At 43.1% G+C, this 144,179-nt stretch overlaps 1 protein-coding gene across 1 annotated transcript; it reads left to right on the forward strand.

The window, feature by feature from the left end:
* Window positions 1-6,739: 6,739 nt before the first annotated feature.
* FOXO1 (forkhead box O1) lies at window positions 6,740-71,990 on the forward strand. The gene is made up of 3 exons (XM_030475826.1): window positions 6,740-7,588; window positions 66,006-67,362; window positions 67,739-71,990. The coding sequence occupies exons 1-2, from the start codon at window positions 6,989-6,991 to the stop codon at window positions 67,347-67,349; spliced, it is 1,944 nt and encodes a 647-aa protein (XP_030331686.1). The 5' UTR covers window positions 6,740-6,988; the 3' UTR covers window positions 67,350-67,362; window positions 67,739-71,990.
* Window positions 71,991-144,179: the final 72,189 nt, after the last annotated feature.

The following is a 144,179-nucleotide window of genomic DNA, read 5'->3' on the forward strand; positions in this document are numbered from 1 at the left end:
TTCAAGCATGAATTCAACAATGAAAAAAAATATTAGTTTTAAAAAGTAAGCCTTTATTATGCCTCAGCCTCCGTGCTGGTTCTGGCTATAAATTATTTTTCTCGTTGATGACAGGTAGCTATCAGTTTTCCAGTGAAACAAAGGAAAGGAAGATGAAATAGTTGTCAAGCATTGCATTGTACCATGCCTTGAATTTTCCTTCCTACAGGCTGAAGAGAAAAGACTGAATTATACTGTAACTGTCAAGCGTCCTGTTTTTAGTTTGTTGCTCAAACACAATACAATTATTTTATATACAAAAGCTATCATGCGAAGCCAGTCAGTTTTTCCTCCAGCGATATATCAAGGAAAACAAGAAATGAGAAACGCACCTGAAAATGTTGAAACATTGACAGTAGGATGTGGGAGAATATTGTAATAGATCGTATTTACGACAAAACAGAAACTCAACACCCTGGAAAACATACACACCACTTGAACTGTGTTTACTTCCAGGCACATTGGCCTTTGCATAGGGGTGGGCCGGGTGATTCAGCTGAATCTGAAACCTGATAAACTCTTGCCTTCTGTTTTTACATCACAGCTAGTCATTGCACATGACACATTAAAAACAGATATCACTACACAGACACTACCTTTGGTATTTATTGTATCGATCTTGGTAAGGATTGTTTCTTGGCTATGTTGTACTTCAGTCTTTCACTTATGAATGCGTACGCATGGATGCAAGACGATATATATTTAAATGGGAGGTGTTGAGCCTAGATTGGGAGAGTTGAGAGGTGAGTTTGTGTCAAATATTTTCTTCAGTTTACCTTCTTCTTCTGTTTATGATATGTGACAGCATGCTGTGGTTCCTGGTAACTTATGCCTCATTTGAGCTCATCCAGTGAATATGGTTTTGTCCAAAGGCTACTTAAGAGCCACACTTAGTAGGAATTTGAGTCACATTAATCACACCGACCCATAAAGTCCTCTTATCATTTCTCTGGAAAAGCATAGGAGTGCTTCTGACATGAGCTCTTGAACAAGGAAACTTAAAATTAAATTCTGGTTCCTTCAAACAGTGCGACTTAGAAATGGTTTCCATGAAACCCTGCCCTCAAATCTTAATTGTTTACATTTTTTCAGATGCTGAGAACAAATGAGGTATGAACAACATCAAAGGAAATTGTCCAAAAATACATAGTAAATATTTTTAATAGCTATTTTTAATGAAAAAACATTTTATTAATACTAAATTCTTTTTTAATTGATGTAACTAAATATTTATTGCAGCATTTCTTTTAAGCCATGGTGGCCCAACCTCAGCAGCCAGTAGGTCTGTATTGAGATTTTGCTCCTTTTCCCCGTCTGGGGAGCATTTCCCACTTTCACTCCTCTTGATGGCTCCCTTTCGCCCCTCCTCCTGGCAGCAGTGCCCACAGATAGTTCTGGCCACTGTCTGCCACCGAAGATACAACAGAGAAATTGCGGAAGGAGGAGGGGTTTAGCTGCAGGTTGTTGCTGTCCAGTTTGAGGACTCACTGTCAATTGCTGGTGGTAAAGAAGAGGAGGAAGAGAAGGAGGAGCAGGAAGAGGAGGAGGAGGATACAGCAGCTGCTGCAAGAGCCCTGGTCACAGCAGCCCAGCTCCCTGCTGTGGGTGGTAAGGAGATGAAGGAGATGGTGTTTGGCAGCTCTCCCATCATCAGCCACAGTTCCCCCTTCCCTCTGAGAAGGGGTAAGCTGCCTGGAGGCTTTCTGGATGCTGGAACTGCACCACACTGTGTGAGGATCTGGCAGTTCTCGACTCCAAAATATGTCCAGTGAGGCAGGCAGCCAGCACAGCCAGCGTGTGGCCCTCATTTCAGCCACACAGATGTAAATCCAGAAGGGCCCTGCTGCCTCTATGGGGAGCATTTGGGATTTTCCCCTGTGTGTAGCAGGAGACAGACCTGAGACAAGGCAGCTTCAACCCCCTCACCAGCAGGCACCCTGATAGCTCTTTGGTGACATTAAGTTCTTGAAATCTAAGGACTGGGTCTTGGCAGACCTGGCTTCAAAGTCCGTCTCTGCCCGTGTGTCCTCCGTGATGTCCTCTGCACATTATGTGAGTTCATGGTGGCCCAATTTGCCCCCTGAAAAGTAGAACTAATCGTTTTGCCTTTCTTTTGCTGTCTCTTCACAGTGCCCAGTTAGCCTCTTATCCTGATGCTGTGTGGCGAAGTGTTTTTCTTGCTGTTGAGCTCAGGAGGTGGGGTGCAGCCCTTCTGGGGCAGACAGGTGCTAGTGTACAGTGGTTAACAAGAAATAATGTAAAAGTTTGTGCCAGGCAGGCTGAGTGCTGCTTGTTTTGCTTGAGCAAGTGGTCCCTTGGGATCAGCATCATTCTGCCCCTCACTTTTGGCTTGCACTAAGCCACCAGGCACTTTTGGAGCCCCAAAATCTTGGGGATATGATGACAAGGGAGTCAGATATTACACATTTCCATGCACTTTAAAATGGGATAGGTGGAATTTGCAGGCCTGAAGGTAGCTGGCTGAACGTGAGTGTGAACTACTCAGGGCAAGAGCCTGGCATCCCCATGGCTGGTCAGCTCCGCCATCTGTGGAGGTGAATCACCCATGGGGGGCATGTGTTTCTCTCCATCAACCACAGAGTGACCCTAAATATGACACCCACCTCTCCCTGGGCCAGCTGGAGCCCAACTTGCCTGTGGGTGCTGCTGTGCAAGGCGAGAGGTGAAGGGCAGGATGAAAAGGGAGCAGGGACATTATCACTACCAAATTGTGGTTGGGGATTAGCAGGTCCTTAGATTCCGTCTGTGGTTTGTGGGTTTGGTGGGGAGCGATGACCCCTCCCAGGAGGTAACTCACAGCAGTGAAATTAAGCTCCTACTCCAAAATGCACTGCAGAGACTGACTTTCTCCAGTGGGTGTGTAGGAAGCCTCAGACACCTTGAACTCCCTTAGATGGGCAGTGTGAATGCCCTGTCCACCCAGGACCTGTCCAAACCCTGCTGTGTGGGGAGGCCCTCAGTCACCCTGGGCAGGGAGGTGATGACTGAGGTGCCACACCACCCTTCTGGCACCCAGGCTCCTCAGAAATGTGGACTGCAAACCAAAATCAGTCCCTTCTGAGAGATGTGGGAGGAAACTGGAGGTGCTGAACTCCCCCATCCTTCCTCAGAAGATAAGCTCTTACTCTCCCAGCTCTTATGATACCAGGTGCAACTGGTATTTTATAGCTGCTTTTTGTTCTGTTAAATGTTTGTACTCCCTCAACATGCACATACATGTAAAAAAAAGAGCTGTACATAGAGTATGAGTGCTTTCAACTTCATGTAATCTCTAGCTGAATTTGATCAAAACCTCAGAAAATGCATTATACAGACAGTAGTAAAAAGACAGTACAGATCCTTTATTTTGGCTGTCTCAAACCCAGAATATGAATAGAAGGCTCTGCTTTATTCCAGTGATGATAAAAGGCAATCTTCAAGTCTTTAATTTAAAAAAAAAAAGATACAAGTCGATGCTAAGGATGATAGGAGATATTGTATTGTAGAGGAGTAGAAAACGGGAGCAGGAGTAGGAGTAGCGAAATGAAAAGGTGGAGTGTAGGAGGAGGGCCGTGGGAGTAGAAAATGAATTGTGGTGCATCCATCAGCATTTCGGCATTGTGGGAGATGAGATAAACTTAACGCTGTCATTTGTAGATGCAGTAAAATTTCTTGTACTGAGCCACTGCTGTGCTGAGATGTTTTAGGAGGAGGAAGCCACCCTTCAGCAGCTAAATGGGTGGATTTGTTCATAGCAGCGTGTCCTAAGGGTGGTCAACGGTGCTGGGGTGCACTGGGAGAGAGGGGCTAGAGCATGCAGCTTGTGTGACCCTCCTGGCATGTGTGTCACTTGATTGCTTTTATTCTAAAATGGGTTGACATGAAAGGATTCAATCCCCAAATACTTAATGGAGAGAAGAAATCCTATGAGGAAAGCAGAGGATCATGTATGGATGGACCGGGGCCTTACAGAAGGACTCACCCAGGTGGTGACTCCAAAGTCAGAGCAGACTGCCTGGATTACTCATCCCAGGAAAGTGCACAGCATCATCTCATCAACCTTCATCCTTCCTCCAACCCTCAGCAGACCTGGGCCCAGCTGATATCATGCAATAGTCCAAATCCCTGCTGCAGTGCCTGCCTGTTGCACTGAGTCACGGGGCCCCACTTGCCAAGCAAGTGCAGCATATTGAAGGCTCTGGTTTTATTGCTTTCTACCTCCATGCCCCTCATCCCTCACTGCAAACTGCTTTCTGTATTCACTGCAATGTTTTGAGCTGCAAGAACCCAGTGACATGGGGCACAAATGTGGCAGAGCCCCACTGAGGAGGCACGGTGAGCAAGCGCAATGCCATGCAGGGTGAAGAAAGGGCAATACAGCCCTTATCCTGCAGAATGAGCCAGGCTGAACTATGAACACACCAGGGCTTTCTGAAATCCCCCAGCAATAGCTTTCTTTCCAGTTTCCACAGTTGGCATGTGACAAAGGAAAGCTATTTTTTTTTCAACATCTGCATATACCAGCAGAGGTCAGGGAATAACATCTCTACTTGTCACAAAATAAAAAGCAAGGAGGGCAAGACTTAAAAAACCCTTAGGAGAAAGCCCAGGTAATAAATCCATTTCCTTTCGCAGGATGGGTTCCAGCCCGGCTCTTAGTTTGGGTTTGGTATTTTTCAGACACCAAGGAAAGAAAAAGAAACGTTTCAGTGTTCTCGGGCAGTTCTTTTGTTTTGGCTCCCATTTAAACACGTCCATTCGCTGCGCGTCCCTGGCTGCTCCTCACCATTATATAATCTCTGCTTCTCCAAGGCAGGGTGCTCTCCCTCAGTGCAGGGCAACTACTGTAGCCGAGTTGTGTAACGCTGCCAGATAAAGCTGTTCCAAGCTGAAACGTGGCATGAAAGTTATTAGGTTGAACTGGGGCTGCTTTTCTTTCTCTTTACTTTTTTTTTTTTTTCTTTTTTTCAACTGGAAAAGGGGGTTTCTAAAATCTGTGGACTAAACAATACACATTTGTGGGTTGAATCCTTTAAAGGGTTTGGAAAATATAGAAACGACTTAAAGGCAAAACAACTCTGAAATTTGACAAGCAGCCAATCTATAATAAGGTATAATCACCTTTGGCATTTGGGAAAATAAACATGACAGAAACAGTGCTTTACAATTTGATCAGTTACACCATGCTTATGCATATGTTGCACTAACTATGCAGTTAGGTGTCATCACGTCTTAAAAGTGTTTTCATAATAGATGGCGTGTGCATGTAGATGTATGATCTGTCACTAAATTACATGCTGTGGGCCTAAATCCAGTCTCATGCTCTCTCTCCTTCATTATTGTTACTCATTTTCAGAAAATATTTTTATGGGAATAATGAACCACATTTAAATAACAGTAACACTCCCTGCCTTAGTGCAGAGAGGAGGGGAGAGTAACAGGTTTGCTGGCTCACTGGTGACAGTTACCTAGCTCCAGTGGTTCTTTGACAGGCACCATCAAATGCCATGGCTGGTTGTGAATTCTGCAATTTACTAAGCCATGTCTGAAGTATGTTTTCTCAAAATCACTCCTTCTATGGAAACAAAACAGATTTTCTAAAAACGAGGGTTTGCCAGTTTGAACATGGTGTTGAGTCGTGCTTCATCCCTGGGACCGTTTCCCTAGCGTAAGCAAATGTCTTCCTTTTAATTTTAAACAGAGTAACACTTCTGTGTTGCCTCGAACATGTCTCTCTTTGCATAACTATGGGGTCGGGAAGCAGAGGTGGCGTGTCCTGTAACTGCTGCCCCTTTGGAAGGGGGGAATACAAGCCTTACATGTATTCCCCATGTATACAAGTATATACAAGTCCACAAGTATACAATATTTTCCCCAAGGCCAAATTGCGTGGCCTTGGGCTTTGCCGGGAAAAATATAAAGCATGTTTAATAGTTGACTTAAAACGAAATTATCCCGAGGTCCCGTGCCTGCCCACGGAACAAACCACCAGCTCACGGTATGAAAACACGCTCAGCCGAAGCGGAGGTTTATCACTCCGGGAGGCGCACACACTCTCTGGCGAGGAGCCGGCCAGGCAGGGAGGGAAGGGGGGAGGCAGGCAGGGAGGGCAGCTACCGCAGCCCACGGTCCTCGGGGCGGGCCGCCGGGCTGCTGGGAGGGAGCGGGGAGCCACCGGGACCCCCCACGGCCGCCGTGCACCCCCTCGGCCGCCCCGCTGCAGGCGGGGGATGCCCCCAGGACCCTCCGATCCCCGGGGACGGAGGGCAGCGGGGCCGTCGGTGCGGGCGGTAGGACTCCACCGGCAGCAACCAAGGCAGAAACTCTCGGGGGCATTTTCCGTGCCCCCACCGCGGCGGTCCGTGAAAGCAGTTACTCCCCTGGCTCCCGGCGGCCGCAGGGCGCTCACTCCCCGGCGGGGCAGAGGAGCCCCGCTCCGCCCGCGCAGCCCCTCCGCGGCGCCGAGACGGGGGATGCGTGCGTGTGCGGGGACTCCGCGGGCCGCCCGCCGCTTCTCACCCCCCTCTGCCGCCGGAAAACAAAAACCACCCAGAAACAGCACGGGGGCACCGGCACCCTCCTGCCAAACCGGCCCCGCGGCGGGAGGCGGGCGGGCGGCGCGGCGCTGCCATTGGCGCGGCGCTGGCCGTCCCACCCCGCCGGGAGGAGGAGGAGGAGGAGGAAGGCTGGAGGCGGGCCTGCACAGGGCGGTCGCTCCAGTCGGTGCGCGCCGGGCGGCCGAGTCGTTGCTGCTGTTGCTGCTACCGCCGCGGAGGGCAGGGAACTGGGAGCCGGACAGGGGCAGAGCGGCGGGGCCGGAGCCGCGAGGAGAGTTGGCGGCCGCGCCGTCGGGGCCGCGCCGGTCCGCGCCCGGAGCCTGCATGGGGCGGCGGCGCTGAGCACTGCCGCCCCGCTGCTGCCGCCGCCGCGCTCCCGCCCCGGCCCCGCCATGGCCGAGGCACCGCAGCTGGTGGACATCGACCCCGACTTCGAGCCGCTGCCGCGGCCCCGCTCCTGCACCTGGCCCCTGCCGCGGCCGGAGTTCAACCCGCCCAGCTCGGCCACCTCCAGCCCGGCGCCGTCGTGCGGCGGGCAGCCCGAGGGGGCGGCCGGGACCGCGGCTGGTGCCGCCGCCTCGGGAGCGCTCGGCGCCGACTTCATCAGCAACCTCAGCTTGCTAGAGGAGAGCGAGGACTTCGCGCCGCTGCCCCCCGCCGCCGCCCCCCCAGAGGCGGCCGCCTGCCGCTGCGGGGACTTTCCAGCGCCCGAGGCCGGCTGCCGCCTCCACCCGCCGGGACCGCCGCCGGTGCCGCCGGTGCCGCCGCCCGTGGCCGGTCTGTCGCCGGGCCCTGTGGCCGGGCAGCCCCGCAAGAGCAGCTCGTCGCGCCGCAACGCGTGGGGCAACCTGTCCTACGCGGACCTCATCACCAAGGCCATTGAAAGCTCCCCCGAGAAGCGGCTCACCCTCTCCCAGATCTACGAGTGGATGGTCAAGAGCGTCCCCTACTTCAAGGATAAGGGCGACAGCAACAGCTCGGCCGGCTGGAAGGTGAGGGCCGGGTGACCAGGGACACCGCACCGGAGAGGGTTCGCGGGAGGCTCCGCCGCGGGGGTGCGGGTGCCGTGCTCGGCGCTGCACACGGTGCCGCCGGGGCAGAGGGAGCCGCGGCGCTGCGAACGGCCGGGCGCGCTGCCCGCCGCGCACTTTGCAGCGCTCCAGCTCCATGCTGCTGTTTTTTTTTCCTTAAAATACTACTTTTTTCACCCGTCTTAAGCAACAAATCCTAAGGTGAAAAAAAAGCGGTTTTGCCCTCCCCCCGGTGGGGCGCAGGAGGGGCCGGAGCCGCCCCCCACTCCGCTCGCCGCTCTCCGCCTATCCCCCTTCCCCCCCGCCCTTCCCCGCCGAAAGCAAAAGTTCACGCCGTGTCACGGCGCCATCCCCGGGCAAACCCGTCGGGAGCGCCGCCGCCTCCCGCTCCCCCAGGGCGGCCGCCGGGGCCGGGGTTCAACACCCGTGTCGGAGGGTGGCCGTGGGCTCCGCGGGAGCACCTCCGCGTCCCCTGGGGCTGGCCGGCCCCGATGGGGGCTGAGGGGCGGCCCTGCCGGCAGTGAGGTTTGCCGTCGGGTGGCGGAGAGGGGGCAGAAGCAAACAGGGATGGGGAAAGACCGGAGGCAGGACAAGGGTTGGAAAAATACCGCGTGTTTAATGAGTAAGCCGCTGTATTTGTCTTGATGGCTTTGTTAAACTTGGGTTGCGGGAGCGTCTTTCTCCTGTTAAATAGTGGGACAGAGTTTCCTCCTGCAGCGCAATCTCTGTAGCCGTAGCAGGCTTGCAGCAGTAGTAACCTGTTGGCTGTAGGGATTTGTGCTCAGCCCTGCACAGGCTGTGACCGAGAGGCCGGGGCTGCTCAGAGCCAGGCTGTAAGGTTGGCTGATGAATGTTGGCCGCTGGCCAGGTGCTGGGGACCCCCATGGGCACTGGCTCCTGTCCTGGGCACGTGGCCCTGAGCCTGGCGTTGCTTTGCGTGGTTCTGTGTGGCCACGCTGGCCCTTGCCCACCATGGTGGTGGCAGCGCAAGGCCCGTGGTACCCTCCAGCTCCGTGAAGGCTTGATGCTACTGTGAACGAACCGTGCTCCTCGGAGGCCTGTGCCGAGAACTCATCGCCCACCCGTGCCCCTGCTCACAGCAGAGGCAGACACGTAGTTCCACGGCACTGTTGCGTGAGAGCATTGTCAGAATGAGCTTCAGCTCTGTGCGTAAAGGCAGAGCCTCCTCCACCCCACGAGGGATTAAATGATGGCAATAAATGTGTGAGGTGCACGCACAGTGTTGGAGCGTTCTGGTGCATTCGTGACTTAGTTTCAGTCAGGGCCAGCCAAACTCTTTGCTTTGCTTCAAGGATCTGTATTACATGCCTTTTTCGAAACAGAAAGTGTCAGTTCAAACCCTGTATTTGTGTATTTTTAATTGCAGAGCTAGGAATGTTTGTCACATCAGTTGTTTGTAAATTTAATTTTTTAGAGGCAAGCAACATCCTGCTAAGGAAATAGAGATTAATCCTAAACTCATTTTTAGCTGGAGGCTTTTAAGCCTTTTAAAGCAATTTGTTAGTTTCTGTCAATGTGTTTGACTAAAAAATTGAAAGGCTAATTGTCTAAAGACATCTTTCATGAAAACCCTTAATAGAAGTGAAATGATTGATAGCTGGCAACCTTTAAATAAGGTTGTCACTTCAAAAGGCTGGTTTTTGGTTTTTTTTTTCCCCCGTGGTTATTTCAGTCTCCTTGAAAAAAGCCAGATGCATCAAGTGCCTTTTCAGAATGAGTAGAAGAGAGCTAAAAACCAAACCAACCAAAATAAAATCAAAGCAAAGAAATCCCAAATTCAAGTGAGCAAACTCCACTAGCTGTGTAACTTACGAGGCGCTTTCTATTTTATTGCTGCTTTTCCTGTGGTGCTTTAGCAATCAAGTTTTCCATAACTCCCTCTGACAGATTGAGCTCTTCCTATGCCCACATACGTCCGCTGTGATAGGGAGAGCCGTTACTGGCATGTTTTTTGGCTGGGGTACCCTCTGGTAGGGTGCAGGACGTACCCTGTCACTGCTGGTGGGTAAATACACAGGTACTCTCCTACCCAAATTAAATAGTCACTGTGTTCTGCCTTGGACACGTGTTGCCCTTAGCCCTTTCTTTGGCTGTGTCACTGCCAGGCTGCTCAAAGTTGCACGCTTGCCGGTTCTCCCACTTCAGCGAGGTAAGTGCAAGGTTTCTGAAACATGTTTTTTCAAGTTCAGTTGCTGGTGGCCACTGGGTGTCAATGGTCTGGTTGAGGCACACAGCCCATTTGCCTCGTTCAGCACCATTTATCTATCCAGCTTGGCTTGAATAAGGATTATCTGTATTTTTCAGTGTGGGAGCTGTTGGTTTGCTCGTACTCTGGTGGCTGGGAACGGGGCTGGGAGCGAAGCCTGAGTCAGGCGAGAGCCGCGGCAGAGGAGGAGCGTGGCTCCGGCAGTGCACACAGATCAGCGTTCGACTTTTCTGCTGACAGAGGGAGTGCAGGTTCGCGTTAGAGCCTGGCACTGACTTGGCGCCGGGAGCGCATTGTGCACAGGTGTTTTGCAGTCTGAGAAAGAGGGTGGTTTTAGTCTTCTTTTCCCCTTAAATCAAGGTCTGAGACACTTCATCTTGTTGGAGTTTGCATATTTGTAAGTGCAACAAGGCACCTTTCAAATTATACACAAAATCTACGAAATACACAAGAAATGAAAAAGAATGTGCACTTTCTGCATAGTGGCAAGGCTGTGTTTCTCACCCAGATGTTGAGGGCTAACTGCTCTAATGCTAGTGAGTTATGTAGTGCCCTGATTTAATATCTGCTGCTGAGCTCCTTTTTAATTTTCCACTGAATAATATTCAACAATGTCAACATTATCTGTTAGAAGTTCAAAATAGCATCCAGGTTCTTCCAAATAAAAACATTTGAATAAAAATAGCTTTTAAAATAAGGGCAGAAGCCAAAGATAGTAACATGAATTTATCAGTAATAGCTTATTAAAGTAGATAAAAATTGTTCTCAGTTACACATACAAAGTAGTTTATTCCAGACTTTCTTAGCACAAGCTCTGCTGTATGAACAAAACCCCCGTTGAGCTCTAGGGGAGCAAAGTCTGCATGACGCCCGAGCAGTGGCTGCCTTGAATGAAACACTGAGATGTGCTCTGCCAGACCTGTGCTATTGTTGGTTGCGAACAAGTGCCGGTAGTGGCTGGCATTGCTCAGACAAAGCTGAAGCAAGAACAAGATCTGTTTCTGAGATAACAAATTGTTGTGAAAGTTGTATGGAAGAATGAAACTTTTCTTCTAGTAGTCATCAAGTGAAGGCAACTTTTTCCCGTACGTGTGCTAGTGGGAGACATAGGGCTTTAGACAGCATAGTCCTCCAAGAACTTCACCACAGTTGTAGATCAATCTGATAGCTTTTTGGCTAATCATCATATATATAAAATCTGAAACATCTGTGATGTGCATATTTCATGATGTCTTTGCTTTATGGCAAGATTGTTGAGATGGATCGTAATGGAGCTATCACAGTTAACCTTTCTTGAATGGTTTCATCCTTTTAGCCTGCTTTTCAACATGGGTTTGAATCAAAATGTGTAATTTTTCTTGAATAGAAAACGCAGAGTTTTCGTGTCACTCATCTGGAGGTGGATGTGTTGTTTATTTTTCACAGTGGCAGGTGTTAAGGTCACATGTGTATCTACACCTCCTTGACTTCTAGTCCCAAGGAAACTCAATCACCTAGATTTATTTGTTGCCATTGCTGAAGGAATGAGAATAGGTGATATCTAGCTGCAGAAGGATGAATAGATGTAATCCTGAAATCCTGAGGACAAAAGAGGTGTGGAACAGGTGCTTTTGAGTGGCCTTACTGTAGGAACACTCTGTGGTCATGACTCTGTTTAGTAGTTTGTTGCTCTCCATGCAAAATAAATTCTGGGTTGTGGTATATTTGATTTGAAAGCCACACGTAGTGTTAAGTGTTTGAAGGACTTTGAGAGTAATCTTCGCAGAAGTTGTTTAATGCTTTTGATTCTGTATCGGTGAACAATTTAAATCATGGAAATTCATACAATTTATTTAAAGTGAAATGAAGTCATGAGTCTTTGTGAGGTTTTTATTACATATTTCTTTTTTTACATGGAAATATTACAACTGAAGATTGTCTTGAAGAGTTGCTGTGTGTTCCCTCAGTGGTGGATGCCTACATACCTGTAGGCATTTACCTCAGTCCATTTAGATGCTTCACTAGGTGATCTGTGGACCCCCTAACATCATGCATTATATTATACATACACACACACACACACACACACAAGCATATATAAATATGTATGTTGGGTTTTCTATTTATGGATTCTGCCAAGTTAAATGCTATTTTAGTCATATCTTCTTATGTGTGGCACTAGTAATAGCCTCAACAGCTGGAAGTTGTAGTTACATCTGCTCTAATCTCAGCTGGGGCCAAATCAGTTCCAGCCTCTGCGACCCTGTTGTGAGTTTTACTATTTAGTAGCTTGCATACCTGCTCACTGCCACTAAAAGTCCTTTGTAGCAGCTTTTGTTGTCTGTCTGTGAGTCACCAGCTTGCATTTTGCTTAGTTTCAGTTGTGAAAGTTTAGCTTAATCTCTGCAGGTGTAAGGTGCTTTCCTCGCCTGCGCCCAAATAACTCATGGCAAAGCTGTATCACAATCATGGCCCTTAACTGTTTGTTCCTTTAAACTTACTTTGTTTCTCCTTTTATATTTGCCTTTTTATCCTCGCCCTTGCTTGAAGGAAAAAGCCCGTTCTGAGCTAAAACCTTTATGGTGCTGCCCTGTTTTTGGGGCGGTGTGGGGGATTCCCTGGTCCCATCTCACAGGCAGGTTGTGGCTGGGAGGGACCAAGCCACCTCTCAGCAGCTGGAATGCTCATGATGTGTCCACTGCCGGTGGCTTCTCTTGTCTGGTGTGATGTGTCCCAGTGTTCACCTGTGGTTTCGAGCTTCCCATCAGGACCTGGAGTTATGTGTTGGAAATACTATTCATTTTCTTTGCCCATTTTCTATTTGTTCTATCTGTTCAGTTACTTGTATAATTATAGGTAAGATTAAACACCAAAACACAAGGCCTGAATAGCTTTGTATACTAACATAATGAACTAAATTTTCCTGAAGTGCTTGACTTTAAAGAACTTCATACAAAACTGAGGTAACTGCTCTCTTTGCCACCTTATTCCTTATGACATGCTCATCTGCTTCCTTAGTATCATAATTTTTGTACTACTTGAAGTTTCACAAGTTGCGAACAGTGAAGTTGGTGGTTTAGGGAACTGGGGTTTTTGACGCCTGGGATAGAAAGGGGAAGCAGTGCGGTACAAGGGAATAAAGATGTTTTGGTGAGGTACGTGAGGGTTTTTTTTTCAATACAATGATCAACAGTAAAATAGGCAGTATTTTTTGTGTTTTAGGTTTTTTTATAAGACTTCAGAAATGATGTACTCTTGAGATGTCTGTTCAGGCATTTTTTTTTTTCAGTTTCCAAAGCATAATACTACCTAAATATATGCTCCTCTGTTTATACAACTGGTGAATATTTTGTAAAATGAGCGCTTGGCTTTTGGAACAAAAACGCTGATACATTTTGCAGCCACAGATTTGTGAAGTATGTAGGGCTGCGCTACAGAGATTCAACCTTCAGCACCTTCTGTTTTGGGAGAAAGTTCGTATGTAAACCAAGGATTTTTAGTGGAAGTTATTTATAACCTTGAGTAATGAATATTGACATATGGTATAGGGGAGATACCTGGTATATAGTTCATTGCTTTCCTCTTTCAGAAATATTTAAAACATGGATATATTTACTTTAATGTCAACTCCTATGAAGAAGGAACTTCAAATTTCCTGATGCTAGCTGCAGCTAGTCATAGTTAAGGATATGATAATACATACTAATATTTTAATGAATTTTTTAGCATTTTGTTTGTAAATCTGGTTGCTGAAATGGTTCTAAATATTGGGGAAACACCACTCATCATAATAGGCTGTACTTTAGAAATGAAGTGCACTGAGAAGAGTCACATTTTGAAGAACAGCATCTTCTGCTCCATAGAGAGCTTCATCATGAATTAAATTTGCCTCTGCAGACCAGTGCTATTCACATTTAAGTATTATTTCTAAAGATACTTATTAATGTTATTCATGTGTGTTCATCAAGAAAAGGTGCTTCATTCCTGTACTGTCGTTTGTGATATGCAGACATCTTAAGTTAACGGTGCAGCAGCTGTATCGTGAACTTTCTTGGTAGGTCTCCATTCCTAATGGAGGAGGTGGAGGAATAAAAAGAATTAATTCATCTGCTTTTACTGGATTGATGATGTATCTGCTCAGAACTTCATTAGGCCTCATGCTTGTGCTAGATTTCAGTAGTGGATACTGATCTTTATCAGATCACTTAAAGAGGCAAATGTATTTAGTTTTGAAGCACTTCTGCAGTAAATGGGAAAGGTTTAGCAATGCTCTGCTTTGTGGTATATGGGACCAGAAGTGGCTGGCTGGGTTTAAAAATGTAGTCACTGAAAACCCCCTGGGACTCTGACAGCTGCTGCATCAGACAGAGATTGGAAATTTGCTGGAGGAGGGGAGGGCAGCCCTCGTTTTGCTCAGAGAGCTTACTGTTGTTAAAGGCATCTTGCATCACTGCACAGTATCAATGATGTTATAGTTCTGTTTGAAAATATGTCTTATTCTAGAGTTAATTAAACTTAAAGGTACAAGTCTTCCCTTGTTCTAGTCTCAGAAACTTAATTTTTGGGAATGCTAGGAATCCGTGCAGCTGGAAGTGCATTCAGTCCCGTCGCCACTTCAAGCCAGCATGCCAGGGATGGCTGTGATTGCATTTCTAAGTAGCCCATGTTTCCCCAAGTGTTTTCCTGGTGTGTGCAACCCAGGCTCATGTTGGTGTGAGCATGTAGAGCTCTTTTTTCATTTCATCCAGGCTGTTTTTGTTGCATAAGTCTAAGGGGTGCAAGTTCTGGGGCCTGGCACATGTACTTGAGAGAACATAGCGGGTATGTGTGGGACATAGTCTCTAAATCAGTACATATTCAGGTTTAAATTTGAGCTGATTGCCAAAAAAGGGCTTGCAAGCAGTAGTTGGCATAGTATTTTCCAACTAAATTGTCTCCTGGCTGTGCTTTGTAATGTGTAAAAGCATTTCTTTAATGAACATTTTAATTTAATTTAATTTTTTAAATATCATTCTGAGGCCACTTTGTGCTGGGCCTCCATGCTTCTCTTGCGCCAGGATGTGAAATGATGGAGTGGGCTGCTCTCTGCTTCTTGCATTTTGGTGTCTCCCTCTAAAAACAGTTAGAGACACCTTCCCTTTAATGTAGTTGATACTAGAATGAAATTTTCATCATGCACAGAAATCAGGAAATTAAAAACTTTTTTTAACAAAATGAGTGGTGTGCGTACGTGATGGAGTTATACATGTAAGCAGCCTCTGTGCTCTCCATGGAAACTGTAGTTTGGGGGAATGTTGAAGGTTCATAAAGACAGGAGAGGCAGGGGCAGCCGCTTCCTGGTGATGCTGATTTGCAGCTTGGTAGCTGAGTAGCCATAGGGCACTGTTCTCTTGTTCTGCTGTTGATGTTGCAAAGGAGGAGGGTGGCAAGTAAGCAACACTTATCCCACGCCACTGCTGTTCACCTGGAGCTGGTCTTCAGTCTCTATGTGTGGATGGGCAGCAGCTGCTATGTGCAGGCTGTGTCCCTGGCTGCCCCGCTGCCCATTCTGCTGGCAGGCCCACCTCTGGGGAATCCCTGTTCTTGCTGATGGTCTCCGCTTGAAAGCTGGAGTGATATGTGCCTCCTGGCACAGGCACACCTTGTGGCTGTTTTGTTTATATGCTGACCTATTTAAATTTGTACAATATAATTAGTTTTACTCATTTTCCTACTTTTTTTCTATTCCCTCTCCCCCCCCCTACCGGCCCCCCCTCTTTTTGGCAGGTACCACGAGCGGGCAGCAGAGGGTCTTTGGTTTGTTTTTGGAAGGGGAGCTCTGGGTCATTGGAATATGAACTTTCATTTCATAGGAGAAAATCGAAGTATTTTTTTCCCTTCCTGAATAGGGGCTATACACATAGTACAGAATATGGACTCTAACTGTCAAAATACTGTTGGCAGCCCCTCCTGCAATGAGAAGGCTGCAACTTCTTCAGTTTTCTTGTGCTTAACTCCAGAAACTGTGACGTGGGTGGAGTTTCACTTAACCCGTCACTGGCTTTTCAAACTATGCAGTTAGATAAGACTGAAGCAACTTGCTTAAATGTGGTGACTTGTTAGACCGCATTTATTGTGCAAATGAGCTTACATCCTGCAAGATCAGCAGAAACGCTTAATGTTTGCCTGGATGGAAATTAATTAAAATTGGGCGACTGAAATTAAAGGAATGGATTTGTTGCCCGTTGTGTTTTATGAAGCTGCCTTTCAGTTCCCACAGTGAGAATTAGCGCAACTGCAGATGTTTTTTTGGCATATGGGAATTTCAAGTCCAAGTCGTTGCTAAGTTCTGGCATCTGTAGCCTTCTTAGATTTAGACTAAACTTCCTTCACTTTGTCTGCTGCCCTTTAATAGATGTTAAGTGTATTTGAAGCTACTAATAGGAGTAAGGATACTAACAATCCAAAAATATACTGTTGTGGTGGTGGTGAAGGCTGATTTGCTTCCAGCTTGCGTTTGCTTAAAACTGATTCGAGTTAATCTGTTAATTTGAATGTAATCGTTACAATTAAAAGAAAAAAAGTACCTGTGCCGTACATATCTGGGATATATATCCAGATTTAAATTTTGATTGCCAAAAGCATACTTACAGACTGAGAGATCTTTCGTGTTTGCCAACTAAATTATATCTTATAGTGATGCTTTGCAATATATAGAAACTCCTAATTAGATATTCAGAAAATGAAGATGCTGTTATTCAGAGATGCTTCATAGCAGGCCTCCGCAGTTCTCCCCTGTCAGGATGTGAAAGGATTATGTGCTCTGTGCTCCTGCTCACTGTTAACGTGTTGATTTCTCTTTCCAAAAATACTCTCTTCAAATGTGAACCTTCAAATTAAATGTCATTATTTGCAACCCCCACAGCCCCTTCTCCCAGAAAACCTGGCTCTGAAGGCATCCCGGTGGCGCGCTGAGGGAAGAGGGATTATTCCTGCTGTTGTCTCCCTTCTGGAGATGTGTAATTAGCAGGTGTAGTTTGTAACTGTTTGGTTAGTGCCCCTCTTCTTTCCTTGCTCTCGTGCCTTCCTCCCCTGCAGGTCAGCCGTGTGAGGCTCCAGCATCAGAGTCTGTGGGGATGCTACCAGAGACCCTTAACAGCAGAACTCTCAGATGCAAATGATGGAAGGTGTGAAGAGGTGGTGAGGTGTGAACAGAAGGCTTCTTAGGGAAGCCTGGAGCCTTCTTCCCTGGCACTGGTGAGGTGCTGCTGTGCCCATTCCTTGGGGTGTTGGAGCCCGCTGGTGGGGTCCTGATGAAACGCTGCTGTCTGTTGGGCCCGTTTTTGGGTACTTCCCCGTTTGCTGCTCAGGTGGGAAGAGGAGGTCAGGGAAAGCAATCCCGTTTCCTCTTAGCAGTTACAGGGAAAAGTTTGCAGTGATTCACCACAGAGGTTCCTTAAAGCAGTTAAGGCACGTCCCTTGGCCTCTCTGGAGGATACCGTGCTGCTGCCTTTATTCCTCTGTAAGGTCTTTCAGTGTCTCCAGAGGTTCAGGTGAGGAAAGCAATGCTTGTGCTAAAATGAAAGATTCATGATGGAAGTGTTGTTCCAAGATCAATGTTTATTGATTAGATTCATTAATATTACTACTATTTTATTTTTTTTTAAGGAGCTTTGTGGTGTTGTTAAGGAAGTTTAAGTTGCCAGAGCCAGATCTGGCTCAGGTATTTGCAGTTGCTGTTTGCCTGTCACCACTGCTATGCTTGTCCTACTTCAGCACTGCTCTTGGAACTGAGCTCTGCAGCTCAAACCAGCAGCGGTTTGAAATTCAGGGTGAGAATACAGCCTCACCTGTGATCTGATCAAATTGTGTTATATAATTCAAACGTAAATAAAAACACACTACATGGTTTTATCTGGCTGAGTGTATTTAGATCTTGATTAATATCTAGAAATCTATAGTGAAGGAAGCAATACCAAAAAAAGGTGTATTTTTGGTTTTTTTTTTAGATGTGAAAATGCAGAGTATGACTGCAGGATTAATTTACAGCAGTTTCACTTTTTTGTAGTTGTTACGGTGTCTTGGTCCTGCCATCCTTGGGATGGCATTAAGGCAGAGCTGGAAGGCACCTCTGCGTTTTAAGTGCTTGGAAACCTTGGAGAGGGATGGAGAGGGCTGAACCAGGAACTTTCTATTTCAGCTCAAGCTGGGGGATTAATTTTTTTTTCTTTCTTATTTCTCTTTTCCTTGATGAACATCCAGCCTCCTAGTAAAACTATGGTGTCAGATCTTTATGGCTGAGGGTTTGCCTTTGCTGCAAGAGCTGAGCATCTCTCCTAACATTGTGAGTGTATATTCTAGTCTCTGGAGCATTAATGCTGGTCTGGGGTCTGGTCCCTGGTGCTGTTGCTGTGTTGTGTCTTTATCAACAAATGTAGTAAATCTAGTAAATGCCTTCTTGAAATAAAAATGAGGATGTGAGTTTAAAACAGGATTTTAAAACACAGCCTGTTGCAATTGATTTTGGGAAAATAAAGAGATGCTATCTTAATGCAGACTTTTCCATGCTTGTTAGGAAACTTGAGTCACTCTTGAATAATCCAGTTTGTTCAGTCTATGAAAACCTGATACTGCACTCTTGCCTATTTCTTCTTTACAGTTCTGTGGCAATAACATAGTAATAAGTATTAAAAGGAGAAACCATAATCTTCTCGCTTGCTGTCCAAGCCAGTGCTAGTCATTCCCTGATGCTATGAAGTCATTCTTTGCTTTGAGGTTTCTAAGACTTTGCTCCCAGCGTCTGCTCTGGGTGAGTGGTGTGGTGGCAGTAGTGAGAGTCCTGGTGCCCTCCCACCGCCTCCAACCCCTCTTCAGACCACCCTCCTCTGGCTGAAGAGACCAGGGTGTCAAAGTCCACCCTGTCCTTTGACAGTGATCCCTCCTTCCCCCTTCTGGAGCTCTGGAACAAAAATGAAGATGTAAATGAATTTGCAATGATTGCACAACCTGGTTATGCAACGAGGCTGACGTGGTAGCGTATACATATGTAGAAAACGCCTTTTTGAAGAGATGACATTAAGCACAATTTCACCACCTTCTCCCCAAAGATGAGGGCAACTACATTACTGGCTTCAACCCCCTGGTTGGTTAACTTGCATATCAAAGAACACCAAATATTCAGCTTGTGCTGACTGAGGATTATTATTGATGGAGCAAAAAAAAAGTTGGTTCTTGTGGACTGTTTATTTGGGAAGGAGTTTTTTAGCTTGGGGCCCAGAGTCAAGGCAATTAATGTAGTAGTAGTCAGTCCTGGGGCAGTGTCCTGCGCTGTAGTGAGTTTTTGTACTGTCAGCATAAGCTGAACCATCTAAGTGTGTGTGGTGTTTCTTTTTTTCAAATGAGTGATGGAGTTTCAGTTGGAGGCATTGTCTGCTAGCCCAACAGGTCCGTGAGCAAGCACTCAGTGTTCCTTGAAGCTGGGAACCCAATTTCTTGCTTCTACGCTTTTTAATTTCTCTGGAAGATGATGTGCAGCATTGCTGACTCCTGTCTTCCATGTGAAGGACCGGGGCTGACAGCACAGTGCTCTAACTGCATTTTTGGGGCAGGTAAGGTTGCCTTGACACTGAATATGATGCTGGCATTTGTTTTGTCCCTTCCCTGGTGAGTTACCCTACATGTCACACAGGCTGGTGGGCTGGGAGCCCAGAGTGGGACTGCAGCTGAGCAGGGGTGAGATGCCCCTTGCTGTGCTCACTCACTCTCTTGGGGGTGTCTGCTGGCTATCCATGTCCTCCATGGACCTGTGAGTGAGCTGGGGGGCTCGGGGTGGCTCCCTTGGTGGGTGTTCTTACCAAGCAGCTTCTTGCAAATGTCTTGGGCATAACTGCTCATGCCCTGGGGCAGGGGATAGACTTCCTCAGGTCCCTTCCATGTCTTCAACTGAGCACATTTACATTTAGCTTCTGGGCCTATGGGAAGTTGTTCTACCAGTTAAGATGTCTCTAAAAACTGAATCTATTCCACCATGCCAGAAATGGCTGGTGCTGTTATTTATGTGCTGTGGCTCTTGGCCTGACTTTGGCTGGTGCTTTTTTAGTTACTTGTAGTAAAATAAACCTTTTTGTCCCTCAGTTGCTTCCCTTCCTTCTTCTGTATTAATTCCTGGCAGGTAGAACAAAGAAATTATATCATCTTCATACGTAATGCTTTTTGCTGATTGAAAGAAAAATTCTGCAAACTAAGCAAGTAGACTGACCTGATGACTCCTCATGACAACTGCCTAGTTTAAGTTAGCATTCAGAATATTTTTGTCCTAGTTTACTCCTTAGAGGCTAATAGAGTGCTGCTGGAGTAATTTTCAGATGAATCATGCCATCTGCCATGCCTGCTTTGCTGTTTCAGCAGTAGGGGAGGAGAGGGAATATATACATAGAGTGGTCTGAAACATTCATTGTAAATCTTATTTAAGTTTCAGAGTTGTTTTTTTTTTTTCCTAGCAGGCACTTTATGTTTCTTGCTTTGGTTATCAGTTTAACATGCAGCTTCAGCACTGATATTGCTCTGTTGGGTGGTCAGTGCTAAAGTTTTGCAGAGACTCGCAAGGCACAGGGCACACTTGATCTGATCTGCTAGTGAATTGAAATGGACCATTGCAAAATTCTTGTTTGAAAACATAGTTCAAATGCTGACCCTTGGGATTGCCAAACTGGCCAGCTGTAATTTGCACCCCCCTAAAAAAAATAATAATGAAAAAGTTGTAGAAAAAAGAGACTGGACTGGGTAGCCTGGCAATGCAGAGGGAAGGGTCACTTGTGGGGAGTGAGTTACGTAGAGCTCATGTTCAAGACCTGTTCTTCCAGGAGCTCCCCTGAGCCAGGGGAGGAGCGTCCCCAGCACACAGCCCTCTTACCTGTGGGAAAGAGCAAACTGGCATTTGAAACTAAAAATTCATAACCACAGTGGAGCATTGGACATGTTGTATCCCATCTCATGTTTTGTCCAGAAGCAATTATTTGGGAGACCAGCCAATCCATTAGTAAGATTCATGGGTTTGGATTTGGGTTTGGAGAGGGCTGGAATTATAATCTTGGAGTTTGTACTTCAGTCCTACCCCATCCTTGAGAACAGGGTATGATATTAGATAATGCTTCAATTATTACCACGCAGAGTAAGTTCTTCTGACATACTAAAAATCTTCCCTTGCTGCCTGTCCTAAAGATCTAATTTTCTCATAAACTGATTTGGCTGGTGAACTGTTGCAGGGAAAAGTACTAATAAATTTTGTGTTTTGTTCGTGTCTTTAAGCTTTTTACAAGAATTTTCTCTCGTGTGCTTGGTTTTAGTGCCCTGACAAACCGTATTTGAAGAAATTGAGAATAGAATATTGAAGCGTGGAGCAATTCAACTGTTTTCCTCTCTTTTCATGCAGTTCATCCGCTCTCCTCAAGGGAATGATATATCTGGTAAACTCCAGAATTAGTTATGTGAGGTCAGTTGAAGGCCTGAACAATAGCCTGCTCTCTTTTTCAGGCACGAAAGACAATTTTTAAATGCCAGGAATTAAAAGCAAAGATTGCTTGCCTATGGAGAGGAGTTGTTGCGCCAGATATTGAGCTGACATGCAGGCAGATCTCTGCTACCCTTAGATGAGCATTAGTTTATGCCCTGAAGCGAATGGGTTATTAACTCTTGTAATTTTATTTTAGCATGTTTAACAACAGATACTGTTGTTTATAAAACCCATTTAATCCCTTTTTAATCACTACAAGTTATTTTCCTGCAGCCATGGGTTCCAATGGTTAATTATTTATCGAGCAAAACATAGGATTTGTCTGGTTTTCTGTGTAATTTTTTAAGTTATTCTTTAATACCTTGCATTAGAGTTAAAAAAAAAAGAGAGAGAAAAGGAAAATAAAAGGTTGGGCCTCTACTTCTGTTGCGTTCTCCTCCCTCTTCATTCCCCAGCTCTTCAAATACTTACAGCAGCCCCTTCCTTTTGCTCTACTTCTTCTACTCTTTTGCTGTACTCTTCAGACTCTCTCGGTTGCATCATCATTTCCCTTCCCTTTTCCCTGGCTGCTGCTGTTGTTGATGTGAAACACCAGCAGATAATCCTATCAGATTTTTGTTAGCTCAGGCTTTGCTCTGCACCTCAAGGCATTTATTGATAAATAAGGGCCTTATATTATGGGATGTATAAACAGGAGCATGTGACTGCCCTTTGCATTGGATTTGAGAAAGTAGGAAAAAGTGGTGACGTCGGCGGTGTCATGGTGCTCTTAAAGGAGGCAGTGCGTTTTCTAAGAGCCAAGGGTACCATGGGGGAAAGGCAACCAAGCTTTCAGGTGTGCAGGAGGTTCTTCACATGTGAAATAAAAGCTGTCAGACTCAAAATTATTTTAACTTTCAAAGGTGATCAGAGCAAAAGCATTGTTGGCAGGTATAGAGAAGGGGCTCATGGGGAGATGTAGGTCTGAGTGGCTCTTCCAATGAAGAGGGAGAGATGGAAGCTATTGGAGCTTAGAGAGGTCGGTGGGAGGGGTGGAAGAGAATAACCCACTGTAGTTATTGGTTTCATTACTGATTTTTCCTCATGTTTCCCATCTACTCCTGGGGCAAGTTGCTGCACCATGTAGCACAGATACCCAGCAGACAAACTGATGCTGCAGCCTGTCCTTTGGAAACCAGGCTAAAGCGAAAGCGCACCAAGCATCTTAATTTTCAAGTTATAAGCCAGGTTGAGACAGAGGTAAGAAATAATTTCACCAGAAGTCACTTACGAGGTAAGGTGTCTTTATCTAGGCATGTTGTGTGAAAGTAGCAGCAGATGATGCATGCATAAAACACAGCTCACACCCTGGTCTTCAGGCCTTTTACCTTAGCCCATCTGTGAGCCAGGGCAGTGTGCAGAGATTTCTTCCAAGGTAGCAGTTTCCAGACTGCTCCAGTTGTTCTGCTGAGCAGCAGGGTTTAGTAACACACCAGCTGAATGTGCAGCTGTGGCCCAGGGCGGTGTTTCGTCTTCATGAGCCAGCTCTTGGGGCGTTATCCCTGAGGTGGCCCAGCGGTGAGTGTCCCCGCCCAATGCCAGCGCACAAGGCTGGGGACATGGGCATGGTGTCCCCATGACTCTGCTGTGCTGCCCTCTGTAAACTTTTGGCGTGACTGACTTGAGACCTGCCTCCCTTCCACACTGGAGGACAAGAAAAGTGGAAAGGAGAATTTTGCTCTTCTGGACAGTGTATGTTTGGATACACGTGGATGGCCCATCTGCTCAGGAAGAGAGGTGGAGAGCACCTAGCCTTTCCAGGTTTGTTGCTCAGTCCTGGCCGCTGTGCTGGGATCTTTGAGCATCTTGCAAAAATCTGTCCTCTATGTGCTAGCCACTGGAATGCAATGTAGCAATGCTTCCTTGCACAGGGTAGGTAATTCTGTGCTCTGTCAAGTGTGTCTGAAATGGGTGCATATATATGTATAGAAGCCACTTCCCAATGTAGCGTGATAAGACAGCGATAACATTTATATCTTTCTGACTGTTAGAGCTTTGCCTCTTGGCTCTGATTAAGCCAGTATTTAGCCCATGAACATTTTTTTCTTTTAATGTTGGGAGATCTGCTGTTACAAGAGATTTTGCCATTGGGGCTGGATGGCATAAAGCAAATACCTGACTGACTGAAATAATGTGATTAGTCTGTCTTTTGCTGGGAGAATCCCTTGCTAAGGCCTATCCTGGGGACAAATATGAATCATGCAGAGGAGAAATTGAAATTGCCAACCAAGGCTTTAAGTTTGTTGCTGTTAAATGACCGTTAAATGAGCTTTGGTGTAGGAAACATGCTTTTTCCTAGAAATGTCTTTAATATGGTCTGAATTATACTGAAATGTGAAACTTCCTTCTAAATTTAAGGGAAAAAAAAGTATCAGAGGGCAGAATGCACTTTTATTGTCAAAAATTTCTGACCAGGTTTATTGCTTGTGCTGCTGATTTTCTAAACTGCCACTTACACTGAATTTTATTACCCGAGGAACAGAAATAGAGTAGCAAACCATATGTGTACTAACCTGAATATTCCCTCTCCCCATTAACACCTGTTTGCTCTGCCATGTAAATTTTGCCTTAATTTTCACATAGGTAGCACCAGTAAGAAAAACGAATCTCGCTTACCATATAAGATTTAACTTTTCATCTTGTACTGTCAACCTAAAGATCATGTGTGTAACTGCTGATGGGAACTGGTTGTGCGAGAGTCTGATGAGGTTCTCAGGTTCCTCTGCATCGAAGCTTCAAAGTAGGAAATAGAGGTTTCTTCTTTGTCCCTGACTGATTAGCTGGTGTGTAGACCACAGTCGTCTTCTGAACTCCGTGTGAGGTTGCCTGAAGTTAGACAGCCTAATAGTTGCCTTTAGTTAAGCTTGGTGGTTCCTTTCTGTGTGTTGACTTTTGTGATTCAAAGTACCTCTTGGTGTTGCAAGAGAAGGCCTTGGGTAACAGGAGAAGGGAAAGAAGACAGCTGCATATCAAGAGTTTGGTAGTCTGCTTTTAGCTTAGAGGTTGGTCTGTTTGGAATTGGTAGTCAGTGAAGGAGAATAGGTTCCTACTCTCAACTGTTCACAAGGAGAAACTTCATCAGGCATGGTGAATAACTCCCTAGAAAGGAGGCAGCCCTTGTGATCATCCCCAGAGGTCCTTTTAGGCTCAAATTATGAGATACTGTCAGTTTAGGGAAAAGGCCAAGGGACTGTTTCTAGTGTTGACAAAATAACCTCATCAAATGCAAGCCTGTCATCCTGAGTGCATGGCACTAACATGGTATCTCAGACCATGTTGTTTCTAGTTCATGTGAGGACTTTGTATTTTGGACCAGTTTTCCTGTTATGCAGATGTTGAGAGTTTAGGAATCTCTGGGTTTCTCTGTACAGGTTATATTTTGGCAACTTGATTTGGAAGCAAAGCTCTGGTCATCTTCTTGTTCCTATCACAGCAGCCACTAAAGGACTGGGAAGAAGGTTCTCTAAGAATGATTAAAAACCCAAGCATCTCCTAATCTGTAGAGAAGTCGTGGGTGTCAAATGCAGGAGCAACTATCTACTCCTCCAAGGTAGTGGAAAGGTGACAATCTTACATGGGGATTAACCAGTGCCTGACTCCCTGCTTACCAGCACTGGGAGGTCTTAACTCTGGTTTCTTAAAGACTGAGCACAACCACACAATTCACACATAGCATAGGTGTGTTTTTTCAGATAAATAGCATAACTTCCATGTATTTGCAGTCCGAGAGGCTTCCTCCCCCTTTTCCATTTGAGAGCAAAGCCAGGGATACTGAGCAGTGTGCTGTGCATCCCAGTTGCCTATGATCAAATATGCTCTTTGAGTCAGAGATGGCCATGATGTCTGTCAGTTTCAGAGTTGCCTGCTCCCTGGACAGACGTAAGAAATATCTGAACTGGAAGTTGTTTTGTGCTTCCTAGAAAGCCTGCAAAAGCTGAGTGGTTTCAATATGGGGACAAAGGCTATGATGTGCCGGGAACCTCAGTGGGTTGCAGAGAAATTTCCTCATATTTGGGAGTAGTAGAGTTTTGAAAATCAAAGCAAACAAATGTGTTTTGGTTGTGGTGTTTATAAGAAAAGGCAAGAGAGGAAATGAGAAGACTTTGAAATGTGAGTTAAATCATGAGTGCCTTGAGTTGTTGTGTTCTTGTTTTTTGCTTTGTAAAATCCTGCTTTCTCTTGCTTTACTGTCTAAAGAGAAGACAAGGTGCGTCACAAAGAAAAGGAATATCTTAAAGGTATGTAATCTGCTACGTAATGGGTAGGTTTGTTTGGGGTTTGTTATGGAAAAAGGGTTTGTTATGGAAAAAAACTGCAACAGTATGACCTGATAGAATTTCCTATTAGTTAAAAAACCCCAAACTTTACCTGGAAGCATGAACTCTTGTTCATGTTATTTACAATAACATTGTAAATGCAGATGAGAATAAAAGAAAAATATACAGAATTAAATGAGTGTTATAAACAAGCTGCAATTAATCAGGAAGATAACCAGCTGTGAATTGTATTTAAGAAAATGGCTATTCCCATGTAGAGAATTAAAATACTTCAAAGAGTTAAAGGAAGAGCTCGTGTAACCTGAAAGCTTGTGTGCTTTTTCTAACTTTGTTGTCCAGTTCAAGGTATGACATCTGTCTGCAAGTCTCGTCTTTAGACACATGTATTCTTTTCCATGATCTTTGGGTCAGAAGAAGGAGGTTTTTTTGCTCTTACTGGTGTAGGATAGAAAAGAGCAGACTTTTGCTTTCAGAAGCAGTGCTGTGTAGTGTCACTGAATGGATCCGTTCACATCACAAGCCAAAATGGAAATAAATAATAAAAAAATCCAGAAGCTTAAAATGAACCATTTTCCTTGCATTTTTAAAGGTTGAAATCCAAAGTGTGAAAGGGATTAAAAAATTTTAAATGTTTCTGTGGGACACTTAAAAATCCTTATTTCTTGCCATTCCAAATGTTGGGTGCTTGTGCTTCCCTGTAGTGTTGTCATCAAAATTGTTTTGATTTGTAACACTATTTGAAGTATAGCTCTGATGTGAAATGTGCCCCAAAATTATGGAAACTTTACTCAGTTTAGAAAAAACTCTAATGAGTCACAAGGCAGTAATGAATCCAGTTTTTGTGCTTATCACTGTAATATTCATGTTATGGCTAACTGTCATAAAACATCACAGAAAGAACCCCAAACAAATTAAACCAAGAAACCCCCCAAAAAGGTTCAGTTCAAGAGTTAAGTATCCTTGCTTGGGATCTTCTGTTCTGCTCCCAGTGACTAGCAACTTGCTAGCCAGTCTGTGCTCTGTCATGGACCTGGTGGACATTGTTTAGGAGGGGCTGAGGGGTGCTGTGGAGTTCAGGGGTCATGTGTTGGGAGCTTGAAGTATTTGGAGACTGCAAAAGATAAAGGAATGAAAGTAGTTAAGTTGGAAAGAGTGTGAATCGTGGGGTTCAGGTTATGCCTGTGGGAAGTTGTGTGGGACATGTCAGTGGAAGGTGAATCTGCAGAAAATCAGGCATGGCTTGTGCTTGCATAGCTTTAGTCTATCAATCTTTCACATGCCAATGTTTTCACTTATATTGATATGTATTTGTGTTAAAGACAGCTAAGAGGAGCAACTGCAAGCAAAGGAAACCCTGAATTTATCAGAACCCCCCAGAAATTAATCTAAAACCTTGGGACGCCCAAGAGGAGATGGGTTTTGGCATCCTCACTGGCAGTGGTGGGGCAGCTGAGGAGGAGCATGGGGCAAAGGAGAGGGCTGGATCTGTGTGGGGGCTGATGGTGGAACCTGGAGCTGAATATGGGACTGTGAGTCAAAGTCCCATGACTCCATTGCAAGACCATTAGTCCTTTTAAGTAGCTGCCAAGAATTAGGGCTGATGGATAGCACCAGAACAGAACTCGAATTATTCGGGGTTTTCAGCTAGAAAGCAGCATGGGGTAGAAACCAGCACTGCAGTGTGTCTCACTGGCAAGCTCTGGTACAGTAAAACGTGCATGGCAAGAAAAAGTCTGGCCTGCTGCAGCTGTCACTCTGAGTCCTGGCCACTGTTACCCAAAAGATCTTGAGGTTTTAAACGTCATGATGAACTTGAGTTACCGAAGCATGCATAAGAAGCTGCAGAAAGGATATGCAAGAAGTGGAAATTGTTCATCTGTACATGTAAACTGTACATTAAAAAAACTTGCTGTCAAGAAACACCACTTTAAAAGCAACTTTGTACTTTTTATCTGCATTTTTGGACCAGTATTAGACTTTTGGTCATAAATAACTTTGTAGTTATTAGCAGGAGTATTAGCAGGAGTACTACTGGAATTAACATTTGCTTTTTGTACTCCAGTCTAAAGCATTAGTTTACAATTTGTTTTTCTACCTGTAGTGGAGAAAATGTCACATTTTTTTCCTACAGTGGAATACTGGAGAAATTTTATATTCTCAGTACATATTATTTCAGTGCAAAGGTTTTTGTATTCTTTGTATGCCTAATGTAAATTACTGTATATTTCAAAGTCATAGAGCCTCCTATTCTTTGAGACAGATATTTCCCCTGGAAACAATCAGGGCTGTCTTTGTGATACTCACCCCAGATTTTTTCCTTTTACTGTTTGTGCAAATACTGGTCTATTTATGTTTTCTATTCTTTTAGGTATTTTTCTTAAAAAAGGATGCTGCTTAAGACTTTGGTATATAATTTCTTCATAGATTTTTCTATATTGTTCTATTTTTTGTATGTTATTCTGTTGTTTTAAGTTTTCTGTGCATGTAGGCCACTCTCTGTGTGTATACAAATACATGTGCTCTAAATTTGAGCTTCAAATGGCCATCTTAGTGTGTCTGTGCTTTTTGTCAAAGTCTGAAATAATGATGCTTATTTTCTTCTACTTACTACAGTTCCTTTAGTTTGCAAATGGTGCATGGACTGGCTGAACCTTGCTTGCGTTACTCCTGCTATTATGTATTTCTGTTGTAGGTAAAGGATGAGTATTTTTGGGATGCTGGTGTTTCATCTGTCTCTTAATACTTTTCAGTGGGACATTTTGCATGGTTTGTGTGTAATGTTTGGGCAGACCTGCCAGATGTAGGGCACTGTTTGCTTGCCAGCAATGCGTTGAGCAAAAGATTGTGCCTTTGCTCTGGAGTTTAAAGCCAGAGGTCTTGAGTGTGCAAACACACAACTGAGCGGTTGTAAGCATGTTATGAGCACTGGAACATGATTAAAGACAGCTTCTTGGGAGCAAAAGTGTGAGCGAGGTTAGAGCCTAGACCTTTTCCTCAGCTCAGGCAACCTGTTGTTTACAGGAGCAAAGTAGTAGAATCACTTTGGCAAAGAGGCTGTTTGTCACAAATTTCATATTCTTTGGCTGTTTGAGCAGTATTTTTTTCTTCTGTATTTTTTCCTAAGGTATTGTTTTTGCAGACCATATTGAAAACATGCTGCTTTTTCTTTTCTAATTTGATTGTAATAAGGGCTTTGTTAATCAAAAATAAGTGCAATAAGGCAGAATGACTTGGTTATTTTTATATTTTCCTGTTTAAAAAAAAAAAAAAAGCCTCAGTGAGTGAACCACAATGAGCTGTGATGTATTTCCTCCATCAGGATGGAGAATAAGCCATTTATTATTTCAGCTCTGACTCACAGTGAACTTGCTGACACTGAGACATTTTATAATCATAAAGAACAGGTTAGGGCAGTAACTTGGACGCCAGGCCGGGGATTACCTACTTATTACAGTGTTTTACAACCTGGGTGCTTTAGGTTTTCTGGCAGAATCTCCTAAACCTCACACTAAACACCACATTGTTATTGTACAATTACTGCTTGCAGGTCTTGCTGTAGGTGGTGCCAGCTAGACAGATGCCTTCGTTGTAATTATCCTTTTTACTATATATAAAGATTTCATCCCTTTAATCCATGTAAATTTTACTGCTCTTGAAAGTGACACTAATAGTTATACTTCTCGCCCTTCCTCCTTGTCCTGCGTTGTTCCCAAACCAACTGGGGCTGGGCTTGCTCAATCCAGAAATGGGAGATTTCCAAGGAGAACCCGGGTTCTGCGGGAAGTGGTGCTCATGACTCAGTAGGCAGCGCTGGTGGTCATTGCATAGTCCCCCATCACAGCCTGCAAGAGCAGCAGTGCTAACTCCAGTGTCCTGGCGAAACTTCAGCTGCATAATTACTTTCTGCCTGCCTCAAATTCCTCTGCAGCTTCAGCTAGAGAAGTTGAGCCTCGTTTCCCTTCTCATAAACAATCCCGTAGTGTTCAAGAGGAGCGGCTGCTTCGTCGCACCTTGGAGGTAACAGTATTTTGACAGTGGTTGAGTGACTTTACTCTCACACTTGTGTGCATAGCCTGAGAAATGCTCTGGTGCATTTTTGGGTGATAAATCCTGGCTTTCATTCTTTGCATTTGTGAAAGCATCTGTCCCATCATGTTTGGTGCTTGTATAAATAACTTCAAAATACATGGCCTGGGAATAAAAATAACTGGAATTTGAGTGTCTGACTGGCCAAAGCAACTCCTAAAATGCTCCTTTTACTATGAATTGTATGACATCATCTTGTACTCTACTTTTTCAGTAACAGCCTGTGAGTACTATTGCATTTACTGATAAAGGAGGGTGTCTATAAAATTCATGGCCTTTTGATAGCTAAATGTTGAAAGATGGCTGGGAAAGGAATATTGAGATCCTCATTACTAGATGAGCTAAGACTCTTCCCACATAGCTATTTAAGCATAGTAGGTGGGCTCTTGCTCTTTGATAAGCATCACAGTGGGCAACCTGTGGCTGGATGTCTCTAGTCTACTCAAACCCACAGGTCCATATATACAGCGAATCAGAGAAGTAGGAGGGTAGGTCAAAAAGTCATGTCTACGTCATGAGTGTCTTCAAAATCAGGAGCATAGCCAGTGCTCTGCTCTGGGCCTTGGTATTCAGACAACCTCATGCTGGGAGGAAGGCTGGCTTGCTCAGTGAGAGGGACCAGTGATGCATACAAGTGGGTACTGTACCCCTTTCCACATATGTGGGCTCTGCCATTATTTCATTACTCTTTCCTCTAACAGCAGAGAGTTGAGGTCTGGTGCTCCTGAGAGAGGAGGTGGCTGGTGATTCCATAGATTGGTTTTTGCTGGTCAGTTGGTTTAATCTGTGTCTCGCTAATGCGTTCCCTGAGCTGCATAACTGAAAGACTCTTGTGTCAATTTGATTTTTGTCAGTGAGTGACAAATGGAGTGTGATTCAGATGTGCTCTTACACATTTAACACATGCAAAAGTTACTTGCAAGAGACAAACTACAGACAGAGCTGGTTGACATGGCTGAAGATCTTGGCCCCTGGTTTCTTCTATGTGGGCTCATATGCACGAGAGCTTAAACTGCTTTCTTATGAGGAAGATGGAGAAGTTAACCTCGGACTTAAGTTTATGCTGAGATTTTCTGTTGAGTTCATCTGGCAGAGACTCTATAATCTTTTGTTTGCTAAATACGGAGTATATGTTTGAGTATAAATATTAAATTAAGATACAGTGAGACTTCCTATGCATACATTGTGCAATTTATTCTCCTGAAGAAGTTAGGCTTTGCATGATCCACTCTTAAGCTGCCCTTTAATTGCTTCATGCCATCTCTTCTTGATGAGGAGACTACTTATGTCTTCTTGAAGCTTGCTACTGAACAGCATTCCATAGTTAACCATCAAATCCTCTACTCACATATTTTACCATTTTGCCTCTTCCCTCCCTGGGTGCTCAGAAAGTACACTGGTGTTGCAGCATTTCTGTCTCACAATATTGGATATATGCAATATCAAATGTTTGATGGGAGTCAAAATAATTGGTTGATTAATCAATGCAGGTTGTCCACTTGGCTGCGCAGGGTAATCTGAGGAAGGCATCAGAAAGACTGCTTGATAGGTTTCCACAGCAAATTCTACTTGGTGGTTTGGTTTTAAATGCTTTAGAGAGCATGTGGTACTTACATGTTGTCAAAATCAGGATTCAAGAAAACATATGGATTAAAACTTAGCAGAGAGAGTCTGATAGCTTCAGGCTCCTTAGAAATCGCAAAATTGAAGGTCCAAGCAGTACCTCCAATCATAGCAGTACCTCCAATCATAGCAGTACTCCAATCATAGCAGTCTAGGAGCTTTCACAAACTGTGTTGAAGCTTAATAAGTAAATGTTAATGCCAGGCTTTGTAACTTGTTGTATAATACAAGAGGCAAACAAAGTTACCAGTCTCCTTGCTTTCCTTCTTTTCTTTTTTTTTTTCTTTCTTCTTGGAGGCAGAGCAGCTCTATGTATGAAGTCTGTCTTTTAAGCTGTGACTTCATAAATGCATAATCTCTGCATGTTTGCATGCAGAAGAAACTCAAGTTTACAACCAGTGTAGTTCTCCTTGAACTGTCCAAGGATCCAAAATCTTACTTGGTTTTCTGTAGGCTTGTAGCTCCCAGTGCCATGGGGGATCTTCCAAGATGAAGAGGAAATACTAGATTCTAGGCTAAAATACTGGCATATCTAATCTGACAAATCACAGTATGGGAAGAGGCTATACAAAATACATAAGCTGAAAGGTGGTGTGGGCCCAAGCGAGAATTTGTATTATGAACCCTTTATTTGTCATATGAACTGGATTGGTTAATCAGTAATTTACATTGATTGATTGATTGATTGATTGATTTGGCCTGAACTCATGTTGAAGGGAAAACTGGAAGGCACAGGTTTTGAACAGATTTATAGACTGTGGTGTTTGCAGAACCAGGCGGTCTCTCCCAGAAGAGGATTAACATGTGAAGGGCACTGCAGCTCCTTGTGAGAGACAGCTACCAGGTCTGGAGATGGAGTTCTAGTTGGGTCGGGAGGTGCTTTCTTTGGGGTCATGTGAATGTGTAAGTAGGACGAGCTGTCTGATTACATTTAGAATAAGAAATTACCCTGTATGTGTATCAACAAAGAATGTGTAAGTAGGTGTTCCTTGGAAGTTACAAGGTGTTTTTTTAGTAGATTGTTGTGTTGCCAAAATACTTTGTATTTTCTCTGCTATTGTTACTTACTTTGGCTGTAGCACTGCGTTGCATGTTGGTTACCACACGTCCTTTTGTGGGCAAGGCATGTATCCAGCTAAGAGAATTTTCTGCTTGATACTTTCAACTTCAAAAGACTGATGCAAATAATTATTTATAAAATTGCAAAGATGTTAGTACCCATGTTTTGGGAGAAAAATTGTTGAGATAAAAATGAGAGCTTGCAGGACTCAATTCTAGGTACTTAAATCCAGGTTAGTAATGAGACATATAGGGGTTTACATCTTCCGTTAGATACACAGTGCTGGATAATGAGCAGCTTTATAGTCATAAGGCAGGAATGTACTGATGATTAACTCTACTTTACATGTGTCAAGCCTCTTTCTACTACAGTTATTTGATATTATTAGTTCCACACTTACTGTGAAAGGCTGGTTTAATGCTAAGAATGAATTAAATCCTGCCAATCCCATATTCCCATCAATTTATCAAGATAGATTTGTATGAAGCCCAAGTATGTGGGCCTCTTTCAAACTATTTGCTTTACAATAAGAATTTTTGTTGACAAAGTGTAGCTGAATATATAGGTATAGTTTACTGTATATTACTTGGGAAAACTTGGGAACATTTGCTAATAAAAATTTGAATTTTTCCTCTAAGAACAAGTATTTATAATTGGACCACTTCTGGATTTGTCTTAAATAGAGACTGAAAAGATTCTGTAAGCAGTATTTTGCTATAGCCTAATTGTGGTAGTTATCCCAAACACTTAACGGGAAGGATTTTTCTAGGAAGCATATTATTTCATTAAAAAGACTACAGGGAGAGCACTGAGCTCACAGTGCAGAGAAAACCCAAACCATAACGTATCAGAATCGAAGGTGTGATCCTTACTGCCCCTGGGTCTCCAGTCACCTCACTTCTTTGAGCACTTGCTTGCTCACCACTAAACATCCAGCTAAGAAGCCCCTGCCCTCCAAGATGATATCCATGGAAAGTCAGAGAAGGCAGCAAAGAAGTCTTAAGCAGTTGCAGTGTAGGAAGTGTTTAGGTGTGGGTTTGAGTCTTCTTTCTTTCTGGGACATGGAAACAATCCTCTATGAAGTGTATTGCCTGCACACAGTGCTTTTCTTGGGATGGAGAACTACATTACTTTGTGCAACTGTACCTCATTCCTCCCCCTTGGACAGATGTCGTTAGTTGAGTCTGGGTTTGAGAAGATAGAGGATGGGCATGCTGCAGTGGGACTGTGTGTGAAGTAGACAGATGGAGGATGTCATGCTGCAGGGAATGGAAAACACCTTTTGGGGGCTGTTCTCAGCTTCCCACTTAGCAACCTGGTAATGCCACCAGATTCAATTTTGCCTACGCTGTTGAGAAACCTTGAGCTGGTCCTAGGCAAGTATCAGTCACACATACTTTGTCTGGGTGAGGGTTTGGTGCCAGAATTGCTAATCGGATCAGGAAGTCTGGGTATGCTTTTTTCTACAGAAATGTGTGGGCAGAATGCAGTGCCTCCTGCTCCTGAGGGTGACTGAACTTGCCGGGGTTTATAGCTTTGAGACTTTGGCCTCTATCACATGCATCAGCATGAAAGGAGTGCGAGGCTAGAGCTTCTCAAAGAGGCGTTTATGTGCGGAGACTGAGTTCAAAACCACCCTTGGAGTCACTGGCTGCAGTAACACGCTAGAGGGGTTGTAAAATAGAAGGGAAGCTGTTACCAGAAGTATGAGAATATGCACAGCCAAAGTCCAGTGTCTCTGCTGTGAATGGCCTGGGCAAACAGAAATGGGGTAGAGAAACACAACTCAAAGTTGTATTTTTATTCCAGTATATATAGGCAAAGAAATCAGAAACATTGCTATAGCCAGGACAGGCAACTTTTAGAGGATTTTAAACTTATGTTTATATTGGAATTTGAAAACATATAAATAAATGGCATGAAGTTAGAAATGTGGAAAACAGGATAGACACATGACTGAGTGTTTACGAACATCTGTCCTGTCCCAGACCTGCAGCGCAGCATGTGATGTTGTTGTTTCTCCTCCAGCAGAAGGTGAGAGGAGAGAGAGCACAGTCATCAGAAAGAGGCAAGCATAACTTGGTTTAGCACAATCAGAAATCCTTCCACAAGGATTTTCTTTGAATTTAGAGCGCATAGTACTCTGAATCATCTAAACCAAATGTATTTCTTTTTCAAGGATACTTTTTAGTTCATTCTTATTGCACAATTTCTGTTGTAGTCAATGTTTAATGGTGTTGGAGACTGCAGCAGCTCTCAAATGCACCGTAGTCCCTTGGAAGCCGCAAGTCTCTGTTTTGGTTTGGCAGATGCTTTTGTTTAAAGGACTAACTTGTTTCCACTGTTGGAAGTCATCTTGGGAGCCAGAGAAGCCCTTCGTCTAAGGGGGGTGGTGCTGAAATATTTCCCAGCTTGGGCGAGAGAGATGCTTGGATTCCTTGCATGGTGCCAAAAGGCTGCAGAGCAGAGCCTGCTGTGAGCTTTGCAGCAGCGCAAAGCCACACAAAGTGGACTTTCCTAAGCGTGAATGGGGATCTTTTGTAAATGCAAACATCCTGCAGCCTGTGCTGTGCAGCGGCTCTACGCCACCCTATCCTTTGATTCCTTTAAAATGGTAAAGAGCAAAATACATTTCCTCCACCCCTCCAAAACTTATAGCCTTGAGAGGCCCCTTGCCAGCCGGGGCAGGGTCCTGGTCTCAGCATCGTTTCCTGCGTGAACCTCTGCCCTCCCATCTCAGGACACCATAACTCTGCAGTCAGGCTGTCACAAGCTGTTTTCCTGTGATTGTTATCCCAGCATCTCCCCTCCAGTTTGTTTTACAGCACAACGATAGCAAATGCAGGGAGGAAGGAGTGGGGAGGAGCTCCAATCATAAAAGGATTTCTCCCCCCTAGTATTGCTGTCTGTCCTGGGAAGGCTGTGCCTGGCTTTCTCACCCACTGGGGGAAGGACTGATGTACAGGGAGGAGGCAGGCACACCCCATGGCAGGGGATCCATGAGATAGAGCTGGGGAGAACAGGAGATGTTTGACCCATCAGGCCTGATGTCACAATTAAAAACAATTAATCTGAGTGCACTTATCACTGCCTGCCTGCAGGCTCATACCTGACCGCAGCCAAATGATGTTTTAAAACTGAATTTCAGAATATAAAAATGGCCTTTAGTGAATTAGGCCTAAGTTCCTTCTACTCCAGTCTGTTCTCTGCCTGGGGCCTATTGTATTTAGAGTTTAAGATCAAGGCATGCATCAGTCCAGTGAAACACCTTCACATTCAAGCAAGGGTTTTGAATTTATTTTGTGGAAAACGTGTAATTGTAACTTAAAGTAGATGGGTAGCTGGAACACACTGAATTTTCAAGTTACACACGTATCTTCATAAATACTATATTTTCATTTTCTTAATTTGTCATGTTAGATTAAATGAATAGCAAATAATGCTAATGGTGTCACATTGGGCTCCTAAAATACAGTGCAGTATTACTATCACTAGTGTGCATAAAATGCTTGTTAAATTTTACAAGCAGAGAGTCTTCATCAAGAAGGTACTTGCTGCTGTTGAAGCTTTCAGTCATATTTCTTGTTAAGAGGAAGAAATCACAACAATATTAAATAAAAAAAATGGACCCTGCTGGCTGTCTTAAAAAAACATGCAGTGAGGGTCTCTGGTCTTTTAGAATAACTTTCACTAAAACCATTATAACTTAGAAATGATGTCTTGTGTATACTACCTCAGGTCCTAGAAGCAGGAAGGCAAAATAAGGCTGACTTGCATGTGCAGACATGCCTGCAAATAGCAGTAAGGACAGAGTTCACTCGTCAGCTGCGAACGGGGCTTGTAAAGGCAAATTAAAACACTGTGGGTTACTTAAGTTAAACCTTTGGTTAAATATGAAGTCAGAGCAGATGTGATACACAAAAAGCAATTGAAAACACATGCCAGGCAAAAATAAATATTCTAGAATTTGTGTGTTGGTATGAGCCTTAGATAAAGTTATCTGAGCCTGCCCCAGCTTATTCCTTTGGGAGTGGTGAAGGGGAAAGGGAGGTTTTACCAGCTGTTGTGCAATGCAAGTCTGCAGGATGCCTCATCGAAGCCTCTAAGGATATATATACACATACATACATATAAGGAAATATCTTATGTAAATATTATATAGATCTGCATGTAATATTTATATGTCAGATATTGGTGGTTTGCTAATTTGCATATGATATGTTTATATGTAAAAAAACAAAACCAAAGCAAAACCACATAGAACTGCCAATGCACGAATAATGGTGCTGCAAAGGCACGTGCTTTAATTCTATTCATTCTTTAGGAGACATGTAACATCTATGTGCTAAAATTCTGTTTCTGCAACAGTTACTTTCATGTCATAGATGTGAAAGTGAAGCAAATGCGTTATGTCATTGCCTAAAGATTAAGGTGGATCAGACTTGAGACATTTTTACTGTTGATTGGGACTTTCATTTCTGTAGTCTTACTGCTAAGTTTCCACACATACAGTTTCTTTTTGAATAGAAACTTTTGTTGCTCCCATCTTTTCTCTGTGCCATGGGTCATATTTTCAATCTCCTTTAATAAAGCCCATTTTCATAGGAAGTCGCTGAGTACGAAATACTGTTTGAAAAGTAAGAGTTGGCTGTGCTATACAGGGGGTTGTTTTCTGTTCTTAGGAGGTTGCCACTGTATTTAATGCACACCCTGGGAGAACTACTTTCAGTAATGTCTACATAACTAACTTGGCTTTAGCAGAGTGAATGGAACAGAGGTATCCCAAGACCCAATTTTGTGCTTAATCCATTTCCCCTATTCATTTTTTCACTTGGTTCTTGGGGCTAGAAGATACTCTGGAAACAAACACAAAAAAATCATATTTATGGAATTGGAGAGAAGAAGAGGGATTTTTGCTGGATCATGGGCTGTAAATAAAAGTATGCTATAAATTTTGCAAGTGGAATTACATGCAATGCCAGAGCAATGTTCACTTTCAGCATTTTAAAGGAAACATTGTCGGAAACAAAGCTTCAGTGTGTGGTGCTGTTAATGAAGCTGCTAGCTGTTATGTCCAGAAAATGAATGCCCAATTTGATTTTGCCTTTGAAGTGTGGTTTTCTGATGCATAAAAAGAAAACATTTTGAAGATAAACCGGTCCTCTCTGCCATGAAAGTCACTACAATTTCTCAGCACGGTGGGAGGCTTTTGCAGTGCAGATCCTTCCATTTATGACTTGCAGAAGCCTTAATGGGTAAGTGTAGTGTATTTGGAAGAAAGACTTGTTTCCAGTCTACACTATATATACTACATACAGTCTACACTATATATACTATACTAGTACGTGTAGTATATACCCTCCTCAGTCTCTTTTCGTAGCCTGGTTGTCCTGGGCTGTCAGCTCTTTGGGTCACTGACTCGAAAGCCTCTGTGCCTGGCACAGTGGGGGCCTTTCTGCTCAAGGTCTCTGGGTGCTACTGCAGTACAAATATTAAATGATAAAACATGCTTATCTCCCGCCAAAAATCTGGCAACATCCCTATTGAGATATTATTAAATTGTCAGTTCAACCATATGCCAAGCACTTTAGGCGAACAAATGTTCACGCTGGCTCTCACACAGTACGTGAAGACTTGGAGAGAGACAGGTGGCCATGTTTACACCATTGAGTACTGCCCGGTTCCTTACAAACAAAAACTTGCATTAAGTGACTCTTGCTTTATAGCAGCTTAAAAATTTATGGACTTGATACGCTTGAGACCGTGTTAATTTGATTACACTTAAAACGTTAAATGTAGGTTGGTGGAACCTACCTATTGTGTGTATTAAGGATGTCTCTGCATTGCCCATGCAAAAGAAGTGGGAGAAGTAAATTTATCAGACTGTCCCCACAAAAGAAAAACCGCACCCTTGCCAGTGATGGTATGGTTTAAAAGTTAATAGTATTTTTTCTGAGTAATTAATAAAGAAAAAATGCCTTAATCCATAAATTTCACTACTTCTAGTATTTGCCTTTGATAAGTGCTCAGGAAAATCCTGGTGCTTTTTTAGACATTGTGTTCCGTCTTTTCATCCGCTTTCTCCAGATGACATTGCTTATTATCGCACCTTGGTTCTTGCAGTACATGAGCTTTAAGATTCACCAAGTAATTGTCAACTTCTTCATTCTATCTTCTGTTTGTCTCTTTTTTGTGAGTGAGAAGTGGGGATGTTGTACTGTCACTGTACTAGCATTTTTTCCCCACACTTTTATTCTTGGAAGGTAGCCTTTCTGGCAAAAAATCAAAAGAGGCTGATTTTTGTGAACATGCTTGGAATTTTCTTTCAGAAATCTGTAGTAATACTGCACAGTCTTAACTGTTGTTAATCAAAATGATATTTTGATTCATTTCAGTGTCAAAGATTTTTTTTCTCCACTATGATCTTGCTTTAAATATGTATTAATATATTAGTCCATTGTGCAAGCTATCTACTATGACAGCTATTTGCATTCCTTTCATTAAGAATTGTATTCTGTTCTGGATGCCTGCTGGAGCTGTGGGATTTGATTGCCCTTCCTTTTTTTTTTTGGTTTTTTTTTTTTTTTAAGGATAGACCTTGTACCAAACTCCTGTAATGATAAATGAGAGAAGAGGGAGATACTTCTTCTTTCTTGTCTTTATTTGTCGATGGCATTTGAATGCATCAGGAGGTAATGAGCTGAAAATGAATTAGAATTTCTACTGAACATTTTCTTCAGAAGAATAAATGCTTTTAGAACACTTAATATGAATTTGAAGGAAGTTGCTGATCTGTCTTTGTTGATGGGTATTACTTTATAATAATTCTGGTTTTTCTGCCTGTATAATTTTTTCAGGAGAGAAAATTTCACACACCAAAAGAAATTTCTAAGTACAAACATCAAGAACATTAACATTTGCAATCTTTGACATTGCTTTAGATGAACTTCCCATACTTGAAACACCAGTTGCTTTGCCAGTGTCTTCATTATCTTCTTGACTTGTGTATTACTCTTTTGCTGGAATGAGAGCCTGTGGCCATAAAGCTGTCCTGCAGCTCCACCAGAGTATCAGGAACAATGTCACCCAGCCCCCAGCTGCCTCCTAACATCTTCCTTGCATGTTAAAGCTAGAAGAGCTGGACACCCCCATTGACAACACACCCTGGGTCCTCTCAGAGGAGCCCTGTGGCTGATAGACGTCCCTGGGGGCACAGAGGGAGCGAGAAGACACTTGCTGCTGTTTCGAGCTGAGCTCCTCAGATGCATACCCATAGCTGTTATGGGCCTGTTATGGGTGAATTAAACTTTATCCGTACAGTAGCTGAAATACAGCTTGCAGTGACTGCAATGCTGTCTGAACGCTATCGTCCTAAGTACTGAGGCGATAACATCTCAACCCCTCTGCTCTTCAATCCACCATGTGCTCTATGGAGAAGTCATTGTTTGACGACTGTATTTTGCATGGAAAGTCCATTGTCTCACTGAAGCCAGATCCAGAGCAGTGTAAACTAAAGCTGTGCTGAGCCAGGTCTGTTTCAAGGGGTGGATAGAGTACGTTGGAGCCGCAATGACATGGTTTTGGAAGGCTCAGACAGTGATGAGTCAGTGTCCAAGATGGTTTGGGAACATGAGGCCCCTTGTCATTTTCCATTTAAGTATTTGAAAGTCTTCTATGCTTTTCATAAAATACAGCGAGTGCAATTCCTTTGGAATCGCTATGGTCCAGGCTGTCAAAAGAGCACAGAGGCAGTGTGGATCAAAGTGCTGTTTAAGACAGGGTACATAGCCATCCCTCCTGTGGCAGTGCTAGAGCCTCCAGGGTATGCAAGAAGACCATCAGTGGAGATAGTGTAAGGGAGAGATCACAGAATCACAGGGTAGCTGAGGCAGGAAGGGGTCCAGCCCCTTGCTCACAGCTGGATCTGCTAGGGCCGTGCTCAGGACCAGGTCCAGTTGGGTTTTGAATATCTCCAAGGATAGAGACTCCGCAGCCTCGCTGGGCAACTTTTGCTCCTGTTTGGCCACCTTCATAGTAAAGGTATTTTTCTTGAAACAGGGAAATGGTGGTCCCCTAGGGAAAAGAGGAGATAGTGCCAGGGACCCGATGGGTGATGTTGTGAAAGCAAATGACCACTTTCAATTTTACTAAAGGATCTGAAACACATTTCACACAAATTGGAGATCACTCTTGAGAAGCTACAAGCTGCTCTGAGTTTGCACTGTGTTTTTAACCATGAGAAAGGCACCATGCTTGTGTCCATTCATAGTGTGGTTGCAAAGGTGGCACGCCATATCCCTTACTGGGCCATGCCACATCCTGCCTACCTACCTCCTCCCCCACTTCTGTCTGTCATGTCAGATCTGAGTGTCTCATCTTCACTTCAGGGCCTCATTTACCTACGGTTATTTTCCCTTCCACTTTTATTCACTCCTGTGATGTTCATGCCAGCCTCTAGTTTGCGTGCAGTATCTTTCGCTGCTTGATGCATCTGTGTAGAACTTATTTTGGTGGTCTCTTGTTAGAGAGAAACCTTCCACAAAACTGCTTCATTATCCTCATTCAAAAGGCTATTTCAAGTGTTTGTAGTGTTTTAAAGATCTTGGTAACAGGTTGGGTTGATTGTTTACTTCTACTACTCCCTTGCAGATGCATGTTCCCTCCTCAATTCAACGTTATACTGCTCCCATATCACTGATTGTTTGTTGCTGTATTCCCCTGTCTCAGGCTGTAACCCCCTGTCTGAGAGGCCACTGTTTTGCTCCCTCTGCAGAAGGCCTAGTAGAATGGGGCACAATCCTTATGTTGACAGGATCATAGAATCATAGAATGGCTTGAGTTGGAAGAGACCCTAAAGATCATGAAGTTCCAACCCCCCTGCTACAGGGACATCTTCCACTAGACTGGGTTGCTCAATCTATATATAATATATAACACAAGAAAATGATGGTAGATCTATGGTGTAGCAACCTGATTTGTTATCTAGGTGAACTTGGATGAACAGCTCTCTTGAGCAGAGTGCCTTGTGGTCCAAAGGGTCCAATCAGCTGGTTTTAAGAATTAAAATTAAAACATAGAAAAGGGGACAACAGAAAAATCTTACGTAGTCTTGTGAGGTGACCTCTGTTAGATTAAAAGGTCTGAACTCTTAAAAGTGCCACAGCCTGGCCTTGATTTGGGTGGGAGTGGAATGTTTGTGGGGTGATTTAATCTCTGCAAAGCCGCTCTGCATCAGTTTGGGCAGGATTGTCAAGGAAGATCAACCAGATGAAGCCCACAGAAAAAACAGAGCAAAGCTGGTTGCTGAGAATTTTGGCATAACTCCATGTCTGTGTACTCTGTCCCTGGCTTCTGGGTAATACATTGCCTAAACCATTCTTGTGCTTGTGGTGGCAAGAAGCTGCCTGTGGTTGGGCTGGAGGCAGAGAAAAATAACGAAGCTGCTGATGGGTTGTTGCGGTCCTGTTGGCCTTGGTGTCATGACCAGCTGAATTTGGGGGCCATTGGTGTTGCCCTGTCTTGTGTGTGGTTGTGTTTGTAATGGAAAACACCCTCCAGCTGGCAAGATTAACTGCTGTAACAAAGTTTCTAGATGATGTTTTTTCCCCTTTCAAGAGGTGTAATATAGGTAACATCACTATATAGAGAAAGTAAGTGGTCTTGTTACATTAATATAAAAAATGATTTTTTTTATTCTTCATAATATATCATCTACCTGTGCCTAAAGCAGAAATGCGTTCTTGCGGTGCTTGAGATACTACAGAAGTAAATGACACTGAAGTTAAATGAATCAATTTAAAGTCACCTTTACAGCTGGATGCAGAAAGATGTCTCATCACAGCTATGCTTAAGAGTTTTCCTAGCAGTAAATCAAACTTCAGGATATTTTAGTAGTCATACAGGCACAGCAACTGTTAAATGTTGCCTCTGAATATCTGAGCTCCTTTTTAAGGGTTTCTCTCCATTATGAAATGATTTCTGACTGAACCGAGGGTTAGTAGTGCTGTATCACTAAGGTTACTGTTACACTGATGTCTCCAAAATGCTAGTTTTAATATACTTAGTATTTTAAAAGGTTGACATTTCTAAGACATATATTGTTATTTTCTGTTCTCACTTCAATGCTCAGATGCAAAATTAAGAATTGGGATAGGTGATTTGCTGTTAGAAGTTAAGCATGTAGGAGCTCACTTGCTTGTCTTCAGCCAGTTCTATGGACAGGAGGTTTCGGGATGAGTGTGAGGCTGCCGGTGTCTTCCTACACCTGGTAATCACATGCACATGCATTTTTAAGGGTCTGTTTTCTGCCTCTCTTTGTACCAAAGGATGTCATCTTCAGTTTACCAGTTTTTAGCCTCATCTAGTTTTGCTGAACTTCAGCCCCAGGTGAGATAGGAAAGGAGCAGTGTACAATAAGGTCTTTCTTGTTAATGTTGCCAACAATCTTCTTTAGCAGAGAACCTCCTTCCCATTTCCCTTGAAATCCAGAGCTTCTGAAGCAGAGTTTGTGTTTCCATGGAGCTTGGGAGGACTGTAGGCTTGTCACTTGATTTTGGTTTGTCACTGAATGGCATTTCCCATGCTTCTCTTACAAAGAAAAAAATATCAGGTGGAGTTGGACTGTTTGTTTATCACTGGCTTTTGCGTCCCTGCAACTTCTCTTGTGCTCATATAGGTTGTTCCCTTATTCCTTATTTGAACTGTTCAAAGCTGCGTGTTTTCTTCTCAAAACTTTGAATTGGCATGTATACTGCTTGTCCTGCGTAAGCAGGTTGTTTAATAGATCCAATGAACACTTATTTAGATGCAGTAAGTATTTGTGGCAGAGCTGTGCCTGTGAATTTAGGCATATCTCTTGTCAGCAGTAATCTGTACGGTCATCTGCAGATTCTGTCCAGTGATTTCAGCTGCTCAAAACAAAGTTTTGGGTGAGCATTAACTCAAGCCTTCTTGTGTGTGTGTGTCTTTTTTAAAAGAAATTTGCAGTGCAGCTTGAATACGCCTTAAATATGTTGAGGCAATAAAAATTGCACATGACTATCCTATGTGAATAATAGTAAAAGTAAGATGAATATGATGGAGAGCCATTAACATGCTGGAAAGTGGTTGAGTTTCTAAAGTTATCAGCTTGATGCATTAATATTGATTTTTTGGGGGGCAGAAACTGAGTTTTGGTCTAATTGCCATTTATATATGTTGAGAATAGTATATGTTCTTGATGGGTGCTGTGGTAACACCAACAGCTTTGTGTTTTCTTGAAAACTCAGAATTGTAAGTTGGAAGTTTACACTATCAGAGAATGCGTAAACTTCAGTGTTTGGCTTTGTAATTATTATCACCAAAATATAGGTGTGTACTGTGTCTGCTGCTCTTATGAGGTGTTGAGTTTGTTTTCTTTTCCTAGTATCACATTCCTTTGGGCTCTATTGAGTATGACCAAGCTTCTAGTTTAACCCCTGGTTTTTATGTCGTTTCTTAAGCTTATAAAAACCCCGTTTCATTAACTTCATACATAGAGCGAAATGTAGAGTGGATGAACAGAAAGGGAGGGCACTGTTTGGTTATGTGCACCAGACTGTAATGCTCTCTGTTATCATGAAATATCATTATCCCATTCTTGTTTCACTTCTCTCTCCCCCATATCCTTATTACATTTTAAAGTCTTTTATGCAAAATACATCAAGCCAGTTATTTAATCATCTTAACAGAAAAGTTTGGTCTCGGTTGAGTGCCAGATTTCAAAAAATTTGTATTAGTTTTTTCATCTCAGGCTAGAACTGTTAATGTGTGCCTGACTCCTACCAAACATCACTAGCTTTGCATAGCCTTTATGAACAGTATTTATATATATGAAGTTGCCCATTGCTAAGGAGGATAAGCTAACAGTGGAAAGGCTGTCGAAGGCTCTAGATTCTAGGGATTGGGAATATATTGACTAAATACATCTTTTAAAACAAGGATCCATTTTCTTATTCGTGTTTCAAAATATCCTGGAATTCCCTATCAGGTGAGTAGCTATTTTAAAAACAAAAAATATACAGTAAATGTGGCTGTCTGTCTAAGTAAGGTTCTCAAAACCAAACAGAGCATTGGAAGCAGTATGTTCCAAAGCACAGGAATTGTCTGAAGAAGGTCAGTACCACCCAATGGACTTTGCTTCTGATTCCTGTTAAAAAAGGGGAGGAGGAGAAATAACCTGCAGGTTTTAAATTTCTCCATCCCTGTTTATAAGAGTAGTCTCAGACATCTGTTTCTGCCATGGTGTAGTCATGCTCCAGTGCTCCCCCCACCAAAGCATGACATGTCTCAGTGCCTCAGTTCACACAACGCCTGCCTCAGTGCTTTGGGGAGGGTGAGCGTTTTGGAGATGGTCCCAGCTGTGCCTTGGCAGGTTGAGACCTGACATCCCCACATCTCTAACCGCAGGCAGACAGAGGTGTTCCTGGCCCTGCTTGATAGGATGGTCCCTCTCCTGCTACAGCTCTAAGCCCCTGTAGATGGTGGCTATGCTATCCTGGGACTGCCCTGTTGCTCAGGTTCGAGCCCATCAGCAGTAAAATGGCTGACCACACTGTAGTGTGCCATTTTCTGAGTTACGCAGACAGGATGTTGGACTTGGTTTCATGCTCTCAGTCTTGCGTATTTAGCTGTAGCTCAGATTTCAGAGGCTTGTGGTTAGCAAGTGTCTTGTGTGTGGTGAGGGTGGGACCCTGGGGAGGGACTGCAGTGCCCTGCTAAGTGAACATCCAGTTTTTGTTTGAATTTAACTCTTATTTTTGGAACCATGGGTGACTTATTCTTGGAACCCCGTTTTTCAGAAACCCATCTGCACACAACGTTGCCAGGATTTCTGGTACAAATATTTTGTCATTTGCTCTTGAGACAATCTGTTGTTTCAGTCCTGGATGAAGTTTTGTAATATGTTGCTTGAGATATCATGGAAAAATATCTAAATGGTGGTGTAATCTTCTAGGTGAAAACACAAGGTCATAGATTATTTATTTGGGGTTTTTTTTATTAGTAGAAAATTGATTATTTGGCTTCATCAATGAATAAAATCTGTAAAATTTAAAAATCCCAAACTCTAGTGGACCTATTCTTTCTGTAGCTGATCGCAGTAGTTGAGTTAGAAGTGAGCCACCTTTTCTTTTCCAAGGAATATTTGGAGTTCTCACATTTGATGCTCATTTTGCTCAATCCTTTCTCACTGATTTCACATACTCAAGAGAATTCATTGTGCCTGGACCAAGCTCATTTGTTTCATTTGGTTTGTTTTTACCTCTGAAGGCAGAGCTCATTCCCTTCATGAGTAACTCCCTTAGTGTACGTACAAAATCCTGCCTTTGCTAGACAATGATATAGCAGAAGAGTTGGTGAGAACTTCTAGAAGTTGGATGCTTAAAAACAAGGCTCAATCTTTACTTTCGAATGACAATTCTTTATCAGACTTGTGTGGCGCTGGACAAATCTCTCCATTTCCCCCATATATATGTGTACAGAGATAGGTGGTACTTTGGCGCGCTGTTTTAATAACAAATGGCAATATGCAACACCTAAATTTCTTAGGGAACCTAGTCTGAATACTCGGAGTCTTACAACCAACTATGTTGGGTTGCTCACCTTCTGGTGTTGCCAACAGTGTGATCTCACCTTGAGTGACCATGTAGGGGGCACAGGAAGATACAGGAAGATACATGTAGGCTGATTGCTCATAGTAACACCATGAGTAGCTACCTAGCAAATGGTTTAAGGTTTCAAATGAATGGAAGAAAATTCTCAGTCTTCCAAAATAGCCTTCTGGAGGTGAATCTCATGGAACCTGCAGACAGGCAGGTCCAAAACCTCAGCAAGCAGCTCCAAGATGTTATGGGAGAAAACTCTTAATTAAGAGTTAGATCAGCTTTGTGCTGAGAAAGCTGTTGCAGATGAGGTTTCTAACTGTAAAGACAGAATGATCTCCTCCCACTCCAAAACTGGAGCCTGAGTCAAGTGGTTGCCAGGTTTATTTTGGCAGAAGCAGCATTGGAGGTGGTGGCTGATGCTAAAGGTGTGCTAAGAAAAGCTCCCTTCCATGATGGGCGTCTTTGAGAAAGTTTCACATACAAAATTCATGTAGAGTCCTTATGAATACTGTACCTTTTGGCACTTGCCCCTCTTCCCATTCCTACAGCTGGGCCCAGGAGCAGGCAGGCAGTGCTTCTCCTTGCATGGCCATTGCCAAGCAATTCTTTCTCCTGGTGCTTCGCTTGTTCTTGTCTTGCTCTCTGGATACCATGTGCTTGGCAAGCTTTCAAGCGCTGGTAGCTCCTCCGTGCTGGAGAGATGGGCCGGTCTGACAGCACATAGCTTTGGTGGTGTACTTAACTTTCACTTGTCTTTTCCCTACAAAATAAATAAAGAATTGACGTATGAAGGGGAAAAGCGTGGGAGGAAAAATGTCAGGAAATTCAAAGGTGAAGCTATTTCCTCCCTCAGTAATATTTTTCTTCTGCATGTTGTTTCTTCTCTTCAAACAATGGGGTGAGTTTGAATCCATTCTTAACTATCAGCCTTGCCATTGTTTATTTAAATCCTTTCATGTGTGTGACGGACCTCAGGAAAAGCCCACACTTCCATTGTGAGTCCTCTGGGCAGGCTCTCTGTAGTACGGTGCCAATACAACAGGGCTCCAGTCCTCGTTCGGGGTCGCCGAATGCCAATGATTTCATATTGATGGGGAAGCATATAATGGGTGTGAATTAAAGGTGTAGGATATGAAATTTGGTAACTCTGGCAAAGTTTAGCTTTTTCCAAAAGCAAATAAATACTCCACATACTCAGAAGGAGGATTTCTGATGTTAATCACTTAAGTGTAACAGTGTTAACTTCTTGTGTGTGTTCGTGTGTCTATGCACACATTTGGTTTTGGGGAAGGGAGTGTTTTGCTGAAACAGGTGAAAGTTGGTTCTGTAGTATAAAACAGGAAGCAGATGGGTACTAATTAAAGCTCTGTTGATGATAAAAGGGTGACTGAGCTTTAGAAGCAGCTGTTTTCCTAATTTTATATATAGCTAGTATGTACTTTATATAAGAGCCTGCCTCCCCACACTTCATTGTTTTCGTGAAGCCGGAGGAAATGCGTGTGCATGTGCGTGCATGGTGCATGGCTGAGGAATGGTGCTTGCAGCGTTTGCTGTTTGCTTCCTTCTCTGTGTTAGAGAAAATGAGGTTTTCTGAACATGTGACAAAAGTGCCAGGCACCTTTTCATCTCCCTGCTCTTCTCCCTCCACCTTTCCACACACAAATAGGCACCAAGCTGGCAGAAGAGCCTGTTTGCAGTGGTGCTGTATAAGGGAGGGCAGCTTACTGTGTGTTGCAGGTTTTTGTGTCTCAGCTCATTGGGGAGAGCTGCATCTGAAGGGAGAGTTGTTCTTCATGGCTGTTTGCTGTTGCTCTGTTAAGACTTTCACAAAGTGGTTAAGAGAGTCAACAACCAAAATAGCAGTGAGGGTGCCAGCCTCCTCTGTGTGTGACCTGTGACCATCATTATGGTCTTTAATCTTCACAAGTACTCTTTATACTGCCTTTACTGCCTTTTCTCTTACCTTGGGGCTTGTAGGACTCATCTTCCAAAAAGAAAGGAAACAAAAGGAATCAAGCATATTGTACTGAAATGTAGGCAAAGGAAGAATAACACCAAAGCAGAGCAGATCTTCATATGGTAGAACTAGCAGTAGTAATTGTAGTATTTTAATAACCTCAGTCAAAAACTGGACATACAGAAATAAATGGTGAGTTTCTGCTGACTTGAGTAGCGTAAGTTTTGTCCATGTATTGAATCACTGAAACCTGTTTACTGACAGCTTTTTCTGCTGGGAATTGGTGTGGGGGAATGGTTTCCTTGTTGGGAAAAGTGCCAGTGTTCGGTCCTGGTGTTGGAGATGTCATCATTCTGGTAGAAATAGAGTAAACTTGATGTGGGCAGGAGGAGAAAGAGGAGGAGGAAAATTTTGGTCAGCAACGGGCTTGAGTCTGGTAACATGCAGATTCAGGGCATGGCAGCTAAGGTGTGGAGAAGTCTTGTCTGTGTGGCCACATTTCTTAGTGAGCAGTGCTTGGGAATCAGGATTGTGTTTGGCTGAAGGTCTCATACGGATGCTCTTTTGGGTGTCTAGTTGAAGAAGTAGCCTTCCTACTTTGAAGCTGCAGCTGAGGCTGCAGGTTCCTGATTTCATTTGAAGCAGAAATGGCTTAAGTTGAGTGGCAGCTTCTGCTCCTACCACCCTGTAGGCCCAAGACTGTCTTGGAGGAGCCGGAAAACTCAAAGTGGGGAAGTGTCTGATTGTCAGCTGACACTCCTTCCCTCATTGTCGCTGAGTGACTGGTATCTACTGTAGCTTGTTGAGCAGCTACGATGAAACTGCTGTACAATATGAGCCATGGTATTTAAATCCTTCTCTGTGAATGTTGTTAGTGGGGATTATTCCCCCCATGTCTTTTCACTCTTCTGGGAAGACTGCCACAAACTGGCAGAGTTTCCTAACCTGGGACCTGCTCTTACTTGCATGTGAGGAGGGGCCAACAGGTCTTTCCGTAGGAACGATCCCAAAAACCTCTTGCCCTTCATAGCAGGAATGAGAGGAGGCAGCCAAGTTCACCTCTTTCCCTGTCCCTTGCTACCATTGCTGATAGGTTTTGCATGTCCTCTTCTAAAGTGGGCTCTTTGCTACATCTCTCCCTGGCTTCTGGTAGCTGAAAGGAGAACCATGAGGTCCCAAAATGCATGGAAGAATGGCAGTGTCACTTTCTCCATTGGACAATATATCTATTGGAGGATTTTTTTATGCTAAAGTCATCTGGGTTGTCTGCATTTCTGTTTACAGGAGTTTGTAATACAACACAACTCGGTGAGCTCTGCTTCATCGCTACAACCAAAACTATTTACTGGAGCTTACCAGGTGCCAGAACCTGGTTCGGGAGAGCTTTCCTGCATGCACAGACTGCAGGGTTATGAATTCTCCTCTGCAGTATTCATTTCTTAAATGTTCTGTGTTTTACAATCCCTCAGTGTTTGTCAAGAAGCTGTTGATGTTTGAGTGTACTTTGACATCATACTTGTGTTAATCTCCTTTGGCCTTATCCTTTAATTGGCCTTTTGAGAAAGTCTGGGGGCTGTGTTTAATCTTAGGTGGTTCTTGCTCTTTCTCTAGAGTCAGCAACTTAAAATTGTCTGGTTTCTTTCTGTGATGCAGGTGTATTTAAGCCAGGATTACAAGAAAGCCAGTGCAGTCAGAGAGAGGACATTTGACTGCCACTACCTCCCTTAGCTGTCTGCTGAAGGATCATAAAAGTATTTTGGAGGCCTTAAGAGGCTCTGTGCTTCAAGCTGAGAACAACTACAGTAGAAAGGATGCGAGTTCAGTGTTAGACTTGATTTAAAAAGTTAAAAATCTGCATGGTTAAGGCTATTTGAGAAGTGGGCGGTCTCTGTGGCAATGCAGAGGAGTCCATGCAAGCTGGTGCAAAAGTTGCGGTGGGCCTTTAGCTGTGCCAGGAAGCAAGAGTTTTGTCACTGCTGCTCTCTGGCAAGTTCTTGCTTAGGGTAGAAGACCTTTAAGCCTGCTTTAAACGTGTTTCTGTGGCTCTCATTAGCCAGCCATGCTGCACAGAAATCGCTGTAGCTAAGGATTTGTAGGAATCACTTGTAGGCTTCTCTACAATTCTCCTTAGGGGTGAATGTTTATCTTAATGCTTTGGTTGATCACGCTCAATCTTGAAGGTTTTAATGTTTGAATACTTAACACAAAAATAGGTGAGCATTGCAAAAAAACCCATCTTTTCTGTTTATAATATCACTTAATGTTTTTAAAGAGCTGTAGAGGACTGAGATTTGTATTTTTGTTGTCAAAATTACTCAGCTACTACTCTCCTTGGAAAATCAGTCAAATGTGTTGAATGTGTATGTGTGTGTGTGGGGGATGGCTGCTGTTGTTAGGCAAACTTTGAGCAAGATAACTCTGAGCTTTCTTATCAGATCCCTCAGAGATGCCTGGTGTTGAAGGAAGCAGGCAGCAGTGGAGGAGTGAATGAGGAGTCTTTGAATAATTGACAGAGAAGGAAAAAGGAGGATTGAGCCCATGTCCGTTTTGCCAGTTTCCATTATTTGAGCCTGGCGTGTGCAATGTGTTTTTAAGTGGTAGGTCCTGAACTCAGCTAATGTATTGAGAATTTCATTAAAAGGAGTGTCTAGGGGCACTAGACTTTGTTAAACTAATAACTGGTGTCTAGGTATCTTCAAAGTACTAGGTCCAGATCTTATTGCTGTGAAGCTGAGTTTTGGATGTACCTTTTTACAAAGCCAGCTGTGAAAGCAATGTTCTTGTCCTCAGCTCCCTCTCCTTCCTAGGTAAATGAGGAACATGTAGTTAAATCAGAGGAGTTGTTAATTGTAGTTCTTCTAAAAGATATGAACTTGATCTTGTGGCAAACAACAATTAGCTGGTAAATCTTGAGATCAAGACTGCCCTCTGAGTGGATAATTATTCTGTTGTTATTTTCTCTGATTTTATTACTTTTATTCCAGGGGGAAATAGGGATTAAGGGAAGATGGAAGGACAGAGAAGGGGTAGGGTAGGTAAGCTTTCCTTTTATTGTTTAAGGCCAAATACTGTGGAATAGATACATTCAATGTTGCTCAGGTGTAAAAGCAGGTAAGCTGCAATTATTTATGTTTACTCTCAACTTCTACTGTTTTTTTGAAACTTCAGGTACCAACTTCGTCAGACAGAGGCTCTATTACTCTCTCTAATGGAGAGGCTTCTTTGTGACTTTGTCAAGCTGGCATCCTTCAATTTAAAATAAAAGTAGGGAATGGTGATGCCTGTTGACAAGCCTGGCATACATAAAACTGGAGGTGGGAGAGAAAGAGAAGAAAAATGAATTGATGCACATGGTTTTATATTTAGGAAAACTGTCTTTGCCACAACTATTATTGCCCAGTTGTCAATAATTTGGCTCAGCCCAATCCCCAGTTGCTATGTTTCAGGGACTGACATAGCAACTTTGGACATTTACAGCTCAAGAAGATCCATGAGCTCTTCTGATCTACAGACAAGCAGATAGGCTCTTTCATGCACATCTCCTACTTTTATTTAGTTACACACTTCAAATTTGGGGATGGGGGAAGGAATTCTTCTGTTGTTGCTGGTTTGACAGAAACGTTCTGCAGGTAAGTTGGTAAATGTGTTCTACCTCCAAAAGAAGGATATTTTTGGATGGCTGTAGCACACTGAGGTTTGCTTGGGTAGACTGTAGATGTCTGTGGGGAGAGAGAGTTATCTTTCCAAGCACCTTTATTTTTGAGTCAGAAGTCTATTTTCCTAGAAAATGAGATCTTTCAAAGTTCACATTAGAGGGTTCCAAAATGATGGGCTTTTTAGGTGGGGTCATTCACTCTGCCTTTTGAGTACAGAAAGAGTTGGGGATCCTTTTGAACCTGTGTGTTTGGAGGACTTGAAGCGTGAATATGATGTTATGTCAAAACTCAAACTCTTAATTTTTTTCGCAAAGATGGCCAAAGGAAAACACATAGCAAAACACTCATGTTTCTTTCCTCTTATTTATTGGGGTTCCTATGACGACTTCTGTAATGGAGGAGAGGCAGAAATCCAGCTACATGAGAATTAAATGCTTGAAAGATAATGTCCAACTTAACCTTATAGAAAAAGTCCTTGAGAAATTCCTGAAATGTAGTTCTGTAATTTCAACTTTGGTGCAGAGACTGTGTGAATTGTGTGACTTTTAAACAATGTGTCTAATCCAGAGGGCATATTCTTGGGAGTCATGATGGGTTAGTAATTGTGTCTGCAGCAGACCATGATCCTGATGAGCAGTGGGGGTGGCATGTAGTTCAAAGTCTCTTTTCTAACTCTCTGTCTTCGTGTTAGGGTGAACATAGGCAAACAGTGCCTTGCTGGGACTCTCCCTCTCCCTCTTCCAACTGTTACCTGAAATGCCTGGGGTGTGCGACCTGACTCCAGAAAAGCTTTGTTGGTTTTCCTATGATTTCAAAACCAACTTTAAGCAAATACAGTTACTTTATATTCTATTCTTTTAAAAACATCCTGTTTCTTGCCTTTCTTTTTTGTTTGTGTTTTGTTCTGAGCATGCTTGTGAACCAAATCATAGCTGTGTTTGCAGGTTGCAGAGCTGTGTAAAATTATGAATTATCTTCTTGCTGTTGTAAGTCAGCAGCAGACAGGAAGAAAGTTGAAAATACTGAATAGGCAGCATATTGCTGCGTAGGCACTTAATGTTGTTTCAGTGTGATATAAGTTAAAATATTGCTTATTTCCTCTTTGCTGTTCAAAACAACCTGAAGCATGTTATGACCAGGGTCTAAACAATAACTGAAAAAGTAAAAACAAATGTTTTAACAGAGAAAGGCACGGCCTGCCAAATATTCTGCGTAATTTATGACTACATGAATAATCAACAAACAAAATCCTTGAAAACACCTGATTTTCTGGGGGAAGACTTTAATTTCTTTTTAAAACAAAACGAAAATGTGGAAAGATTCCCTGTAGTATCTTCATAACTGAGAATAATACAAATATTAAATAAAAGCAGCAAGGGCTGCAGTGTCTGCTGGAGTTTGACAGCAGTTTAACGAATCTGTGGACATAAACCCATAGATGTATCATTGAGAAATTATTATAAAACTTCACAAACAAACTTGACTACATAAATAATATTGGAAAACGTGCCTTAGTAAACATGCTTGCTTTTTTCTGTTTCATCCCTTTTTTTAAAGAGGCCATTATGTGATCCACAGAATAAATAACTTCCTGTGTCTTGGTAGCTATTGCAAATGACAGCTCCTACTGCTGACATTCCTGCTATTTTTAATCTGATGTAAGATTGTGTCCTGGAAAATTTTTATTTATTTATTTTTAAAGGAGTGTCCCATTCTGACCTAGGAAGCCAATTTGCTCAAGAAAAGAGCTTATGCATCTTTGGAGCTGCAAAGGGGCTGTGTTGCTTCTCTCTCTATGAACATCTGCAGGAGAGAAACCTGAACTACGGTACATGAAAGAAGAAAAAGCTATCAGAAGGAGAAAATACTGAGCATGCCCCTGTTGAGTGTCTTAAGACTACCTTGTGGCAGCCCCTTGAACTGATTTTAGGGTATTTCAGCTCCCTGTCTCAGCTGTGCTTTTGCCATAGTGCTTTAGTGCACATCTGGGGAAAGCTGCAGGGAAGCTCCTCTGCCTCTTTCGTCTTTGGGCAAACATATGGGAGGGGTGGGAGTCCCAAGGCAGTCTTTGTGGTTGCAGAGTTGGATGTTGCAGTCCTTAAATCTGAATAACTAGCCAGGCAGGCTCAGGCTGCCCAGTTACCCGTGGGCTTTTCATTGAGGGAGCAATGGTGGTGAAGTTTGCACCAAGCGAAGACTGTGACTTCCAGGAAGAGGGACCCTAATCTAAAAGTTTATAAGAGCTTTTTGAGTTTGTGGGATTAGCGAAGGGGGATGGGAGGCTTTTCAAAACCAGTGTCATCTTCTCTGAACTGATGAGAGTGATGGCAGTGTCCTTCCTGGGATACCTTCTTTCGCAGTGCCTGGTGCGCACAGAGCCTCGTTGTGTCAGGGGCTGTCCAGGGCAATGGGAGTGAGATCTGCTCCGAGTAGCCACTGCGAGGCCAGTCTCCTTGTGTATACCAAATTGAGATAAATAGTAATGAGGAGAGGTTATCAAGAGAAAAATAGCACCCAGAATGTCTAACAAAGCTCGTTTTTGCATTCCGCTCTGGGAGCTGTCTGGGTTTGTGTGCAGTGTGGTCCTGCACCTCTCTAGCAGTGTTGCATATGTCCAAAGTCCCAAGCCATAATGGCGTGACTTAGTTTCCTTTTTATTGACCTCATTGTAATATTTTACTGTTTTTAGAAAATGGATGTTTGGGTATTGCGATGAATGCTGATGCACCAGAGCTCTTGGGCTTTACTCAGTTAATTCCATTCTTGTCATTAAAAACATGGCTTTTTCTTGTCCTTTTTACTTTTTTTGTTTGGGAAAGAGGAAGGGAAGTAAATTCAACAGTGACGATTTAAGTCACTGTTGCCAGATGACATTCTCTGGGAATGAGGACTTGCCAGTATGTAGATTGTAAATAGTCCTTTGCTTTAATAAGGGTCTGGTAAGTACAGAGCACAGCCTACAGTAGTGAAGGAATACGAAGACTTCCAAAAAGGTTGTGAGGGAAGAAATTACCTTTTAGATTTCCCTCCTCTGTGTGCTCAGCTTGCTCTTAGAAATAGTACTGTGCCTCCCGTAGCCTACTGAAAGCTGTGAGCATGTCTGGGGGTAACTTGGTTCGGGGTTGCTGCTACACATTTTGCAAGATTGGGTGACTGTGGCTTTATAATGCTGAACAGATGTCATAAAAAACAGTGACAAGCACCAGAGTTTCTTGAAACTGCAGCCTGGAGAACGTCATGGAAAGCAGTGTTTGAGAGGAAGACACTGGCATGAGCAGTGCAACCACCCGTCAGGAGTCTTCCGAGTCCTGACTCCCTCTTGTGAGAAAATAAACTAGAACCCCTTTAAGTATAAACCACACCTTGTGTGAAAGAGGGTGGCCACAGCTGGCCAGGCAGTGATGAGGGGCACTGTACACTGGAATATAGCTCAAGGCTATAATGACGTTTGGATGAGGGTTTTTTATGGGCATTGGAGTAGTAAATCATGTGATATAAAAGCATCTAGGCTATGGGAGCAAGCTTGAATTGGAAGGAGCTCTCCTGAAGAGAGCGTGCTGGTGGTCTGGCATGTTTGTATGGTGGGGGAGAAAAGTACTAAGGCAAACTGTGTTCAAAGAAGCTGAGTAGAAACACAATTCCTAGTATATGTGCTGCCTCTCTGGGATGTACAAAGAGGAGTAATGGGAATTGGTACTTGCTTCTTGTAACTTTGGAGTAAAGAACAACTATGAGAAACAGAACACAAAATAAAATGAACAAATATTGACTGCATAAAGCAATATCCTTTATCCACATATTTCCAGATGATGCAGTAAAAAGAACTTAAATCTGATCATGTTTAAACGCTTTTATAAAAACTTAAAAAATCTATTTTTTTGCTAATATTTTGTTAACAAGAGAATTATATTTTATTTTCTTTTTATATGTGAGACAGGTTAAGGGAGAATTGGCTAGAGGAAAAACAAGTAGTGAAAACACTTATACAGCGGACTGTACTCACATACAAAATAAACTAAAGGAAAGAGAAATGTCCCTGTCCTCTTTCCTCAGTTTCTCTTGGTTACTACAGCAGCATTGCATATTTACAACATTAGGTGAAATCCAGCGGGTGGTTGTTATTTTTAAGCTGACACTGTCCCTTTACAAATGTGAAATCTTCAGCATCTTTACCACTAAATGCGGTAAAGGATCTCTAAAGATGCACTAAACCAAACAAAAAATCTCACTCAACTGTTTTCTTTTCCTTTGTGTAGTTTCGGGGACTATACTGAAATTTTGCTAGGCTATCCTTGCACTTGCTGTAGTCAAAACAAAAATCAAATGCACAGTGAGATGTAGTGTAAGATACCGTTCAGCCTGTAAATGGAAGGCATTGCCCTTCTTTTTACAAGACTTGCAGTTTCCTTCAGCCAGGGATTTCCTGTGGGGCACAGCTAACCCTGCTGCAAAGGAAGCTTGCTGCTTTCATTGACTCTTTGTTTCTGAAAAACTAGTATTCAGTGACACCCATGTTCAGAGAATTTGAGTCCTTTGCTTGCTAAAGGAGAAGCTCCCTATGCTATGCTAGTACAAGTCTATTAAGGAGATTTATTTCCTTTTTTTTTTTAATATACACAAAGATTCAGTCAACCCAGCTTTTAATATTATTGCATCTGTACATCCCCCTTTGTATGCTGCTTCCCAAGGTAAGAGATACAGACAGGCTTGGTGCCTTTCCAGCAAAAAAGAAAACATCTCTCTGCTGCCCTTGTCAGATGAGCTTGTGTGTTGTAGGAGTTGTGGGTGCAGTGCTGCAGGTGCACTTGGCTCCATCTCTGGATCCATGGCTGCAAACTGGCAGCTGCTCCTCCTCAGTGTCCCTGAGGAGAGGTCTATGGTCAGGCAGTAGGCTTTGTTGCAGGGGAACTAAGTCCTCAAGCCTCTGCAGCTACAGCTAGCTCATGGGCAGCACAGTGAATGGGGCAAGTGTCATGGGTTTAGCCCACTGAGGCTATGGAAAACAAGTTAAAACTGAGGCGGGTAAAGCAAAGGAGGATGTACTGCTTTGCTTTACCAGCCTCAGTTTTAACTTGTTTTCCACTGTTGTGGGTAACCCATTGCTTGTGAATCCATCAGGTCGTGACAATCATTCCAGTCCCTTAGGTTACAGTGATTTTGTGAAAGCACAGTGTTGATCCATGAAGATGAAGAGAAGGTGTGTGGCTCCTTAGTAAAGCATGCAGCTGAAGTCAAACATTTAGGGTTAGGTCTGCTTGTACCTTTACCTAGGCAAGTGGCAAATGACTACTTTGGTCATTATGCAGGGCTTTTAGCATGTAAAGCTTATGTGACTTCTCAGGCAGGGGTATTTGCAATTGTTTCACTTATCCTATTAAAGCTTTTGGAGTAATCATGTGGTCACAAAGGCCAATGCAAAGAATGAGGCCCATTTTCCGACTATGATGTTTCTCACCTCTGTGGTTTACACTCACACTTTGGCCTATTTCTCACATTATGCTTCTTACTGGTGAGAATACGTTTCTAGTGATCCTTTAAAGATGATCTCCTTGTCTAACTAGTATTGATATATTTAGCATGTATGCACGTTTGTACCTCTTCATTAAAGCTAGCAAATCTCAATAAAAGGCAGCTTAGTTTTAGAAAGAAAAAAGGGGGAAGCTTTCTATAAACAGAGCTGTAGTCTTCGTGATGAATTGGGTGTAACCGTGGAGAGTGGCAGAGGTGAAACAGGCTGTCTGTTAAACAGGAAATGAGTGATTAACATTTTTTGTCCTACTGATCGTAATTATTCCCGCTGGCTGAAAAAAAATAAACACCCCTTAGTCTTTCTTTACTACAGTCGCAGAATAAAATTTTCAGCTATTAGTCATTCTGGCATTGTATGGATGAGCTGCTACTTTACTACTACAGATTTTTATTTATTTTTATGAACTTTGATTATAATTGTCTCGTGTTTCCCTTGCAGTAACCTGCTTGTGCTCTGCATTCAAGGACAGTCTTGCCTCAAACTGTTGGTGCGGCTGTGGTGCCTGTATGGTTGCATTCCTGATTGCTGTGCTAGAGCCTGCAGTGGATGATTGTAAGAGGGCTGCCCATCACGAATCTCAGCAGCCTTCCTCATATCTTACTGCACTACAGATACTTTTAATGGTTTTAATCCCATTCAGCACACGTTAGCAGTGGTGTGTGGTGCTAATCTTTGCTGCGCTGTCATTCAGTGTGACAGTGGCCTATCTGCAGGTGTTCTCTCACTTACCTTTCTTGAACAAAAGATATATTTTTCTGTACACGATGGCCTATATTTTTTTGGGGACTGTTTTGAAAGACATTAATTATATCCCTGACCTCTGATGGTTTATTAATTGAATCCTTTATCGGCTTTTCTATGATAGCACCTGAGACTGAATGTCAGGTCATTCAGGTTATGCATGCGTCCTCCTGCTTTGCTGTTTTTGCATTACTGACATAATTGCAGCACAGGCTGCTTGAAAAGGTCTGAGAATGCATAAAGAGGGAGGAGAAGCAGTCCCAGTTATAAAAGCATCCTGACTTTGCAATGTTCCTCTTCAGTGAGGCCTTAGTGTTGGCCTCCTGTGTCACTAGTGAACTTGGGAAATGCTTCTTCATCATAGCTATGCAGACATATGGATATATATGTTCCATATCTGTGGAAAACAGAAATGTTTATTTACAAATACGGAACCCTTATATTTGTCAAACACTTTGTTTTCCATCTGTTGGAACAGAAAGCTTACAGCATCAGTTTTATAAAGGCACTATTAGGATTTGTCTGGGTCACCAAATATGTAGTTAGCCCTGCTAGCTTTGAATTCTTTTCGTCTTCCCTTATTTTCTACACTTCACAACTTTTGTTTTATCCTGATGGCTATTTGCCTTTTTTTAAAAAACACTGTGTTGCCTTCTGGCTATTGCCTTTCTTTCACCCCTGAAAACTGATCCATTTCAGACAAACCTGTTGGCTGTCTTGGCTTCCCAGATGATTTTACCAGAGAGGGAGGAAGTTCCATTTGACAAATCTCTTTTAAAAAATCTAACCATTTTCTTATGCATCTTCGTCTGTTGTTTTTCCTAATCAGTGTCACTTAGTTTCCTTGGCTTTGAAATGCTAGCAAATGTTTATATATTTGGTGTATGCTGTGTTGATGTTATATCATGCCTGTATTGTCGTTATAGAAATAAATGTAGTTATAAAATGGAATATGGGCACTGGTGTAGGTGATCGTTAACATGGTTGTGCTTCTGTCTCCCTTGGAGGTACAGAAAACATAAGAGTGGTCATAAGCAGCTTTGGTTGGGGTCATCACATGTGAAACAGAATCCAGGTGTATACTTACACTGTGTGTACAGTTCTTACACTATGCTTTACCTTGTTCATGTTTTTTATACTCATTCTTTCTAAGTGCCCATGCAGGAAAAATGAGGAGGGATTATTATCTCATTAGAAATATCTAAACTGCTGTTGTGGAAAAGTTCTTCAGAGGAGTCTGCCTAGAATGAAAAGGAGGGTGTCTGGGGATAGCAATTGGGAATTACTCAAATACATGTCAGTAGAGTTGCCATTTCTGACATGTAAGTATGCATTGCCAAGTCCCTTAAACATCAATGTCTGGAGCTGTGCATGGTTTTTCTGTTACTACATACCATGTTTCAGAGGAGAGAGCTCCAGTGTTTGTGAAATCTCGTCCAGTCCCTGCTGCCACATGTAGCAGCAAGATGCAACCTGGAGGGTGGCCAAGCCCTTTTGGTGTCCAAAGATTTTTAGTCTTCTACAGCTATGAGAAGGAAGCATAGGAGAGTATAAATCTGAGGAGTTAACTGCAAAATGTGCAGAACTGAGATTAATGCTACTGACATGGTCACAGGAGACCGCCTTTGTGCAGAGAGACACGTATATCAACCATATAGTGATAACATACAGTCTGTCCCATTCTTGTACACTCATTCATGGAACAAGGGCTTCATTGCCAAAATCTTATCAAATGAAACAGTCTATGAAACTATCTTCATGTTTGCAGATGGCGTTTCATGGGTGGTGGTCTGGGAAAGACTCTTACTATGCCACCATCTGTAATGAAAAGCACAGAGAAACAGTGAAAGATCTCCCTACTAAGATTGAAGTGTTTCTGCACTTTTTCAGGCTGGCACTTCTTAACCATGTAATGGTTAAGGACAAAAGTGAAGTAAAACAAAAGCACCCCCCCAAGAACAAAGGACCCAAAAAAGCATGACCTGTTTGGGAGGAAATCCTGCCCTTCCACCTTCTTGCAGCTGCAGGTGGCAAATTGCCAGCATCTTCCAAATATGACTCTTTGACTTGAGGCTAAGTGACACGCTTTCTGTCCTTGCTCTTATATGACAATGGAGAAGGTTTCTGAGCTTTAATCAAAGAATGCTGCAGTTGAGTGGCAAAGATAGCTATTTCATTGGCATTTGAAGCCTCTGACACTGCAGCCAGATGTGCAGTTGTGTTGGTGAACGTTGTATTATGAGGAACCCTTTAGAGAGAGAAATGTGGCTAAGGCTGTTTTATGAACAAACGTGTTATCTGTTGGCCAAATGCTTTTGAATGTCCAACAGTAGTTCTGAGGCAAACCCAAGCTCCTTGTGCAGCATCTGCTTCTGAATTTCTCATATCTCATAGTCATTAGATAAGACAAACAGGACAGCCTTACACTAGACTGTTTTATCAAAGGAAATTCTGGTACATCTGGAGTTACCAATGTTCTCTTTCCTCCTTGGCCTCCTCACTCTGCCCCTGCAAACTTGGCAGAACGGTTGGAAACCACAGCAAAGCAGGGGCAGGCAGTGTAACTATTCCAAGTAGACCTGCCTGTTTCACCAGGCATGGTCTAACTTAGTCTTGGATAGATGCTACATGGTACCACTTGCCACAGTTAGATCCTGCTGCTGCTGTCTGGCTGTTAATGCTGAAGGAACCCTGAGGAAATGTGCTGGTGAACTTCCTGTCCTTTGCATACTTTCCTAGGAGACTTTTTTAATGACTTCTGTTTAGAGTGCTGCTTGCCACTGAGGCTTCAAGAGGAGGGTGATTTGTATATCTGGACTTGCTGTAGAGTCCCCATACACACAGGTCTGATGAGTGACAGGTCTGATGCCCTCTGTAACAACATATAGAAATTCTGGTGTCTTCCTTTCTCTGTTGCCAAGCTTTTGCTTTGTTGTTGCTGCCACAGGGGGACTCTGATGATTCTGAATCTGCTGTAAGCTGTCAGTAACAGGACACACTAATGCAGCTGGCTTGTGCCAGCCACCACTGATGACAGCAGACACCTCTCAACAGTGATGATGTTAGCTGATGGGTCTCTAACTTCTCTTCTACCAGTCCTCAACGCTGACTTTTTTTGCCAGGCATGTTCTTATTGCAATATTCTCCAACTGTCAGTTTAAATAAATAAATAAGCAATCTCCCCCCCTTTTCTTTCTTTTGCCTTTTTTGATTTGTGATCATCTTAAAGGGTCATAGCAGAAGCACTCTTGAGTGTCATATTCCCTGAAAGTTTCTCTCCAGCTTTCAGATCAGTTTTCAGATATTGTTTGGAGAGATCTGAGAACTACAGTCAGATATTGTGCCCCAGTCTGTATTTACAGCCATTCCAGCTGACTAGCAACATGTGTAGACTGTCTCCTTGGATGAGGTGTAAGAAGCAGAGGACTGCTGAGATGTCTTCTGAATGAAGAATCGATGGGCAGCCATTAGACTGATAAATTTTAATAGAAATGCTTGACCTGTGTATTATGGAAGCAGTCTTGCTTTAGCGGCCTTCCACTTCGTGTTGTGGCTGCATCTTTCTCCAGAGGCCAACTCCTTCTGTCTTTGTTGCTAGTTACTGGTGAATCTTTTCTGAGATGCCATGGCATGCTGTACTGCAGTGCCGTCAGCATATGCATCTTGACAGCAAATCCACTTCTTTTTGTAAAATGTATTGACTGTTGCATCTATTCCTTGCTCTCCCTTTTGGTGGCTGTCACAGCACTGCAGCTGAATGGATGCTGCCTGTGCCCAAGTGTTGAGGGTATGAGGGTGGAAGAGACCATGGACACTCTTAAGTGCTGTAACAAAGTTTGGGTCTTGCAGCTCTCCAGATACTCACAGATCCACAGTTAGATCCTGCTTGGCGAAGTTTGCACTGGGGTTGAACAGGAGGTCTGCCGCGGGACCTCTGTTCTATTTTCCTCTCCCTCATATGCTCCAAGGGCTGGGCTGGAGGAAAGATGGCCAGTGTGACTGTATGGTCTCACTTCAGGCTTACAATGTTGTCAAGTTTACAAAGCAACTGTGGTTTTGGGTGATTCTCCTTAGTAAAACACCAAAACAATTTACTGAAAAAGTAAATACCTTAATATTATAATTAAAGAATTGTAACAGGAGTATGATTTTTTTTTTGCAATTAGGTTAAATTTAAGTTGCGTGTTTTAGTATGAGTATCTTGGTTTAAATGCAATATTAAGTATCAGCAAAGCTATTTACATGGAGAGATTAAATGGCTGAGACCTTTATTTCTTTAATTGCTTTAAAACGTAAAGCAATTTGAGGTTTTTTGTTGCTTAGAGGAGTAGCAAGAAGGACATTCTTGTAGCAAGGACGATTCAGCTGTAGGAAATGTTGGAAGTACAGCTGAATGATACAAATATGTAGATTTAAAGGAATCATTTTCTTGGCTTCATGAATTTTATTAGCTGGTCTGTGCTCATCACATTGCATTTAGCAGATAATGATTTTGCCTATTTTGTCTCTTAAATCAGTGAGTAGTGATAAGCATATCCACGGTTCCTGGTCTGTATGCTGAAGTATGGCATTGGAGCCTTTTCAGACCAGGCAGGAGCAGAGGCTCTCTGCGCCTTGCCTGAAGGCAGAAACTCAATCCCAGGAAACACCCCACAGGTGGCAGCAGCCCTGCTGCTGTCCTGACGAGGTTGTGATAAAATTCCAGCATGGATGCTCTCAAAACGATCTGGCATGCGTTGCCACTGCACGGAAACCTGCCTCAGAACGCAGCCACTTGCTTTTTGCCTCATTCAGGCCAGGTTTTGGAGGCTTTGCTTCGAAGTCCCACCAAAAGCCATGGCTGAAAGCATCTCGCAGCATGCCGGGGCCGGTGGTGCTGCGGAGTGCCCTGGCCGCTGACAGCTGTGCCACTCCTCCAGCTGCCAAGATCCACTGCTGAAACTATACTTTTTTATCAGGTCTTGTTTGCGTCTGGCAAAGATTTGTAGACACAACATCATTAACAGCAGCACATATTTTCACAAGATTTACCTCTTCAACACTTTTTCCAAGTTAGTAAATCATAGCTTCTTTAATGTCCTGCTGGCTGCGTGAAAAACAGGAATTTATGTAACAAGCTCTGGGCCGCAAACCTTTTCCTGTTAGGAAAATTTTTTTTTTCATTGCTGGCAGAGTTAGGAGACAGCTCTGTTACTCAAAGAGCGACCTCAGATGTCCTCAGTACAATAATACCAGATTATAACATTTTTGATGACTAAGGAATAGCAGCAATTTCTTAAATATTTAACTCTTCTGGTGCAGAGAAGAGGGAACCGTGCCTTAGCACGGTATTTTCTCTGCCTGTGTGTTTTGTGTGTTTGATATACCTATTTTGATAGTAAACAGTAAGCCTGAACCAACTGGGTATGTTTACAAAATACAGTAAAAAAAAGAATGAACTGGTGCAGGAGGTTTTTTAATCAACAGAACAACTTTCTTGCAACATTTCTAGAGCCGGACTTGGGTCAGCCGGGGATTCGGCTATGGCCCTTGAATGAAAACAACAAGCTGCGCCAGGCTGGCCTCACAAGGCTTCTTGTTCGGCCCCTGGGGCCACGGGCAAGTCCAAAGATAGATGTTTTGGGCTTACCCTCCTGATGTGTGAGCTGCACCTGGTGAAAATACAATTTCAAGGCCTTCCGTACTGCTCTGTAGCTAGATAGAGGATGAGATTTAGATTGCAGGGTTACCTGCAATGAAGACGTACAGTCCTACTTTGATTAGCTAATATGAGAATGGTTCCTTTCTAAATTGAGTAAGGAAACACTCAAATTGTCACTGGTGTTTGTTTAACTGGGATAATCTGTTAAAGATGGTTCTTTGGAGGGGAAGGAGAGGTTGGAAAGGCTTCTGAGGTTAGGCACATGGTTTCACTCCTTGCTGTGCTGATTGAACACCGGGCTGGTTGAACACGAAGCTGTGTTGTGCCATCTTCTGCTGTCAGAAAGCACTTTGTGCCCATTTGGGGTGAAGCTGCCCTCCTGCGGGGGTAGTCTCAGGACACTGCTGCCGGGCTGCCCTCATCTGCAGAAGGTCTCCTCTTAAACCCCAGAGTAACCATTCCTGTTGAGCTCTGCAGGTTGCCAGGCCTGCATTGGATGGATGTCTTTCTGTAGAACACCATGTGTCATGGCCCTTGCAGGGAGTTTGAGCCTGTTGTCTCTGGTTTGAGCGAGGCACCATGAGATGACTAGTTTCACCTGGCATGCCTCCTTGTGGCCTTTGCTCCTTTTCTTCTGTCATCTGGATGTATAGGCAATGGGGAAAGATGGGCATCTTTGAGAAAGCAATTGTACACAGGTGGATGGGTAGAGTAGAGAAGGTGAAGGAAGACATTTCTGGAGATGCTGCTGTCACAGGGTTGGGAAATACAGCAAAAGCAGCCAGGGACCAGAGCAGTGGCTGTGTCCCTTGTCCTCTGGTTTGGCTCACAAGGCATCCAAAACCCCATGAGCTGTATCATCCTCATGGTTTGGTGCTGTAGTGGGTCCAGGATGTCAGGTTGAAAACAGATAATTAATAAGAAAATTAAGATAGATGGGAGGAAAAAGGTAGGAAAACAGGGAAGATGGAACTTTTTATTGTTTGTTGGTGTGCCAACAGGGGTTTTGTAGATGTGGCAGCCATTTAGTGTTCTGAGATAAATGGCCTGCTGGTCAGCATCAGCCTTACTACTGCTTTCTAGAAAGTCTTTCTGGTTTTGCTCCCCAAAATTTTTTTTAAGACAACTTGCTAAAAATGATTATGAATGGAGGCCAGCTATTGCCTCGCTGATTTCTCTGCCACTGAGGTCTAATTTCTGGTTTACTTATTTCATGTGTTGTTTCGTGTTTCCCTCGTACTTGTTCTGCATGAATTGCAGTTCTAGCACAGACCATGGGTCCCCATGTAGACTGTGCTTCCATCCCGCCTTCCTACAAACACGTATGGCTGCCTATTTCAGCACTCCTTGAGATTAAGACCTTTTGTTAGCAATTATGTCAAAATATAGGACAGCTTTTTTGTTGATATAATGTTCTTTACATGTGCTCAACAGAAAATTACATGAGGAAAAAAGATGTTTATCTACAGCTTGGTAATGCAAAGGGTAGTCTCTTGTTAACAGGTCAACCTGGGGGCTTGGAGTTTTGATTTTGGGATTTTTTTTCTTTTTTTTTTTTTTTTTTTTTTTAATTTTTTTTTTTTATTTGTAATGTAAGAACAAAACATGAAACATTACTTCTGGCTGAGGAGATAATGAAAAGCTTCAGTACCTCTGGTCAGTCTTGGCACAAGGTATCTTGTGCTCTCAGGTATTAGAAGAATCAACTTCACATATTAAAATGTTGATTTTGAAAGAGAAAGATGGTTTTCAGACTGAGGTTTTAAATGCAGTGTTGTCTGGTTTTTTTGTCTGTTTGCATTCCTTTCTCCCTTATGATTTCTTAGGTAATTTGTGATGTTTATTTATAAAACTTGGAATTTAATCCTTAATTAGTTTTCTATATATGTTTTCTCACATAACACAAATAATATAAACCTTACTAATGCTCAGTGGCAATAATCACAGCCTGGCATGTTTGCAGGGTTTTAGGGATGTCCAATGTGAGAACCTATTACAAGGACCACAGAACTGGATCTGGCATTCCCGAACTTCGTGTAAAATAATAAAAAATAAGTAACTCCCTAAATGCAATCAGGTTCATTTGTTAGAGTGAAGCTGTTAATGAGATCTTCAGTTGTCTTCTTGGCCTTCTAGTATATTTTGTCTCCTTTATGAGGAATTTGTATTTCAGAACAGCTCCTTCCATGTTTTATTTAACTTTTTACAATGCCAGATGTGTTTGGGTCACATGACAGATAAATTGACATAGCAACTTTTTGCAAGCTCATTTCAGCCAGTTCTGAGTGGTGAGCTGATACAAGATGTTTCCAGACTTGCATGTTTTCCCATTTCATGATTAGTCCTATATTTTCTAACAAAATTAAAATATGTTTGCAGTGACAAATATTTAGTATGCCATAAAAGACGCATGTTTTCTCCATTTCTTACACCTTATTTTGTTTTTCAGAATTCAATCCGTCACAACTTGTCTCTGCACAGCAAGTTCATCAGAGTGCAGAATGAGGGAACAGGGAAGAGTTCCTGGTGGATGCTCAATCCTGAAGGAGGAAAGAGTGGCAAATCTCCCAGGAGGCGAGCGGCATCCATGGATAACAACAGCAAATTTGCCAAAAGCAGAGGCAGAGCTGCCAAGAAAAAAGCATCCCTTCAGTCTGGTCAAGAGGGAAGTGGTGACAGCCCTGGATCACAGTTCTCGAAGTGGCCTGCAAGCCCCAGCTCTCACAGCAATGATGACTTTGATAACTGGAGTACATTTCGACCTAGAACTAGCTCTAACGCTAGTACGATTAGCGGAAGACTTTCTCCTATTTTGCCAGAGCAAGATGACCTTGGAGATGGGGATGTGCACTCCATGGTATACCCATCATCAGCCACCAAAATGACTTCTACTCTACCCAGCCTTTCAGAGATGAGTAATTCTGAGAACATGGAAAATCTTTTGGATAACCTTAATCTCTTGTCACCTAATACGTCAATGACTGTGTCAACCCAGTCTTCATCTGCTACCCTGATGCAGCAAACACCAGGTTACTCGTTCGCATCCTCGACCACAAGTATAGGTTCACCAAATCCAGACTACAGGAAATTTACGTATGCTCAAGCTAGCATGAACTCTTTGCCCCAGATTCCTATGCAGACTCTTCAAGACAGTAAATCAAGCTATGGATCGATGAGCCAATATAACTGTCCTGCAGGACTTCTGAAGGAGTTACTAACTTCCGATTCTCCACCGCACAATGATATCTTGGCATCAGTAGACACTGGTGTTTCCCAGGCTGGTGGCAGGGGGCTGGGCCAAAACGTGCTGATGGTCGCTAACTCGGTGATGCCAACTTATGGCAGTCAACCACCCCACAACAAAATGATGAACCCTAATGCCCGCCCTCACCAAGGACATAACCAGCCAACACCTGCAGTTAATGGTCGTGCCTTGTCACACACAGTGAACACCATGTCACATACATCAGGTCTAAATCGCTTGTCAACAGTGAAGACTTCGTTACAAGTGCCTATGAGTCACCCGATGCAGATGAATGCTATGAACCCGTATGCCCCTGTTAACAGTTGCAATGGCTACGGAAGGGTGGGAATTGTTTCCCTCCACCAGGAGAAGCTTCCCAGTGACTTAGATGATATGTTAATTGAACGGTTGGACTGTGACATGGAGTCGATTATCCGTAATGACCTTATGGATGGAGAAACGTTAGATTTTAACTTTGACAGTGTATTGCCTAACCAAAGTTTTCAGCACAGCGTAAAGACAACCACACACAGTTGGGTGTCAGGCTAGGATGTAGTAGGAGGTAAGCTGTGCTTTTTATAATAAATCTAAATAACCGCTAAAGGGAAAAGAGATGTCAAAATGCTTAAAATCTGGGTGGTCTTCTGTGTTGGCATGTGAAGTGCCTCTATTAGTCAGTCACTTTCCTGCCCTTTGTTAGTTTGCACCGGTGCATTAGGATTGCCATGTACCAACTGCTGTTACTTCATGTGGAGCACTGATGTTTTGCCATTAATACTTTAAACAAAAAATTTGCTGGTAACTAGCAATTGCTAAATACTTTTTTTTCCCCCACCATTTAAGGTAACTTAAAGCTAGTTCAAGCATATTTTAGTAGATTTAATCTTTTGGTGTGAGTGTTAATTTGTTCTTTTTGTTGTTTTTTTCTTTCTTCCTAGGCTACGGTTAAATTCTCCAGACTTGTCTGACAGCAGGAACTGAGAAAAGCAGTACAAAGATGTCCTTCACTTTCCTTTAATTTTCTTGACAAAGCTGTGCACATGCACTAGCTTTTTTGGGGGGTCTTTTTTTTTTTTCTTTTTTCTTCCTTTCGTCAGAGTTGGCAGCAGACAGAGTATTTTCCTGTACAGGATGTTTGCCCAAGATTTGCAGGTTATGTGCTGCTGTAGATAAGAACTGTGCCATTGGAAATTTCATTACTCTGAAGTGCCAAATTCACTACACCATGTAATCACAGCAAAGACTCTTACTTACATCATGTTGTGCTTTCGGTTTTGTACAGTATGATCTGTAGAAGAAGAATTGTTTTTTAAGACTATCTGTTCTGGTCCAAGAAAAATTTATAAACTTTTGTAAGAATACTGTGATGATCTCATGCCCTAAGTAAGTTTAACCTTCGTTGATGTTACCTGTGTTTTGATGAATTGAGATAACTGTGGACTTGCCTTGCAGCAGTACGAACTGCATTATTTTACTCAAATTTGCCACACATTTCATATGGGAACAGAATAGCCTGTTAAATATGATCCTAATAAACTCACTGACTATTCAAAGCAAACAGTAGGTTAAATGCCATTTGATAAGTTACCTGTATTCATGTAAATTTATGCAAGAATATATCTGGATTTCATTGTCAGACTAATGACTATTGTTGGACTTACTTAAGATAATTTTTGGAATACTTTCCAAGCTATTTTTCTTATAGTTAAAGTCTACTTTTGTTACATAGGCAACCTAAAAAAGATTAAAAAAAAAATGTCTGAGATCTGGCAGCATTCATAACCTCTTCATTTTGTACAGTATTTTAACTGGATTAAGTACATGTTTTTATAAATTTCCCTAGCACTTGGGAGTGCTAATAAAGGAAAAGCTTAATAAGGATCTTGAATACAAAACATTTCTGTCCCTTTTTTGTTGTGTGATGTATAAATATAGACAACTTTATGTTTAGGAAATATTTAATCATTTTTATATATGCATTTTTAGAAATGTCATCTGCTTCTACTATCATTTTAACTCTGACTACCACAAAGTGTTAAGTATTCATTTTTAGATGCTTGTACAATGCTTCACATTTATATTTATTTCATGGAGGTCTCATAATGTTTGTGCACCCAAGAGCAGGACCTTTTGGATAAAATTCATAATTTTAGTAAAATTGATGACAAAATTGTAATTTGTCTTAATTAATACTAGGTTTAGGGTTTATTGGTGTTCCTGTTGTCAAGCAGTACATTTGAAGAGGTAAAGTGCTACTTTCAAATGGAAGGCTAAAACTTCTGTGATGCCCTGTTACAGGACAAAACGTTAGGGTTTTTTTCTTTAAATAAGAAAGGTAAAGTAAGTTGTGAAGTTATACAAATAGATGAGCTGGAGAATAGGGTAGAGCATTAATGACAGAGGCCTTGTTCCTACAGAAAACCTGCTCTTGCTGGAGTAGGCACACTGACAGCTACCTGAGTGTTTTCAGGATTGGGTCTCGGATAAATGATTTCTGATTTTTCGACATTGCATGATGCAGTTTTCATGGATGTGTGGATAAGAAGCCTCACCTGTGCATTCACTGGTTGCTACACATCATTGTGTTAGAGAAATCCTTGGAGCTTTTTTATGCACTGAGAAGATGAACAGCTTTTCTGCTAAGGCGGGCTGTTGTGAAGAAAGGGAGAAATAAGTATTTTTTCACAGATTTTTCTTTTGTCTACATAACCCACAATTGGAAAATGTTCTAATTGAAACTTATCTTCCCTGTAATGATGGCATTTGGTGGAGAAAGAAACGGGATGTGCCAAGAAAATGAAGTTTAGTAACAAGCCATATATTTAATGATCCTGTTATGACTTTTCCTAAGGCTCTGCAATGTATTTATTGATCTGCTAGCATTTAGCTCCCTGTTGGGCTTATATCACTACTAATTACAGCTGGTCCGACTTTTTTACATATCCTACTACAGTTGTCAGCAGTTCAGAGGCTGATGTTAAGCTGTCCTGTGATACAGGATCTCGCCCAGCGTGAAATCGGTCTTTGAACTTCTTTCACGCAAAATGAAATGTTCTTAGTGCTGAAGCCTCAATGAAGCTGCCTGCTTTCACAGGCAAGTATCTCCAGCAGCATCTTCACCATTGAATTCGTAGTGTCTGAAACGTGATGGTAAATCCTGGCAGTGGAGCAAGCAGAGGGCTCACATATGGGTTTCTGGAGATCCTGCTTTCTGCTGCATGTACAAAAATGTTTGCTCCCAAATGGGCTCTGATATGCATAGGGCAAAGTAGTTGCAAAATTCACCTCTGCATGCAAAGCAAGCAACTTCATACTAAACTCCATGGGGTTACAGCTGAATATGCTACATTTAACAATATACCTCCTGTTAATTATTTACTGCTACTGTATAACTTCCTATATAGAGGTATTTTCTTCGTTTCCTTTTATAACTATGAATAACCCAAATGTAGCCGTTCCTTAATTAGAACAGTTTGTAGGAAGCCCCTTTAAGTGTTGTGAGAAAGCAGTTGTAGATATTCACAGGTTTGAGCTGTGTGGTCATTTTTTTGTTTGGTTTGTTTTAGGGGTTTTTTTTCTTTTTCTTTTTTTTTTTTGTTGTGGTGCCATTCTAATGTTTTGCAATTGTAATTCTGGAATACTGTGAAGTCTGGTGAAGGGGCGTGTTGTCTGCCTTGAAAACAAACATTATGTGACCTCGAGTAATAAACCCTTTTTCAGTAAAAGTACCAAGTTTCTGGAGTAACTTAGTTTGTCAGAATTGTTGTAAATGATTGGTTTGTGAATTGTGCAGATGATCTTACCTATGCAGCCTTGTTTTTGACTTTTCTCTGGTTTGTACTGTTATTAAAAGTTTATTGTATTATAGAGCTGTTCAGATATTTTAAATATAAAGATGTATTGTTTCCATAATATAGCTATATGATATATGTTTAGGTAGTAGATGCATTGATTGGAAAGCTCTGCTTTGATAAACTGACAATTTGCCTACACTTATAAGCAAAAGTCATATTGCTTATTATTGGCTTAAGTCAACAGAGCATCCCTAAGAAGAGAAGTTAAAATTGGACCAATTATAAAACAGTATAAAATTTGCACTTGTTAAACCACTGGATGTATGTTAGTACTTTTTTATTTTTTTACTGATTTGAAATTCCTATTTTCATGATGAAATTGCTAGGATCCTTAATTTATGACTGATTTTAAATAAGGTATTCTCATTATTATTATTATTATTATTTTGGTAATCATAATGTAAAATGCAGCATGGTTTATGCAAGCAAAAAAGCAAATTACTCGGTGTTAAAACTGGCCTCCTTTTTTGAGGGTGTTCCACAAACCAGCAATACCATCAGAGATTGGCATGTACATACTGCTAGTTCTATTTGTGAGTGGTGTGACAGCTCTTCAACGCTTCACTGCTCTGACTTAGTCACATTGCAGAATTAAAATTCATACGTGGATATTTTCAGCAAAAGTGCCTGATGTACTTCTACAGACACACGAGAACAATCCCTGACAGTTTGTTGTATAAAGCCATAAATGTATATAAATTATGTTTAAAAGGTTTTGTGTCCTTTCTTGATACGGAGAATGAGATTTGTACCAGGATTCTACTTGTGATTAGTAATCCTTCTACTCTGATGTTGTTGTAATCACTTTCCTTACCACTTAATCTTTTTAATGATGATGATGATCATTATCCATTTGGACAATCCTGATGGCATTAGCAATTTTATATGGAAAAATACTTCATGGTACCAACTCTTGCCTGGCAAGATGATACCATATTAACGAGTAAACACTAACTGCAGAATAGTTAACAAATTTTCCATTACTTGGTATAAAGGAATTTCTCTCTCTTGGCATTGTTTCTGGAATTGGAACTGTAGCAGGTACAGGAACCTAATAGGGCTGTGTTACCAGTGTTTTATCACAACATAGTGTGCTAAAAGTAACTTGTTTACAAGTCTTTGAGACTAAACGCAAGAAGAATCCATGCCTGACTCTTAGGGCTTGCTGTGTAGAGACGCTTTGTTACTGGAAGCTGCATTAGGCAGCATCAGATGTGTTGCCAGTGCTTTGAGAAGCCTAGTTCAGAGAAAATGACAAAAAACACCTGAAATCCTTTCAGAATGGGTATTTGTAAGTATAAGCTCTTAATAAAATTGCTATGACATGAGATGGTAATTAGTGTATCAGAATGTTATGTAATACATTGTTAAAGAAGGAGAGGAAAAAAAAAAAAGGGACGCTGACATACATCAAACCACAGGAAAGAATTAGTCATTTAGTCCAATTGCATGTTAGATCCTAATGCTGTTAAATGTGGGAGAGTGCTGGCTTGGGAGAGACATTTTTCTCTTCCCACCACTCCCCGTGTTAAGGTGAGGCAGTTCAAGAAGTCTTTTCGTCCTTCTCTTCTTTCGTTTTCTCCTCTTGCCTTCCTCTGTCCTTCCTGCCTTCCTGAAGTATGTACCTTTTCTTGGAGTAAAAGCTTTTCATTTGCCAAACATTTGGTCTATATAGGCCAACCTGCATGGTGCTGCTTCTTTCACAGCTGCGCTTTACGCTGTGGCACCAGGAGTGCTGATGTGAGTACAGAAAGCAGGAATGTCTAATTTTAATTTCTTTTTCTCCCCCCCCCCCCTTTTTTTTTTTAATTTAGATTGTGTTTCAAAACAGAGCTGGAAGAAAGGAGAAGAGGCTGCCAAAACAGACAGCCAATAACACCCACGCCACAGTAGTCTTGTGAGGCCCAGATCCCTGCTTGCCTGCAGGTGGGGAGGGAAAGGGGTAGCTTTAGATGAGAGGGAGCAGATGAGAGGCAGCAGGCTTTAGATGAATTGCTGGCAAAAATGCTAGTTTGATCTTAAAGTGAGCAGAGGTAGACCTAAAGAGCATGAAAGAATACATTGCACATAAAAATAGAAACATTTAAAGATATTTAAAAAATAATTTCCCCTTGTACTTCGCAGTTCCATCTTTATTTTAGCTTTGCCCTTTTTTTTTTCTTCAGCATTCATTTTGGAAAGGTTTTTGCACATTAGGGGAAGCTGAAGATATCTTCACTGACATTCTGAAAAGCCTGATTTCTGGAATGGGAAGGTTGTAAGGTCCAAAGGTACTCTCTTTGGGTGTTTGCGAAGCCATTGTTGGAAAGGATGCACATCTAATTGGTACATGACTAGTTACTGCTGTCAGTAGAGACAGTCAAAGCTTGTCTCTTGGGAAGGGACTGGCTAGCATTTATGCCAGTCTGGCACCAAGGGATTTGAATCTGCTGATCAAGCACAGAAACTTCAAAGCATCTTTGTGCTCTGAGTCAGTTCTGCATCAATGTAATAAACATGTTTTTGTGCAGAAACATCAGATATTATGTCATGTCAATTGATAATCCAATTAAAAATACAAATAGCATTAGATGTCACGGCCATTTATTGTGCAGCTGGTGTGCAAAGATGGGTTTTGTGAAGATCCTCAGAAGGAACAGCTTGCACTGATCAGTGCCTGTGGTCATGCCCACTGCTGGAATTACATGCAAATCCTTGTTCATTAGTTGGTGATGTTTTGCTTGGGATAATGTTCTGGCATGTGCCAAAATGATAGCTAAAATGAGGAGGCAGGAACAGCGCCCCATCTTATTTTATTTTATAGTTTTCTACTTGCTGTTGGACCCTGGGGCATTCAGAAATTTTGCATGTACTTTTTTGCGAGCAAACTTCTTGTGTGGGTGTTTATCACTGAGATGATGGGAAAAGGGGCGAGGGCTTCATGCAGTACAACTGGAGGAGCACTGCAGGAAGCTTCTGATAGCTATAATAGTGCTGTGGAGCAAAGAATCAGACAAAGAACTCATTCATAACTTGGAACCTCAACATTTTGCATCCTTGCTTTGTGCTCATCTGTAGTTGCTCATGCCATCCTTAAAAGAAGAGGCCTTTCCAAGCAAGATGAATGTTGGTCTTTTCTCCTACGTAACAAGCAACAGGACAAGAGGAAATGGCCTCAAGTTGCACCAGGGGAGGTTCAAATTGGATACTAGGAAAAATGTCTTTGCCAAAAAGGTTGTCAAGCTTTGGAACAGGCTGCCCAGGGAAGTGGGCGAGTCCTCATCACTGGATGTATTTAAAAGATGTTGTAGATGTGGCACTTAGGGACATGGTTTAGTGGTGGACTTGGCTGTGTTAGGTTAATGGCTGGACTTGGTCTTAAAGGTCTTTTCCAACCTAAACAACACTATGATTCTATGGTTGCATTTCCTTCTCAGTGCCCTAGAGTGACACTACCTGAGCAAGCAACTGCCCAGATCTTGCACATGAGTTTTGCTGGGTTTAACTGTGGAACCGTGTTTGGCAGGAATGTCTACTTTTTTTCTGAAATATTCAATAACCTTAGATTTTGCTGAAGTCAGAGGAGTTCATGAAAAAGTCCATTAGAGAAGTACATGTATGTGCATTGGAAGAGGAGAGGGGCCAAGAAATTCTGCAGGTAGAATGAGCTGTTTCTAGCATGATGAAGCAGGACAAGTGGTTGCTTCGAAGGGCAAAGGAGGCTGGATTTCTCTGAGGTAAGGGCTCGATGCAGCAAAAAAGAGCTTCCTTTCTGTTTGATTTTGAAGTTGTGTCCGGTAGCAGCCACAGACAGCATGATGTCCTGGCCTGATTTGTTGCTTGGGTCTTTCTGACCAAGTGAAAACAAGTGACAAGCTATGAAACCCTGCGAGAACTGGAGTTTCATTTCAGTAGTCCACAGAACTTACCACTTCCTGCTCCTCCCTTTCTTTCCACTTCATCCGATCAATTTACAACACTTGAGTGTTACCATTTGGGTTTTATTTTTAATCTCTTTCCACCCTCCTCAGAGGAGTTGAGCTAGGCAATGTCCTGGGTCCTTCTTTCAGCCCCAGTGACGATGGCTGAACTGTGCAAAGGAAGTTCTTTGCCTCCTCCTCCTCTCTCAGCCTGTACAACAGACCTCTCAATGCCCAAATAAGACCCAAAGCCAAAGCTGATTTACTCTGTGGATGGCCCCAGGAACTCTGTGAAGTGAGAAGCTTCATCTGCCTGTGGCTCTCCTGCTGGGGGGCTTCTATATTGAAAATAGCCCTGGCATGTCAGGGTAAGTCCTGGGAAAGGGGCTTGTCTTGGAGCCATGCAGCTGCTCCACCATGGCCCTATCCCACTCTGCCTCAGCCTCCTTTAACCCTTGCACTGAGCCTTGTTGGTCTGCAAGGCAAGGCTTTCACAGGAGGGCTTTCTGAGCAGGGTTTCCTCAGCCCAGACATCCCATTCTGCCACAGGCAGACTCTGCTGGTGTAAGCCCACGTGTCTGGAAATATATTTTCAGCATAAAATAAAAAGTGCAGCCCTCCTCTCTACAGACTCCCTAAGCAGCTTCGGTCTTCTCCTAGTGGTCTTGGTGTGGTAGGTCCAGAAAGCCAAGAGCCTGCTGGTGGCTGAGCAGCATGCCAGGCAGATGGGGCTAGTAGTGACTCCAGAAATAACACTGAATAGTAATATTCAATATAATTATATTGAATGTGCTGGACTCCAGCATAACTGCTGGGGGACCTGTTGCTTAAGCAGGACTTCTTGCCAGATAAGTTAAAAAAATAGTGATGCTGGTCTTTGCAAGATGTGCTAGCACGATCAAAAGAGATGTGTTTGACTTCCACACAGGTAACTTCACAGAATGTGTAAAACAGACTCAGCATAGAGTAACGGGGGGGAAAAAGCAGCTGTGTCCCTGCTGAAGGATGCTGTGCTTCACAAATGGGGCTAACTCAGCAAGCATGGAGACACGAGTGATCAGTGTAATCTGTTTGGGCTTTCAGTGGCTTCAGTAATTTTCCTCACTGAGTTTCTGAGACAACCAGGATTTAGTGGACATCCTCTCAGCGCCTACGGGCCACCCACGTGCAAGTACTTGTCTTCTCCAAACTAGGGAAGCCTTCCCTCAAAGACCTGTGCTGTTCAATGAGTTTAAACAATGATCAGCAGAAGCCATTGGTGACCTAAATTGCTGAGTGCACCGTTATACAGAATAGTGAAATGTCAGGCTCTGCCAAGAGCTGCAGAAGGGTTTCAGCATATTTTGTGCCTAGCTGATAAACCAGCAGATATGATTAAGTGTTGATAAATGTGAAATAATGCACAAGGAAGAAGAAAAAAATGAGTTTAGTGCATATGGATGCATAATGAACCCTGGGTGAGGTGCTAGCTAGATCTTTCTTTGAGAAAGATCTTGGAGTCATTGGAAGGATTTTTTGCAGGTCTCAGGTCACAATTAGCTGTGGAGAAAATGACAGAATAGAAATAAGAGTAGGAGAAGAGAATGGAAAACCTCTGTTGTACTACTGCTTGCATGCAAAATGTGCCTGTGTCAAAAATATTGCATGCTGTTTGGTTTTCAAAGAGAGTATTGCAGGGCTACAAAGAGCAGAGCAGAGACTAAATAGAAGGGATGAGTGAGAGTGGGTATAGATGAGTGAGGTGATAGAGGTTTGTAAAATTGTGGTTGCTGTGGACAACGTGAATAGGAAATGGTTAATCAGTATTTCTTGTGACACAGTTGGGGACACCCAATGAAATGATCAGGCAGCAGGTTTAAGACAAACGAGAGGAAGTACTTTTTCACACAGTCCACAATTAAAATTTGGAACTCATTGCCATGGGATGTTGTGGAGGCCAAGAGTAAAAATGGCTTCAAAAAAGGATTATACAAATTAATAGAAGATAGGTCCATCAGTGGCTATTAAATACAATGGTCCGGATGTGGCTTCTAGCTCAGGAAGTCTCTAAATGGCCAGTTGCTGGAAGCTTGGAGCATGTACCAGGGAAGGGATTACTCAGTCTGTGGCCCATTCCTTACACTCTTCTCTCCTATGCATCCACTGCTGGCCACTAACAGGGACTGGACATTGGCATAAGTGGACCTTAGATCTGACCTTACAAGGGTAGTCTTCAGATTCTTAATTATGCTGGGAACAGGTACAGTCAGAAACAGCTGCCCAACACCCTTCTGTGAGGAAGTTTCAAACACCCAGTTGTCCCTTTCCAGTTGTCTGTCAGTGGTCATGGGCGTGCTGTCTCTCTGTTGAGAGTCTCACTTGGTACCTTTCACTGGGACGCATCAGCTGAGATTATGGTCTCACTGTAACAAGCTATGATGTAACAAATGCAAAATACTTGGTTAGATTTGTAAGCTTTTAGGGCAGGAAAAAAGCGCACGAGGAAGACAGAGGAGGGAGAAACAAAATCTCTCTTCTTCCCAAGTAGCTCTTTCCTAGCAGCAATATGCAGGCTATGCTGAGGGCAGGATGAGATAGTGTGTTACAAATCCAATCCTCCCTCCCACACCCATAACTAAAGCACTACATTTTTTGCTTTTGTTGGCAGGTAAGGGGTTAAAGTCATTCATGTGGGCATGTGAAAGCCTTTCAAAGACAGTCAACAGTGATACTGGACAGTGAGACTAGCAGAACCGGTCTAGAAGTAATGGTGTCAGTGGTAGCAGCTTCTCCAGTGCTGACAGCTGAGGTCAGCCAGAAGCGAAATGTGTGTGAAATATGCTGTTTTATCTCTTTCTAAATATTTTAATGATGTAGGATGGAATTCTAGTGGAGGGCAGAACAGCATTTTCCTGCCAGATCCATAGTATGAGCTCTTTCATTTGTATGTTAACAGAATGACACCAGGCTTGTTAACTCACCATAACTGATTAAGAAATGCTTATCTAAAGATGAAGGAAAGGTAAGGCTTGTTATCCTGCCTGCAGCTGAGACAGCCCATTATAGGACTTCATGTGAAGAGACACTGAGTAGACATTGCAATTGAGTCTTGGATGCCAGCAGCTATAAATACTGTGTGAGAGTGAATTTATGATGTAGCCCATCAGACAACATGCAGGAAATCGCAGGTTTCACTCAAGTGTTGAAACTATAATGCTAATGGACTACCATATGTATTGCAAACGCAGCTTGCTTTCCTTAGATCTGTGCCCAAAGCTGCTTCCTCTGTGAAACTTTGAAATGTGAAGTCTGATCAATGCTGACTCTTCTCAAAGCATTCAAAAAGAATTTTTAAGAAAGCTGTCACCTCTGTATGTTCCCCTTCAAGAGTGAGTGGTTATTTTCTCTAAATTTCCACCATTAATAGAAAATGAAGAAATCTAAACCTCCATAAATGCAACCTGTAAGTTGTTCAAATTAACATAATATTTGGTACTTTGACTGACTGAAACCTGGACTTTTAAATGTATTTCAAATTAAATAATTGAGAACCGTGTATTTTATAAAGCACTGGTTAGGCTTTATTATTAATCAGATTCATTCCCTTTTCCCTGTTTTTCCCACCCACCTTCTCATTGGCAGTAGGTTTGGCAATGGCTTTGTGACACCCAAATCATGGGTGCAATGTTAGAGATCAGGCATCCAGAGCTCCTTCCTGTTTATGTTGGCATCTGATATAATTTAGCAGCTTCTCTTCTGCTCGCTTTTATTAATAGTGCTTTCAAGGTGTGAAGCACTTCCCAAACATGATGAAAATAATCCTATTTCTGAAAAAGCTTGCAACTGAGAATTTGTAGTAAGCAATGACTTTGTGTGACTGGTTTTGAAGGCTGCTATACCTTTCCTCAAAGTTTCCTAGTTTGTCCTGAACCCTGTTTTGACTGCATTAGCCATTAGCAACCTTAAGATGTGTTGATGTCATTATGAGAGCTTCAGGAAGCAATCTGCCTCCCACTCCAGAAGCCGTGCAGATACTCTGAGGCTATTGCAAATGCAAAGTGAAACATGTGAGCCTACTCCCTCTGAATAAACTTAATTTAGAGGTGATGTGTATCAACTTTTTTCTTTTTTTTTTCTTATTTTCTTATGTGCAATAATCTGGTGGTATTTACGGTGTCATTTATTGCAGCTCTGTGGGTAAGTGGTAACTTCTATCAAGCAGAAGTTATGACTTCTTGCACCTTTGGCCACGTCAAGGGAACCCACAACCTAGCTGACCGTGATAGCTCCCTTATTTATTGCATTTCTATGCATCTTCATAATTTGATTGAAGAAGGCCTCATAATTCCCTAGTTTAAGAGGCAGTTGCATACCAACATTACAGTTGCCTTTTGCGCATTAGTTAGCTGAGTGATGATACAAAGCTGTTTGTGGCAGCCAAGTTGATGAAATCCAGCTGGCAGATCTGCTGGCGTGGGGTCTCAGTCAGGCAGCCCTGCTCGCTCTGCGTTTCTGGTGCTGCTGTGCTAATTGCTGGAATGTGACTCCTACCCACAGTGCAAGGGGAGAGCATGAACCCTGGCAAACGAAGGCTTGCCTAGCCCACTGCAGAATCCTTGGCTGCCCCCAGCTCCGAATGCTGCTCTGCTTAGGTAAGATGCTCCTGCAACTTGGGCTGCTGCATACCAAAAGCCCTGAGCCGTGCCTGGTGACGGCAGAATGAAGTGAGTGGTCCTTGCAGGGCTCACAATGGCATTGATCTTCTGTTTCCTTTTGAAGGATTTAGTTCACCCAGGTGGAAAACACTCATCAAAGGCAGAAGGTAGGATAGTCTCTGATTCTGCACATTCGGGTTCTTAGAGACTTTGGTGGTGCAGACATAATATGTTGTGCTCAGCAGCTGCAAGAACAGCCTCTAACTTCAGTGGCGCTGGAAACCATGTGAAGACAGCATCTATGTTTACTTGGGGTGCTCTCTATCTGTTGAAAAAACCACCCACTTCTCTAGGGGACTTTTTTAAGGGAGTACTGTTTTAAAACTTCAAAAGTGTGATTTTTAAGGACAACATGCATTTACCGTGTTTGAAAGCTATTTGCTTATTGCTCTGATGAGAATGGATTCTGATATATTGGTAGGAACAGGTTTAATGAGAAGGGAGGGGATTTTTGACTTATTTTTCTTAAGACAAGACAAAAACGTGATTCTGATCACTGAATTTAAATGAAAAAAAAGGTAATCTGTATTCCTTCATGCTCTTCTGGGTTATAAACAATTCTGAAACACATTTTACCTCTATATTTGAACAAGGCAGATCTTAGTTATCACGTTTGTGTAGAGAAATAATCAACTTGCTCTTAGTATGACACAATCCAAAATAAACTCAACAACATGGGGCACAGATATAAACATAGTCCTTGACAGATGACAGAAATCTAGGGGTGCTAGGCTTCTGGGTACCTGTTTCCTTTCATGTTCCTCTGGTCCTCCCCTCTTTGAAGAGATTTATACTGCTACGTATCAGCACTGTATATGGCAGAATGGGGCCCCACTGGTCCAGGTGCTGAAAAAACCTAACTTCAGGAAATCATCTCCTTTGCAGCCTTCATAGTCCTTGTGGTGAAAAGGGAAGCAGGGTGGGAAAAGAGAAAACAAAGAAATGGATTGAGTAGCATGATGGCAAGCAGTGTTATAATACAAGTCTTTCATGTGTTTAGCAAGAGAGAAGCTAAGGGGAAAGAAAACCAAAAGGATTTGAGTTGCAGAAAGGGGTGGAGGTAAATGCAATGGGATTGGGGAGGAGAGGTAAGGGTCAGGTGGAAAAAGAAATGGGAAAGAGCAGACTTGGTTGCTGGTCAGCGCAGAACAGAGAGAGCTCGGGAGAGTTACCAGGGATTCAAACCAGGGTCTGGGTAAGATGTACCTCATCTGAGAGTTAGTGTGGTGCAGAGAGCCAGCAAAAGTTGCTGGGGGAGCACGGTCTCAGTCACATGTCCAGACAAAGCAGCTTCTCAGCCAGTATGTCCTGTGTGGCAGTATATGCTCTTTATGCCAAAGTAACACAAACCAATGGGCTTAATGGAGGTATTCATAGTAATAATATAATAAACGGAGTGTATTAACAGTCCTGTATAAAATGAATAGTCTAAACTATGGAGAGCGTTTGGCCACCAGGCTGCTGGGAACTATGGACTCCCAGCTCCTGGAGGTGTCATTAATGGTATTTGTGGGGCTGATCAGGTGTGAACCATGAAAGTGAACACATTATCAGTTGCTGGGAGTCTGACACCAGGTAGAGCCATTCTCAGTGCAAGTGTGGTACCACTGGAATCAAAATAAGGCAGATGGCCATGGAAATGGAGATTATTCAGAACTGAAAGCAGTCTTTGAAAGACAAAATGTTGCCTGAATTACTAGGGCTACAAGCAGGGATATATCTTTGGTTTTGTTTCCAAGACATCATATCTGTTCTCAGATTTTGCTAAATACATATTCGCTTGCTATATCAGCTTCCAGTATCTATTTTCTCACACGGTCAGGGTGAAGCAGACGAATTTGTGGTGTCTAGGTAGACAGCCTCAAGAGAATAGCACATGCATGCACACCTCAAAGACCTGCTGTCAAGGCTGCGTGTGGGGCTGCTTTTCTGCCCATCTTTAGGGAAGCTGGAAATGGGATTTATGTAGCAAGTGTTGAGTTTTGGGATGGGGCTATTAGTGGTCTGTGCAAAATGGCACTCACCTACAAAAACAAACAGTGAGGACACACCTTTCAGCTCCCGCCAAACCCAACACTGTGGCTCCACACATTGGTGACTGCAAAGCATAAGAGACTTCAGCCACTTGTTGCGGCCCTTTTGCTGACCATGCAGGGCTCAGGGAAACTGGCTCAAGGAGCTGATTCAGCCAAAAAATAACTTGCCAGAAAAGAGGTCTTAGGAATTATGGAGTTGGGGAAGAGCCGCTGTGGTTAAGAGATGGAGCTACTCTAAGTCAGCATTTCCTCCAAAGCAAAGCACAGGAAAACCCAGGCATTAATATGCAGCCTTAAAGGCAGGTGCCGAGACTTACACCAGTGACTGTGCTTGTGAACACAAGTAAGAGAGAGCACTGGCCAAGCAAGGAAGCTTTCACTTTTGTGACAGCCCCAAAGGACTGTGCTTTAAAAATTTCATGCCTACTACATTTCTTTCTCTGCAAAGCCAGATCCATTTGATTAAGAGAACTCCAAACAGTGTTCCTGGTCTAGAAGCTTTGGAGTAATTTCTTCTTTTCACCTTTTTACCAGCCTATTTCAATTGAGAGTGAGCTTGCTGGAAGTTAAACAAAAGCTGACACCTTAAAACTGGAACACAGTTGTGGGTTTAGCAGCTTTTATTTTCTAATGAATGCAGTCAGCCCTGTCTGTCTCGGGGTCTAAACTGACTCCGGGCATGGAAACTCCCCAGTGTTTATTTTTCCAGTGCTGGTCTGAGAAGCCTAGTCCCACTTAAGGTGCTAGCCACTGCATTCCCATTTGTTTGAGAGAATTCATGGCGATGGACATGCCCTCTCTACCCACTCTCCCACTCTCTGGAGGCTCCACAGTTTAATCCCCTAGAAAAACTAGTAGAAACCAGCTTATGCATACTTTGCAGTATAGAAGGATTTCTAGGAGGCCCTTTACTTTTAGACATGGATGGAGCTGTGCAAATTAAGACTATCCGTGCATAGACTGATGCTCAAGTTTAGTCACAGCTCCTCGTAGTTGTTTTTGAAGAAGACTGAGGCTTTTTCTGTCTCCTATTCCTTCTCCATCCCATGTTCAGACTGTGCAGTGTTGTCACTTTCTTGCAGCCTGTGATTGGTGTGCAGAGGATTTCACTTTCAGAGAGTTCAGCTTCTCCTTGCAGTGGTCAAGCACTCCACAGCCAGGTGTAGCAAGCTGCTGTTTCCAGTCTAATGACCTGTTCAAACATGACTTTGTGATAAGGCAAGAGCATGCCTGTAACACATGATACTTGGAATAGGTCACTGTTGAGATATTTTGGTGTGCTTTTATTAAACTGGCTGATGTCCTCAGTTTGAACTGTCTGGTTCTAGCAATAAAATTCAGCAGCTGTGAAGTCTATCAGGTGCTGAGGGACCTTTAAGCATAGGTTAAGCCCAATGTCTTTAGGTCTGAGATGTTCAGCTTCGGAGACTTCATGCTATAAAACTGCATTTGCTGGAAAATTTAAGCTGCTAAATCCACAAATGTGTTCCAGTTTTAAGGTCTCAGCTTCAGCATTTGTTTAGCTTCCAGCCTTCTCACTCTCAACTGAAACGGGCTGGTATAAGTTTGAAAAAGCCAAATGACATCAGAGCTTCTACACCATGTCCTCGAATCCATGGGGCTACCTACCTATGTTACAGGAGAGTTTAGGAGCTTAGTTAATTACAGCTTCTAAATATTTTGAGTTCTTCAGATGAAAATACATGTGTATGCTTATACATTGTTCCTGCAGAGGTGGCTTCCTTAGATTAGATCTTCCCTCTCACCTTCATGCACACAGTAAAGAGAGCATAAAAGAGCCTTGCACAGGAGAACTGAAAGAGGCCTTTTGGCCATTCCCTGATATTTCTGAGGAACTGGGCTGATAAACGCAGTGGATGTTTGAGATAACTTGAAGTTTTGGGCTCAGAGCAGACAGAGTGGGAGAAAAGTGCCTGAAAAACTCCTCAGCTTGCAATAAACTATCTTTTTTTTTGTCACCTGGTACTACAGAAAGGGACCAGACGTCCTCTGCCCTGAGCAACTTTTGTTAGTAACACTATCCTCTCTCCCTGGGGCAGCTCTACCATTTGTCACTGGATCAGATTCTTGTTAGGCAGCTGTTCTTATCTGGTATAACAGTGACCCAACAAATCTGAGCTATGTGCTGTATTGAAGAACAGATTTCACTTGATAGTTTCAAAATAACCATGTCGCTTTCTATTTCTTTTCCCATCGCTTTATTATCTTTGTTCCTAGGGCTGCCAGGACAGCTAGAGTCCCAGACCAAAGCTAGTATGGACAGGTTAAGCTAATTATTTGCTTTATGGTTACACATGGAACTGTAATAGCCCTTGGCTGGGTTTCAGAAAGCAAAGGTGTGCAATTCTGTGGCAGCTCCACCCCAGCCAGTGATGAGGGAATTATTCTCCCTAATTTACAGTAGGGAGAGCGAACGTTCCCTCCCACAAAGTTGCAACACAAGATGTGAACTGGCCTAGCTAACTCCTGCTTTTCATTCAGCCTCTGCTTTGCGCCAATGCAGAACCTGAGGAGCAGAAAAACAAGCAACTGGTGTGAATGTTATTAGAGGTGCTAGGCTGGCTTCTGTAGGTATCTTCTTTAGCAATCTCAGTTCTTAGCAGGAGCATAGACAAACCATGAAGAAATGCCAGGAAGACCTTATGTTGTTAGTGAGCCTAAACTGACAGTGCTTGCAAAACAATTTAAATGGTCATTTTGGATATATTTTTGCTGTTGCTCCTGCCTCTCTGGGTTGAGGAAAATGGTCATTGCCTCACAGGGATCAATAAACTATATTAACAAGCTTTCCTTTGTTTTCCTTATACTATATGTCAGCAAACTTGCGACCCTTCACGACCGCAAGGGCCTGAGTGGAAACTGCAACTGTTCTAAAGCAAGGGGCTGCTTGGTGAAGACAAGACACTTAACAGCCTAGATCTGTGCTGGAGTGAATAGGTATCTCTAGCTTGCTCATTGTTGACCAAGATGCAGGCATAAACCTAGAAAATATGTGTGTGTATAGATACACTTGTGTTATACACATATATTTACACAGGTGTACACAGGCACACATACAATGTTTGTTTCAGCCTGCATAGTGTTACATGACAATAGGCAGTGAACAAAGACCAATGGTGTAAATAAATGGAACTGCTCATGTGAAAAATTCAAGCTACCTTGCAAGAAACGTAGCCAAGTGTAGATTGATGGAAGGCCAGAAGGAAGCACTGAAACAGTGCTGCCTGTCCACTTGCATAATGCAGGTCATGGGACTTGTCACAGCAGCAACACACCTTCTGACTCTGGTTTAGATGCAGTTGCTGAAGGAAAATCTCCTTTGTCTCTTGGTACATTGTCCCAGTGCTGCCAAAAGTGAATTTGACCCAAAGTTAGGTTAGTGGGCTCTCTCCCTCCTGACTTCAAAGCTCTGCAAAAGGAGTATCTACATTCCAGCTTGTACCCCTCCACCCCAGATTCTCTCTCTGGTCAGTGAAGAGATACAGGCACTTTTGAGGTATGGTGTATCATCTCATCCAATGTTAGACATCTAAAATGGGCACAAATGAACTGTATCCTGTAAGATGTTTGGTGGGAATCTTGAAAACTAGCCTTTAGAATGGGAACAATGATTTCAAGAAAAGTTGTGGTTTTTCTGCAGATCCATAAAGGTGAATACTTTTGACAAAAATTTAAGCCATGTATGGACTTTCTGTATTATTAAAGCCTAAACTAGTGATTCCTAAATTGAAGTTTGTGGATCGTAATGATCTCTGAGGCCACAGTGAGTACCCTTTGTATTTCACTGGCATGTCAAATTTGCCAGCTGCAGTATGATGTCTTGTCTTGTATGGGAAGATACTATGATTCCGATGTGTGTGCTGGTAGTAGTCCACCTTCTTGAGCCCCTTTGAACACTGACCCTTCACTCCGTGGCACAATCTTCAGTTGTGTGAAAGATCACATTACTTCCTTCTCTGGCATACCTCTCAGCCCATCAGAAATGATGGACTCTGCTACTACCCTCCTCATGGCTCTGAAATGGTTTGAAATGGTTTATGGGGAAAAATGCCCAGGGAACTAGGTGTGTGGAAGAGCCGCTTGATAGTTGTCCTAGGACCTGGGCATGAGCTCTTGAGAGGAGTGAGTTGAGTGTCCTTAGCTGTTTGCAGCCCAGAGGCTTCTGCAAAACAGGCCTAATTATCACAGAGCAGTCACTTAGAGGCACCGAAAGGCATTGCTGTTTCCTGTAAAAAACAGGGTGTGGACAAGATATACTTCTAGATTTTTGGAGACATAATTAAGAGGCCATCTACAATGTAAACAGTCCTAATAGAGTTGGCAGAGTCACTGCTAGAAGCTAGATAGTGAATGTCAACCTAGCTTACGTTAGAGCGCTGACTACATTAGTTTATTGTCCTGAAGTTTAATCCTTTGCAAAGGGTTTAATGATGATGCGGATATTGGCTTTTTAGTTGTGCCTTTGGGTTGTAAGGGTGTAGTAGGCTAAAAAGATTTTGGAGACAAAGGAATAAACCTATAGACCTGTCTGACTGGTTGATCTTGGAGGCAGCACAACTATCTAAGTGAAAAATATCCTTCTAAGGATATTTTATGATGGAAATTAAGTTGTTTAGTGGGAGGAAATGAATATTATCCGGTGGAAGCTATTGCCAAGGTCCTTCCATTATTCACAGAATCAACATATTCCTAGCTCTAGGGAGAGGTACTCCACCAAGCAGGGTTATAATCCAGGAGTTATTCTGCTGGCAACAATAGGAAATTCAGAAATGTTGAGAAAACTGAGGAGGGAATAGAGTATTTGCTCTCCAGGATAGGTGTTTGTGAACAGCTCAGGTGCTCTCTGTAGGAGGCTCCAGGCATGTCTCTGCAGGCAGGATCCAAAGCTCATGTCACCCTGAACAGCTACGCTGCTCTTGCCAGCTGGGGACTCCCAGTCTAGAGGGAAGCCGCTGAAGTTGGACCTGTGTTGTGTGTGCGAGTCAAGTGGACCATTCCCACAGTTTAGCAGAAAATCAAGGGCTAGCAGGGAGAGCCTACTGGTTTGGGATAAGGACTCGCACCATCTGGATCAATTCTAGCTCAACATGTACAGTGTTGATTGCCACAGTGACATCCCAAAGCAGCAGATTTTAGCTCTGATGGAGAAATGATGGAAAAAGCAAACCAGACAATGGAAAAGGTCATTCAGGGGTTCAAAGAATCTGCTTTGAAGAGCGTGTCGGTGTCTGGCAGCTAATACTTTGAAAGTCTACCTTCACTCAAAATGGGCTTAAGACCACCTTGATGGTAATTTTCAATCAAAGTAGCAGCTAATAGTGCATGTTGGGAGAGGGAAAATGCAAAAAATACCTAAAACACACAAACCTGTCAGAAACTGAGGGCTTGCTGGTGCACATGCTACTCCACTGTGAATTTTACATCTGCCTGTAGATCAGAACAGGAAGCAAGGCTTTGAGAGCTTTTGTCAGAAAACCTCAAAGCTTTTGATGGTATTATAAATGTCAAGTATATTTTAAAAAGGAGGAAAGTACCAGTCTCTGTTCCGTACAAGACAATAGGGACTTTATAATATTACAGGAAGCTGCGTGTGAGAATTACAGAGAAGTTAAGGTCTGTGGTATTAATGCACTGTAATAGCTGAGCTCTCAACACAATCAATTTATCCCTCTGTCAGTATATTCCCGGGCACATGCAGTATCACAGTGGTTGAACTGTGAAGTGTAGACTTGTCATTTAAAAAGCACTTAAAAAGAATTTTTCCACAAGTTCCAGTCCTCCTAAGCGAGAAGGTTAAAATAAAACAATCAAACCCAAGCTCTTATTCTTGATTGTACGTCAGATAAGTTTGGCAGTAGGGAGCATTGTCTTTAGTTGCTGGTCTCGAAAAAATGAGAGAAACAGCCATGTTAGGAGCACAGAGAGTGGAAAGGTAGGCTATTTCTGGACCCTGCACAAGAGGTGAGCTGGTAATTGTTTATATCTCAAAGATGTTTCAAATAAGCAGGGAAGTAAAATTTCTGCCTCAGACCTGGATATGGGCTGAACATAAAAAGCTAAGATTACAATATGTTTGGACACACTGTAGGAAGCTCAGAATAAGAAGTGACCCTGAAAATACTTCAGCAATCTGCCACTCCTTTGCTGCTGGCCTTGTACCAACCATCTATGATTCTGTCTTGGATGAACTGAAGCAGAACCTATTATAATCCACCCAAAACTAAATTGTCTGTAGATAATTGGACAGTGGAGAAACTGAATTATAAAATACAGATGTATCCATGGGAGAATACGAAAAACATATTAAGGAGTCCTGAATGAGTGTTCTATCTACCTTATTCAGCAGCATTTAAAAGCATTTTTTTTTGTTCTTCATTTCTTACTATAGATTGTTGTGGGGAAGATTTCTGAGCTGATAATATACATGGCCTGAAAGTACTATGTTATACCCTTCAGAATCTTTTTCTATTGTATACCAGATGGCCAATGTTGACTGTGCATAAAGATGGATATGTGAAATTTAAAAAAAAATCAAGTTGCCTGTGTGAGCTGAGAGAGAGGCAAAATAACAAGTGGTATGAACTATCAGAGCCCACTGGGGATTTTTTTTGTTGCTGTGAAATGTTTATCCAATCCAATAGGTAGTAGGGGGAGAAAGTATCCTGTAAACTTAAGGAACATCTTTCCATTCTAAAAATATTTATTTATGACCTCAAGAAGAAGACCCCCTTTGTCACCTTTTTCAAGTATTATCCTTTCCCACTAGCCTTGCTAGAACTTGCCAGCTCTCCCAGTCCAGTAAATACGAGAACAATAGATGTGGTGAGGATAAAATTTCCTGAATTACTGGTGAGCACAAGGCTGGGTTGTTGCTTACAGCTGCCTTGTGTTCTCACCACAGGGATAAATGCCAGTCTGCATGGCAGGCTGCAGCATGGCTCAGACCCCCAGTGCTCCCTTTCCTTGTATAAACATTGCTTCTCACTACTGACTTTTTTCTGGTCATATCCCATTTTGGAAAAAAGCTCTGGGGGATGTCTCCTTGATGGACTTGGTTACCTGCTCTGCCCTTACTCCTTGGGCCCTTGTGTCCCTCACCCCATGTGGTGATCGGAACAGCGCCCAGAGAGGGACTTGCCAGCCTTTTCTGACAACTCTCTTGGAGCTTGCTTGTCTCTGCATTTGTAGTAATTTATAGCAGCAATCTTCCCTGGTCTAACCCAAAACGTACTGCAGCCAGTAGCAAGCTTGTGAGCCAGTGGGTCTATTCCTGCAGCTAAACTGAAGCATGTGCATGATGGATCAGGGCCCAGGACTGGACATGGTTGTATCAGAGGAAGGTACTTGCAGGTCAGTAAGGATGGGATGCTTCAAGAGAATCAGTTGAAGGTGTTATTTAGATGATTGGTATGAATTCAAATTCACTTCCCAGCTGACACCAGTGGGACTTGATGGTGTGCTCATGTTTAAGTGCTTCTCTGAGCTGCTTCTTTTGTTGGTAGGGAAGGAAGAGCAGAATGTAGAAAAAAAAAAAAAAAGGCATAATTTTCAGAAGCTATTTTTAAGCATTATAAAACTAGCCTTTTAAGTCCAAGAAGTTAAACTTCACAGGGCTATTTTGATGATTTACACTTGTGGATTGAGATTTGTCATGTCAGCAACTTGCACTTGGTTAGTATTACTTTCCTGACTGTCCTGAATCTTCAGGTTTTATTAGTCAGATCAAATTCCTGGTGCCTGGATCGGGGTTTGTGTAGGCAAAGAATGAGGAAGATTGGAGTCTGGATAATCATTATTATTTCAGCCCTGTTTTCATGCCTTCAGAGGTCATAAAAATCATCCCTTGCTGAAGATATTATTTTTCACACACTAAAAGGAAAGATTAAAGTAGGTTTTCTTTTTTTGTCCTAGACTTAGCAAAAGACTTTCAGGAAGTATATTTCCCTTTCTCAAAACAAAAACATGGGGTGGTTGAAATGCAGGGAATCATTTTCATATTGTTCATTTCCCACTGCAGCACAAATGATTGCACTTTGGAGCTCCCCAGATCATAGAGGTTTTGATAGAGATATACTCAAGATCCAGTCACCCTTGAGTTAAAAGGATGCAAACTTTGTCTAGCAAACATGGCATTTCCATAGGAGATTTGAATTGGTTTGCTTTTGTAGTGCTGTTGCAAAACAGGCACACAGAACCACCTCACAAGCAAAACAGAGGCATCAGAAAGACAATATACCTTCCTTCCTGAGGCAGATATTTCAGGAGTTGGGGAAACACAGCTTCCTGTGTTCTCACACGGATTTAGATAATGAAACTCTTGACTGATTCAGAAAGAATAGAGCATTACACAGTTGCTTGAAAATATTATGATGTTATTGTACAATGTGCTGTAGCATTAAACTGCCAGATGTAGTGAAATATTCTGTGTACATGTCCTAGAAAACAATCATAACCCCGAGGCTCTGGCTGGTCTTTCCACAATGTGCTCAGGCTCAGGCTGGGGTGGGAGGAGCTGCAGAAGAGTGGCAGATAGGTGGGGAAAGGTGTAGCAATAATGAACAAAAGTGATTAGAAATGGCTGGTTCATTTCTATTCTTTTAAAGATGCGATTATAGGTGGGGCTGGTAGCTTTGATTATCATTAAAGTCATGTGATACCTGGCAGCTCAGTATTCTGTTTTTAATTATTACTTGTATTCTCAAGGCTGAACTATGTAGGCTGAAATTTTCAACGCAGTGTGCTGCCTTAAGGTGAGTATAATATAATAGAATGGCTTTTTTTCTCTGTCCAAAGGAGAGTTCAAGATAAAGTCAAACTTTTAAAAAATTTAACATCACTTTAGTGTTTGGGGTTTTTTTTAATAGTTTTAATTCCATGCTTTGTAGCAGAGATTAAAAGTACAGTAGGAAATGGTTGCTTTTCTATTGTAGATGGCTCTTTTGCATCCCTCTGAAAATATCTCTTGATCAAGTAATAAGGCACTGTTGGAAGTGTGAAATCTGCGTTTTGCACAAATTTGAGGTGGAAACTTGCAAGTCTTTGTAGAGTTCAAATCTCCTGAAGATATTTTCGTCACTGGCCATCTTCCAGTCCTGGCAGTGTCCTCATGTGCATGCTCCATCCCTGCAGAGCATCTGAGTGTATGGTGGGCTAGAAAGCATCTCATGTGGCGGTGTCTTGAACTACTGTGGGCTGAGCTGGGAGCAGCTGCTGGAAGTGAGAACAGGGTGGAGAACAGCTCTTCTGTTCAGGATCTGTACTGGTGCCCCAGTAGCACGGAGGAGAAAGCTGTTGTATGCAAATGGGGAGGTGGGGGGAAGTAAAATAAGGATCTTTGCAGGTGAAGGTGACAAGATGGGAGAGGTTGAATGGGGCAAAATTCAGTTTAGGTGTACAAAAGATTTAGCAAAGAGGGAGGTGGATGGGAAGGCAGCTGGGGTGAGAAAGAGGAGGTAGGGACTGACTGAGCAAGGAAAACTGGAAATAGTGAAGGGAGGGAGATGGTCTGGCTTATAGACTAGGACCACGTAGCTTGAGCCAGCATTAACGAAGATAGACAGAGACAGAGGCATTTTGGAAGGGTTTGGAGGAAATATTAGCCAAACTATTCACATTTGCCTTTAAATCCAGAATTTCTGAATTTTTTCATCTCTCTTGTTACTGGCAGGTCATATCTGTGCTATCCAGTCTGCATCGTTTCCACTCTGTCACAGTTCTTTTAAACCAAGCTTATACTGCTTGAAAGGAAGGAAAGTTCTACAAAATTTCAGCCTTCCAATATCTTGAATTGTAAATGATAATGATGTTATCTGAAAGCTCATGGTGTGTAATTCTTTACCCAGTGTATGCTATACTGTACAGATAGATGGGTGCATCTCCAAATTTCTTTCAGTCCAAAAACAAGATGAAGTGAGAAGCTAGTGCAATAAAAAGGATCAGGAAAGTACATGGCAGCAGTGGCTATGCACATGGTGATGGCAGAGGTTGCACAGGCTGTTTTCTGTGCAAAAAGAGACAAGCAACTATCTTTTTTCCCCCCTTCCTCCTGACTTTCTGCAAACATTTTTAACCCTGTGAGTCAGAGCTGGAAGCAGCAAAGAGCACTCGCAGGATGACCATGAGTCTTTGAGTCAGAGCAGAACTTAAAACTTGATGTTTGAGGTCCATTTGGCCCCGATGAAAGAAAAATATTCATTGTCCAAGGTTGGATGTGTTCTTCCCCATATGAATGAGGACAAGGGCAAGAGCCTTTTCTCTTCAAACAGGAGGTTGACGTGGGAAATGTTAGCTCCTTCTCAGGGTCCTGGCGAAAGATCCGCTAAGCAGGCATGCTGTGCTGCTTCTACTTTGAAATAACCACCTTTTTTTCCAGGCATGTGAGAACATGGAGAACCATAGCCACTCATGCTCATGTGGATTTGGCAGTATGACCTCTGAACACCTGAGGGTTTCTCAGTGCAAGATGGCAATATTGCAGTGATTTGGGAAAAGAGCAGAAAAGGCAGGATTTGACTGGAAATGAATTCCTAGACCTCTTGAAATATTTTCATTACTGCTGATACATCTATGGAAGAGAAATGGGAATTTTTGTCTTTCACTTCATTCATGTCAGAGCCTTGCTGGAAAGCAGAACACAACACAGCTGTTATCAAGAGACTTGAGTTCATATTCACTTGAAACATTTGATATACGTATTTTATGTATTGTAGGTATTGCATCAGAGGCACCATTGCCTCTCAGCAGCATGCCTGAGACAGCTTTTGGGTAAACAATTTGTCCTATCTTTGAGGGCATTACCATGTCATGTTTCTACCTAAACAGAAACAAGACCTTACTGAAAACCAGCTATTGAACTTGGGTTAATGGCAAAATCTTGGGACTTTAAAGCAATTGCAATCAAAAGATTGCTTCTGAACAAGCCAGCCAAGGCAAGGTAAGGCTGCACTAGTGATTTGCTGGTGGGAATGTGAGTCTGTAGAGGATGAGATACCTCTAATTTTAATGGAGGTTTCTGCTATCTAATTCTGCTGTAAAATGAGGGTCCCTGCTTAATTTTTCTTCTCCCATTTCCTTTTTCTCAGTTCAACAGAATTAGAACCAACGTGTAAAGTGCTTATATTACTAGGAACAACAGTAGGAAACCCTTTAACCTTAATTTCCCATCTAATATTTCTCTTCAGCGTCAGCCAGTCTCCAAGGAGATAGGGTTGTTGACAATAACTCCAAATTGCTATGTAACTGTCAGATTGTGCAGCTTCTAAAGAGCAGTTTGTTAATTTTGCCCCTGCTCATTTGTTGGTGTTTTTTTTTCTTTTTCCCAGAGATTGTGCAATACTCAGAACTTCTCGCATCTCTTAATTGACAAACCTGAGTTTCCTACCCAAGAAACAGTGTATTTCTATCAAGGACTAAATCTAGAAGGTTGCCAAGATCTTATTGTAAAGCACTGAGAATCCTGCACTTTTTAGGAAGCCAAGGGAAGGTGAGAGCACTCAGTACCATAGGAGTTACAAAGTTAGTTGGAGGATCTAGATTTTGTCTTTTAAAACGGGGCTGTTGGTGACGTTCATTCTCCTGGCAGGATGGCGTGTCAAGACTAGGGTATTTATTTTTCATTCAGGAATGGTGAGAAGGTGGTCTGCTCAGGAGGTTTCACCTACTGCTGAGGTATGAGAGCAAAGCAGAGACCCAAAATAAGAATCGGTCTTATCTCTGTGGCAGAAGAGCTTTTCTACCCCTTGAACGGTGGCAAGTGAAAGAGGAGTAAAGCACAGGTCTAAATTGCCATTCATGCTCCATCCAACTCCATGAAAAGAACATAACTACCCAGGAGCTACATTTTATGTGAATTAAAACACAGTAAAGTTTAGCATTTTGGTATTTTAGCTGCTCTTAGCCATTCATTAGATTTATGAAAGCTGGAAAATTCAAATGTAGATTCTGGAACATCAACATACTCTTGACAGGGAGAAATAAAATACATAAGAATGTGAAAAGAAAAAGATGCAAGGTAAGGAACAAAACAAGGTTGACATATTCCTTTGCTTCACTCCTGAAGGAAAAAAAGTGAGGCAATTCATAGAAAGAGTGACTCAGAGCAGTAATGATTAGTGAAAGAAATAATTAGTTTATGATTAGCCTTTTTTTCCTGTGTGTTCTCATGTTTGGGTAAAGCATATTGTTCTTATAAATGTTGAGCGGACATTTATCACATCCTCTGTCATAATTATTAGTGACAAGTCAAGTCTGAATGAAAACAAATGGAAGAAGTAAGTGTTTATCTCACTATGAATTCTTTCTGATAATGTCTCATGAAATTCTTTCCACCTTCTGCTTCTGGGAACTGAAAGAGCCTTTTGGCTCTGGGACATACTGGGTGTATTACTATCTTTAATTTAAAAGAGTATCCCCTTTATTTCCTCTAACAGTAGAAGAAAGAGGCCAATTTCATTCCCAGGAGCTTTGCACTTCTATTGTTTTCATACATTTTTAAAATGGGAATTGCACTTTATTGAGTTGTACAATGTACCCATTTAGTCCTTCTGACCTGCTTATAAAACACCTAGAAGTCTTGCCGAAGTTTTATACGGGAAGAGTTAAGCCTGGATGAGTTTCATCCCAGTATGAACTGGTTTTCCAGAAGAGGAAAAAGTAAGAGAAGAGCTAGGATTTCCTCTGATGGGTGCTCAACTTGGGAGGTGTGGGATCATGTTTTGAGGAGTACTCTAGTGCCCTAAAAGGTGAGAAGAGATGAAGCCTCTGGCACTATTGTCATTGACAACCTTTCCTATTAGTGGTGCATTGACGTTGGGAGTAGTACTGGGTATCAGCAGAGGAAGGAAACAAACCTGTTCAACAGAGAATGGGATTAATGCTATTACTGTGTGTTTACTCCAACAAAGAGACTAGACTTGGCTAAGACAAAGGATACTGAACTGATACTTTATTTTGAAGCCAGCTGACCCTGGGGCAACCCTCATCTCACTGAAAAGGTCTCCATAATGAAAGAGAACTGTTTATTTTTCTTCATGCTTAGATAACATGCTCCAGGATTTTATTTAACTTTTTTTTAATTTTCTTGGAAGTTTTTCATTAGGTACAGGCTGAATCAGCATTTCCCATGGGTTCAAGAAATACAGTACACAAGCAGAAGGTAGCATGTCTGATAATGACCCATGGACTTGGTTGCTTTTCGTGCTGTTGTGTGAGAACCACTGGAGACCACCATATGGAGCACTGGGACACTCTGAGTGTTTGACTGCAGGGGGATTAGGTGAGTTCAAACTGCTCATGTGAGTCCTCACAGGCTTTCATTGCCACTTCATTGCAGGGCTGCTTTCCAGAGTACGCCTGTTGGACTGAGGGAATACAGAGAATGAGAAGAAGTGATCTCAGAGGAACAGCTCATGGTCTGGGCAACAAATGCCAGCGACAGGCTGTTAAAGGCTGTCTGCTTTGAAGGGGAAGGACAGTTTCACAGGCAGGCTCAAGAAAGCTGCTTTTCACCTACAGAATGTGCCAAAAAGGTGGTTTATCTTTATATGCTTTGAAATCTACCAATCAACATGAAGCAAATTACCAACATTTCTGTGTGATCAATCAACACATTTCTGTGGTGATTGCTCTAAAGCTGAGCGCCTGAAACTCTCTGCAGTTCTAAAAGTCTCAGGAGCTTGCTTTGGGCTCCTAAAAGTTGAGTGCACCAATGGTAAAGAAAGGTCTCTTCTCTCCTTAGCATGTTAAGAAACATCCTTGGTGTCCTTTTAGACTAGCAATATCGACATCTGGATGCCTTGTTATAAGGTGGGGTTGTTAAGACATGGGATAAGGAGAGTTGGGAGCCTGAGTGTAAAGTCTGAAACTTCAGAGAAATCACTGCAAGCCTGTTGTTTAGATGGCAGTTTGAGTAGGTTAGGTAGAGATTACATACCCAGAACATGAACATAAAATATGAGTCCTGTCCAGCACAGTGGGCTGTTGTGTAGCTGCAGGGTCAGGTAGGTCAGATAGTCTGCAAGTGATTGTGGTTAGGCCTTGCAACATGACTGTGGTAGAAAGAACCATCTCTGGGACTTGGTTGCTTGTCTTTGCCTTGGGACCTCTGTATAACCCCATCGTTCTCTGTTTTGGAGGGGACAGGTCAGAGATTCCTCTCCCTGCATCCATATGCTCCCATATTCAGTGCCTTCAAGGTGTAATTTATGTGACTGGTCATGCAGCTTTGTCAAGCCAAGTGCAGGACCTGTCTCTAGCCCATACAGAAACTCAGGGGGAAATGTACAGATGCACCCCTGGATGCTGGTGTGGAAAAGGTGGTAGCCAGCAGTCAGAGAGAGGTGCCAACCATACTTCCAAGCAAACACATGTACTTGGGTATGAACAGAGGTTGAGCATGAACTTTTCATCTTTAAAAGCCAGCTGCTATTTAGTTTGCTTCATTTTTGAGAGGTTTCCTCAGCAAACGAATTGGGAAAAGAAAGAAAAGTCTTCTAGTTTTAGGCCACAGCCACTCTGGAAAAAATAGTGAAAGGAGAACTAATTGATGGTGAGCTATGTGAGGCTGAAACCAAAGGAATCTGGGAAGCAATGCATTTGGCCGTAGCAGCAAATGATCCTGGGTGAGTCTGTGACTTTGCACCAGTTTGAAATGGACAGATCCATACTTTAGATAATATATTATATAACGGCCCTTAATCAAACAACTTTCCTGAGGTGAATGAACTGAGATTACTTTCAAGTCACACTGCTTTCTCTTTAGTTCTTCAGTCACCACTGAGCTGAAAATACAGTAAAAAATAGTTCTTTTTGTTTTTTCACATGGTATTTCAATATTTCCCTCCTGGTCTGAGCAGAGGAAGCAGAGAAGAATGGGAAAATAAATAAAATCAAGCGATTTTTTTTCTGGGGGATCAAAAGAGTTTAATTTGAGTTTCTGGGCAGAAGTTTGTATTGCTTTTTATTTTATATGAGTTTATTTTCCTTCCACCCTGGCTCTGAACAGTGTGTTCTTTCAAGATAACATTGTTCAAAATCTGATGAAATTTACACATAAACTGTCTTAAAGGAAAGGGAATATTTAAATTTGGAGATGGTTGTAAAGTGTCATGATCTAATTACAATAGCATTTTCAAAGGATAACAAGCGTCAAAAGGAATAGACTGGAAGTTATGGAAAATAAAAGTGGGGCCAAGAATCTAAGGTTAGCCAGCAAAATTAAACATTGAGGCTTTTCCTCTGGAAGGTTTTAAATCAATTTAGTGTTGGTGAAAAGTGCCAGATTCATAGCAGAGGAAAATGATGCCTTTTATTTATTTACAGGCGAGGCTGGCATGCGCCAGTGACAGCATCTCTTCTTTAGACTGTCGCTGTACTTTGACACTCAGCTGAACTGACCACCAGGAAAAGCAGCTGAAAAGTCCTTCTGTCTCTCTTCCCTTCTGCCCTCTGAGCTTGCCAGCACCCTGACTACGCTTTACGTTTGAAAGTGCTTTTGATCATTTGGATCTATCCATCAGAAGCTAAGCTGAGACAAACGACTCCTCGCATTCAAATCCAGGAACAGCTGTCAGTTAAAAAAAAAAACCTCAACTTTTAAAAAATCTTTTATTTGCATGTGAATCTGAATGCATGTGGATCAAGGAATGAGCTGGGGACAGGGTTTCTTTTTACGCAGGACGTGGCGCACGCCTAGGTTTATTCATCATGTATCTCCACTGTGCTTTGGGAATAGAGGGCAAGGAGACCCTCCACAAATATTATCTGGCCTCCAGTGAAGCAACATGGTGAGGGGGCTAGTGAAAGAAAGTGGTGGTTTTCAAACTGCTTGTGAAGAGTATGGATTTTTAATGGCAATAAGTACATCTTTTCTCAGTTTTTCAGAGCAGCTTTTAGGGCTGAGCCTTCAAAATTGGCTGGTGCAGCAGGATCTGGAAACTTTGTAGTCCCTGTGGGACTCCTTGTGGGAGTCCTCAGGTGGTAAGCTGGAAGATCAGGGACTGATCCATAAGATATAGTTTTTTTCCAGGAGGTTTTACCTCCTACTAAATGTAGAACTGGTGCTAAATGAGGGCATTTTTGTTGGATGTTCAGTAAAAGAGAGTCCTTTCACAGGGCACCAGTTTTGGTGGGGGGGCTCAATCATGTGGTGAGAAACACCTGGCTACATGGAAGCCTCTTTAAAGCCCATCTCCTCTATGAAACACAGTTCAAAGCATCCTATGGATCATGGAGAAGGTGTGAAGGTATCAAGCATGTCTCATTTTGAGGGAGATTCCCCAGCCCTGTAGGCTCAGACTCCACATTCTTGGCTCATAAGAAATGAGACCAGAGATGCTTAAAACCTTAATATGCCATATGGAGAATTGCATGCAGTGGAGGGGAAAAAGACAGTGCCTGTCTGCAGCTGCAAATGACGCAGCCTTGAATCACCAGGACTAATGGGATCCACTGACTAACTGGGTGTTTCCAGGAGGCAGCCACTTGCCAAGGAGGTGAGAGAAGGGAAGGTGTCTGTCAGGATTTTGTCTCTCTCTCTGGTATGTGGTACCACGGGTGCTGTAAAATTTGGCCTAGGGTAAGGCAGGGCAGTTGCATGGAGTCAGTCTTTTGTCTGGGAGCCCAGGGCCTGGGTATTAAAACAAAGGCTGAAAAGGAAATGGTGATCTGGTTTGAAAATGCAACACAATAAGGCATTGCGAGGAAAGACCAGAGGGGAAACTAGTGCTCAGAGGGCTGTTCTCAAACGTCAGAAATCAAATTCCTAGGGAAGGGACAAAAATAAACAGGAGGGTGAATGAGCTCCGGGAGCTGTTGTGGCCCCGGTGTGGATGAGGGAAGACAAGATGGGTCAGGTTTTGTACTGCCTGTTGTAACCGGTGGTGGAGGGATCCCTGCGCCCCAGGAGAGCTGCTCCCTGGGGTTGCAGCCCCTTTCTGGGAGTTTCTGCATTGCAGCAACCCTGGTAAACTCCCAGTGACTCGCAGCTACAGGGAACTGCTTTGCTCTCTTGAGCAGAGAGAAAGATTCACTGCAGACAGCCCCTGATTCCGGCGGGCACTGTTGCTGGCGTGTATGCTTCTCTTGGTCGGCTGGCCAGTAAGGGGAGGGCTGGCAGACGGCAGCCTACCGCGGGAGAAGAGATTCCATGCAGACGTGTCGCTGCTGGGTCTTTCAGGAGAGAGAGATGGCTCCCTGCAGAATTCAAAAGGAAAACGTGAAAGTATTCCCCCTGCCTCCGAGAAGAAACTTGAAATGGCCAAAGGAAGAAGTACTTAGCGCTTGCAAGAATGTTTGTCTCATTGAAAAACCCCAGAGACAACAGCACTTTGCTGGTTTGTGTAGAGGCTCTGCACTGATAAAGGACTTGCCAGCTTTTACGCACTGCCCCACCAATCTAAATTAATTTGAGATCTTTGGGACTGACTCCAAAGGTGATAAAGTCGGTCAGCTTTCATTTCCTTTCATTCTTTGATCTCTCTCCTGAGGCTGCCTTCAATGGAACATAATGAATTGATTTTATTGTTAATCTTGATGATGAGATGACACAGCCCCAGTGGGAATAGAACAGAAACCATGAGAGGGTGTTTTTGTTTTTAGTTTTGATTTTTTTTCCTCCAAACAAGATTTCAAGAATTTTAATTTACTGGGACTGTGTTTTAGGGAGGCTGCATTGCTCTCTGCTGATCTCTTTTCATTCCCATGGAAGCTGGGGCTTCTTTGCCAGGTGTCTATAGCCGGGTGGTGCGAAGATGGGCTGCTGAAACTCTGCAGCCACTGTTGAGACCCATCCCTCCTCTACTCTTGAAAGAAAAGTACAGAGAGTGGTTATCAAACCCACATTTGTGTGTTTCTGTGATGGGCAAAATATATTTTTGTTGAGAAAAGAATGTATTTGTGCACTGCTCATATACACCAATTAATCAAATATGTAATTTTAAACAATCTTTACAAGCATATTTTTCCATGCACCTTACAGAAAACTTACATTATTTTTCATACGACATCATTTAACAAGATCTACTGTTAGTCAGCTCTAAATCTTTGTCCCTCTGGGATTTTGGCTGTATGACTTTGGCAGTAAACCACAACATTATAACCAGTGTCACTACGCTGAATCTTCTGAGATTGTCAGTGACATTAAAGAGCCTGGCAGCTGTTTGACAGACGTGGTAGGGGGAGGTTTACAGGACTGCTCTTTCTCTTTTGAATCAGGGTTGCCATCTCTACAGGCAATTTAATAAGGAAGACTTTTATGGTTCCTGCCTGTGAGACAGGATCTCTTTGAGCATACGGAAATGTCTCCTCCCAGTTTTCTGACTTCCCAAGAGAAAAAGAAATGTCTTAAAGTTGCCTTACACTTCTTCGAAATGTGCCTCCATTATGCCAGTGTATACAATAATACCTTTGACTAGTGAACTTTCCAAGATGTATCCTCTAGTGTTTTGGTCATATATTGAGTGATGAGGAGAACTGAAGGCTTCTGGAGGCTCCTTTTCCTTTTTTTAACTTTGCTTTTTAATGTGATGGTAGTCTGAGGTTTTGTAAATGCTAAGGCCAGTGGGAAAAAAACCCTACCAAAAAAGCCTCTTATCCCAAAACAAACCGGTTTTTTTTGGTCCATCCAGTGCCTAATTCCACACTCCTGTTACCTGATCTACTATAAGCTTAGGTATTTGCAGTAATGGTTACTTCAAGTTTGTCTACACAAGGAGCAATAAATGAGGGGATTAGTCAATCCATAAATAATTGCTTAAATGATTTAAGCATTTAACAAGTATTGAATAATTTAAATGGTTAGGGATTATGTAACCTGCTCTTTCCACTACTTTACTCTGTGGTAGAAGGATTAATATAGGTTTCTTACTCCCATGTACTTGCCCAAGCTAATTCTTCATCTGGTAATGGCTTATAACCCTAACCAGCAGCAGGCTTTACAGCCTGTCCTGCTTCCTCTGCCTTCACTTCTACATGAATGCTTTCAGTAGCCCTCTGGATGTCTATATGCAAAGAAATGTGCTAAATCCTAAAAGGAAAGCAAGAGGTATTGCCCTTGGGAAGGCCTAAATGGAGCCTCAGAGGGAGCTAGTATGAAACACCTCATATGCTATTTAATGCATACCTAGGTGGGGCATTCTTGTGTTATGAATCTCCTGGTACTGCATGCAACTATCCTTTCAGAAACTGACTATGCCATATTTTGGAACATCTTATTTTTACCCCCTTTCTCTTGAGAGGCTGTTCTGGGGTCTCCTAGTCTCCAGCTTCCTTCTAATCACCAGTCTGAATATTGAAGCCTGATTTACATCCAAACCCAATTTACATCTTTGTCCTAACATTGCCTTCCATCCTCAATAACTCTGTTCCTTACCTGGTGCTTTAAGTGAAATATACAGAGAGGAATCATAACTTTTCTTTTAAACTCAACTCATATGATGGACTCTTCATGTCACTCATTATCGTAGCCTGGTTTTGTACTTCAAGGTGAAGCTAAAGTTTCTTGGGCATGGATGACTGAATTAGACATGCAAACATCAGTTTTACACTCAGAAAGCAAAAAAAAAAATCCCCATCTGCATCAAATGTAGGAACTATTAGAAGCAGAATAGCGAACACAAAGCCTTTACCTGTGGCTGTTTAACCCTGTTTAACCCTGTGGCTTGACCATGCCTCGAATGGTCAGTGCAGTCCTGCTCTCCTTAGTTTAGAAAGGGTGTATTGAAACTGACAGTAGGTCTGCAGGGATGATCAGAGATACAGACTGACTGGCTATATGGGGCCTGTTCAGCCTGGAAGAGACTGCTTGGAACTATATGATAAAAGTTTACAAAATATGGGAAAAGGTTGATGTGGATTGACTGTTCCTTGTTTAATTCCACACAAGAGTTAGTGGCCACATGATGAATTTATTGGAACTAGGTTCAAAACAAAAAAACGGTGTGATTCTTCATGTGATAAGCAATAAATGTGAGGAAGTCCTTCCTGAAAGACACGGTGGATTCAAAGAATTTACACTGGCTCAAGCATAGATTGAGAATCATTTGGAAGAAAAATCCATTGTGGGTTGCTTAATAGTCAAACCACAGCTAGTGAAGGAAATCCCCTGAGCTGAAAATGTTTTGAGGCTACGAGAGTACCAGAAGGAAGCCTTACATGTGCTCGTCCTATACTTATTCTTCCTGTTCTTACTCTGGCCACTGTTGAAGAAAGGGTAATGGGCTAGGAGGACCCTTGGTCTGAACTAATACAGCAATTTGTATGTTAATACCATTCTATATTGCACCACTGCTTTATGCCATAACAACAATTACCTGTCTCCTCTGAAAATGCCTTGACTGACGTATCCTAGGATCACATTTGGTTTTCTCATAGTTGCATCACTTGGTAGCTTAAGTCATCCTATAATTAACTAATGCTCCCTGCTTCTTCTCCTCCTTAGTCATCTCCAGTTAATGAACTCTCAGCTTATGGTAGCAGTTCTCACTATTACTCCATGAAAATATGATCTTGTGTTGAGTATCTTGGAATTTCATCCCATTTTTTGTATCTTCAGCAATCTTGCTCCTCCAGTTCTTGGCTTTGCAAGCCTCTCCAAGCAAAATGGGACCGGTCTCCTTGGTGCTATGAACAAGTAACAGCAGCACACTCTCTCTGTATATCAAGGTCACTTGCAAAAGCATTAAACAAGATGGGGCCAGTGCTGCTCCCTGAGTAATTCTATTAATAGCTTCTCTACAGACTGATACTTCCCCTTTCATCAGAATTCACTGCTGCTCTTCTTCACCTACTTCCTTCCCACTTCAAAGTTCTGCTATCTGGGCCCTGATTTTGCACAACCTGTGCATGTGCAGGACCTTCTGTGCTGGCTTTTCAAAGGCAGGTAGTACTGGGTTAACCCCACTCTACTGAAATCAGTTGCAGTCTCCTTGTGCCTTTGACTTTAGTGCTGGTGGAGATGGGCCAGCATTAATACCACAAAATGTCATGCAGATCTCTTTTGAAAGAGCAGATTTACTTCTAGCCAAATATTTGGTTTCTTCCTTGAAAAACATGGAAAACTACAATAGATTCAAATTATGCTTCTATCCCATTTAGAAAAATGACACAGTGGCACTTAAAACCTTTGGTTAAAACTTCATTTGCTTCTGAACTACGTTTGCCTACACAGCATTAATTGGCAGGCCGTGATTAAAGGCAGAAGACTTTGCTATCTCATTGCTACAGTTGCATGTAATGTAAGGTAAATTAAAGGGAGGATGCTATATTCCTATAAGTTAAGAAACATTTTTAAGGAGAACAGAAGACCCTTAAAAAAAGGGTGAGTAGAACCTGATTATTTTGCAGATGAAGATGAGGATGGCACTTGTGAAGATGTCATCCCCAGGGACTGAATTTCATTTTGGATTGGAGTTGCAGAAACATCTAGCACCTGAAGGTGCACTTGGGTGTCGGAAGTGATGGTTCCAGGCACCTGATTTCACTGAGATGGGAAACTCTGCTGTGCTTGGATACCTATTTCCTTCCTTCCAGCCTTTTGGGTACCTCTCTATGTTGTGAGAGATATTTGAAATTGCCCAATAGATCTGTAGGTCCTGTGCAGTTATTTCTGTGCGCACAGAGTAGTGCTACTCAGATTTGTGTCAGGGGAATGTGGCAGTGTAGGCACTTCCAGATGCTAACCCAGGTTTTTCCGGATGCTCATTTCCATGTACCTCTCCTACGGGGTTGCTCTTAGCTAAATTGCAATCCATTTTTAAGACTTGTTTTCTTAATCTTTAAAACAGGACCAACAAGTAGTTTCAATATAAAGAAGTCGGTCGATGTCGCTCTTTATCTCAGGGGAATGTTCACTGTTTCTTGAAAAGTAGCATTTTAACAGAAGAAAGTTTGGCAGACATGGGGCCTGCAACCAGGTGCTCACTCCCCAGATCCTTATTTACAGGAACCAGCCGAAGAAAAATTGACTTTCTATGAAGTTGCCAAGAGAAGTAACATGGGGCAGGACAAGTGCTGCAGCCAGAGACCAAATTGAATTCTTTAAAATTTCATCATGTGTCAGCTGCTTTTTTGGCAGGAGCGTGTAACATAATTGTAGCTTTAAAAAGTGAGCTCAGTGGAAGTGTGGTTACGGAGGTGAATGTTCCAGAAGCTCTCTGTGCATGCATGAATAGAGCTGCAGGATGGCTGCCCTCCTGGACAGCCCCTTGCTGTCTTGCTGGTGCTGCTCACTGTATGGACTCAACAGCATCGCCCAAGGGAAAACTAAATTACTTGGAACTTATCAAGAGGTTGCTCGGTTACTTCATCATTATAATGGCTCACTTGTCATTTCCTCCAACCTGTGGTATAGGTGTTCGCATTTTACAGAGACTTGAACAATAATATTCACTTTGATTATAATTGGATAGACTTTCCTTTGGCATAAATGGACAGAATGCCACAGGTCTTAGGATGTGCATCTTCAAGTAGCAGTGGAGGATCCATAGTTCAAACCATCTGCCTGCAGAGAAAGGGAACTTTTCTACTGTGTACACTCAGTAATTGATTGGCCTGTGGCTGTTCATTGCTTGAATACAAACCAATCCCTCTGAGAACACTTGCATTTAATTTGCAGGAGTGTGATAGAAGCTGTTTAGTTACATTATCATTGTCATTGCTGATGTGCATGGAAAGGGCTGTAATTTTACTGTCCCCAGTTTAAAAACAACTGTTTGGATCATTTAGTGCTAGTGACACTGATTTCTAAACAGTGTAGAAACAGCATTTCTTCCTCTCATGACATCTGGTCAAGGGTGATTTACAATGATGCTTTCAGTGAGTGAATGAGAGCGAATTATGTTTTCCTCCTCTACTCATGGCAATGTCTTTTCCTCATTGCTAGAGGAAATTCCAGCATGGTGGCAATGTCTCTTTGAAGTGTTACAATCCCTCGGTTAATACTTAGCACTTATCTCATGCTTTTGTGTTTGTAGATTTCCAAAGAGGCTAAATATTTTCACCTCTGTAAATTAGGCTGACAGAGACCTAGTCAGGTGATTTGTGCTGGAAAGAACACACTCTTCCTGATGTTTATGCACTTGCCGTCACCTTCAGCTTACTGTGAATCACAGCTCAACACCTTTTATGTGAATTAAAGTGGATGGAGGTCAGCACCTTCCTTCTGCGGTCCTTTATTCTTAGCTATGGTGAAGCAACATCTAATGGAAACAAGCCTTGCAAGCAGACACAAAACTGAATCTTACATGTAAGGTAATACATAAGGTTTACACATCAAGACAATTAAGAAATAAATGGGGAACTTCAGGAAGAAATGCAGTCTGTCAGCATGCTTGAGCTGTAATCAGAGAAACAATGGCCACACATGCACTGCTCTGGTTAAGGTGTTCCAAGGGCTGCCCCAGTGCCTCTTTTCTCCCTCTTCCTCTCCTTTTTTCTCTCCTTATCCCTCTCCTTATTCCTCTCCCTTTCCGTCTCCTTCTTCTCTCCAGTGGATGGCTCTAAGAGAGACCTTCTGAGTCTCTGTGGTAGTCCCTCTGGTGATGTCTGCTGAGCTGTCAGAGGGCCTGGGTGGATCTGGGACCATGCTACTTGTGAAAGCTAATTCCTGCTATGTATCGAGTGACACAGCTGAGAGGCTGACATCCTGCTTGTTAGTGGTCTGTCTTGTGAATTTTGCACTGTAAGAAGTTTCCCTCAGCATTTCCTTCTGTCTAGCACAGTCCCCTCTTCCTTCTGTACCCCACTGTGACATACGGGTAACCTCTGCAACACCATACTGGCTGTAAAGAGTCCCCCAAAACTGTGATCCTATATATATCTCTCCCAAATGAAGAAGAGGGTATGGGATTTCTTTCAGGGCTATGTGACTCCTATAGGTGATGGGCTGCCTTGGCATGGTCTGAGCAGCTTGCTAAGGGTCTGACACCAGGGATCTGTGTGTCATGAAAAACACCCTAAGAGTGCCTGGAGGGGTAAAATCAAAGACAGGCAGGCAACTCACCCCAGCAGGCTGAATGGGCATCTAAGGGTGGGGACGTGAAGGTCAAGTGCATGCTTCCCTGGGAAAGTTTTCCTGACTTTCACCTGTCCAGGCACTTCCTAGCTGGAAAGTAGGAAAGTCACCTTGTACTTTTTAGCTGTCAATAGATTATTTCTTTTCCCCAATCTCTCAGATTTTTCACATGTTTTGGGATCTTGTTCAGTTGCTTTTTAAACTGTTGTCAATTGTGAGGAGCACAGCTGAACCCTCTGTGTGTGTGTGAAGAATTTCCTTTCATTTGTTTGGAATCTTCTGGTTTCATAAAATGCTCCCAAGTTCTTTGCATATGAGGGGACAAATGAAGAAAAGTTCCCTGTTTTCTCCATACCACTCAGGATTTGATGCATATCATTATATGTGATGTTATATTCCCCCTCAGTCCCTGTTTTTCTAGACTGAAATGTACTTGTCTCCTTGGCTATTGCTTATACAGAAGTTGCTTCATTTTTTTGTTTTTATATCAGTCCTTCGCTCAACCCTTTCCAGTTCTGCTACATACTTTTTGAGATGGAAGGGCCAAAATATGCCACAGTATTCAAGATCTAGGTACACCATGACCGTGTCTTGCCTGTACTAAAGGTATTTTCCACAGCCTGAAGGCATGGGGTTCCAGGGCTACAAGATGTTCATGCCGTGGTTTGCGCTATGCTGCACAGCATTGCGTGGTCTCTGTTGGCTCTACCTCTCTCTTGGAGATGCCTGTGTGCATCATCTGCGTGAAGAGAGCACAAAATGAAAGAACAGTACTTGCAAACCTTCCTGCTTGGTGTAGCAAGGCACATGATCACTTGGTAGGCTGAGGAGTCTCCAGAGACTGGATGAGTCGGTGTTGGCCAGGGAATGAGGCCTGGAGGGTGCTGCTGTGGGCATCATAACAGGAAAGTGCAGCACAGTCAGGGATATCTTCTTGCTCTAAGCAATTGCCTTTGATAGCAGCAGCAGCCTGTAAATCACTGTGGGCGCTGCTACTTTGCTTCCATTTAATTTGTTGGATAAGACATATGAAAACTGTGCTTAGAAGCAGATAAAACAATTTCATCCTCTCCGCTGATCGTGATGTAATGAAGCCAAATTCTTTGTTGTCCCTAGGTGAAATATAGAGCCCATTGATGTGGCCTGCTATAGAACAACTTCCTTATTCTTTCAGCTAGTTATAAGAGCATGCTGGGTTTGCTTTTCTTTTGAAAAAGACAGGATAAGAGTAAGAAAACATCTCATGCCCATGCACAAGGCTGCCAGCTCATCTTGCTACCTCAGATTTTGCTTAGTAAAACAGACACTACTGTGCTCTGCAGCCATGGCCTTGGAGATGGGGACCTGACTCACTCTGCCTTGGTCTCATTAAAACACCATTTTCATAAATGCTTGTAGTAATAACATGAATTAGGCACATCTTTTTTTCTGCAAAGCATAGTATTAACTGAGGAAAAAAAGATTCATGATTGAAAGTAAAGAATGAGCTCTGTGGTGAATCAGATAAAACTACTCAAGGACATTGTAAGAATTATTGTTCCAGATTAGGTCTATGGCAAATAGTTGTCAACACTGGGATCATTAATGCCTATTGGTCCTATTCAGCAAAAGGCTTGTGTATGCAGAAGAGAACATGTCCTTCACATTTCCTAGTTATGCAAAGGAAGAGTTTTATAGAAAGCTTTATTTAATCAATATTTTATTTAATCAAGTATTTCAGATCACTTTGTAGAGCCTGTTTGGTAGAAAATTTGCAGTTTCAGGTGCTGAAGAATGTTTGCCTGTATGAATTCACTGGAGAATAGCTCCTGGATGACACTATTAAAATTGATTCTGCCAGTGTATTCCCTTGCAGATAAAGTCTTGGATCATCGGAGTGATTAGTGCAAACTCTTGGCTAATTTGGATGGTGCTAGGCCTGGCTCTACGTCAGGTGGATGGCAGCCCTTTTCTGTTTCTTTGTTTCTTAATGTGTAAAATGGGACAAATACATTTCTGTTCAGGAGAGAATTAGTGCTGTTGCTCATATCAGCAGGAAACGGCTTTTTCTTGACAGTTAAATCCACCCAGCTGAGGCCATTCTTGGGTGACTCTCACAAAGCTGCTATGCTGAGCATCTGCCTGAGGTAGAAAGCATCCCTCAAACCTGGAGTCTTTGCTTTCTGCATCCTGGGGCATGCAGTGGTTGGTCATGAAAAGGTGCTGCAGACGCATCTTCAATGTTTCATCTCTTCTAGCAGCACTGGAAAAAGACCTGTCCCGTCCTCTAGCAGTGCAAGGAGTGGAGTTTTGTGTGTGTAGCTTCAACTGCACTCTGCCTGCCCAAAATAATATGATACTTCTTTTTCCTACTATCATCAGATGTGTTCTGTAGACATATATATTTCTATATAAATACAGTGTGGTTCCTTTCACTAACACAGACCTTGAAATTCAAAGTGATAACCAGGAATAAGTCACTGGGAGCTGCACTCTATTTTTCACCCCAGGTGACACCTGCAGACCATGCCCTTCCTGGGTGAGAGACAGGAAGTCTTCATAACCCAGCACACCAGCTACACGTTCATCCGTTCTGCACCCTATTAGTGTCACTTTCCTAAAAACAAGTTGTAGGGTTGTTTTGTACGGAATCGGTGGGGAGGGTCCATCCGTAGGCTGCAAACAACAGCCATGAGATGGGTCTGTCCACCATGTTGAGTTTTGTGCCGGTGAGGTTAGCAGGCTTGCAACCTCACCTCTAAGTTGCGAAAGGTTTTATACAGTCACTTGTCGTATGAGTTTGCATTGGAGCTGATATTCACACAGATAGTGTACCACACGTAGAAGCAGGTCCTTCAACAGATGTACTTCTTTTGTAACAGCCTCGTCTCTACTGCTTTTCCCAAGCATGGGATTGGCCTTCCAAAGTGGTTTTGTTTGAGCATCATGCCTTTGTTTGACTAGACCTTTTAATTCGGCAGCATCAAACAGCTGAGGCCTTAATGGGGCCATGTTTAATTTTGTCTTATTGCTGCATCTCTTTGTGCTCTCTGATAGCAGCAAAGGTGCTTCCCTCGTGTGTTTCCTCTGATAGAAGTGGCATATTTTTATTTGCAAGAGATAGAGACCCTCAACAACTCACGGAAATACATCTTTTAAGTGCCCCGTATGATGGTTCTCACAATGCCCTGCGCAGGAACTTCTGTTTCTATCAGATGAACAGGGTGGCAAAACTTGCTACCGCAGGCTGCTGTCATGCCCCCATTGCATAAAACCCTGAGGCAGCCACTGGCAATTTGATGGGCCAGAGTACAGAACTGGGAACTGGGATCTGCACTAGCCTTCGTCTCTTCTATTATTTCACAGGGTTACAAAGCAGGAAGAATCTCTCATGGGGGGCGAGCCCAATGCTGTCAAAGCTGCAAGAGCACAAACCACTCTGGCAGAAACTTGCTGGCCAGTAGAACCTCTCTCAGGAAGCTCTTGCGCCAGGTGCAGATGCTGGACCACTCTGTTGTGAAGAGGTGGCTCCCACAGCCCCTCCCAGCCCGTGGTTTGTGGCTTTTCAGGTCTGCTGGCAGCAAGGGGAGGAAATGCACTTGCTGCTCTGCCTGCCTCCCCGGAGCTTGCAGACCTGATCCTCAGACATGAACAAAGTGTGTGTGCTCCAGGCAGCATGCTAGGGGCTAGGTCCTTCAAAACTCCCCAGAAGACCTCCACAGGCCTTTGGTGGCTGCTCCTGCTCATCAGGGCCTGTGTTTCAGCTCCTTTTAGCTCTCTATTAAGAGCATAGCTGTTTTTTGAAGAAATGCCATGGGAGTTCGTGATGGTAAGAGGAGAGTTTGCCTTTCAAGTAGCTGGAGATGAAAATAGTTTTGTCATGCAGGGAGAGCTGGAAAGTGTGGCATTTGGCAGTGTTTGTTGCTGTTGGTTGCCGGCTGGGGTTAAACCATGACAGTCAGTGTCAGGAGAGTCTCCTGCTCCACTGTCCCTCAGCTGATGGGTAATTCGTATTTACAACGCATTTATCCTCTCCTTTTCCAGCTCCCTGAAGTAACCTGGGAAGTTTACTGCTGCTGAGGAGCTTTACCTGTGGGGTTGCTGTGTGTTGGGGAGCAGCAGTAGGTGAGGGATCCTGGGCATCACAGGGGTATAGGGTTGTGCCTTGAGCACTGTTGGGACATAGGGCTGCTCAGAGGCAGAGCTTTTCTTCATGTGACTACGCCCTCCCACAGGTCCACAAGCACCATATTTGGGCTCAGGCTCCTAGTTTTACAAGTGGATAGGAGATCTCTGTCTTTTAGCTGTCACTTACAGAAAAAAACCTTCTATGAGGAAAAAATTTATAATGCGTAGGGTAAATTTCAGCATCTGTGGTTTGGTGCAGATACAGTTTCACCCACAATTGTTGGGGAGCAAAAGGATTTGTTCACCCATTGTTGAATTTTTTATGTGACATCAGTGTCCGGAATCAGACTACAAACATCAAGGAAGAGAAGGAAGAACAGAGGACAGGACTGGAGGTCTATTACATTGCTTGTCCCAACCATACTGTGGAAATCTGGTCCTTTTGTAACAAGCAGTGCCTTTAATCTGCCCTGGCAGAAGAATCTGGTCATTAATTTGTATCTAATAGTGTGAGCAGTGTGGGGTCTGGGCCAAAATGTGTCTTTGGACTGGCCTGCCTCATGGTAGCAAAAAGAGGAAGTGTCACGAAGCAGAGGCAATAAAAGATGCTTTCCTAAAACCTGCTGATGTGAAGGATGGACTGAGATCATCTCTCTGAGGTGGGAACAAACACCCATAGCTGATGGGATGGAAGAAAGGGAGGAGGTAGGTCATTTGACTAACACAGCACTTTGTACTGAGCAGGTTGCTTCCACAGGGGTACTATTTGCCATGATCACTATGCTTTACCATACTCCTGATGTAGTAGTGAATGGGTATGTTTATGCTAAGATGCTTAGCATATTCTAGCAGCTCTTTATAAAGATCATTATCTGTAATTAGGTAAGTGTGCGTAACTTATTGCTCGTGCTAAAAATTGCTGCAAGTGGAGCTGAGGAGGGAGAGGATTATAATTTAGACATCAGATAATTGAACTTAATTTGTTTAAGAGAACTACTAGTTGTGGCCACTTGAAACAGTAGGTCTTAAACTCAGAAATAAAATGCTTTTCTAAAAGTATTTAGTGTTACTGTTCAAGTATGTGTCAATATTTCCACTAGAGATAAGTGGTTTTGTGACTGAAACTTAGCATATGAAAATGTCAGTCAGTGCACTGCTGAGCATAATGGTTCTGATTTTGCCTTTTCTCACAGACGTTCTGCTGAACTATGGTGAAGTTCATTGGTCCCTTTCACACTGATCAGGTTTCAAGGCAGGGTTTAGAGGTGCATTTGCTGCTCCTGTGGCCACGTTGTGATAGTAGTGGATTCAGATGTGGTTCATAAAGGTATCTATGAAGTTAATGCCAGTTCCCTGAAGGCTAAAGTTCACCACTATGCACAAGCTGGTCTATAGGTCTAGATTTCACCCACTGTGAAAGGCTGTGCTGCCTTTACTTGCTTTTGGAAAAGAATCACTAAGCAAATGTAACCATCCCCAGTATCCTCTGCTGTATTGTGTTGGTACCCAGCTGCCCTTTCATTTCCTGAACCTGCTCTGGGACCAGTACTGCTCCTGCATGGGGTGATTACCACAAGTGCAGAGTGCTAGTGTTACGTGTGTGATGGAGGGTACTCAGGACCATGTGGACCATGGGCTTCAGTGCAGCCCAAACATGCCGTAGACATCTGCATGAGGATAAATTTTGCCCTTACTCTCTGTATCCCAGGTCTGTAGCCTGTTCAAATGCCTTTTTGTAGGATCCTGATATGCTTTTTACTTCCAGACAGAGTTGACCCAGCTCCCAAGCTTTCAAAACAATTATTTTTAAATGCCTGTGCTACATTCTCAGTTTTGTCACTGAAAATTTAGCTGGTTCTTTTATGCTTTCTGTTTTATTCTGACAAGTCTGGAGTGGGAAATTGACTGCTTGATTTAGTTGATATGTGAAATAAATAAAAAAAAAATCTATGCTGCTTTTACAGAGCTGACACTGTGTAATATTTGGGGCTTAGCATTATCTTCCACGTCTGAGTCAGTGCTGACTAAATAGTTGTTCATTTTCTCGGGTTCCTGTGCTGGAGCCTAACCACTGGTGCATGTGGGCAGTATGGGCTGATGGGGTCCATGGACAGGCCAGTGGTAGATGTCAGGGGGCCCCAGGGATGCTGGCCTGCTGCAGGCTGAATCTTCTGCAAGCCTTGCAGCAAAGTTACTCTCCTAATGCCAGAATGAGTGAGAAATCCCATTAACATGAACCCAGAGTTTTCATTGGAGATTATTCCAAGGAAGGGACCTATATGGATGAAAGCTCTGTCACCAGATCAGCAAGCAAGGCATGGTATGAAAGCCATGGAGAACAGTTCTTTACTTGGGCCTTTTTCCCCATTACCACAGTTATGCATGAGGCCTTGAATGTTGAAGTATTTCAGCTACGTTGTCGTGGTGTCTTGAAAATCATGGCTATTTAACCCAGCAAATCAAATCCTAAGCATGCACATAGGATGGGTGCTAAGCTGTCTCCAGTCACGAGGTGGATGTTCTCTGGTCTAACCTGAAGTGTGTGCTCAGAGCACACCTTGGTGAAGGCTACTTGTCCAGCAGGCAGGAAGAATGGAGCCCTGGCAGTCAAAAGCATCCTCTCTCATGTCCAAATCCTTCTCTTTGATCAAAGTAACAAGGTGAACTGTTGTCTGTGGAGAATCATGAGGTGAGGCTTTCTTAATCCTGCCTGCTGAACACTGTACAAATGGGTTATGAGGAGGATCTGATTCTCAACCTCTTGTGTGTCAGATAACAGCCCTGTTGAGCAGATCATAGAGCCAACCACCAACTGACGTAAGGGAAGAAGTAGTGAAATAGCTCTAGCTAGAAGCCCATGTCCTGGGCTAGAAGCCCAAAATGTCTGAAAAGCTTAAGAGATGTGTTTAGTCCGCTCAAGCTCAGGCACAAGACTCTCCTATAGATCACTGGGTAAGTAACCAAGGACATTTATGTGAAAAGATAGTTTATAAAATGCCGTCTTCTGAGAAAACTATACAAAAGTCTTCTGAGAATATGTTCTTGCTAGCTCTCCTCCACTCAGCCCCCAGTAAGTTTTAAATCAATTATTTAATTTCAAATTCAGCAAATGGAACGAAGTCTCAGGAATGCCAGATTTCTTCAATAGCCCTTTACACAGTATAGCCTGGAGAACATTTGTGGCTCCTAAACCCGTTTGTTTGCTCCACAAGAACAGGCTGATGATAGACTTTGGTGGATGCCATGAGAGCTCAGCTGTACAGCTAGTGAGTGTGTGAATGCTAACAGGCTAGCAGACATGCACTGCTGATCCATTTAGCCTCTTAGGCTCTGTCAGTCCTGCTACTACTGTGTTCATGTTCACCTTGTTGACTTCTACAAAACAGATCTTGGGTGTGAAGTAATATGCATGCAGTATGGGTGGCAAAGGGACCAAAATGGAGGAGTAAGCATGGGAGCTGTTAGATAATGGAAACAACACTGAACCCAGGACACTTAAGCACCATCTCTTTCCTTTGCGTCTTTGCTAACTTAAGTGAATCCCAAGTTGGCTGATTTCCAGGACCTCTTTGTTTAGACATTCCATGTGCCTTGGGCATCACATGCACTTGGGCATGAGGATTCTACCAGACAGTGGAGTTCTGTGAGGTCAGACTTTACAAAAATACTGTTGAGGACGCAGTATGAAGTGAATGGTGGGGTGAAGGATGTGAATACAAACATTTAATCTAGAAAAGATGCTGCATACTCTTTTTTTTTCAGGAATGATTTTGTAATGAGTCTTAATGCCCTGATTAGGTGTGTCTGTGGCAGGGAATGCTTCATCAGCCAGCCTGAGCTGTTGCAGCCTGACAGAGAAATGACTGAAGACATAACTGTCTACTCCAGAACCACCATGTGCTACCATCACCTGGGGAGGAGGGAGATACAACTGCGTATCCTGCAATAGTCATTGTTGGCTTATTGGCTTGATTATTCTCCTTGGATATGTATTCACTCAGCCGATCACAGCAACCCCAAAGAGATTAATTTCATGTATTTTTAAATTCCCTAAGTGCACATTTGCATAACTAGCATTTTTAAATATTCATAAATACATATTTGCTTGATAGATTGTAGCGGCATTATTTGCAGCTTCAAAAGAGACCGTCACGTAATCAAACCAGAAATGTTAATCATTTCTTGAGGCTCAGACATATGATCAGCATATTGTAGCACGATAAATACATTGAGGATCAGCTGGGGCATGGTAATTGAGTGCATGCTCCTATCCTATGGCTCATGGTAGGAAATCTGACCCAGGTTAACCCCCTCCCTATCACTGTGGTTTAGCCAGGCCTCTTTGTATTTACCACAGGCAGAAAGCAGACTCATAGATAACTGCCATGGATCAGCTCATTTGGGTTAAGTGGATCCTATATCCTTGCTAGCTCCATTTTCCCAGTGACAAGAGCCTTGCAGGCATGCCACTGTGGACATTCCCAGAGAGGGTGTGTATCCGCATGGCACTCTGCACCCTCAGTCCCATAGCGGATGTCCATAGGGTTACATAGAAAAGGCCAGGAAAGAATCCTGAGCACTGAAGCCATGATACAGCTTAACTCATTCCCTAGCTCTCTTGTGAACTCTTTCAATGATCTATCTCCAAGATATAACCCCATCAGAGTCCTGGGAACAGCCCATCTTGCCACTGGGAGGGCACCAAGTGTGAGTGCCTTCATGCTGTGCAGTCATTCAGTGCTATCTCCCAGGGCTATGTATCCTCAAACATACTCACATACCTTCTTGCCACCCCAGGAGTACGCAACATGGACTCTCGGTGCAATAACACTATGTCCCTGTGGCAAAGCCAAGTCCTCACTACTTCAGGCATTTTCAGTCAAGAAAAGCATGGAAAATAGTAATATTCACTCACTGGAACAGGCTCCCCAGGGAAATGGTCACGGCATCAAGTGTTTCAGAGTTCAAGGAGCGTCGTGATGAAGCTCTGAGTCATATGGTTTAGTTTTAGGTAGTCTGCAAGGAGCAGGAAGTTGGACACAATGATCCTTAAGGGTCCTTTCCAACTTGAGGTACTCTGTGGGTCTATGAAGCTGTTACTGGAGACCACAGTAATAGAGATCCAGGGTCATGTGCTATGTAATACAGACATAGCCTGTCTGCCATTGATGCACATTGTGTGTGTGGGCTGATCTGTACATCCTTCCACTGCAGCAGCAGACAGAGCTGCTGAAGCTGATGATAGCAGCTGATGGGGCTCGTATCTCAGACACTGGCTGATGTGCAGTTCCTCGTTTTCCACTTAGCCTGGCTGTATGTTTATTTAACTCTGGTTACAGGGAAGTAGTCCTGATTGTCTGCAACTTGAGAGAAAGGGGAGTGTAACTTTCATTCACGCAAGCAGAGTATGACCAGGTGTTACAACCAGAAGGGCTTCCACCCCCCTGCTTTTCCTTTGCATCGCTATATGAAGAGTCTTTGCAGTATCAAAGCAGGAAACCTCAGAGTGACAAGGAAGTTAACTCCTTCTGGGCCTGCCTGTGAGGTGGTGAGTCAGATATGAAGGGCCCTTTGCAAGCAGCTGAAAAGAAAAAAGAAAGATGACAGCAGTCGCCACCAGCTGAGTTTTGAGCTCAAGTTCAGGAAGAGAGGAGCATGAATTCATAAAACACAAGAAAAGCCAAAGTTTGCACTCACATGTAAAAGCTCTTGGCTGGGAGGTATGGGAAGTGGGGCCCTGGGAAAGGATTAAGAAGTACCACTTGCGACATGGGCTTGATGGGAGCAGGGTGCTGGGGGAAGGCAGAGGGACATGGTTTTGGGGGAGGGAAGGAATAACCCAGAAAGAGGAAAGGAGGATGATTCACATGCGTCAGCATCCCTGAGCTCACAAAGAGGGTCTCTGGCATCTGGGCTGTTGGTCCCATACCTGTGGGTGTATTTTGGGGGACAGTAGTGGCTGAGCGCTTGCACATCTGCTGTGCTGCCTTGGCTGTAGGCTATGTGGTGCCCTGAGAGGCTGCCACCTCACAAAGTGTTTGCTGGGGAGGAGGAAGGCCACGAAGGGGGAACCAGTGACCTGAGCTTGTCCAGGATCCCTCCTCACCAGACAACATCCCTGTAACCCTGTTCTGCTGAGTCAGTGTGGGACATGTGTATTTTAGTTTTCTGTTGGGTAATATTGCATAATCTGTGACATCTACACCAAATCAGATCCTCCCTGCCTTGGCAAGTGGGAAGCAAGGCTTTGAAGGCAAAGCCAACCTTACGTCCTACTGCTTGTATTTTGAAACACTTCCTAGCACCGCGTCTCAGCAGAAGTGATCTGACTTTAATCCTTCAGGGTAAATTAATTTGGGGGTGAAAGGTTGTTTGGGGCTCAGTAGTTGACAGATGAATTCCTTGTTGAGAAATTATTGTGGTTTGGTCCATTGCAAATAAGAGCCAAAATGCACTTACAAGTACATAATTTTCTATAAAAATGGACACTCCTTTATGGCTGGATACCAGCTCCTGGCCACTAGAACATCGCCTATAGCCAGTCATTTATTTTGGAAACACACAAATTCCAGCCAGTCAAACCAACAGTTAGATCACTGAGAAATACATAAACTTTTTAATAGTAGCTGAAACCCAATCTTAGCAGGTATCTGTGAATATATTTTTGTCAGGAACCTGATAGCCTTTTGAACTTCACAGCAGGGAATAGTGGTAGATCCCAAGGCATCAAAGTTTTTGTCATTTGTATTTCATTGCTGACAGTTCCTTTTTAGAAGGATATTTTTAGTTGGAGCTGTAAAGACGACCTATCCCTGCAGTTTTGGATGAGTCAAGATTGTGGTGGCAGTGAATGATTAATATTAACTCCTGCCTCAGTGGTACTGAAATAAGCACCTTTCATCAAACAGGGAAAGCAGCCTTACATGGAACAAGCCAATCTGACCTGCCTTCAGCGAGGAGCAATGGGAGAAGGGAACAGTGACATGGATCTTTGCTCTGAAAGGGTTTGGTATCTGCAGGAGAATCATAGAATCATAGAATAGTAAGGGTTGGAAAGGACCTTAAGATCATCTAGTTCCAACCCCCCTGCCATGGGCAGGGACACCTTGCCCTAAAGAGAGAGGAATCTGGAGGCTGAGAGTTACAAGACCCATTAGTTAATCTTTGAGTTCCCACTTGACTAGCTTCCCTTTGGATGTACCTTTTATAAAGGCTGAACTCATAGCAGACCATAGACCTCTGGCCCACCTTAAAGTGTCAGACCTGCAGCTGGGCTGGTCTTTTTCACCAAGTTTTCACCAAGAATGTAGGAAAATGACTTAATGTCTGTTGCTCAGCATAACCTTTCAGGAAATTATGACTTTTTTGGCCACTCTAAACCTTCCTAGGTTCCTGCCTGAATAAATTTATTTCTGTCATTAGCAGGTAATCATGGTGCACGGTGAAGGTGTACGTACTTATTCTTTCTAAAATGAGTTATTAACTAACCCTTATTAGGATAAGGAACTGGCTCTGGATGACTTGATGCTGGGAAGGAAAAAGAGATACAACTTTAGTAGGTTCTTTTTCTTCTTTTCCCAGCTATCAGTGACAGGGCAATTTTTGCTGATCAGTACATGGAAGACAGACTAATTGACAGCCGTAGGCTTATAATATTTAGTTATATTTTCAAGCAATAAAATTTAATATCTGTGTCTAACCATAATTTCTAGGTCTGTCTATTGTTGAGAAATAGGATCTGATGAGTATGTATGGATTGGTTATATGAAGTTTTTCTTGATTACCAGTCATGCCCAAACTAAGATGAAATAATTAGAATCACAGAATCATAGAATGGCTTGGGTTGGAAGGGACCTTCAGAGGTCATCTAGTCCAACCCCACTGCAATGAGCAGGGACATCTTGAACCAGATAAGGTTGCCCAGAACCACATCCAGCCCGGCCTTGAATGTCTCCAGGGATGGTGCATCCACCACCTCTCTGGGCAACCTGTACCAGTATTTTACCACCCTCATTGTAAAAAATTCTAATCCTTATTTCTAATTTTTTTCCATCTTACAGACTCAATGGTTTGGACAAAACAACATCTATGGAGACGTGAGGACCCTCTGCTTTCCCTACATTCACATCTAGCTGCTATTCCTTTTTCTGCTTAAAAGCGGTGGCTGGGATGGGATGAAGGATGGGGATGGCAGGTAAGGTGCTCCCACCTTAGGAGACCTTAGTCCCACCACTAGGTGCTGGTGCCTGAAGAGCAAAGCCCTTTTGGGCAGCTCATTCCCCAGCCAGGCAGGGGCTGCTCGGCTGCGGCAGCAGAGCCTGCTTACCCAGAGAGCAGTTCTTCTACACCCAGGGTTGTGTTTCCTCCAGGCCACACCACCCCAGGGCATGCCAGCAGCTACCCTCCCGGCAGCCCTCTGCAAGGTAAACACCAGAGCAACTGCAGCCTGACATACCAGCCTCGGGCTGGGGACAGCAAAAAGGTATTTGAGCAGGCAGCTGAAAAACCACAGGCTGAACCATACCCATCCTGTGACTGCTTGTCCTTGGTAGTCTGGAAAGGCTGTGTTTAAAGGATTTAGAAGATGCTGCCACAGTGTCTCCAGGACTCAGCCTCAGTGCTGCAAAGTAAAGGGGTCTATTACAGGGAGTCTTGGCTGCAGTCAGCCATAAGCCTTTTTTAATGATCACATCTGTAATGTGTGAACACTACCAAAATGCTAAGTTCCTACTGCTAGAAAATGAAAGGTTCAACCTAAAACCTGGGATTATTTGGGCATGGTCTTGACTTTGTTTTTTCAAGTCTTTGGTGAGGAATCTGCAGGGAAAGTCACATGCAGACATGCACATGTGTGCAAACACACACAGAACCAGAAAGTAGACCCTTCATTTAGTATTAGCTCGGTTTTGCTCTAGGACCTACCCTGTTGACGTATTCTGATCACAGCTACAGAAGTTAACTGATCACCTGGCCTGCCAAGATGGAGACTACATATATATGTATATAAATATATATATATCCAGAACCAGATGGAGCTCCTCTGAATGCTCCATGCCTTTGTGGTTACAGCTGTCTTGCAGGAGTAGTCTGAAATGCCCTCAGGCAGGAGGAAGGCTTGCCCAGGGGTTCTTGTGTCCACAGGATGTTCTCTGGGCAGGGAGCTCTTGCATTGCCTTTCTCCATTTGAGTCTTGAGGAGACAGGATTGCCATCTTGTGCAAGTCCTGAAGAATCTCAAAGTGGTAAAAAGACCTTTCTGCATTCTGGAGTCAAGCTCTAAACTTTCTTAGAGGTCACTTTTTAGAACAGTTTACTGGCCTCCTCACTCTTTCATAGGTTCCTGCGTTCCCCAGTTGCCATCATACATTGCACAAGGCATTAAGTTGCTTAGCTGAGATGCCCTGTTTGCATTCCACTGTGCAGTAAGTGCTAATTGTATCCTATCTAATTTTGGACTCTTAAAGGAAACATCTAATTTAGGATCGTGGATGCTCCAAACTTCTCCTGTCGGCAGTGGTGGAAGAGCAATACCTCTCAGAGCCCTGGGTGGGCTGGAAATATGCAGTCTTCCTCCACTGACTAATGAGGTCACCAAGGGTAAAGAGGCACTTCAGTTATGTGCCTGAGATAGAGAGGGTGAATTCAGGCACAAGTCCTCTGGAAGTCCAGTGTGGGACCACTGAAAACCACTTCAGTGTTTATCTGCTCTCACACTGGCTTGTTTCATGTACGACTCGGTTCATTCTTGGGGTAGGATTTTCCTGTACATCATAGCCTCCTTGCACGTGTTTGAGCCCTCACACAAGCACAGAGCTTGCTGAATTTCTTGCCAGTTAATAGATGCCAAAAAGTAGGTGGCTCAGCGGGATGTCTCAGCCATCATTTGGATGAGGACCAAGTGAGTGCTAGGATCTGAATAGCATAAAATTTTAATGGAGGGTTTGTGATTGAGATTTGGAGTTTCTGTTTGTTTCTTTTTTTTTCCTTTTTTTTTCCTTTTCTTTTTTAACTCTCATTATCTGGTTTCCATGGAAAACCTATTCAATAGAGAAAGAGAACTGCTTCAATATTTTTCTTATAAAAGTTGATGAAGAAAGATGCATTTCTCTCTCTCTTTTTAAAGTCAGTAATCTTAGGCATGGAAAATTGAATTAGCCAAAATGGACTGAGTGATCAGTTTCTCCTGACCTCCGTTTTCCTTCTTGGAATGTGCACACCAAATAAGAGCTTCTGGTCAGAACACCATTGGAAATGCCTTTACTCCTGTGCCATTAAACAACTTCTCTCTTTTATTGCATTAGAAACTGCCGTGCGCGAAATAAGCATGCATTCACAAGGCTGCCTGTCACTAAAGTGATTTGATTATGTTGCAGGGAGGGCCAGTTTCAATTGCAAACTCAGTAGGCCTTCTTGGAAGCTGTTTCTTTTTGCTCATTGGCAAAAGAACTTGGAATATGTATTTGGCCTAATCCAGTCTAATCTGATATGTTTCACAATGCCATCTGGATCTCATCAGGGGCTGGATGCTTTCAGTATTTGATCTAGGCAATTCCACACCCCAACCCCCCCCCTTCCCTTAATGGCTATTCTTTAAAAATTAAGTATTTTGGAGAAGTGTTGGTCCCAGTTCATTCCTATTCATTGTGTGGAAGATATCCAGGAGCAGCCACTGAGATATTTATTGCCTCTAAGGAGCCAATAGCTAATTGAATCTGAATCGCTTGTTATCAGTTGTTGTCTTGGGAGTGGCTCAAAAATATTTCTGTATCTTTCAAGAATGGTATATTCCTGACCAAATGTTAGGCCTAGTCCTAGTGGATTTGGATGACAGCACAGCATTATCTCAAAGCATTTCTCAGTGAATGATATGTCTTCCAGTAGAAGATCCTACATACTGGGAAGAAAAACTTTGTAATGATAAGATTAGTCATGCTCTGGCACAGGTTGCCTAGGGAGATGATGAAATCTCCATCACTGGAGGTTTTTAAGAACAGGTTAGGCAAGCAGCTGCCAAGAACAGTTGATGTATAGTCTATTCTGCCTTTGGGCACCACTAGATGACCTCCTGAAAGCCCTTTGAATATTTTGATTGCCGGGCTTAGAGCTGAGTAATGAACCAATTGACAAGAAATTACAACCCAGAAATTGGAACAATACTTTTTGTTTGTGTAAGAGTTAAAAGTACAAACAGAATAAAAAGCATACTTTGGATGTGACACTCCATTATAAAAAATATCTGAATCATCACAGAAAGAGGGATCTACAAAGACAGATACCTAGGAAGGTAGGAGCAAATGTGGAGAATCCTCATTCCAGAAAAAAAAATGGGGAAAGCCTAATTACTGTCTAGAGATTTCATTTATAGGGCACAAGGGAGAGACATGCAGCCATAGAAAGTGTTTTTAGGTGGCCTGTTAAAATATATTTAGGTTACATGGGGATACCTGTACTTTGCCACTTACCCAGACCTTGCAGATGTAGAGGGCTGCAGGTTCCAGAGCCTTAGACCCATCATTTAAGACAGAGAATGATGGAGACAGAAATTTACTTCACAGCTTCAGATATAGGAGCCCCTCATTCAAAATATATGGTAGAAATAAAACATCATATTGCCTTCCAAGAGACTTTGACAACTTAAGGGCACCAAAGTGTGATATTGAAATATAGAACTGAGACTGTTTATATGTCAACTGAGGTAAAATTCACCTTGTGCAGAAACCCAGGGGTCTCTTGTGCTAGAATATGTTCCTCTCCAGGTGCCAGGGCATGGGATAACTCTCACCTTTATCCCTTGGCATCAGAGCTTTGACTGCAGGCTCACCGTGCATGTGTCCCATGTGCATGTCTAAGGTATTTGGCAGTGGGCTTAAAGTCTCATTCAGGAATGTGGTGGACATATTTCTAGGATGCTGTATTCATAGTGTGTTTTTAAGTAGCAAACATTGACCACTGGACTAATCCTACAGCCACAATTGATGTTAATTTTTTAATTGGTGAAGATCTTAATAGATTACTGCATTTATACTATAAACAACAAATATGACTTGCCTTGCAACCTACAATTTAAATTAAAATGAAGAAAGTACATTTCAAACCATATATCATGATAATCATCATAAGCCATATGTCATGACAATCTTTAGAGTGAATTAGATTTCTTCTCTTATCTGAAGAGTAAACCTCCAAATGAACTTAAGCACTGTGCCTCAGTTTTCCCAACAGGCACTGCTCTGGCTCCAGCTGCGGGGCCCTCCCTGCACTGCTGATTCAAGTACCCTGATTCTAGTGCAGATAGGAATGTGATCTGGTTTGCTACTCATTAGCATGGGCTATTTTTCATATCACTGCTTTCTTTCTTGGTACAAATTCCAGAAGTTTGGAAATCTAAAAGGCTCATTTTGAGACACCAGATTCATGACCAAACAAAATGTATAAGCCTTTGTTTAAAATTTAGAAGTGAAATAAGAAGTCAGAAGCAAAAAAGAAGTTACGATTTTTGTTACTTGTTGGATCTGGGCCCAGAGCTGGGGTGTTTGAGCAGAACATCAATTTCACTTAGCAGGTGCATCTCTTTGTCTTGCATGGGGTGATGGTCCTATCCCTTTTGTTTCACTCAGCAGGTGTAATGGCTCATTTGCAAAGCAGAACAGCAATTTTGCATCAGAGTTTCCTTTTCTCTCTCCTCAACAGAGATTTCTATAATTTCTATATTTTTAAAAATTAATTAATTATTGAACTTTTTGTAATTTAGTAATAATTCAATTGGAAAATAATTTTCCATTTCAATAATTTGTCTTCCTTCCACTTACCCCCTCCGTAGTCCCCATATTCTCAGGTACATAATGTTTACTCTGCCTTGTTAACCTCCCCTCCAAACTTTCTACCTTTCCCTGAGCGTAGCAGTCAGTAGCATCTCTCACACTGCCTTCTTTCCCTGCAGTGATCCTTGAATTCCTATTCTGGCAAATCCCTACGTGGGCCTGGCCCTAGATCCCACAGGAAGCTGGGACTGGTCCATGGGCTGGCTCCAGCATCCACACCGTGCTTGCCTCTGGCTCCTCATGGTTCAGTTAATCCTTATGGTCCTCAGGTGCCTGTCAGAAAGAGGGGAAAAAGGGGTGTGAAGTCTGGATACTGTGTTCTTCTTTCCCCTCCTTAGCCATTACAAGGACCACTGAACTAGAGAATACTTCACTATACTTGCTGTTTTACTTTGACATCTAAGATCCTTGGCTTTCTGTACAGAATGCATAATGTCTTTTTATTTTTTACTTCTATTTAAGTTGGAGGCACTTAAAATATTTCTCCCAGTGTGTTGGTGACCCTCTTTATTTTGTTGGGAAAGCATTTCTATAGACTGACAACGTCATCTGTATTGTGCTGATTTACCAGGCTCTTTCCTTGGCTCTTACCCAGTCTTTATTCAGGCTTCCCATTAACTCACTGAAATCAATGTGAAGTAACATTATTTTTCTTTATTATCCTTTTGTGTACTTTAATACCTTTGAGGACTGCTTGTACAATGAAATTGCTCTGATTAGGCCAGGTCTAACTGACTACATAAATCTCAGAACTGTGTAGCAGCAGGTCCAATGGGAATTTAGCTAATTAATGACTAAAAGGATGTCAGGGCTTAGCATGAAGTGGATAACACATCTTAATAAACCAAAGTGTAATGCAGAAGAAGCATTGCTGCAACACTGAAAAAAATATTTTAGGTACTTCTGTCTTATTTGAGTAATGGCAAGAGGTAAGACAAGGGGTAATATCACATGTTCGCAGTGGCTCATGAGCAGGGTGCTCTGATCCTGGCTTCATAGTAGGCCAGCGGCCCCTAGTTATAGGCTGGACTTTGTCTCATGGATCTTTATGATCAGTTCATTTGTGTACCAGCATTTTGATGTCATTTATCTGGTACAAATACAATTTTTAATACTGTAAGATTTAAACCAGAAGCATCTTGGGTATTAAATAGGAAACTGATTTTCTTTTTACATGACAGAAATTTGGAGTTCAGCATTGTTAAAGATAAGGATGTGTTTCCACTCAGTTTTATATCCTGCGTGATTTGTCGTAATCAGTGTGATAACAGGGTAAGAGGTGATAGATTTGTTTTACAATCTGTTGCTCTTGTAAGCTAATGATCCAGTAATGCAATTTGAAAAGGCCATTAAAATGAAATCAAATGCTTTTATAGGTTATGCATAATTATTGCTTTTAATTAGCAAGCAGACCTGAGCCATACTTAAGGCTTAGATCAATTGGATTACTTCCTCCAGCTCATCTTCCATATTAAATCCCAGGTCTTTAGACTGAGTTGTATCTTAAACCCATCCCTATAGTTTGAAATTAATCTGCTGGTGTCTATTAGCTTTCTTGCTGTCTTTCATCCCTTTTAAATGTAAACCTTTCCTGGAGTGGGCAAAGCTTTGACACAAAGAAAATCTACTGAACCTTGCTAAGGGGATGTTTTGGGGTGCCGATAAAGACCTTTGGGAGTGGGCACTGTAGCAAAAGAGCAAGAAGGAAATAAGCACATTAAGAAGCAGAGGGGTAATGAAACTGAAGCTTTAGAGGGCAGACAGGGAAAGAAGGTTGATTGCAAGGACAGGAATGTAAAAAAGATACACCTCGTGCAAGGGTTGTGTGTGAATGAATGGAGTCAGAAAAGATGGTTTTGTAGGTTGGGTCTGTGCTCAGCTCAGGTCTTGGAGCTGATTAGCTCAGGTACCTAATATTTCTGACACTCGGTTTTCTGTCTATAAACCATGGATGATAAAACCCTTGCTAACTCAACAGGATATTTCGTGACTCATTTGCGCTATTTAGAAACAGGGTGTGGAACATGGGGCACCAGTGCGGCAGGAAGAAGGGAAGAAAAAACCAAGACTAAACAGAGAAAAAAGTGGAGGATGAAGCTTCTGGAAGACTGAATTAAGCCAGACCAGGGCTGGTTCGGCATCCTCATTATGGATTTTTGTTCCAAAAATATTCCACATACTCAGTGTGTCTGCCTGCAATGACATCTGCTTTGGGGGAGAGGGAGGGTGGGAAAGTCAGGGCAGTCAGCAGTTCAGCTTTGCTTTACAATACACCAATGTCTTGTTGAAAGCAAAGGTACTTAAAAGAGTCTCAAGGCCATGGATCTCCCTCAAGGGTCTTACGGATTTAACTATTTGCAGCAGTAAGCCCTTGTTTCTTTTCACTAACAGCAACCAACACAAGTTACGGTTGTTGTTCACCTCTTTCAAACCCCCTGGCTTCCCTTTCAGCCGACACTGAAGATTAGCTTCAAGCTCTAAGCTTGTAAAGTCTTTGCGGAAAAGCCTTAATGAGGATCTGATCCTTTTAAACTCTGATCTAATTACTGTCAGAGCAATGTTTCTATTTTGGATGCCACAAACAGATCAAGTTTGCATGTTCGAAGGCGGCACTGTTCAGTGGACAAGAAGCAAACCCCACCCTGTAGGTTAAATAAATTTTCATACATAAATAAAAACATGAATAGCACCTATGTAAAGCAGCTGGCACTATTTCAGAGGAAGTTTGGGAGCTGAGCCTGGGGAACTACAGGAATACAGAAAGGGTTTTTTTCCCCTTGCTGTATGTTTACTGGTTGGATGGCAGCAGATGAGATTTGAGGCCACAGTGGCGTGTGTAATCTTTTGAGTGTATCAGTAGGGAAGAAGGGCAAAGAGGACTGAAAACTACAGACCCAGCCATGAAAGGTGCTCTGGAGTGCACAGTATTTCCCAGAGCGTGATTGAAACCTCATAGGCTCTAACTCAGTGTCAGTAAAGAAAGGTAAGGCTAAGTCCTACAAGCCAAAACTTTCACTTGATCTATTGCCATTTTCAATTACTCCAGTGTTTTGTGTGCTTTTATCATGTGTTTTTATCACTGTTGTTGTTGAATCTATGTGCTGAGCTCCAGACAGTACATGAAGACTGGCTCCCCACTGTTGTCCCATGCACTGGGCAGCTTTGCCCATTGTGGAGCACGTGTGCATGTACCTGAGCACGAGTGTGGCGGAGAAGACCTATCCAAGCTGCAGATATGGATATGGTCAATTCACAGTCTTTGCCTGAATCCCCCCATGCTTTCTTAAAGAGGTGGAAGAACTCTGCCTGCTTTCCTGGCTGTAAAACTGTCAGTCATTGCATGGATCCCTGTGCTGGTGTTTGACTTGGCTGGCAGCCTTTGGAGTGTGAGATGCTACCACTGGCAAGCCAGGTGTGAAGTGACTTTGCCATGTTCTGCTTAATGGAGTGTTACTGTAACTTCAAACCCTTGTGGTGACCACTTCTAGGTTAACACCCTTCAGTAACTAACCAAAACACAAACATTAAGCAGGAGAAAGGTTAAAATGCTATTACGAGCCATGGTTTTGTCCAATTAGCAGACTCTGCTTTAGGCTTGACTCAAGTGGCTTGTCTATATAAGGATGCATTAGTCATTTTCTTTTTTTTATTTTTTTTTTTTTTTTGTCTGTAAAAACAACAGATGTGACGCTCTGTGGTCAGCATAGACAAGAGTGATTCATGGCTCGGCATATTTAAACCTCCATGAGAAAACTATCCATCTGAGACCCTCTCCACCTCTTCCCCCTCATTCCAGACAACCAGAGCTGAAAGCACCTATCACATGATACATCTCAAAATTCATCAGCCATTCTCTCCATATGTCTTAGTTCTGAGGTGGCCAGGAGATATCAGCTGCTCCTGCCTACTCTCTTGGGCCTGCATGGACTTTAGCAACACTAGGACAGTGATAGAGGAGAAATTCTTGTGCAGCAATGATGTGCATGAGCAAAGGAGCTGTTATGGCTGAGCAAGGATTAACTCACACATGCTAAGTTGGTCTTGTGTAAGGTGGTTTGACTCTGATATCTGTTCTACAGCCATCTCTGGAGCACTTCGGGGAGGAATTCAGCTAGTGCTGGAGTCAGTGCTTTCCACTGAGGATGTGGGAGAGGGATGGGCTCAGAAAGTAAGGAAAAGGGGTTGTGGACATGGAGTATGGAAGAGGTCAGCAGTCAGTGCTCCTTCTGAGAAGTAATTGCAGGAGGAGCTGGAAAGCAGGAATTGAGGGACTGGGGCTGCATGTGGAGCAGTTGGGGGTTGGGAAATGAGAGAATCAGAAATCCTACTATGCATGGGCTGGGGTTCTTGGCTTGAGGAGCTGGCATTTGAAGGGGGACAGGAAGAGGACTTCCACTAGAATAGACAGGAGAGAGGAAAAGGCTGTTATCCCATGAGCATTTTGGTGGCAACATTGAGGCCATTTGGCTACCGCTAATCCATAGCTAAATCTGTGTGGAATTGCCTGGAGCCCCAGGGAAAGTGCTCTGCCCACGATGGGATGTGTCTGCACACCACTGGGTGCTGTACAAGGAGCTTGGTCTTGCTTGTGAAGCAGGACTGGAAAGTTAGGGCTGTCTGTACTGTTGTCCTCTTATGAGTACAGCTGTCAGGTCTGTTCTTTTTCCACTTCAGTAGTACCTGGTTATCCTGTGGCCTTTGAGACCTGCAGCCCCAAATAGTGGCCTGCTAAGGAGTCTGCTGAATGGTGGCTTGTGGCTGAAGATGACGTCTCCTGAGGAAACTATACTGATGATCTGAGCACTACTGAGAAAAGAAAAACAGTAAGTAAGAGATACATCAGTATTTAAAATATGTGGAAAACATAGCACAATTAAATTCAATGTAGGTAAAAATAAGCTGGTCCTCTAGAGGTGATGTAAGGTCTCCTCCCACAGAAAGGAGAAACGGGTGGAGGAGTAAGCTTGAGAAACTAGGATGGGGGACAGGTAATGGAGATGAGACAGCTCTGACAAGCCTTGTCTGACAACTGATCGGATGTGAGATTAGGTACTGTAATGTGAAGCACAAACAAGACAGGCCAGCGAACTTCTCCAGCTAAAGAGCCAGAAGCAGTAAATCACAAAGACGGAAAGCCCTGGTTTTGCACTCCTGGCTTCTTGCATAGAGTAAGTAGACTGAACCCAACCTGTGCTACAAAATGCAAACGTATACACACACAAAGCATGCTACAAGAACTTCAAGGCTGGAAACTTCACCTCTTCCATGTTAGGCCAAGATTGAAGGCTCCTTCTGGGTTTTCAACTTAATCAAAATTCGTGATGTCTGTCTCCTGGCACAGACTTTAACTTCCTGATGGAGGACTCAGAAGCACTGCTTACTTCAGTGTATAGGATCAACATATCCTTCTGTCTTGTCCTGTGCCAAATCTGTCTTGTTCCATATTCTTTTCTCCATGTCCAGCCAGCTTCATTCTCTCGTCTTCAACTCTCCTATCTCATGTTCCAGTTTCCTCATTCAGCAGATCTTTCAATGACTTCTCACTGCAAATTCTCCAGTTGTTTTTGACTGGAACCAGTCATTCCCACTTGGCAATGCAGCACTTTATTTTGCCATTAGTTTCTCTTTGCTGCTGAGTTCTTCCCTTTCATCATTTACCATCTTCACTTGTGCTCCTGGTCACCTCTCCAGACTGCCTCCATGGGCTGATCTCCTTCTGGAGCTGCTTGTCTGATATGAGTGTTTTGCCCAGTGTGCATCTGCCCAGTTTGGCCCAGTTCTAGTATGCAACATGGCTCTTTGTCCGTTGCCCTTCCCTCAGCCATCCATTTCACAGTCAATCATGGGAAGAGGGGTCTCCCCATCTTTTTCTCCAGTCTCAGGCTTTTTTTTTTTTTGCCCTTCTCTCCCTTCTAGTTGTCCTTCCTATTTCTCTACACATTTTCAATTTCTGTCTTTTGATCTTGCTCATTCCAGTCATTAAGACATTGGAACATTTGATACAGCCTCGCAAAGGGAAGTGCAGGACTTTTTAACATGGAGAAAACAATAGGTGAAGCAAAAAATCAATCCTCCTCTTTGCTCCAGGGGGAGAGTTTCTCACAATGCATGAGTTCCAATGCTACTCAGAATCCCTGGATTCCTTGTGATCTGTTCCCATTTGGGCAAGCTAAAAACAAGCGCCCAACATTCTGGTGTAGTGTAGAGTTCATGCAGAACGGCTGCTCGTCATGGGCTCAGCCAAAGGGATGCACATCTGTGTGTTTTCTTCTTGCAGAAACCAGCTGCATTGGAGCTTGCACTGACCAAGCTGCATATGGTCAGTGAAGCATCACGTAGCATTAGAGTTGCTACTTCTGAAATTACAAAGCCCCGCCAATTACAATGCTGTCCCTCCTACCCTGCTACCCAGAGCCTCCCCTCTGTGTGGAGCAGGCAAGGGTCATCTATCTCCACTTGGTCCCACAACCCTGTCTACTCTATTCCTTTCTACCCTGTGGCCCTGCTGCTTCTGGATTGGCACAACTGGTTGTCCACTCATCGACTGAAAGTATCAGTGTTCTCCTCTGTCTCTCTCTTTCCATGTTTACACTGGGGTCATGTTATATCTTGTGGCAATTTTGAGGGAAGAACTGGGAAAACTAATGATCCCAGGACAAACCATATGGCACTGCATCTATTTTGGGAGGCTGAGACCCAGTCCCATGTGAGAGCCAGCACTGAAGATCTTGTCTATTTTTGCATGTGTTTTTTCCAGTTGTTGCTAAAGTAGTTAGGGTATAAAACAATCTTCTTTTAAGGTTAATATTTCAGTTGCTTTTCTTGTTTTTAATAGTTCCAAAAGAAAACTTGTTATACATTTGTGGAAGTGTAAGGAACCACAGTTTGGTCTTTCTCAATTGTAAAAGCTGAAAAGTGGGATCAGAGGCACATTTCATTTATTTTTAGATGTACGGAACATAGTTTAGTTGATCAGAAATGCATATGATCACATAAGAACTGTTTACTTTCTGAATCTAAGCCAATAATGTAGCAAGGTCCCTCAGCACCTTGGGTAAGCTCTCTGAATTGCTCTGAAAAGATTTTGTAAGTGTCTATCAGACTTTACTGATTCTAGGTACAAACTTAGATAAAATTCCACTTTATCTGAATGTAGCCCTTCAAGCAGTATCCTGTCTACCTTTTGGAGAGCCTCACATGAGCTATGCTTACATGCCACTTACTTACAAACCGTACGTTCAAGGGAGCTGAGAGTTGAACAAGCTGCTTCTTATCCAGGGCTGCAGGGCTGGCTTTTTATCCAGCCAATAGAGATGTAGGGGCTACATTTTCTAACCGGTACTTATAAAGTGCCTAATGTGGACTCTGTGGCTATTTATCTCCATGGGCTCTGTGGGGAGCCAACTCAAACTGCTCCTGCTCCCCTGAGCTTTGGCTCCAAAGCTGGAGTGTTAGGTGCTATTTTAGGTAGTTTGAATATAGCCCTAAGCAAGTGTTTATTATATCAGCAGGTAGCAAATATTTGGAATTAATAATGGCACTAAGTATGAGTTTTTATAAGTTTTCAAAACTCCACTATTAGTTTAGTACTGTTGGAGTTTAAAAAAATACATTAAGATTATGCAAATATACATTCAGTCAGGCCTTTTGGAAGAGTGGGCAAAGAATGAAGACAAAGACAGGGTGCTCGAGTTAGTGTAGTCTGAGAGATAAACAACAGGGCAGATGTATCAGATACTACCTGCTTGACAACCAGAATGTTTGCCAGGTATCAAGAATGATGAATATACAATGATCAGTTAGGTCAATCATTTTTATTTATCATCAAGAAAGCTCACTGTACTGTTCCATGTCAATAGGCTACTGATGTAACTAAAAGTGAGTTTTGTTTTCATACATGGTTGGTGACATGTCCCGTGCTCCTCTAGAGAAGCAGCAACAGCAACAACAACAACAGGAGACAGATGGATGCTGAGGTGAGCATCAGGGCTGACAGTGATGGGAAGGTCTGAGCAGGTCCACACATCACGGAGCTCGTGGCAGTCAGGAGTAGGGACACACACGTGCCTGCTGTGCAAGGCCACCCCCAGAAGCAGCACTCTTCTCTCCTGTTTGGGGACCTCCACAACACAGACAGCTCCTGAGCCAGTCCTGGGGGCTGGTGGCTGGGAGCTGAACACATGCCATGAACCATCCTTGTGGCATAGGTGACTGAGTTTCTGTGCCTGGCAAAGTTCCCTGTCATATAGATGCAGCCTGCTCGTGACTGTTGGCAGGGCTGCAAATGACCTCAGGACAAGGAAAGCTCAGAGAGCACCTCTCTCTTATGTGAAACATCTATATGAACCAGACTTAGACCTTCCCTAAAACTGGAGTTATTCAGGTCTGAGGTTTTGCTTCGGGCCCCTCTTAGTGTTGACTTTTTCTTGCATTTGGACTGTCTAGGTCAATACTAGATTTTTAAACCCCTGAAAGCACCTATTTTTAGTTACAGAAGGAGACAGTTTTGATTTATTTTTGGGAAAAATTGTATTAAAAAGGTAGGTTTAAAGCTGTCTGTCCAGATACTGTCCTTTGGCACTATTGCAAATATATTAATGCTTGGTATACTTACTTTTGTCAGCCTTTCTGATCACCTGGTAGCAAATGAGCTGCTCCTTCACAAGCTAACATTGATTTGTTCAGCAAATAAAGATGATGGATCCGTTTCCTGTTTTTCAGTTCAAAATGCTAAAGGTTTCAGGACTCTCCATTTTAAAAAGTCAGCTTTAGCTCTATTGTGCTTATTATTACTTTAGTCTTACAATTATTGGTACTAACAATGGTCAGTAGGAGTATTAATATAATAGTGGTATAATCAGTAGCACTAGTAGCTTTATTGGAATATATCAATATTTCAAGTATCCTATTTTATTTTCAGAGCATTTGGAGGCCCCAAGTAGGTTGGGACTTACTGCATGGAGCATTATGTAGACAAAAGGAAAATTCTTATTTCTGCTACAAAAACCTTGTGATCTTTGCTTAGGCTTTGTTTGGCAAAATCTATTAGCTTGTAACAAACTCTGATTATGATGTTTTTCTCAACTAGAACAACATATTTATCTTAAAAAACATCTTACTACATTTGAGGCAGGATAAGTACCATGTAGAGGACAACTCTAAGCTATTCCTTTGCAATGAGGCCAAAGTGATTTCACACAACCTTTAAGCGTGGTAGTCTTGATGGAGCCCTGGCAGGTGCATCCAGCATCATCCACCTTTGCAGCTGGAGCTGCAGCAGAGCAGAGGGACCACAAGCCCTTGTCTTTGTGCTGTCATGTGAAGCAGCAGCATCTGTAGAACACCGATGCAATGCTTCCACTTCCCTGAGCTCCCCAGGAGCAGAAGAAAAGTCTGATTCTTCTCTCTGAAGTCATCTTCAGCTCTGTCTGCTTCCAAGTGCTGCAGGTTTGGATTGCATATTCCCTCTTGCTTCCCCTCACAGTTTGGTATTTTTTGTTTGTTTTTTGTTTGCTTGGTTTGGTTTGGTTTGTTTTTTTGTGGCAAATAATTTAACAATTGAGAAATGCGGTTTTGAGCTGACTCCAATATTCTGAAGATTTGACTTAAATTAGTGGAACAGAGTGATAGAGAATTTCCCCTTGAGAGATACACAAAATGATGGGGGGAGCAATGTGCCACTCTTCATCCGGTAGCTGTGGTTATTGCTCCCTCTGCTTTCTTATGGGACTTGAATGTTCCTCCAGTCACCAGGTTGTTGAGCATTTTGCGATGGTTTCTTTCCAATGTTCAGGCTGTTCCACTTTGCACGAAGTGATTAACTGGAACAGTGAAGGTTGTATGGATCCCTCCATCCCTGCTTAAACGTTTTGATACTCGGTCTGTATGGTCAGTATCTGGGCCCTGTTTCCTCCCCTGGAGCACTGAGCTGTTTCACAGCAAGCAGCATCTCTACCATGGACTGAGGGAGATCTTCCCATAGCTGTCCCAGGAGCCTTGGAGTGCACTGCACATCCTGGTCCTAAACCCCAACACAACACCCGGCTGCAGGTCACTCCATCCATGCAGTGTTTTCATTGGTTTCATTAACTCCCTGCTGCTCCACCCATGCATCTTGGCTATTCAGAAGCAATCCACAAATCTCACAACATTTACCAATGGTAAGTAAGTGCTCAGCCTTGTTTGCTGCCTGATCTCTCTTCCATTTATTTTGCCAAATACCATGTGGTAGCTACATTTAAGAGATAGTTGATCTAACAAAAGCACTCTCTATCTCTGCTTAAGTGGAGATTAAATATACAAGGTATATCTATCCCTTACTTAGGTAGAGATTATCCCATATTTGCTGGAATAATACCAGATTCTCCCTTGAACAATGGAATTTGTGGTGCATCTCAGTATTTCTGTTGGCAATCTGACAGTCACTATGTGATCCTTCCTGCAGTCCCATTGCAATAGCCTGTCCTGGCAGCCCAAGTCCCTTTTATGTCCTCTCTGAACTGCCTGCATTGCTGTTTGGCACATTTATCAATAAAATGGCTTGATTCCTTGAATTTGAGTTTTACAGACTAGATTCACGCTGCTATTCCTAAAAGTACATTTTCCTGAGATAAATTGTGGAAAATGATAGCAGAGAAATGTCAAATTTAGAAGAAAGTGGGTGGAAACCTGAATTTTGTCACCAACTTACTGCTTCAGCTGGCACTAAATGGGAGTTTTCAGCTCCCTGCTCCCTCCCTCACCTCCTCCATGGCAGGAGTGTGACTGTGCCTAAATATGATGCTGTGACGGGGTCACGGTGAACTCCTTTTCCCGCGGTCCAGGTGGAACACAGTGTACGGAAGCGCTGTTGCACAAACATAAGTGCTTTAACACTTGTAAATGTTACACCCAGCTACGGTTACAGGGGAAGGGTTTCCATGATGAATTCCTGGTTTCTGACATAATTGCAACAATCTATATGCATGCTGAGGTTGAGGCAGGGGAGTTTGGGAGTATTTTGGGAAAAGCTGCTTCCTCTCACACACCTCACTAAGGCCTGCACACAGGGGATGCTGTGGTGTGGGGCTGCCCTTTGCTAAGCAGTGGGAGCCCAGTCCTGTAACCTCAGCGCCTGCTCTGGTTCCTCACTGCTTGAGTGTTTTGCTCTAAGGCAAAGGTTTTGTGTGTGGTTCGGGGAGAATGTGAAAGCCAATTTGGGAGTATTATATAAGCAGAAGCAGAGATATGCCAGGCCTTGCGGTTTGAGGGGATGATGTGAGCGAGGGAAGGCAGCCTGCTGAAAACCGGTAAGCGCTGCCACACCAAGTACACAGTCGCTCTGAAAGAACCACTTGGCAAGATGCCCTTCTACGGTTTGTGGTCCGGATGCAGGAGCCTGACTGGTGCCATCGGGTGGGGATTACCAGCTTCTAGGAGAGGTCTGGTGGCTATTCTCTCTGCAAGACACTCATTCCACAGGTCAAAAACTAATGTCCTCCAACTATTTAATCACAAGTCACACCCTGGGGCCTCTTATCAGCTCCTTCTGACATCGGTCCAGGGTGCCCTCTACCTACCCTTCTTCATTCTCTCCTGAATGGCATGTCTTGTTTCTCTTACTACCTGAGCAGGCTAAGATAAGTGCCTCAGTCAATATTGTAACTCAGTTTCTGCTGTACAGTGTTGATAGAGCTGTAAGGGTCATGGTAACAACCCAGATCTCATGGCAAGGCACATGCTATGAACTAAACATGATGCCACTCTTCGGTGTGTATGGAAAAGTCTGGCCTGACATACTCCATCAGTTGCCCATCCTGATCACTGCTAGTAGAATCTCAGCTACGACATCTGGTTTTGGAGGCTGGGCTTCAAGACAAAAGTAGATGTGTGGAAGGCCATGCTAGAGAACTATGCTCGTAGTCAATGGTCTAGAAATACTATGCTGTGAAGAAAGTCTGAATGACAGGGGTGATTTAATGGAAAGAAGAGTATTGGGTAGTGGTGAAGATGATAACAGCCTTCAGATACATGTAAGGCTGATGCAAAATGGAAGGAAGCCATCTGTTTTCCATGTCTTTGGTGGGGAAGATAGGTTGGGTTTAAACAGCAGCAAGGAATGCTGAGGTTAGATAAGCGGTGGAGATCGTGAAATACTGCAAGAGGTTGTGTGGATAAACTGTGGATCCCCAGCTCTTGGTATAGGTTGGACACTCAGAAGTATGCAGACAGGAGTGACCTTGCTTTGGAGAAACTCAGTGACTGGCCCTGTGATGCTGTGTGAGAAAAATGGCTGATACGACAGCGAGTATAGAATGTCATAGGTGTGGGAAATGAACAGAAAGTGGATCAAGGTGAAGTGCTAGAAAACAGCGAACAGATTCACATGCTCACATACAAGAAGTGCTCCTTTAAAGTTCATGGGGATATCCTCATAGCTTTTCAAAGAATTTTTCTTCATGTTATCCTTGCACACTTAACAAGATTAAGGAACATTACTGTGGCTTCTGTGAAAAAGGCATGTTGCAAGACACTGTGTGTGGGTACTGAGCTGAACTTCCCCAAAATGTGGGTTGTGTGGACTTAGTGTTTCAGCTTACTCACATCTAGTGAATCAGGGCCAGGAATAAATCAGAGGAAGATCCAATGTGGGCAATTTTTGACCTTGTTTATGGAAGATTTGGCACGGTTGTCTATAAAGTCCATCTCATTGTGAGAGCAGAATTTGCCTATTGGGAAGCAAGGATAGAAGGTTTCGGAAGCAGTCATCTGAGCTTTGGGGATGAATGAAGTTTATGAGTAAACTATGCTATGCTGTGTTTTAGTAGTTGTGAACAGCAGTGTGAACAGCTCCACTATTACAGAAGTTGCTGGAGATTGTCCTCATAACCATGGCAGAATTTCCTCACCTACATTGATATAGAGGGATGTAGGGAAGGAAAAAACCACAACCAGAGTCATCCATTTCCAAGAGGAACACGGGGGAAATAAATATTATTTCATCAATATTAAAAAGTTCCATTGGCCTTTTCTCTGAGAACTTTTGCCTCCCCCACACTGTGACATGGATTCAAAACGTGGCAGGATGGTGGTCTTGCATTAGGTACTTTGCATTAAATATCTGTGTGAAAATCTGTGGTACTTGCAAAACTCTCATCCATTTATAAATAGCTAGCTCAGCTCAGCAAGATGTCGTGACTTCTACTCAGTGACAGGGATTCCCCCACGGTCTTAGTGCTGCCTACCCTGACATGTCCATGTCCAAACACAGATACTGGGAATAGTGAGTGGACTTCTCTTGCACTCTCAGCACTCTTGCAGTGGGAAAGCAAGGCAAGTTTTGGGACAGCTGAGTGAGAGGGATGGCTGGGGAAACTTGGACTGCGTGGGAAGGTATTGAAGAAAGGGGAGATTTGGGAGGAATCACTGCATGTCTGAGAATGGGGGGGTTGTGGGGTGACTGAGATTGGAAAAAGGATCACAGAAAAGGGCTTGGGAGCTAGAAGGGAAGACAAACATGAGCTGCGTCTCTCATTGCTTGAGGAGAATTTGCTTTCTCTCTCTCTCTCTTCCTTTGATTCATAAAAATAAATATAAATAAATACATTCCCTGGATATGTGCATAGGAAATTAAGGAGCTAAAACAAATGAAGTTACCTCTCCAACCCCAAAGTGGGAGAGACTTTTACTATTCTCTTAAAGGACAATAATAATAATTAAACCCCAGTGTTTATATAGCATTGTACTTCAAAAGGATGTATCGGAGCAGAGTAGGTATCATTATTGGTGGCCTGAAGAAGAAACTGAAGTGGAGAATCGCTGAAGGTCACTAGGGATGGAATTAATCTTATATAACCGTATACCTTCGCCTTAACTAGACACCTACACTCCCTTAACAGTCAATGTAGAGCAATTGGTACTTGTTGAGTTGACTCACTTGACCTATTTCAGACACCTCCTTTAAGGTAAGGTGAATCTCACCTTAGAAAAGCTGTTTCTCTGCAGCACATACCAAGGGCAGCCCTTGGGTGACTATTTCAGCTGGTAATGTCTCCTCTGTAGAGGTTTACAGTTAGGTGAAATGAATCCCATCCCTCAGTCAGGGCTGGTGCCAAAGACATAGCAAAATGTTGTCCTGAGCCTGGGCACCATGCTGGTTGAGATGAAACCTGGTGGCCCCAACAGATCTGCTTTGCAGAAGGTGGCAGGTTCCTGTCCCCACACGGGGCTGGAGGATGCCATTCAGGAGCAGGGGCAAACATATTCCACATGAAGCTTTTCCCCAAAAGCACCTGAGGTCCAAGTGTGCAGGTCCCCTCTCCTGGTTCGCTTCGCCAGCACTGTCTTGAGCTGCTGCTTGTCCAGCTTGAGACAACCAAAATCCCAGAACAATCCCGTACTTCCACCTCTGGGGACAAACAGACTGCCAAGCTGGCTTTATTTTTCACTCCAGGCCCCAGCTGGTATGGCACCAAACTGAGAGTGTAGGAAACCTGGAATCAGCCATGCAGGATGGGATGCTTCCCTCCAGGAGGGCCTGAGTCTTACTTTTCAGTAAGATCTCTATCTCTGTAAGCAAACACCTCTTGGCCAGTGGATTGCCTACATTGCTAAGTTCAATTCAATGGGGGGTTCAGAGCAGGTTTCAAACAGAACCATGCTGACCTCTTGCCTAATTCAGTAGAATGATTGCACCAAGTCAAGACTATTCAGAAGAGCAAAAATAAGCTATTCAAACACTTACAAATAATTTTCCAACCTACCAACTCCAGAAATACAGTCCATGACTGGAGAATTGTGCTTGCTTTCACTCTCTGTCTCTGTATGCACAAGGGGGGAAAGGGAAGTGGAGGCCAGTGTGCAGTCCTGCACTCCTTGTTATTCTTACATTTGTTTGATATTTTCCATTAATTCCTGTGTTTAATGTTTCAGTGCCTTTGTTTTCCTTTCCTCTCTTTTGGGGAGGCTGATGGTGAGGACTATGTTATTATTAGGTTTGGCATTACTTGATTAATTTGTTTCTTCTCTGCCTCCATGTGATTGGGATTTGGTTTTTTCCTGCCTCTGCATTGTAATGTTGTATTTGTTTTTACAGTCAGCACCTTGCTGTGCAGTTGCTTGAAGAAGAAGGAGAACAGGCACGTTCCTTGGCTCTTGTTTTGCAAAAGTTTCGTAGTTCCTCTCTGTGTTAGTAACCTGGCCTACCTCTGTCTCCCGGCCTTTTCCTCTTTTTCTATCCACTTTGGATGGATGCGAACTAGTCCTGTGTCTAGGACTGTGTTGGTGTTAGGGCTTGCAGGTCAGATTGGATCTATTAGTGGTTGCTGAGGGACATTTTTGTCAGAAATACCGACAACTGCCACCAGCACCACCACCCCAGAGCAGTTCGTAAATACTAGAAACAGCTTTGACACTGCGGAGGCAAAAAATCTGTGATATTTTCTCATTATTCACTGCTGCTGAGATGATTTATGAGTAACTACAGCCAGGTAGAAGCTGCATTTTAGGGGTTAAGCAAATGAATTTGCCCAGCTCAGTTCCCAGTGTTGCGGCTTTGGTCTTTTGTGGCTTGAGGGTAGTGCTGCTGGCTGCATCTCCCACACCCACCGGGAACCATGACCACTCCAGCTCAACCCAAAACCAACTTTTTCAGCTCTGCATTCATTTCACACTACAGAACAACATGTTCCCTTCTCCAGCCAAGCCCTTGGGTCTTTGTTCAGCCAGACTTCCACTGACGGTGGTACAAGTCTCTTTGCATAGAGAGTGGGTGATAGAGCCTCCCACTTACAAACCTCTCCGTGGATCGGTGCCAGCCTCCTCCATAAATCACGGTTCTCCTCCTTCCCACTCCTGGAAAAGCAGCCTCCCTTCTGACTGCCTGAGTGCTGCTGGGGGCTGAGCCTGCCCTGAGCATCCAAACAAGTTGCGTCAGTGCTGGTACAACCCTGCTTGTCATTAGCAGCAGGGGGACTGCCAAGGTCAGCTACCTCTAGGCGCTGAGTGCTGTGCTGTCTAGACCAGTTCTGAGTGGAGGCAGGATGGAGGGGAAAGAAATTATTACTGTTGAAGCAGAACTTCCTGGATTTGCAAATCCACCTACTTATGTGGATGACCCTAATCACCATAGCATCTGTATAATTAAATCCTATTTCTAACTTATCTTCTTCTCAACCCACCTGAAACTCCTTGCCCTGCTTGATTTCTCTTCTTTGCCTATCAGTTATCATTTGGCTGTATAAAGTATCTGGGAATCCAGTTTTTAGAAGGTGAAGTGTATATTGTCCCCTGAAGGGAGGGAGCTCTGGGAGGCAGGAGAGCAGCCAGCTCTTTCTCGGCAGCCATGGGAATGCCAACATGGAGTTGCCAGTCAGTGGGTGGGCATAGTGCAGCTGTCTCCTTACGCTGGGTCCAGCCTGTGTGCAAGTCTGGGTGAAGAGAGGAAGCTGAGGGCGACCGATTCTCTCTCTGTGCCATAGTCAAACCCCATCTCTCCCTCTGTCTTCTTTCTGATAACAAGCTGGCATCTGTGCTTTGGTGTATCAGAGGGATATAAAGCCAAGGCAAACACGATATTCAGAAAAAGTTCTTTGCATGGTGAGCCTGAGTGGCACAGATTTCTCTCCCATTTGTCCCAAGCTGTATGTGTCAGATGTGGTTTCCATATGGCATCTATATCTCTCAGTACACCCACACTGGATGTATGCATTGGTATACCAGTGGCTGTGCTGAGCCACAGATAAATGTTTAGCATTCCTTAGTCAACTGGAAACTCTGTGTGAGTATGGGGTGTGCGTGGGGGTGAAGCCCAAGGAATATAAAAACAGGCATATGGCATTTTTTAACTCATTGCACATATAAAAAGGAGAAATAAATACAAGGCAACACTCTAAAATAGCATGAACATCTTTGAATTAAACCCACTCGTGAGAGAAACCAAAGTGGAGGCTGCTGCATCAGCCTACAGCTCTAAGCCCGGCACCTTGCCCCTTTATTTTTACGTGCTCCATGTATGCCAAGATTTCAGGCTGTGCTTCTTCAAATGGAGGCTCTTGGACCTGCAGCTCTTCCTGCTGCACTTGGACATGTGGCATGACCACAGCTTGGACACCCTAAAATTTTGTCATTCTTCCAAAGCATGTGGGTATCTCTGGTTTTGTTTCCTGAACTGAGGTTTTACCAAGATGAGCACGAGGCCAGCACTCTTGACTGCTGCTTACACCCAGAGACCTGAACCAGATGCCTAAACCCAAACATCTAGTGCCCTCCGAGGCACTCTTATTTGCCTGGCATGGCCTCTGGCTGCCTTTCCAGTAGTGTATGGTTATCTGTGTTGATGCCACAGATGCTGTAGGCAGCTGGAAGTAGCACTGTTCACCTGTGCTTAGGCAAATGAATCAAGCTCTCAGCCTTGAAACAGCAGCTTGTGCTAGTGGAGAGGCTGAAGCTAATCAGACAAATGCTCCAGTCAAATGACGGTGTTTTATACTGAAGGCCGTTGGTGCAAACAAAGCAGCAGAAGGCCACTGAAGAGTCAGGATTGGTCTCTTACATGACAGTGTTTTTTTATATCACAGATGAAATTCTGGATAGACATACTGGTAGTCACAGCATTGCAGAGCTACCTCCCCTGCCCCCTCACTTGGAAATACCTTCATCACATGCCCTAGTAAGATGCCTCATGGTGTGGTCTTGAATCAAGCAGATTGAAATGTGGGAAAATCCCTTCCTCTACCAGCATGGAAGGAACCTGGAGAGACTTCTTACAGGCAATTAATTGAAAGTAGCCTAAGAAAGGGTGGGGGAATTACAGGGTAAGAGCACCTCTGAGGGGTTTGTGGGACTCCCAATTCACTGTGGTGGTGGCACTGGCTGCAGATGCCACAGCGCTGCTTGCACAGTTCTGGGGCATCTGCAGCCCGTGCCACCACCAGTAAACAGGAGGAAGGTCAGGCCTCCTTGGTGGGTGGTTATACAATAAATTGTAGAATCATAGAATCAGCTAGGTTGGAAAAGACCTTTAAGATCACCAGGTCCAACCTTTACCTCAGGACTGCCAAGTCCACTACCAAACCAGGTCACTGAGGGCCTCATCTACACGTTTTTTTAACACTTCCAGGCATGGTGATTCCACCACTGCCCTGGTCAGCCTGTTCCAATGCCTGAGCACCCTCTCTGTGAAGAAATTTTTCCTAATATCCAATCTAAACCTCCCCTGGCACAGCCTTAGGCTGTTTCCTCATGTCCTATCATTGGTTACTTGGTAGAACAGACCAGCCACCTCCTCTCTCTCGCCTCCTTTCAGGTAGTTGTAGAGAGCAATAAGGTCCCCCCTGAGCCTTCTCTTTTCCAGACTAAACACCCCCAGGTCCCTCAGCCGTTCCTCATCAGACTTGTTCTCCAGACTCCTCACCAGCTTTGTTGCCCTTCTCTGGACCTGCTCCAGCACCTCAATATCTCTCTTGTAGTGAGAGGCCCAGAACTGAACACAGGATTCGAGATGTGGCCTCACCAGTGCCCAGTACAGGCAGATGATCACTGGCCTGGCCCTGCTGGCTACACTATTTCTGATACAGGCCAGGATGCTGTTGGTCTTCTTGAACAAGCTGGCTCATGTTCAGTGGCTGCCAATCAGCACCCCCAGGTCCTTTTCCATGAGCAGCTTTTCAGACACTCTTCCCCGAGCCTGGAGCTTTGCATGGGGTTGTTGTGGCCCAAATGCAGGACCCGGCACTTTGCTTTGTTGAACCTCATACAATTGGCCACAGCCCATTGATCCAGCCTGTCCAGATCCCTCTGCAGAGCCGTCTTACCCTCCAGCAGATCAGCGCTCCCACTCAACTTGCAAATTTACTGAGGGTGCACTCAATGCCCTCATCCAGATCATCAATGAAGATATTAAGCAGCACTGGCCTTAATATCGAGCCCTGAGGGACACCACTACTGACTGGTCACCAACTAGATGTGATACTATTTATCACCACTCTGTGGGCTCTGCCATTCAGCTAGCTTTTAACCCACCAAAGAATACACCTATGCAGGCCATGAGCAGCCAGTTTCTCCAGCAGAATGCTGTGGAAGACAACATCAAATACTTTACTAAAGTTCAAATGGACAATGTCTACAGCCTTTCCCTCATCAACCAGGTGGGTCACTTTGCCATAGAAGAAGATCAGCTTGGTCAAGCAGAACCTCCCCCTCATGAACCTGTTCTGACTGGGCCTGATCCCCTGGTTTTCCTGCATGTGCTGGGAAATGGTAAGGTCTGGGAGATGCTCTTCTGAGCAATGCAATAGCAACACTTGCTTAAACAGCCCCGCATGAGGCACAGTTGCTGTTGTGCAGAGCAAACCTGAAGACCAGCTGTATATTTTTGGCAAGTGAACCTTGGTCTGTAGGAGACTCCTGTCTTTTTGAAAGGAGGCTCTTCAGCATGAGTCTTCCCCTTGAATGGGAAACAATGGCCTTTTCTAAGCTCCTTTTGCTCCTGGTTGCCCAAAGAAGTAGTACTTGCCCAAAAAGAGTACTTAAGCCAGCCTGGGTTTTACTGGATCAGGGCTAGCAGCGGGGAGAACCCTTTGTAAAATGGCCTTTTACCCTAGTAAATATTAAATCAATTTTACTCATCTGGGACAGGTGAAGCTGTTGGTGTTTGTTCAATGGATTTGAAATAACAAGGGAAACCTTTTCTGGTTTTGGCCCAGAGTTGTTTTTCTAGGCAGAGAGTTTGAGGTTCAGATATAGAATGCATATGTGAAGAAGTATGCAACCCATGTACTAACGCACTGTCCTGTGTTATGATAAATGCAAAATGATCAAGAGGTGAGAGGAAACAGACTCTAGCACCTGTCTTTATTTATTTTGAAATGCCATGGGGAAAAAATAAAAAGACAGTAAGAGACAAGTGTCTTGGGGGGAAACGGAGCAAGGTGCCAAAACCTGCTTGCTTTCCACCATCTGAGTAGGGTAGCAAGCTCCCAGAAGCTTGCTGCCCTGGGCACATTTGTTCCTCATGTGTTTTGGAAGTTGGAAGGGAAAAGAAAGAATGCATGAGAGTTGAAGGATGCATGGGTGAGCTTGGGCCCTGATGTCATTGAAACCCCTGGGCCCAGGCTGTCTTGTCCCTAGCTGGCTGTGAGGGCTAGAGTTGAGCAGGACTAGCCACACAGGAGCTGCTTATGCTGTTAGTGCCTGTGCTTCCCTCTGCATTTGGTCCACATGCTGTTCAGATTTCCAGCATCCCTACTCAGCTGGCTTAGCACTGTGGCCTGAGAGGAGGAAACTTTTAAATGACAGTGTGGTCATGTAACCAGGAGCAGATGAGTGCACGTGAGTGTGATTACACAGCACTGCAAAAGCAGACTGAAGATAGAAACATGTCCACCTCTTAATTCAGGGCTGTTTTGCAAAGGCTGCAGTGAGGTACAGGGCTAGGTGTTCATGTTTGCTTGTTGGGAACAGTGCAATGCATGCAGTTGGAGACAACCCTACTGTGATTTGGGTGACAGCACAACTGCTCATCTGTAGCCATGCAGTATGTTGCATGTCTCTTGGAGAAGATCCAGTAAAACAGGGTAGTAACCCCTGGTCATGGATTGGGACTGGGAAGGATTCCCAGTGAATTGACAATCAGAATATACAATTACTTACCCAAACAGTTTTCTTTGGTTAATGCAATCAACAACAATGCATTAAAACTTCAAATTCAAAGTACTGAAAGGTTAACTAATTGTTGTTACTCTGTAAAACAGCATGACTTCAAATGCATCAATGAACTGATGGGCCCATATGGACCTCTTTGTTGGTGAAATGTCTAAATGCTTTTTCTCATTTCGTGGTATGTGATTTGGTCCATTGCAAGCAGCTGAAAGATTTGAAAATCTGAAAGCAAACTCGCAGCTCAGATGCAATACCACTCAACAGTGACATAACAAGACATTGAAAGTAACTGTCCATGAGTGTACTTTCAGCCTTTGACAAATACAAGGTATTTTGATCATCTGACCTTAGCTCACAATGAAACAGAATTCAATCATCAGATGACTTTGCATGTGCCATTGGCTAAATGTGCCAGTTTAACTGATAACACAGTGATTGTGACTTCATCTTGGGCCTGAGCCCAAGAGTGTTTTCACTCTTTCTGTAGAAAATTAGATGATTCCTTTATTTTTATGCCCAGGTTCCTTTGCTAAGTGTGAAAACATTGGTGAACCCATGGGGAAATTTGCTTCTGAGTTTTGAGTTAGTGAGGATGGGCCAAGCAATGTTCCCTCATGAAGGTTACAGAATGTAATCTAAACTTTCATGTATCCTGAAATGTTTTATTGAAGGATCTGATCTTTGGAAAAATGTGCTGCTAGCAGCTTGGTATTGAGCTCAAACCCATTCATTTAAAAAAAAAATAAAAAACAACCAATAGACAAACACTTGACATAGTAATATCTCAAAGAGTGGTATTCCTGGCGGGAATTCTTCTCACATGCTGGTAATTCTGTATTTTGCTGGAGCAGCTCCAGGACAGACAAGTTAATGCCCTGTGTAGTCTGTTTTCATATTGAGCAAACCCTGCTGAGATGCCGGAAAATAATTGTGATTTAAACTGATAAGCTTGCAAAAGACAGCTGACTCATCTAGTGCCATGGAACAAGGATTCCCACACTGCGATACACCTGAAAGCGTTGAACTTGTACAAGCCCAGTCCCCCACCCTTCTCCTGGAGGTGCTGGGGAATCACCAGATGCTTCTGCTTGGCTAGGGTAGAGCTGCCACCTTTATTTCACAATACAAGTCCTTCCTTCTAGTGGTTGTGCCCATGCAGATAAGATGGTCCAAAACACAGACTTGGTGCTCTGTTTGCAGGATTAGATGGGACAAGACAGTCCAGCAAGCTCCATACCTTCTTTGGATGAAAGCAGGATTGTGGTAGGTTACATTACATTATGTAATTTTAGGTTTTATCAAGG

The sequence above is a fragment of the Strigops habroptila genome, chromosome 2, assembly GCF_004027225.2.
Source record: "Strigops habroptila isolate Jane chromosome 2, bStrHab1.2.pri, whole genome shotgun sequence".
NCBI lineage: Eukaryota > Metazoa > Chordata > Aves > Psittaciformes > Psittacidae > Strigops > Strigops habroptila.

What these genes read in the sequence shown, in the direction of transcription:
- FOXO1 (XM_030475826.1), top strand. Translation starts at nt 6,989, where the DNA reads ATGGCCGAGGCACCGCAGCTGGTGGACATCGACCCCGACTTCGAGCCG. An exon ending in ACAGCTCGGCCGGCTGGAAG is followed by an intron (nt 7,589 to 66,005) that starts GTGAGGGCCGGG and finishes TTTGTTTTTCAG; the next exon opens with AATTCAATCCGTCACAACTT.